Genomic DNA, 115145 nt, shown 5'->3' with positions numbered 1-115145 from the left:
ATATTGAGGGAGGAAAGCAGCTGTCGCCACTTCATGGACTACTCTTTTTCGATTAGCAGCAAGGGATCTTTTATATGCACAATCCCATAAACAGGATAGCACATACCACAGCCTTTGATGTACCAGTCGTGCACTGGCTGGAGCGAGAAATATGACATTACACCATTCAGGAAATACTGGTTAGAAAGAGAAAGAAAAACTTAATGTTTGTTTTGTTTAATGACACCACTAGAGTGCATTGATTTATTAATCATTGACAAACATTTCATAATTCTGACCAAGTCTCAAAGTTATATGACATCAGACATATGGTTACGGACCACACAGATATTGAGAGAGAAAACCTGCTGTCGCCACATCATGGGCTACTCTTTTTCGATTAGCAGCAGGGGATCTTTTATATGCCACAGACAGGATAGTACATACCACTGCCTTTGTTACACCAGTTGTGGAGCACTGGCTGGAACGAGAAATAGAACAATGGGTCCACTGACGGGGATCGATCCTAGACCGAACCGCGCATCAAGTGAACACTTTACTACAAATGATTCTCCAAGTTGTTTTTTTTTTTTAATTGAGAATGGGATGTAGCCCAGTGGTAAAGCGCTTGTTTAATGCACAGTCAGTCTGGGATCGATCCCCGTCAGTGGGCCCATTGGGCTATTTCTCGTTCCAGCCAGTTCACCACGACTGGTATATCAAAGACCATGATATGTGCTATCCTGCCGGTATAACAGTGCATATAAAAGATCCCTTGCTACTAATGGAAAAATGTAGCGGGTTTTCTCTCCAAGACTATATGTCAAAATGACCAAAATGTCTGACATCCAATAGCTGATGATTAATAAATCAATGTGGTTTAGTGGTGTCGTTAAAACAAACTTTTTCTGTTTTCTAATTATAACAAATAGAATGATTTATTTTATTATTTAAATTAAGCAGTCTGTTGAAGAAGGATAACAAAGCAATTGTATATGTGGTAACTTGACAATGGGTATAATGTAACAGCAAAATGAGACAGTGCTCGGTTAAAGGGCAGGTAACTCAAAATAATTTTGGCCATTTTTATATAGATTTGTTTGCATTTCAGTTACCTAGTATTTCAAAATAAATTTGCACAGTAATATAGTTCTCTAGTGACACAAAATTAATCCTCATTTGGTAAATAAGTTGAAATGAATGTAGAAATAAATAGTGGTGTGTAACCCTCAGAAGTCGCCACTTCATGGGCTACTCTTTTCGATTAGCAGCAAGGGATCTTTTATATGCACCATCCCATAGACAGAGTAGTACATACCACGGCCTTTGATATACCAGTCGTGGTGCACTGACTGAACGAGAAACAGCCTTTAGTCCAATGGCGTAACCACTGAACCAGAAGACAGTTTTCATTACAAATAAAGGATCTTTTATATGCACCATCACACAGACAGGACAGCACATACAAATATACCAGTTGTGATGCACTGGCAGGAATGAGCACTAGCCTTTAATCCATGGGCCCACCGACGGGAATCGATCCCACACTGACCTCACATTATGCAAGTGCTTTACCACTTGGCTACATCCTGCCCCTATACAAAAGAGGATGGTGGGGGCTGGGGGTGGGGATGTTGAGATGAGATAGATTCTACACGGTCAATCCATTACACTTCAAGAGAGCAATCGAACACTGAACCATATTCCGTGATGCATCATCATCATTAAAATGAAAGAAAACACCCCTCCTACACATTATCGACTTATCTTTCATTTTCTCCCCTAGTCGGAGTCAATAATGCACTTGTATAAGTAGGGCTGTGCAGATATTAATATCATAATGTCTTTGCTCTGGTTAATCACCTAATTATTTAAAGTATAGATTTTTGTTTTTCTCGCTCTTATTTTTAACGTCTTAATATTAACACAGAGGAATGGTTTTACCAATATAATTATTCTTAAAAAACCAAAGATGTTTGGGTTTTGGGTTTGGTCATTTATTTAATGTTGATTTTGTTTTTTAAGCTTTGTTTCGTTTATTTGTAATTTTTGTTTAGGCGAGGGGTTTTTTGTAATTTTTGTTCATGCGAGGGGTTTTTTGTAATTTTTGTTTAGGCGAGGGGTTTTTTGTAATTTTGTTTAGGCGAGGGTTTTTTTTTGTAATTTTTGTTTACGCGAGGTTTTTTTTTTTTTTTTTTTTTTGTTTAGGCGAGGGTTTTTTTTGGTAATTTTTGTTTAGGCGAGGGTTTTTTGGTAATTTTTGTTTAGGCGAGGGGTTTTTTGTAATTTTTGTTTAGGCGAGGGTTTTTTTGTAATTTTTGTTTAGGCGAGGGTTTTTTTGTAATTTTTGTTTAGGCGAGGGTTTTTTTTGGTAATTTTTGTTTAGGCGAGGGTTTTTTTTCGTGATTGGGCCGGGGTCGGATAGGGAAGGAATAGCTCTTGTTTTTTTAGGTTCCCTTAACTAGGTTTTGGGCTCTTTTTTATTTTTCTGTGTTTGTTTTTTATTTTTTTATTTTTATTTTATTTTATTTTTGTTACATGGAAAGTGAGTTACGGGGGAAGACAAAACTTATTCAAAATTATTTTCAATACCTAAATTAAGTATCAAAATATAAAAGTGCAACAGTTTGTAATTGTAAGTAAACATAGGGGCAACCCAGTTCATCATAACACTAATATCGTTTTTTGTCGATTAACATCTTGTAAATGGACATCCATAACCATAGACAACAGATTCTCTTTGTCAAATATCCATCCGTTCCAAGGCCACAGGTAATGTACGTAATTACTTCATTATCTTGTATTTCAGTACGTGGCATGGTTTCTTGGTGCACAGTTGATGAAACCATCAATATAATTACAATTTTTTTCCTGGTCATCTTTAGTTATTGACTGGGATTTCTCATGCAGAGACAAAAAAGAAAGAAGTGTTTTATTTAACGACGCACTCAACACATTTTATTTACGGTTATATGGCGTCAGACATATGGTTAAGGACCACACAGATTTTTAATTTTTTTTAGAGGAAACCCGCTGTCGCCACATAGGCTACTCTTTTATGACAGGCAGCAAGGGATCTTTTATTTGTGCTTCCCACAGTCATGCAGAGACATGTACAAATGTAGTGGTGAAGTATTCTCCTGGTAAAGTATTCTGAATTTCAATCAGTCGACAAACCCAATTTTTTTTTTTTTTTTTTTTTTTTTTTTTTTAACAAAAGAGAGATTGATGTTTCCCATGCATTGATATTCTCCTGAAGTGTAATGGAGCAGTCTAATCAATTCTCCTTGGAGGTTCAAAAACAGATAAAAGGAAAGTTTAAAGTTTGTTTTGTTTAACGACACCACTAGAGCACATTCATTTATTAATCATCGGCTATTGGATGTCAAACATTTTGGTAATTTTGACATATACAGTCTTAGGGAAAGAAAGAAACAAAGAAATGTTTTATTTAACGACGCACTCAACACATTTTATTTACGGTTATATGGCCTCAGACATATGGTTAAGGACCACACAGATTTTGAGAGGAAACCCGCTGTCGCCACTACATGGGCAACTCTTTCCGATTAGCAACAAGGGATCTTTTATTTGCGCTTCCCACAGGCAGGATAGCACAAACCATGGCCTTTGTTGAACCAGTTATGGATCACTGGTCGGTGCAAGTGGTTTACACCTACCATTGAGCCTTGCTCAGGGTTTGGAGTCGGTATCTGGATTAAACATCCCATGCCTCGACTGGGATCCGAACCCAGTACCTACCAGCCTGTAGACCGATGGCCTAACCACGACGCCACCGAGGCCGGTCAGTCTTAGGGAGGAAACCCGCTACATTTTTCCATTAGTAGCATGGGATCTTTTATATGCATCATCCCACATACAGGATAGCACAAACCATGACCATTGGTGCACTGGCTAGAACGAGAAATACCTCAATGGGCCCACTGATGGGGATCGATCTCAGACTGACCGTGCACCAAGCAAGCACTTTACCACTTATGTTTTTTTTATTAAACCAACAGCTACACTTTGTGTGCCTCCCAAACATTAAATTTGACACAAGATACAACCCAACATCTCACACAAGTATTCTATCGATTGAACTAAATCCTGCCCACCCCCACCCCCCAGCCCCCAGTCCCAAAGGAAAGTTCTCTACCAAAGCTGTATCAATTCTTACCACTGTCGTAGCCAGGATTTCAAATGGTCAATCCATACTACACACATTTAAGATGCTCTTTTAACTCAACCACATGCATGGGGCCTACAATCTACGCAGTCGATCCCACTTACGTGCATGAATCAGTGGGCAGACCTGGCACTGGCTAGTATGTATTTATTTATGAATATCTATATATTGTATGTAGGTCGAGGTTGACTGTTACATACATAGATATTAACACACTGGCACAGGGGATAATTAAATCCTTTCTGGCCTCCCCAATTTGACCCATGCCCTTGTTGGAACTCTAACTTGTGGCACCGAGTCACCCGCAACTTGCAGACTTGCCAATTAAGATACCTTTTGAGCTATTGAAGCATCCATAAAAAAAAGAATGCTCTTCAACTCAACTATGCATGTTACTTTGTGTGTGTGTGTGTGTGGTGTGTGTGTGGTGTGTGTATGTATGTATGATTCTATAAAATGTAATAGCTTAAGAAGAAGAAAAAAGGTTAATTGGGGGGCATGACCTCCATTGACGACCCCCACCCCACCTCCCTATGCCAGTGATTGTTTAATGTTACCCCACCCACCTCACACTAAACTAAAGCAACAACAACAACAGATGACAAACAAGGTAAACTAATGGCTGAGTAACTTTATTTGTTACCTACTAAACTACTACGATTAACAATGTAAATACCAGATGAGGTAAAATGCACATGTATTTATCATAGTAACAATATTGAACAACATATTCGCTGATCCCTATGGTTATTTGCAATCTTTATACAGCTAATCAAAGTAGAAATAAAACAATGACCTGCAGCGATATAACACACCCTGGGGTTCACACACTGGGCACTGTGGTGGCCCAAACAAAATGGGGGGAGAAAAAGACGAAGAAGAAAAAAAAAGACTGGTTGTCATGCTATTCCCTGAATTGTAATTGTTTGAGAAAATGGGATTTTGAGCAAATGTATTAGTTTTTCTGAGGGGGTGAGGAATAGGAGATGGCAGAAATCATTTCCATAAAAAAAGTTTTACTTTTTTATTTTATTATTTAATAAATAACAAATTAAATCACAGCTGTTTAACTCTGGATTGAGACCTAAGCAAACTTTTTTCAAAGGTCTCAAACCAGTCTTACTCTTAAAAGACAGCTTTTGGTAAAAACCAATGATAAAACTGAATCCATGCAGATTCATAAAGGCTTCAAATTCATAAGCCTACTTTTAAAATTTGTTACAAAAATTATTCCCTCATCCTCAACGAAAATAATTACCCTTGTTTTGTGCTCAATAGGGCTTTTGATATAAAACAAGACTGTCAGTTACAAATTACACTTGCCAAAAAACAATTAGAAAAGAAAAAAAAACCAAACACTTAGTAGGGTCAGAATATAAAAGTATGTAAATAAATGTTACAGAATTTTTTAACTACTGTAGTATACTAAAACAGAATGTGGTACTTTTTTTTATTATCTACCTTCCTTGAGACAGTAGCAAGGGCAGATCCAGAGGGGGCAGGGTGGGTAGAAGAGTGATTGGTTGAACTTAAAACAAACATAATAAAGATGCATGGCTGCACCGTGAAACATTCCGTGATTCACTGCCACACCACACCTCCACCCCCCCCCCCTCCAGAACTTCCCACCAGATCTGCCCTTAAATACTGCATGAGCTACATGTAATTTTTGAAAATAAAATTTCATCAAATTGTGCATATTTCTAAAATATTACTTAATTTTGTTTCCACAATGTTTGGAATTGTTTTACTTTATAAATTTATGATTTCACTGCAAATATTGTACATCGGTAGAACATTGTATTTATGAAAGGTACTCACATTCTCTTTTTAAAACTGAATTTTAATAAAAATTAGTAAAAATAATAGTATTATACTATACAATGTAGTATTAGGAAGAAAACAAAAGGCTTTGATGTACCATTTTTAACATAGTAAACTACAGTAGTTTGCTGAATATTAAAAACTGATTTTCAATTTCTTAATTTTATCGAATGATAATTCAAGGGTTTTTGGGGGGGGGGTTTTAAAAGAAAAAAAAAAGAGAAAAAAAGGGGATAAAAATCAAGGATTTGCTTAAAAAAAACAAAACATTTTCTAAAATGTTTACATTTAACACTACCAGATAAACAGCTCAGTGGACTACATTCATTTGCCCAAATTCCCATCTCAAATGAGGTAGACTCCATGTAATTGCAGACGTCCTAGTCAGCCATCTTGAAACAGAATTGTACTCACTCGTGGTGCATCCTGGATATACACAATACAGTTATATATGTATGGCCCACAGGCCAGCCAACAACTTGTATACAAATCTGTACAAATATATGGTGGATATACAAAACCCATATATTGCAATCATCAAAGGCAGCCAATATTGTATACAGAAATGTATACTTACATCACAATTAATAATACACTGCAAGATTAATACAAATGTACACTATGGTTACAGTCCCAAGTATCTTTTTGACACAAAATTTGGCTGGACGGATATTTTATTGGTTCCTTCATGGTGATCATATATCCTGATGGAAGAAGGAAGAAGGAAATGTTTTATTTAACAACGCACTCTACACATTTTATTTATGGTTATATGGCGTCGGATCGATCCCAAACCGACTGCACATAATGCGAGCGCTTTACCACCGGGCTACGTCTCACCCCCTATATCCTGATGGAAGGAGGTAAATAGTAGCTAATTATCATTTCCTGTCAGCTGACATTTAACCAATGAAATGCCAGTTATCTCCTAACCAATGAAATGCCTGCCCAGCCATCGTTTTTCATTGGAAGATACTTGGGGTAACTACAATAACAATCTACAGTGGACAAGGTGCTGATGGTGAAATATATTATGTTACCGTGGAAACATGGTTATAATAAAATACTATTTCATCAAAGTGCTAGTTGTATGCCTTTTGTAAACAGGAGAATTGGGTTGGGGGGTTTTTGCACTTAAAAATGACAGACAATTTTTATTTAATAATAAAAAAAGTGGACTTTCCTTAATCACTAATAGGCAATATCCTAATTGATATTAGTATAGCAGACATTTCCTGATCATCTATGGCACAAATTATGTTAATTTAGTAACGTTTTCTAAAACAATATGGTATAAATTATGTTAATCAGGAAGACTTAACATACTTACAACCACCAATGGCACAAATTATGTTAATATAGTGGACTCTTTTTACAGTGACATAAACCCCCACTTCCCCCACCCCTGCTCATTTGAAGTGCCTTTTTAAAAATGATATTTTAACAAAAATTAATCACCCACAATATATAGCACTAAACTGCCCTGAAAACACATCTCTGAGAATCTTTATTTAACCATTTTTCAGAAACATTTTCCCGGATTTCCATACAGATCTCTCCCCTGTGGCTCATTTTCCTTTAGCAAAAACTCAAACTCGCCCTTATGGTCAAAAGTAACCAATCGCAGGTATGCTATTATTCTCACTCCTGAAAGAACCAATCAACACGCACGTAGCATTATCATTGCTACGGCAACTGAGCAAAAACGTTATATGGACCCAAACCACTAGTTGTAATCCTGTATCACATACACATGTACACATTTCAGTTATTTAATACAAAATGTGTCTGCCCTATAGAGAACGAACAAAACAATATACATGATAAACAATTCACCAGGAATTCGTGTAAATGAGAATGTAAACAATCACCAACATTTCACCGGGTTTAGGATTGTCCATCTTCGTCAGATATTTACCATGTCATACAATACACAATCTATTATCTTCTCCAGATATTTACCATGTCATACAATTCATAATGTAAAATCTTCTTTTGATATTTACCACCATGTCAAAGTATCTGTAATGTTAAAATCATCTCCAGATATTTACCACCATGTCAAAGTATCTGTAATGTTAAAATCATCTCCAGATATTTACCACCCTGTCAAAGTATCTGTAATGTTAAAATCATCTCCAGATATTTACCACCCTGTCAAAGTATCTGTAATGTTAAAATCTTCTCCAGATATTGACTATGTCAAATAATCCTTAACATAAAATCTTCTCTAGATATTTACCACCCTGTCAAACAATCTGTAATGTAAAATCTTCTCTAGATATTTACCACCATATCAAACAATCTGTAATGTAAAATCTTCTCTAGATATTTACCAGTGTTAAACAATCTGTAATGTAAAATCTTCTCTAGATATTTACCAGTGTTAAACAATCTGTAATGTAAAATCTTCTCTAGATATTTACCACCATGTCAAACAATCTGTAATGTAAAATCTTCTCTAGATATTTACCACCATGTCAAACAATCTGTAATGTAAAATCTTCTCTAGATATTTACCACCATGTCAAACAATCTGTAATGTAAAATCTTCTCCAAATATTTACCAGTGTCAAACAATTCATAATGTAAACTTTTCGCCATTTAATTACCACCACGTCAAATAATACATAATACACAAAACCATGTCCTGCTGCCTACGGCATCCCAATTTTAAACATCGCTCCACATCTACCTTCAACATCCTGAAAACAATCCATAACAACAGACTGAACCACAAAATGCACATGCTATTTAGTTTTTCTTTAGTTTTATTTCAAATTAGTCTGTCCGAATCCCATTAGTGTTTTGTGTCTATTAAAATTATCAAAGTCTAGTGAGTATTTCAGATACATTTTGACAGTCTATTTAGCAAGTTGTTAGTGAACGTTATGGACCTCTAGATACCCTGGGATGATGAGATAACATATACCTTGGCATAACAGTGTGTGCTTGACTATATAAAGCCTACAATAATGATATATAGAGGGATATTTCATGTGGTTTTTTGTCAAATATGATTTATATCTCATCAAGTGAAGTTTGCAATCATATTTCACGAGTCGCGCTAGCACAACAAATGTGATATGATTGCAAACTTCATGAGACAAAAAAACATGAAATTTTCTATTTATTATATAACTTTTGCCAATTTACATTTAATTTTAAAATGCCAGCAGCAAAATAGTTCCGGCTTTCTTACAGTGAAGATAACACTTTCTACTGTGACGATAACACATTTTAGAGTGAAATTTTCACTCTAAAATGTGTTATCATCACTGAGTGACTGATAACACTTTTATTTCACTGATAATATTATTTTAAGATATTTCACTAAATGTTAGATAATAAAAACTATTCAATACCCATTTGTACATCATACAAAGGGAATTTAGATTTACCCTCCACCCTCTCCTCCCCCCAAATAAAATTAATGAATTATTATTCATGTTCAGATTCTTTTTATATTTATTATTAGTTCAGATTTGTTTTCTTTTTTCACTGTTAGAATAACATCAACTTTTTAATATTATTTCTTAGTAGTCCAGCAATGTTTGTGTTATCAATTTTGTTTTGGATTTTTTTTTCTGTTAGAATAACATACCTACCAGACAGCACCTTGCCCATATGTTAAAATTACCTGTGTAAAAAGCAATGTACAGTGTTCATATACACATGTAAGCATCAATACATGTAAAAAGAAAAACAAAGACACACATTGTAATATTCATGGCAGTTCTCCACCAATCAGAAATAAGCTGCCGGTGCATGACCTGTGACACCTGCATGTTTGCTCCTGAGTTCTCAGTGATTGACACAAAAAACCTGAAACATTTGCATAATTCAGTCTAAAGATTACATTTTGTTTTTTGAAGTAGTTAACCCTTTTGGTGTCAATACGGTAAAATGATGTATTATATAATATGGTGAAAAACAAAATCAGCTAAATGCTTTAAGTTGAGTAATTTGTAAGCTTGGCAAAATAAGAAAATTAAAAGATTTCATAATTTTTTTTTATCGAAATTAAGTAATAGATTGTTTCTTAAAAATTAAAGTTGCCAAAATTAGAGTTGCCACATCTTGATCAATGTTCGAGATTAACAGTATCAAGATATCCCGGGGATACCTTGAATTTAATTTTGGATACCAGACTTTAATAAGCCAGTATCCCACCGGGATACTATATAATGTTGTTGTTGGGGGTTTTTTAATCCTGCATTTTTATTTTTCACTGAAACAATGAAAGTTGTCATTTACTGGTGAAGTTAAGTAACACTGTCATCCAAGTTTGTTACTATGTTATTTGTGAATTTCATTTAATTGGGATACTAAATTCTCAGCTGGGATACCAGATTTTGAAATGTTAGTATCCAACTGGGATACTGACCAACATTTTTAATCTCGAACGCTGTTGATGGTGGAGTGGAGTGGAGTAATGTTTAACGTGCACATTCAGAGCAAGCTGTTGTAGCGCACACCTGTCTTTGGCACAGGTATCGGCCTTAGCCAGCATCTCTGTCCATGACAGATGCCACATCTAATTAAGTACGCAAGTCTTATAGCACGGCGCCCACATTATGCAGTTTCATTGTGGCTTCTAATTACAACTACAGATGCTCGTCAGACAGCAGAAATGTTACTGTGGTCTAAGAACATGTATGGCAGTATACTGACACTAAACGGGGGTTAACTAGCTTCAATAACAATATGATGAAGGTTAAAACAGTTGAGTATGCATATACCAGAGGTAGAAATGCACTGACACCCGACACAACTAAAACAGATCTATTAAAATAAACATATATTATGTATATCAATAACTGTCCTGCTGTTTAAGAGGTAGAACGCCAAAAAGGTAGTTTCAAGGGGAAAATATTGACAATATTATAATAAAACAAATTCTGACATTTTCTTTACACCATTGTTTCGCCATTTTTTTTGGTTTTTTACACAACCAACTTGTCATTTTTCATTATCATATACACCAACCATGTCAGTTATGCATTAAAATAATTGGTTTCTTGTAAATAGTCAACATAAAGGTGTATTTTTGACAATGAATGTTCAATCCCCAAAAATAATGTTTGATGGATAATTTTCAGATACCATCATGGTTACATGATGCACTACAGAATAACCAGTAACGTACTGAATAGGGCAGCAAAATCCTGAACTCACACACCATTTCCACACACACTTTTAATGTATGTAAAAATATAAATGCATTCAGAGGTTGTACATATGTTTATCACATAACACTTGAAAGTTTGTTTCATGTTTTGTTTTCCAAAGGTGAGCAGAATTACAGGGTACATTCATACACAGTATAATAAAAGGCCTCCAACAAACTCATTTAATTTCTCATCGACTGATCCTCTGGCATTTAATTGTTACGGACACCAAACAGATATATCTACAAAGCATTTTTTTTTTTTTTTTTTTTTCAAATTGCCTATTTAATTTTTTTTTTTAAACATTAAAAAAAAGAAAGAATTATACTTCTTGAAATAAGGTTGTTTTTTTTAATTGAAAATAAGAAATTTAATTTAATTTTTTAAAAATGCAAAGTAGATAAAATAGACCAATTTACCCACACATGCCAGAGGAGAGCAGTCTAAAACATATCACTGCCTGCTGTCATGACAACGAAACAAAAGCCTCACAGGCTCTAATCTACATGAATTACCAAACTGTAAAACCAGGGGGAAAAAAATGTGTGTGTAAATTTTGTGGGTTTTTGTTTTTTTTACTCCTAACCTCAAATCACTAAAATTCATACACACACACATTGTTTTCATTGCAAATACATACAGCAGATACGAACAATTTGCAATATTAATCCTGTTTACAGTATTATAAAATTTCCACAGGTAAAATATATATGTAACATGAAGCAGTAATATATATATATATATATATATATATATATATATATGAGCACAGTCATAAGATCAAAAAGAAGATGATAGGTGACAATTAACATGATTTAATAAGCGTTACTCAAACGATGTAATTATTTCAGTGAACCTGTGGATTATCTTCTCCTGATCGTAGATGTAACAAATCATTTTCCTATTTATGAAAGTCATAATTAATACATAGGCAAGATTTTGGTCTTTTAACATCCATTTTTTAAAAATATATTTATGTGTAATGTTCACAGCACTTGACCGGAAGGCCAAAAAAAAAAAAAAATGGAGGTAGAGTGTTCCCAAATTCAGAAGATCTATGGAGGAGTTATTCCCCTTCGATCAATGAATTAAGTGATTTAAGTACATGCATATAAAAAACTAAATACAGGTATATTTCAAAATATCAGCCAAGGAACTTAAAAACATTGTTTTTATGTGTAGATAGCTTTTTATAATGGGGGAAAAAACAAATGTGTTGGTACTCTTATCAATTCTGAAGTGTTCTGTAACCACAAGTGATTGTTATAAAATATTCACAGATAAACAAATGAAGTGTTATTTACAACAATTATTAGTCCATAAGGTGTTAATAATTCAAGAAAAAAACAATCTTCGTTTCAAAGAATTACAGCTTCCAAGTTTTATATCAAGCAAATAAGGGGAATTAATCCACTCTAAACTACGATAACCACTCTGCATTTGAACAAAACAAACAATTTATGTGCTTATACTAGTATATTCATTTCTTCCTAATTCTGAACTCAACTAGTTTTGTATTGTAAAACTTCTCTTCAATTCTAAAGTTCCATATAAAACAAGCAGCTGTTGAACAAGGTTCATGCACGTTCCCTGATTCTGGACTTAAAAAGAGTTTAGTAAAAAAACACTTTTCAGTTCTGGAGTTCTCGGCAACAAAAGTAGTTGTATAAATGTTCACATTTTGGTTGCAAATGACAAAATTCTGGAGTGCCCTTTAAGACAAGTGGCTGTTATACCCAGTTCCCTCCACAGAACAATTTGACTGTTATTACAACAAAATATACACACACACACCTACAAATACTACGACTTAACCCGGCCTCTGAGAAATGGAAATCTGCGTGACCCATTTATCGGTTACGCAGAAATAAATCCAAGTAACCCATTTACCTTTAGTGTAACCCATTATATCCAAGTAAATGGTGTTTCAAATTTTGCGCAACCAAAACATTGGTTATGTAAAATTAGATTTGTGCAAGCAATGTGCGAACAAAACGGTTGTTCTCGCAATTTTCAAAGGCCTGATTAATTCCCAAAGATCTCAAACCTTACAGACGACACTAAATTCACTGAAAAAATTACAGAAGCCACAAAGAGATATATATATATATGTATAAAATACAACAAGCATAAAACTAAAACAACAAAGTTTCCCATAATTATTAACCCAACACTCATTCGGGCTTAATGTATAAATGTCTGGTTTTAATTTCCTCCCATCAGTTTTGAGCATCAGTTCAAACTGCACATCATACACCGGTCAAAGCGTAATCGAAGCTCTTGTTCTTTAAGTGGACACAAACAACTAACAGGGGTATAAAAGAAATCTCGCAACAGGCTGGAGCTGTTGTGTACATAACAATCATTTGATTTACGTTTTATATTTCTTCACCAACATACAGATTAGTACTGCTAACAAAGACAAAATGTTGAAAACACACACACATGTATATAACTGTACAGACAAAAGTAGCATTATCAAAGCTTAGATATAGTTTTGTGGAAAAAACCCCATTTAATTAAAAATTAAAAAAACCCACTTCCAACTTGTTACCAAGAACCCAAAATATGTAGGGTTTAAATTTGACTCCAAAATTAACAATAATTTTGAATAAGTCAAGTTTTTAATTTTCTATGTCCTGTATTATGATTAAAATATGTAACAAGCACAATACAAAATGTCTCTTAATTAGAGTAAACAGATTAGCAATTAATTTGAAAAGAAACTTTAATAAATTACATATTTTACAATTTAAATCAAGCTCTGATAATGCTAATATAAAAAATAAGGACAAAAACAGCTAGTATTCTATGCACCTATTTAAAAATGAGACAACTTCAACAACTAAATGAGACTGTGATGTATATACATGTATGTCATCTAAATATGTAACAGATAGCCATAATTCAGCACTAGACAATATGAGCTAAATACATTGTATAAAATATGCGAGATTACCCTATCATATTTGAATTGAGTAGTTATATAAACCCGAAATCCAATGAAATTAAGTCTGCATTAAAACAATTTTTATTTTTTTAAATATCAACAACTGAAAAATAAAGTTAAATACCAGCTTTTAAAATTATTTTTAAAAAGATGGTTCTGGAAATTACTAATGATTTATATAGTCTTAGGAAATGGTTAATGTTACTGGCCCAGGGTAAAACGGGTATGGCGCCATACCCAAATATTTTGTCAGATTTAAAAATATTTTTTTTAAAGTTAACCTTTTGACAAAATTAATTACTCTCATCATTAATATGTGATTTTCTCAACCCTAATCCTAAACTTAACCCATTTTCTTTCTGGGGCAGGCCCCTCCCCTCCCCATACACACAGTTGACTGTGGTTGTATTCAATTCTATAGCGCCATACTAAAACATTTCTTTCTGGCAGAAACACTGTGACCATATTTTCAGTTATTTTTAACTGCATTTATTGTTTTCTATCTTTTGTGTGTGTCTATGCGTCTTTTAAGCTACTTCAAATAATATTATTTGTTTCTTAAAATACATCTTACACCACTGACAGACGTGCATAAATGAAAGGAAAACAAAATACAAATTTATGGATGAGGTAAGCGACATATTTCTATTTACATACTGTCCTATATTTCCATGGCAACCCAGTTGAATATGAACTGTATGAGTTATACAGATGTACAAGTGAATAAATGGTAAGGCCAAGACAAAAACAAACAGAAGTGCATTACATGCGACGACACGTGACAGCCGAGTGGGGCATTATAATGGTTATGGCAAAAAGCACCACGGATTGTAACCTCCCACACCTCAGGAATACTCCAAACAGGGTATAGATTCACCGGTCCCTATTCAGTTCCATGACAACCAATTCAAGACAGAATGACCTGCAGCATGCACCCTACACTAACCTACACTAACAAAGAATTATTTTTAAGAATGCAAAAATAAAAATAAATAATAATAATGATTTTATTTTATTTTTACAATAAGAATAAAGAGTAAAAAAAAGAAAAAAGAAGCTTTTTTTTAAAGTTAGAATGGCCCACAGCATGCACTTACAATTTTTTTTTAAGAATTTAAAAATAAAAATAAATAATAATAATTTTTTTTTTTTTTACAATAACAATAAGAAATTTTGTTTAAGAATTTAAAAATAAAAATAAATAATAATGATTTTTTTTTATATATAATAAGAATAAAGAGTAAAAAAAAGTGAAATTTACCCATAATGTTTGATAAATTCTAACAATACTATCCACTCTTTAGTATTCAAAAACACAGTGTCAAGTGACATGAATATGTGAACTTACAACACTGTTATAAAATTTAATTATTATTATTTTTTATAAATAATCCTTAACAGCACTGTTACATCCAATTACCAACAATAGCTTGTAGTGCAGAAAGTACTTTCAAAATGTCAGACCATATACTTCTTGTTAGAGAGTTAAGATCATGCTACTGTAATTTAACTAGGTCACTTTCATTGATGACGCACATACAATATTTTTTTTATGCAATGATTATTATTGCCATAATTAATTTGTTTTCTTGAATATTCTTCTTTCAGTTTTTCTATGTGTTGAATGACAATGTCATGATAAATGCAATCAAACACTAACATAAATAGTTTTGTTTTTTTATTTTAACTATCTTGAATCTTTTTTAGTAGGCCTTCATGTATGCATATGTTTCATTACATTGTTTTAAAACATGGTTACATTTTTTATTTTTTTTATTTGGTAATGGTTTAGCAGTTATAGTACAATAAAATGTTAAATTAAGTATTGCATAAGTTTTTAGTTTGTTGAAAGTTAAAGTGAAATAATTCAATATTATACATGAAGTATAAGCACTACTACCTTAAACGGACATTCCTGAGTTTGCTGCAATGTTTAAGATGTTATCGACTAGCAGACACTTTTTAACGATATTTCCTAAAATATTGTTTTTTGTCCGTACAAAATTATTTGAAGACAAAATCCAGTTTGGGCTTTTTAGAAATATTAAGACGACCAGAACCACGTTGAATATACAGACACTGATATTCTAAACAAGAAAATATATTTAATATGTAAGTTTAATCATAGAAATATTTTATTAGTCGGAAACATCTTACAATGCAGCAAACTCAGGAATGTCCCTTAATAAAGGCATACTGTCACAGATTTAAGAACCTTATTTCTCTAAAAATTTATAATAAATAAAAATTACATTAATATCTGGAAACCAAATCTACATGTAGTTATCGCATCACCTTAACTGAACCACAATGGAGTGAAATCCATGTCAACCCTGTTGACAGTATTAGTTTTTGAATTAGAGACCATTGCCATAATTCAATTATTTTTACGAAATATCATTAATAAGTGGAGTATGGTTGCTATGTAGATGGTTGAATAAAGTGCATTTAAGGACAAATCAAAATTATATATTTCTAGGTAATACTTTGTTAGGCTATTTAATAGGTCTGTGGTCTGTGACAATATGCCTTTAATCAAATTCCTTTATATGACAGAGAACCTCTTGCTTTTTAAAAAAAATACCTGTAAGTGCTAATGGGTCATAATGAGTCTGTCCAACTTGCTATTAGCACATATGGATCATATGTCTCTCAAGAAATCTTTTAAACAGATCGTCTGTGAAACTGCTTGATAGCCTGTTAGTTGTTCTCGAAGTACTTTCAACATATCGGTTACCTGTTACGGTAATTATGACATTTATTTTGATACCAAAGCCAAGATGACCATTAGGATGAAGACGGCAGACTGCAAAAAGCAAGTTACTGTAGCTTTTGAGATTTAGGTCATGCCGTAATGAATCAGTTGTCATGGAAACACACCAGACAGACAAAAACCACTCCATAATGCTTCGACATAAAGTAAGTACATAAATAAACCTTTAATGTATAGATTAAAATGGTGACAAGTCTACTGGGCTTTTGTTTTTGTTTTATTTTGTTTTCTTTTTTTGTTTGACGATGTAATTGTTATTCTTGATCTTCTTTCGTTTTTAAAAGAAATATTTCTTTTTTTTTAAAACAAATGCGGCTTTGTAAAATAAAATTTAATAAAATAAAAGAAAGAAAAATTTCACATGAATATTTTCTCAACACATTATTAATACAGTAAATCTGAAAAAAGAGAAGTATTTTCCACACCACTGTTCCGAATTATCTAGATTAACTGGAACGGAGTGCCTTAAAAACTAAATTTTTTATTTATTTATTTTTTGGTGCATTAATTGAATCCTATACATATAGATGAATATGACCAAAACACACAACATCAAAGCATAGCAGGAAGGAGCAAAATGAGTTCTGGTATCTATGGCAACAAATCATAACAACATGAAATGAGAAACAAGGATTATATCTTTGGTATATATGAACTATACAAACGGTGACACTCCAAAACAAAACTTAATAAAGCGACATATACAAAATCATCAAAGGGGGGGGGGGGGGGGGGGTAAAGTTGTAATAAACAAAACTAAAACAACTTGAGAACAAATTATTCATTTGGTAGCTTGTTAGAATGTTTTTTCTTTCAGTTAAACACTATTAAAGTGTAAAAGTAGACAACAAATGAATCTGTGGCATACCAATTATACTGTATGTGCTCCAGTTACTAGTAGATATTGTGACAGTGATAACTTGAAATTAATCTATAGTTCTTTAAGAAACAACAACAACTCCAGTTATTAGATTTTCAGTACGTTTTGTAACTTTTATCATGAAATTAATCTATAGTTCTTTAAGAAACAAAAGAAATCCCTACAATTGTTATATTTTCAATACATGTTGTAACTTATCATGAAATTAATCTATAGTTCTTTAAGAAACAGAAAAACAAAACAATTGTTATATTTTCAATGTGTTTTGTAACTTTTATCATGCATTCAGATGAATGTTCATAGATTCAACTGTAACCCACGTTCTGTTGGATCTATGACTTATAAAATGAATCTAAATGCAGAACAAATAAGATGTTAGATCTGACAACACAATTTAATTCCGTCTCCATCAGACAGGTAATTAATACCTACGCAGGTATCTCACATTTTGGCTTCTCCAAAAAAATATACTTGAGACAGCAGCTTAAATAATTTAGGAATTTTTCAGACTTGTGCACTACATTTCAAAAGAATTCTTGTATAATTTATTGAACAGACAGATCGTAAAGAATGAGGTAGACATTATATTAATGGTGGAAGTTAATTGTAACTTGCGCTATATAATTCAGTAAATCAATAACAGTGCACGACTAACTGCGCAGTGTAAATACCCTGATATTTTAAAGAGAAAAAAACAACAACATAATAATAAAACATGTTCCCTGATTTTTAAAGTAAAGTAATTCGATATTAAATAGTTTATGGTTGTAAATTGTAATGAGGTAAAAACACTTTTTTTTTTATTTGGTTTATTATTAATTTGTCATTGTGCATTTTTTTCTAAATTAGTTATTGGTTTACTGTGATAATATCTTGTTATGACTTACATGTATGTAAATAAATAAAACACAAAGGAAATGTGATGAGGGGGTAAATAACTTCGGCCAGACCATCCCTTAGAAATATATATATATATATTTATTGTCCAATTTTTCGTCTTTATTAACAAACATTAACAGCTACTGTTCAGCATTTCAGATCACATTCTGTCTATTTTGTAAAAAAAAAAACCCCACCAAAATATGAAAAAAACAGAAATGCTGACATCAGATAAAAAAGCTATAAATTTAAATGTCATCCTTCAAAACAATAATTTTTTTACTGAATTTTTATGTACAAAATCAAATAAATGTTTGAACATGTAACATAAAACAGTTAATTTTCAACAACATAAAACCGTGTAACAAAATCCTGACTTTAATGAGAAATACATAATGTTGTTGTTTTTAAAGGACTACGTTACGAAGGTTATATTAATTATGTATACGAAGTTGTCTGGCCCGTGAAGCCAATCAGACGATAGGAAACATTCATGTTTACTAAAAATAATGAAAAACTATAAACCAGACAGCAGTTATTACACAGTGCAAATTATTTTTGACTATTAAATTAAAAAACAATTGGTGTTAAATTACACCATCTTTATAGCTTCTTGCTTAATTAACACTTATCCTTCTGCATTACTTTAGTAAAAATGTCACAAATTACACACAGCATACACCACAATTATGTCCCTTTATCCCAGTATCGATCCTTTGCTAATCAGTTATCTAATTTATATAAGGAAGCCAACAACTGGATTCAGGTTAATTAAATATCAATTTTAGCCATTTTTCTGGTCATTTCCTTTGTGTTTCTGGTGATACTTATAGCACAGGGCTTCTAGATTATGGTAGCCCCCCTCCCATGGCTAGTGATATTCAGTGTTGGGCTAGTAAATAACTACTATTGCCATGCCAGACAGGGCTTCTAGATTATGGTAGCCCCACTCCCATGGCTAGTGATATTCAGTGTTGGGCTAGTAAATAACTACTATTGCCATGCCGACGGCTAGTGAAACAAAAGACTATTTTGTAAATATGAATATCCTGAGTCCACATTGACGTTAGTGTTTTCAAGCTCTTTCGATCTCCCTGTTTAGGTAGCATATCTGATTATTACTATTATTTAGTAAAATTGTATTAACTTAAAATAAAGTAGGGCTAGTGAATTTTTAATCATGGCTACTAAATTTTTTAAATCAATGATCTCATGGCTAGTGGATTTTATAAAATTTCTAGAAGCCCTGATTTTATAAAAATTCTAGAATCCCTGATTTTATAAAATTTCTAGAAGCCCTGATTTTATAAAAATTCTAGAATCCCTGATAGCCTAAAATGCATTTTGTTTGAAACATGCAGGAAAGGCATATAATTATACACCTTTTGAAAATATGGTGAGTGACGTAGTTAATTCTAGAAAAAATTAAAAGCAATTTAGGCTGGATGTTTTATGCACAATGACAATACCAAATATTACTGTATATTATGATTCAAGACTGTATCCATTCAGTAGAAGTGAGGTGGGTGAGATAGACTGTTGTTTAATTCTGCTCATGCTTCAACCACCAATTTTTATTAAAATATAAAATAAAATAAAATAAAATAATATTAATATATATATATATATATATATCTTAAATTTTAAAAACGTTATTGTAGTACTCATTTATGAATGTTTCATTCCCTTTCAACACAAAGCAAACAGACCTAATATTAAAATATTATAACACTAAATCTAAAAAAGGAAAAAAAAATTCCTACAAAAAACATTTTCATTATTTTTCATTCCTATTTGTCACCTGAGCATGAATATTAACAACAAAGTCATTTGATATTACACCTGATAATAAACACTTTCAGTCAGCAGACGGGAAAAGGTAGAGACAGCTAGAAAAAAAGAAAAACCCTGATAGCTTGGTGTATTGCTAAACGTGAAGTCGAGAAAAAGACAACCATTAAAATTGTTGGAATATGAAGTGAATACAAAATACCGGGTTTATAAAGAATGTTACAACACAAATTATGATTATTATTTCTTTTAAAAAGGTCAAAATATGAGAAACACACAAAACAACATTAAAAACAAAATGCATTTCATTATTTGTGTTTGCTGTATAGGAAGTTGTATTTGGCTATTCCAAATATTTTCAATATAATTACTAGGTATATAAATGACCTTAATGACAAATAAACAAAATGCATTCTGAAGAAATACATTCCAGTTAGCTTTTTCATTAAAAATTGAAACAGAAGTAATCAAGAAAACTGTTGACGTTTTGTCAATGTTAAAATACTAAAATAATGAATACCTGAATATTAACAATATCATACAGTGAAGTGTGACAAAAGTATGAAAGCCAAAATCTGATTGGTTAAAATTTCCTTATTCCTTTTACATTTAAAAAAAAAAAAATATGTTTTTTAAAAATATTATCATAATTCCCTAAAAGACAAATCTGACGGCATTGTATCTCCTGTATTCGTACATAAAACATAAAATATTGTAAAAACTTACAATCGTACATATGAATTTAAAAAATCCATTAACTGTTACTTTTTTGTTTCAATAACATTTATAAAAGCACACACAAAAAATGTCAAACGATTTTGGCCCACTTTGTCGAGAAAGTCCTGCTTGTTGTCAAGGCAACTGGGTTTATTTCATTAAAACATCTTCCCTGCACAGTGTAACTATGTATAAAGCTAACAACCAATTATTAAAATTTACATGAGCTAAACAGTATAAACATTTTATTTTCTAAAAAAAAGAAAAGAAAAAAAAGATACTTATATCTCAACATAATATACATATGATTACAAAACAATGAAACAGCAAGTAAAGGTAACATGTATATACATGTATATATAATATATGATATATTCTATACAGTACTTAGTATACCGGTACCTAATGAGGTAGCTTATACAGCAAACACGGTACAAAACAAAAGCAGCTATCTAAAGAACATCTCTTTGAACATAAAGCACTCAAATGCTAACACAAAAACAGTTTAATTTTCTCAGCAAAATAACCATCGTCAAGAAATTAGTATTAAAATTTTAGTCAAAAACTGTTAAAAACAATATGTATTCAAATACTTCCATTTTGAAGTTCAATATAAAATGAATTCCCCCACCCCCCCCAAACCCCCAAGCATTTTAGCTTATTCTTCAAATGTTTATATTTTTAATAAAAAATAAATGTTATTTCACGTCAAGTCATCCAATCTCCTTTCTTCATTTGACTTTTGGTCCAACAAGATGCAAGGTGACCAAAAAATAGCATGCAATATTTTTTAATATTTTTATAAACAGTTTTATTTATATTACAGAGCATGACACTGACGTATGATAACAATAGGCTAGTCTGTTGTAACCAAGAAACACCAATGACAACACACCAGTCTACTGAAATAATTAACAAGTGTACAATACACAGTCTATTGAACAAAAGAATGTCAGTAAAACATGCCACTGGTATATATACATGTACCTATAAAAAAAAAAAAATTGTTTGTTTGTTACATTTAAAAAAAATGTTATCTCCATTTATCCTGTTTTTTAGATGAGTTACATAAATGAAGTGTGGTGGGTCCTAAAAATGTCATACTCTTATATAAACTGAAGGTGGAGAATGACTGACCTATATTTCAGTAACCAATGGGCAGACAGAATCATGATGTGGTAGAGCAAATTACATTCCATGATACATTCCCATCAAAAGCATTTAACCAGAAACATGCGTAACAAATACAGAATACAGTTTAAAACACACACACATTAAAAAAAAAAACACCCCCAAAAATATATCATAATACAAAATGAAGGCTTGAAGCTAGAAATAAATGTTTACAAACAATTAGTTATAACTAAATATAATTTGACAAAAATCAAAGACAATACAAACACATATTGCGTACTACCTGAATGCAATGCGTACAATGTAATACAAACATGGCTATAATATGAAACTATTCATGGGATGTACTGAATAAACTATGAAAATTAAAAAAAAGTGACACCGGTTTGTTTGTTTGATGTATCTGAGCGAAATGTACAGCTGCAACTGTACGCAGTTCAGTGGTACACCAAACAACGAATGATTTATGGAAATTAAAAAATAACCACTCAGAAATGATGCAGGAATGAAAAAGAATTGATGAAATGAAACAAGTATTATATATTTCACAAACAGAATCCTCAAAACCCATATTATATGGTTAAGAAAAACAACAACCCCCCCCCCCCCCATATTATCATTAAAAAAAACCCAGACGGTAAACGCATATCTAAGTTAAACTATGGGCTGGCCACAAGAATATTTCTTTATAAAACACCTTTACTTTCAGAAACCAATTTAAAGCCATTTTTAACCTAATTCTTGTACAAGTATTACAGAATCTGGCGAATCATATAAGAAGTGACACGATAGCAGTCAACCAATGAAATGACTCATGCGACAATTTTCTACCAATAAGAACCATGATAAAATTCAACCAACCAGAACATTGATAACAAATTTAAAAATCTAGAGTAGGTATACAAGCAAATTATGGTTATCATAATAAATGAGGTTCAAAAAGGTTCCCTGATAGAGCAAAAACATATAATATGATATACACGTAGATGTAGATGTATATATAACAATAAAATACAAGAGTTCTCTTTTATATAGTCAAAATAACTAATTTATGATGTTACAACCCTGAGTTTTTGTGTCACATCAAATGGTTAAGTTCAGATTATAAATAAAGACACACGTTCCCCAATGCAAAATCTCAAAATCATGACAACGTAAAATTTCAATCAAACTACTAATATGCATCACACCTTGGTAACATTCTGAAGAAAAAAGAAATCAGCAAATAGCATTACACTAATAAAACTGCATTGTGAATAGCTCAACAGTTACAAAATGCTGCATATTGTTTAGGAATCCTTTCAAACATTAGTTTGATGGATAAAACCACCAAATGTGCAGTAAATATTATCCCAAGCTATATTAATAATACTAATTTATAAAAAGTGGCATAATTGTTTGTTTAAATTTCAATAAAAAGATGTTATTCACCAGGAACAGTGCCATACAATGTTTAGTAGGGGGAAAATGTGTCTTCAGTTATGAAGAAAGTCTTTCTAGAAGTTGTTTTGTGTGTATTTATTTACACTGAGATCATTTACTGTGACATGAAAAACAAAATAAAATAAAAACAAATCTGTTAATTACTGCATCTTGCACAAAGAGCCTTCTTGCAATTATTTCAAATATCATTTTGTATTTACTATACATCATTTTTTTAATTTTTTTATCCAAGTTCTGTCTTAAACTTGGACTAGCAGATGTACACAATAGTTTGAATGCTGTATGCTCTAGCTTGGGTCAACCATAAAACATATTTTTGTATTAATTTACTGCAGTCCAACTAACAACTGTTACATTATTCAGCAGATATTAATTTGTTTTATCCTACAGGGATCAATTTCACAAAACATCGTAAACCCAGTTTTCTACGCAACCGTAAAAATGACATAACCATAGTTCGTATGACTACTAACAGTACAACTAACGTACATGTAGTTTGAAGTACACCTATATCATTTTCTTTTATTCTTACACTGCTTGATTTTATGTCATGGCAGTGGTGTAGGAAGGTGCCAAAAAGTGTGTGTGTGGGGCATATTTTTATATTTATACACTTTTACACTATTATAAACCAAAATATCTGAAAAGGGAGGGAGCACATGCCCCCCTTGCCCCCCCCCCACCCATTTCCTACGCCAGTGCATGATGGTGTAATTTCCAAAAACATTTAAATGTACAGCTATAACTGCTAGTTTACAAATGTAAACTTACGACATTTTGTGAAATTAGCTTCTGTTGCCTTTTCCTCCCTTCTGCAAATGGCACCATATATATTTGTTTGTGACAAATTATGAGCTACAAGGCTTTGTGGATTGTTTTACTTGATAATAACGGTTAAAGATCTCAGGTATTCTGAAGAAATGATTGTTAATATGATAGCTCTATTTACCCACAAAATTAAGGATATTTGTTTTAATACGGTGGCTTTCAGCAGAATTTTTTTTTAGGTATTGAGAAAAAAAAGAACTGCATTAACAAAACAATTAAATTAGTGAGAAAAAGATGGAAGAAGAAAAAAAATATTTCCAGTCTCTTGAGCAGCAGCAAACGAAATACATTTTACAGTTGGCACTAATTATAACAAACATTGTGTAAATAACAAATTAAATTTTTGTTTTGATATTTTAACACACATTTCAATCCCTTCAATGTTTAACACTAGGATGTTAATGAAGACTAAACTTGTGTTTTTCTTGTTCTTCGGAAACAAAAGCCAGATACATCAGTATTGAAAATTAACGAAACAAAAGCAAAAATAATCTTTCTATAGGTGTACACATTCTTATAACAGGTAATAATAACAACAACAATAATAAGGTGATGGTAATAGTAATGAGACCTTTCATTCCTAAAATCCCACAATGGACCGATTGATCCACTGAAAGTGGGCAGTCTTATGTGACTTGAAGGAGTGTAAGGGTGTAAATTGTGAACAATGAGGCAGCACTAACAATGACCAAATTTCACCAAATGGTCTCTCACCGGTTGTTAAAAAATCTTGTCAGAATGTTATGAACTAGGATTATTGATTTTTGAATGTTTTAAAAAAAAATTACTGATCTAATTAAACAACAAAGAAAAAGATTATCTTTTTTTTAAAGATAAAAAAATAATAGTAATAAAATGATTTTAAAAATTAATAGAGGACATTTTAATATATTAAAAATAGGACCCATTTCAAGAATTTAACTCAGTTTACATTTTTTTTTTTTAAATTCCGGAGTCCAGCTTCTCCAAGTTTTATTTAAATGTACTATTTAAGAAGTACGTAGTATTTGAAATGATTGGAGCTTATAATCACAAACCACTATTTGATTTATTTTTCTTAGTATAAACAGCAAAATAATTCATGCAATTAATTCTTCTAAAAATGATGGTTCTAAAAATTTACATAATTTATTATAATTAATTATTCATGATATGCTGGTTTATAATCAGTTTATTTCTTTCTCATCTTGATTAAGATTCTTAATAATTAATATGATCTGTTCTTGAACTAATGACACAACATTGTTTCATCATTCTAGGTCAAAATTAACATAATTTATTCATGAAATGGAATCCTAGTTGTCACCGTAGCACTTTTGTTGATTTCTTTTTATTAAAGAAGATCTCCCTTACTTTCCACAAATAAATTTTCACCACGAAACTGGAGACTTTTTATATCAAAAAGGGAAAAAAACAAGAAGATAAAAAGATGATGAATGAAAAATAAACAGTAATTAATGGTACCAGTATAGGAATATAACATTTATCAGCACTTACATCATTAAAACAAGCAATTTCGTAACACACTGACAATACATCTAAAGCTTCTAACAAAGTCGTCAAACATCTTTTCACAAAACCATATATATATATATATATAACAAAGTCGTCAAACATCCATGGCAATTCTACTGCAGACAACAGCAATAAAGTGCCTACAAATATGTCATGTTCTTTTTCTAAACATATTGCATAACTAAAAAAAAATAAAAAAAAATAAAAATACAGCTCATAATGATCAATGATGAGTGCATATTTACGCAATGGCAAGTTTCAACTTATGTATTTTTTTTAAACATACATATAACAAGAACCTGACTAGCTGCTTCTAATCAAGTTACCTATGCACGCATGTACTGACATACAGACATCAGTTAACACGACTGACAACTTCAGCTGGCAGACAATATACATATATATTTTTTTTTTTTTTTAACTTTGTGTTACCATGACAACCTTCACCCTCCAGTTGAAGTGACTCTCCGGAAAAGAAGATTACGCATCTCCTAGTGTAATGTTGATATGAGTTATCTGCCCCTGTCCGTGGGCAGCCACTGAGGCAGATCAACAGTCCTCTCCACCGATGTCATGCAGCCTCAAATTCTGAAAAACAAAAATGACAAAGCTTGCATAAGTCTGGATTTTTTGTTGTTTTATAAAACCAAATTAAAAGAAAAGAAAAAAATTCCATTCTGCCATAATATAGTGGAGGAAAGTGTAAGACAATTAGTTATTTTATTATTTTGTGTAATAAAATTCATAAATTAATTTCTTTTTTTGCTATAAATCATAATAATATTTAGCATTTAATGAATAAATATTTAACTTGAAAAAAAATTAACTTCAGCAAAAAAATAAAAATTAACTTTAGCCAAAAAACCCAAACAATTACTTCAGCAAAAAACCCCACTTACATTTAGACCCACCTCTAAAATAAAATCCAATCCCAAACATACACACATTTATACACACATTTATACATACATACATACATTCAGGTACAAAGGTAACTGTCTCTGAAGGAGGGGTAGTTGGGGATGGCGTTACATACATACATACACTTCATTTTGTGTCTACTCACCAGACCCTGGTTATTCGTGTTATTCAAGTACAGAGGTAACTGTCCCTGAAGGAGGGGTAGTTGGGGATGGTGTTTGGGTACTTGACGTGCCACACGGTGTGGAACATGAACTCGATGCGGTCCTGGCAGTTCTTGGCACAGGACGGACACCGGAAGGGATACTCGTCCTCGTATGGGGAGTGCAGGCTCTGGTGCAGGTGGAACATCGTGTAGTCGTAGAAGAAGATGTTGCAGTGCTTGCAGTGGTGGATGCCCGAGTCGGCCGCCGCGGCCGCCGGCGATGCTGAGGTAGTGGTCACAGTCCGCTTGCTACTGTCGGTCTCCGACTCCGGGGTGCGCGGGGGAGGCATCATTGACACCTTCATATCCATCGCATCTTCGATGTCCGTCTCATCCTCGCCGCTAGGGGGTGTCTTCCTGACGCTCAGGTCCATGACGCTGTCGCAGACACCGTATTTCTCTTCCTCCGATGCATCTTCACGCTCCATTGACGTCGAGATCTGGCTGCATGGCTCCGACAGGATGCTGCCATCCTGCTGGCGGACGGGCGCGGCGAAGTGGTGGCCGGGAATGCCGCGCGTGAACTCTTCAAACGACGGGATGCGGTTGCCTGGCAGCGGGGATCGCGTCGCGTACTCCGGCTTCTCTTCGTATGATGGTGTTGTGCGTCCTGACATGACCTTCATCGCCATGGTGTCGTAGCCCGACGCGTTGGCCGCCATGAGGAGTGGCGGCGAGTGGATGACGCTGGTGCCACTGACTGACGAGGCGTAGCCCGAGGGCAGGGGGCTCTGCAGGCTGTCTGAGGTATGTGGTGAGGTAGTTGACAAGGACCGCCGGCCCTCCGCGGTCGGGTGACTTTCCCCGTCGCCGGGCGTCGACGGAGGCGTCACCTGTTCGAGCTTTATCGGACTTCGTGGTGGGGAATGCTTCCGAAGCAAGTTCCTGCACGGAAGGGAGGTAACTGAGGTAGACACGAGGCTAGGTTTGGGCGGCTGCTGCTGCGGCTGGCCGAACATCTGCGCGTGGGAGGCCACCGCGGCATTCTGCATGAATGACTCGTATGTCAACGCCTGCTGCAGCAGCGCCCTCTGTTGCATGGCGAAAGCCTGGTAGGCGGCCAGATTGACGTGACTGTTCTGGCGCGTCGTCGCATTCTTGTACCCGTAGAGTTTTCCGCGCATGTGCACGTTGCGCTCATGGCGTCGAAGGTCGTTGGACTGAGTGAAACACCGGTGGCAGATCTTACACTTGTACGGCCGCTCGCCAGTGTGCACACGCTCATGAACCTACAGACAGACAGAGGGAGATAGAAAAGAAATTTTTTAATTAAAATTTAAAAAATTATAAAATGTACAATAAAACAAGGGAGTACTGCTAAAGAAATAAACTTGTACGACCGATTTCCAGTATGTACGCACTCATAAACCTAGATAGAGAAACAGAAAAAGAGAAGGAAAATAATGTTAAAATTTAAATTAAAATGTTTTAAAGAATTAAATACACTTATATGACCGCGGTTCTCCAGTATTTTAACGCTCATGAACCTGCATAGCCAGAGAGTGTGAGAAAGTGAGTGAGTGAGTGAGTGAGAGAGAAAAGAGAGAGAGAGAGAGAGAGAGAGAGAGAGAGAGAGAGAGAGAGAGAGAGAGAGAGAGAGAGAGAGAGAGAGAGAGAGAGAGAGAGAGAGAGATAGAGATAGAGAGAGAGAGAGAGAGAGAGAAGAATTTTAAAATGTACAATAAAACTCTTATAGCAATACATGCCCACTAAAAAGGGCACAACATATTTTTTTATCTCCTATTTCATCTCAATGTCTTCAGGCATTGCAGAACAAAAGTCTAAAAAACTAATTTCATATTTCCTAAGTTCAAGGGCCACAACTTCATCAAGAATGGGTAAATTGTCAGGAAAGTCACACTTAAGCTGTAACAGTACATGATAAAGCTGTATGTAAAATTTCAGCTCAATATTTCAAGGCACTGCAAAAAATATTCCGACATGAACGTTCAAGGACCATAACTCTGGCAAAAATTGATAAATCACAGTCAAACTTGATCTGTAATAGTACATAATAAAGCTATACAAATTTCAGCTCAATATCTTAAAGTATTGTGAAAAAAAAAACATCCGAAAAATCAAATGTGAGACATATGGATGGACAGATGGACAGACTAATAAAGCAATGGAGATAAATGAGAAAATTTAACATACATGTACATGTAGCATTGAAAAAAAACTAAATTTCAGAAACAGAATGGAAAACAGATGGATAGATAGACAGACAGTTGGAGACAAAATATACAGGGCCAAATTTACAAAGCCTGTTTATATCTTATACGAGTGTTGGGGAGATTCGGCTAATTGCAGACAATCTGCCGCTATATTCCATTTCCGTACATTAAACATTTCATTTTATTATCTGTAAATTGATAATGAGACTACAGATAGTTCTTGAAAATCCATGTTTCTATTTTTATCCTGGTGTCACTTTAAAAACAAAAACAAAAACAAAAAAAATTCACAAAAATAGTATTTCACATCACATGCACAGTGGCATCGGTGACGTGATATAATTTATTTCTTCAAACGTTTTCACTGGAGATGTCTACCAAATTTCGAGTAAAATGTTTCAGAATGAGAGAATACATTTGTGTATTTTAAGAATCTTTTATATTATGATACATATACATATACATGTACTTAATTTTAAAAAACCAAAAATAATCGTATTAACAATAATAATTGTTTGATAAAATTAACAGAATAAACTCGTCCGCAGTTGAACGACTACAGTACATAAACCACAGTAGTTTAATTGCAGACAACATAATAAGGTCACCGCAGGGATGATCTATTCTGAATAAATATTTGTTTTATATAATGATAAACCCATTTTTATTTCATTTCAACTGTATTTAAAATAGCAACATTTGTATCAATGCAGTTTGAATGACACAAGAGACAAAAACTTGGGTTCGGAAAATAACTTTAACCTAATTGCATATAATTACTGTTTTACTCGGTTTATTTCTTCAGAAGATGATAAAAGATAATTTTAGAGATTTGCTAGTTTAATTATTTATATTTTGTAACAAAATAAATGTTTAAAATGCTGTGGATTAAAAGAAAATTGTTTCCATTGACCATGTCCGCATTTTGCCGACGTATGTCTGCATTTCGCCTCCTCTTACCATTCGTACCTTATTATAATTTACGGTAATAAAATGGAATCTACCCAATGGCTGGTTGTGATATATAGTGACAGAAAAAACAGTCAATCAAGTGCATTTAAATTTTAGGTAGACGTTATCGTGTAGTGTTCTGTTTCCATGTGGCAAATACAGCGGAAGCTAGAGTGTCCGCAATTACCCGAATCTCCCCTATCACTACATGCATTTACAACGCTTACAGGGGCATACCCTAGTTTTTAAACACTAAGGCATACATGTATTTTCTACTATAGGAGCCATTTTTGATAACTGAAATCATACTTTACTTAGATTTTATTGTTTAGATTATCCATTTCCGTACATTCGAAGTGTTTTTCGTCATCCTGGTGTTGTTAATATCACAAAATGCATTTCTCATATTTTTAACGGTTATGGAGTCGAGTTTTAGTCTATTTTTAGAGGGTATTTCATCATTTCAAAGTCACAGACTCTTGTTTCACTCAATTGTAACTTTATCCAAATGTGTTACAGGTTTGTAGATTAACTAAACTTAGTGTTAATTTTCATGGGCTGAAACTAGGGTCTGTCCCTTTAACTAAACTTAGTGTTAAGTTTCATGGGCTGAAACTAGGGTCTGTCCCTTTAACTAAACTTAGGGCTGAAACGAGGGTCAGTCCCTTTAACTAAACTTTGTGTTAATTTACACGGGTTGAAACTAGGGTATGTCCCTTTAACTAAACTTAGTGTTAATTTTCATGGGCTGAAACTAGGGTCTGTCCCTTTAACTAAACTTAGTGTTAATTTTCATGGGCTGAAACTAGGGTCTGTCCCTTTAACTAAACTTAGTGTTAATTTCCACGGGTTGAAACTAGGGTCTGTCCCTTTAACTAAACTTAGTGTTAATTTTCACGGGCTGAAACTAGGGTCTGTCCCTTTAACTAAACTTAGTGTTAATTTAATGGGCTGAAACTAGGGTCTGTCCCTTTAACTAAACTTAGTGTTAATTTTCATGGGCTGAAACTAGGGTCTGTCCCTTTAACTAAACTTAGTGTTAATTTTCACGGGCTGAAACTAGGGTCTGTCCCTTTAACTAAACTTAGTGTTAAGTTTCATGGGCTGAAACTAGGGTCTGTCCCTTTAACTAAACTTAGTGTTAATTTACACGGGTTGAAACTAGGGTCTGTCCCTTTAACTATACTTAGTGTTAATTTTCATGGGCTGAAACTAGGGTCTGTCCCTTTAACTAAACTTAGTGTTAATTTTCACGGGCTGAAACTAGGGTCTGTCCCTTTAACTAAACTTAGTGTTAATTTTTATGGGCGCTGAAACTAGGGTCTGTCCCTTTAACTAAACTTAGTGTTAATTTTCACGGGCTGAAACTAGGGTCTGTCCCTTTAACTAAACTTAGGGCTGAAACGAGGGTCTGTCCCTTTAACTAAACTTTGTGTTAATTTACACGGGTTGAAACTAGGGTATGTCCCTTTAACTAAACTTAGTGTTAATTTTCATGGGCTGAAACTAGGGTCTGTCCCTTTAACTAAACTTAGTGTTAATTTTCATGGGCTGAAACTAGGGTCTGTCCCTTTAACTAAACTTAGTGTTAATTTTCATGGGCTGAAACTAGGGTCTGTCCCTTTAACTAAACTTAGTGTTAATTTTCACGGGCTGAAACTAGGGTCTGTCCCTTTAACTAAACTTAGTGTTAATTTTCATGGGCTGAAACTAGGGTCTGTCCCTTTAACTAAACTTAGTGTTAATTTTCACGGGCTGAAACTAGGGTCTGTCCCTTTAACTAAACTTAGTGTTAATTTTCACGGGCTGAAACGAGGGTCTGTCCCTTTAACTAAACTTTGTGTTAATTTACACGGGTTGAAACTAGGGTATGTCCCTTTAACTAAACTTAGTGTTAATTTTCATGGGCTGAAACTAGGGTCTGTCCCTTTAACTAAACTTAGTGTTAATTTTCACGGGTTGAAACTAGGGTCTGTCCCTTTAACTAAACTTAGTGTTAATTTTCATGGGCTGAAACTAGGGTCTGTCCCTTTAACTAAACTTAGTGTTAATTTTCACGGGCTGAAACTAGGGTCTGTCCCTTTAACTAAACTTAGTGTTAATTTTCATGGGCTGAAACTAGGGTCTGTCCCTTTAACTAAACTTAGTGTTAATTTTCATGGGCTGAAACTAGGGTCTGTCCCTTTAACTAAACTTAGTGTTAATTTTCATGGGCTGAAACTAGGGTCTGTCCCTTTAACTAAACTTAGTGTTAATTTTCATGGGCTGAAACTAGGGTCTGTCCCTTTAACTAAACTTAGTGTTAATTTTCATGGGCTGAAACTAGGGTCTGTCCCTTTAACTAAACTTAGTGTTAATTTTCATGGGCTGAAACTAGGGTCTGTCCCTTTAACTAAACTTAGTGTTAATTTTCATGGGCGCTGAAACTAGGGTCTGTCCCTTTAACTAAACATAGTGTTAATTTTCATGGGCTGAAACTAGGGTCTGTCCCTTTAAATGCTCGCGTTTAAGAAAAACAGGTTTCGTAAATTGGGCCCATGGTCTTTTCTGGTTGGATTATGGAATATGGCACATCAAAATTAAAGATAAATACGAAAAGAACAGACAATAAGAATCACATCTAGCATTAATAATGCAAAAATATATGTACATTGTGTACACACGTACACATGTATTAATAAAAAGAAAATAATGAAAAGAACAGAACAATGAACAGATAAGAAGTGAAACATTTACAAACGAGAACAGAAGATGGCAAAATGAGCAGAGATTACAGAACAGGTCAACATCTGAACAAATTAGACCAAAAAAACCCACACCAGAGAACTGTCATTTTAATAAGCTTCAATTTCACTTCAGTTTGAATAAGAAAAACTAACATTATGACCCCCCCAAAAAAAAAATATATACTTTTTTCAAGCTTAAGAACTGAATAGATGGAAAAGCACAATATATGATAATGCTAACAAAAAAAAAAGAAGTAAAAATTACAATTTTTTTTTTTTTAATTTACTTCCTGATTTGTGACACCAACCATCCAACTGAATAGATGTTTAAACATAATGTGATGATGCTAGCAAAAATAAAACCCACCAGGGTTTCTGCCAGAGGGTATGGCAACACACCCAAATTTTATTGCAGACATTTTTTAAAGTTAACCTTTTGACAAAATTGATTACTTTTATCATAATACTGTATGATTTTCTTAACCCTTAAACTTAACCCATTTTCGTTCTGCGGGAGGTCCCCCATACCCAATGTCAACTGTGGTTGCATTCAATTCCATAGCGTCATACCCAAAAATTTATTTCTGGCAGAAACATTGAAATTCTTTTTTTTTTTTTAAATGTACTTCCCGATCTGTCACACTAACTAACGTACCTTTAGATTGGACGACCAAAGAAATGATTTTCCGCACGTCGTACAAACGTAAGGCCGGTCGGCACGATGTAACTGCTCATGTTTTCTCAGTGTTGCTACTTCTCGGAATGACCTTTGACAAACTTCACACCGGTGAGGTCGGGGGCCGTTAGCAGGACGTGGTTTTAGTGGGGGAAAGCCATTGCGGCCAGCAGGATCTTCCATAGCTGGAACGAAAATAAATATAATAACTAAATAAATAAATATAGAAATAAATAAATAAATATAGAAATATAAATAATAACAATTTTAAAAATAATAATATAATAAAATAAACAAGCAAATAAAAAAAATATATATATATAAATATAAATAATAATAATAATAATAATAATAATAATAATAATAAAAATATAAAAAATACACAAATAAATAAAATAAATAAAATAAAATAAATAAATAAAACCAACAAACAAACCCATGTTAATAAACAAACATTCTGAGAGTACTGCTAAAGCAATACACGTCCCCTACCGGGCCCAGCAATCTTTCTTATTTCTTAATTTCAAGGGCCATAACTCTGTGTAAAATGGGTAAATCGCCAAGAAATTCAAACTTGATCTGTAATAGTACATGATAAAGCCATGAACAACTCAGTATCTGTCACCAAGACCGAATGCCCCACCTTCAAACCCAAGTAAGTCGGGATAATTTGTTTGTTTGGTTTTTTGTGTTAGTTCTGTTTTGTTGGTTGTTTTGTTGTTGTTGTTTTTTGTTGTTGGTTTTTTTTAGGGTTTTTTTTTGGGGGGGGGTGGAGGGGGATTAGGACACTATATAGGCATCATAAAAATACATCTTGAGTCCAATATAATCCACGGCAAAAAAAAAAAAAAATAATTCCACAGAGAATGAGAACACCACAACTATCTTCATGGCGTTGCCGATTGCCGCGGGCAACTGCAGGGCTTGGATAGTCTGCCACATGTGGCATAAACCATCTGCACTAGGCACTAATAACACAAACAATCAGTGTACAAAAACACATGTTACAGAAGTGACTCTTTAAAAACAGAAAAAAAGATTGAATCTAATGAGATACATATAGCTGTTATCGATTTAGCCAAACTGTCTCTCATCACACTTTTTGTGAACACGGCCAGATTGAGCTATATATAATTACATATAGATCTACACTTATTAAGTTTATAGATGGGTTTTTTTGCAAATGAATCACTTGTGTGTTAATGTAAAGTATATAGTGCACTAAAGTTAATGTTTACTCTCAATACTTGAAAAAGAAGGCCTCTACATCAGTTATCTCATTGCGCTATTTTTTTATCCAGCCAATGCACCACGACTGGTACATCAAAGGCCATGGTATGTGCTATCCTGTCTATGGGATGGTGCATATAAAAGATCCCTTGCTGCTAATCAAAAAAGAGTAGTCCATGAAGTGGCGACAGTGGGTTTCCTCTCTCAATATCTGTGTGGTCCTTAAGCATAAACTCGACGCCATATAACCGTAAATAAAATGTGTTGAGTGTGTCATTAAATAAAACATTTACTTCCTTCCTATATCAGTTATTACCATAGTTTGACAACCAATAGCCGATGCATTTTTCACGCTGGGGTGTCATTAAACATCTATTCTATTCTATGCTATTCTTCATCATAAATCTATGCAACCCATTTCCTTTTTGCATAACATGTTATAACCATGTAAAATGGTGCTCGACATTTTGCAAAAACAAAAAAGATGTTACGCAAAATTAGATTTGCACGATCAACACGTGAACGAATCAACTGTTCTCATGATTTACAGAGGCCTGCTATGCAAGCACTATATAAACACATAGGACTTGTCACAAATTAATAATTAAAGGGACATTCCTGAATTTTCTGCAATTTTTTAGATGTTATCGACTAACAGACATTTTAACAATTGTAATTGCATATCAAATATATTTGTCTGCATAAAATATTAGTGGCTGTATATTAAATGTGTTTCTGATCATTCTAATATTTGTACTAGGTTAAATTTCATTTTATTTTCTAAAATAAAAATTTTCTCGTATACATACAAAATTATTTGAAGATAAAATCCAATTTTGGCTTCTTACAAATATTAAGATGACCAGAAATACATTGAATACACAGACGCTGATATTCTAAACAAGAAAATATATTTAATTTGTAAGTTTAATCGTAGAAATATTTTATTAGTCAGAAACATCTTACAATGCAGCAAACTCAGGAATGTCCCTTTAAGATGTTATTGACTAACAGAGACTTTTTAACGATTGTAATTGCATATCAAATATATTTTTCTGCATAAAAGATTAGTGTTTCTGATCAATGTAATGTTTGTACTAGGTTAAATTTAATTTTATTTCCTAAAATATTTCGTATGTACGAAGTTATTTTAAAGTTTAATCGTAGAAATATTTTATTAGTCTGAAATGTCTTACAATGCAGCAGACTCATGATTGTCCTTTTAAGAACAAAGTTAGCTGCAATCTATAACTAACTTAAAGTAATAAAATCTGTAATGTTATGGCTGAAAATATTTCAAACTACCTAATAAAAATCAAGGGTCAACATCTTTAACATTTGACCGCAAAATACATTTTGAAACACATGTATACAAAAATAACAAATGCCATTAAATATTAAAAGGCTACATAGGCCTGCTGAAAAAGAAAGTTTAACAGGATAGCTGGAATGTCATAAATGTAAAATTTTAAAAGCAATCTAAATTCCTTACCCCCCCCCCCCCCCCGAATCTCATAAATTTTAAAAACCATCTAAATCCCCCCCCCCCCAGCTAAAATCTCATAAAGTTTATAAACCATCTAAATTCCCCACCCCACCCCACCCTGCTGGAATCTCATAAATTTTAAAAGCCATCTAAATTCCCCACCCCACCCCGCCAGCTGGAATCTCATAAATTTTAAATTTTAAAAACCATCTAAATTCACCCACCCACCCCCCTCCCTGAAAACAACTGACAGAATGCAGACTAGGTTCGGCCCACAGCTGTAATTCATTTTGCGCCGTCGCTGTATGACAAATGTCTTTCAGTTTGCATTCATGAGAGTTCTGACCATCGGAATCCGTCCACACACACACACACACACACACACACTGCAGAGGAAGAAAAGACAAATCAATACCCTGAGCATTAAGGCATGTATGTATGTATGCCTGGATCTGGATCGACCAAAGCAGACCGCCCGACCGACTGGTCAGCGCGGTTCCTGGCCAGACATTTGATCGCAAAAATGCTGGCCTCAAGTCTGACCCAATTTCCAAGCATGGATGAAACTGGCACAGGCAAGAATCAATAGGAGATAGAAATCTCAATTATTTTTTATGTCTAGAGTGGACATTGATTTAATGCGGTTCAACGCCTGCTGGGGGGAAGATGTACCATGGTGTGCATTAATATCCCTCGGCAGTGCTCGGTTGTGGTGGGTGGGTGGGGGGGGAATGTACCGTGGTGTGCATTAATTTCCCTTGGCATTGCTGGGATGTGGATGAAAGATAAATCATAGTGGTATCAAAGGCCATGGTGGTAAATATAGCGGTTTAGTTAAGTCAACGTCATCAAAATTAAGGCTGGTATAGCTAGGTACTGAGTTCGCATCTGGGTACCGGCTACCACCCAAAGCCAAAATAATGTCTCAGTGGGTAGGTGTAAATATTAAACCAGTATACAATGACTTCTATCTAACTGACCGGCCTCGGGGTTATGCCATCGGTCTACAGGCTGGTAGGTACTGGGTTCAGATCCCAGTCGAGGCATGGGATTTTTAATCCAGATGCCGACTCCAAACCCTGAGTGAATGTTCCGCAAGGCTCAATGGGTAGGTGTAAACCACTTGCACCGACCATAGATCCATAACTGGTTCAACAAAGGCCATGGTTTGTGCTATCCTGCCTGTGGGTAGCGCAAATAAAAGATCCCTTGCTGCCAATCGGAAAGAGTAGCCCATGTAATGGCGACAGCGGGTTTCCTCTCAAAATCTGTGTGGTCCTTAACCATATGTCTGATGCCATATAACCGTAAATAAAATGTGTTGAGTGCGTCATTAAATGAAAAATGTCTTTCTTTCTATCTAACTAACCACTAAAGCTGTATCCTAACCAGATGCGAGCGATTACTTTAGAAATCAGCGATTTCAATTGCCGCATCCTAACTGCACGCGTATGGCATGACAAATAAATATGTTGCATCACACGTGTGCAGTTAGGAGTCGGCAACTGAAATAAATTATTTCTAAAATAATCGCTCGCGTCCGGTTGGGATACAGCTTAACGCACTGTCCTGGACAGACAACTCATATAGCTGAGAAACTGACCTAAACACAAAACTTGATGCCATCACAGCCTCCATCATAGAAAAAGTAACGCCTATATCTCGCTTTCTTACTTTGCAAGGTGCAGAACCTTGCCCAGTGGTAAATTAGCACTCATGTGATTCATAATTGATCCCTATCGGGGTTGGGGATGGGGGGGGGGGGGTGTGGTAGGGGAGTGGCATTGGTTCACCATGATTGGTATATCAATACATATATGCGCTAGCTATTCTGTCTGTGGGATGGTGCCTATATACATGTATAATATACATAAAAGATTCCTTGCTACGAATGAAAACATGTAGCAAGTTTTCTCTCTTTAGAAGTATTTGACATCCAACATTAAGAAATCAATTTCTTCTAGTGGTGTTGTTAAACAAAACAAACTTTTAATAAACCAGGACTTCTAGAATTTTTACAAAATCCACTAGCCATGGGATCAGTGATTTTAAAAATCTACTAGCCATGATTAAAAATTCACTGGCCCTACTTTGCTTAATACAATTTCACTAATAGTAGTAATGGATATATGTTACCCGAAGAAGGAGATGGAGATTAAAAACACTAAGAATGGGGGGTGGGGTGGGGGGCAGGTTATTCATATTTAGAAAATAAACTTATATGCAGCATTTAACAACTTGTTTTTCACTAGCCATGGGAGTGGGGCTACCATAATCTAGAAGCTCTGTCGGGCATGGCAATAATAGTTATTTAGTAGCCCAACATTGAATATCACTAGCCATGGGAGTGGGGCTACCGTAATCTAGAAGCCCTGCTGGGCATGGCAATAGTAGTTATTCACTAGCCCAACATTGAATATCACTAGCCATGGGAGTGGGCTACCGTAATCTAGAAGCTCTGAATAAATTAAGACAAGCCAAAACAACTATTTCCACTGTGGAGGCTTGATCCTGCAGCCCATCACAGCTAAATCGACTGCTCTATGTACTGACTGAGCCATATACATATAACCGGACTGTTTTCCTGGATTAACACAAGCAGCTGACACAGCTGTGTGTGGGCGACCTTAGCCTTCTTACAGGTTCTCTATATTACAGGTTGTCAGACCAATGGTCTGATGATGATCATACAGACAGGAATAGCTTGGCTGGGCATGGCCACTGTAGAGTGCTACCTGTACATTCTCCACTAGATAAGGTGGCATCAAATCACTTGGCTGGATGCAATATAACAGATCTGTTCCAGAATCTGCGTGTGAGTCGGAAGAAAGGAATGTTTTATTTAGCAAAGCACTCAAAACATAACACAGGGCTTCTAGAAATTTGTTTTAAATCCACTAGCCATGGGATCAGCGATTTAAACAAATTACTAGCCACAATTACAAATTTACTAGCCCTACCATACTTTAAGTTAATACAATTTTACTAAATAAAAGTAATATATCAGATATTTCACTTAAAGATGGAGACAGAGCTGAAAAACACTAACATTGGGGAGTTGGGGTGGGGGAAGGTTATTAATATTTACAAAATAGACTTAACTGCACCATTTGACCCAAAAAAATTCACTAGCCGTCGGGCAAGGCAAAAGTAGTTATTTACTAGCCCAACATTGAATATCATTATACCATAGGAGTGGGGCTGCCATGATCTAGAAGCCTTGCATCATTACAGTTATACAACTCTGGCTTCAGACATATTTAAAACATGTTTTTACTTAACATGTAAGCATTCTGCAGAAAGAAAAAAAAGAAGAAGAAAGAAATGTTTTATTTAACGACACACTCAACACATTTTATTTACGGTTATATGGCGTCAGATATATGGTTAAGAACCACACAGAGTTTGAGAGGAAACCTGCTGTCGCCACTACATGGGCTACTCTTCCGATTAGCAGCAAGGGATCTTTTATTTGCGCTTCCCACAGGCAGGATAGCAACAAACCATGGCCTTTGTTAACCAGTTATGGATCACTGGTCGGTGCAAGTGGTTTACACCTACCCATTGAGCCTTGCGGAGCACTCACTCAGGGTTTGGAGTCGGTATCTGGATTAAAATCCCATGCCTCGACTGGGATCCGAGCCCAGTACCTACCAGCCTGTAGACCGATGGCTACCACGACGCCGGTTCTGCAGAAAGAAAGAAAGAAGTGTTTAATGATACACTCAACACACTGTAACAATGGTTTTATGGTGTCGGACTTCTTCTTGGCTGAATTAACATGTGTTGAGTGCGTCGTTAAATAAAACATTTTCTATTTATATATATATGGCCGAGGACCACACAGATGAGCGTATAAGTTTGTTTTGTTTAACAACACCACTAGAGCACATTGATTTTTTAATCATCGGCTACTGAATGTCAAACATTTAGTAATTCTGACACATTAGTAATCAGAGGAAACCTGCTACATATGTTTCCTAATGCAGCAAAGGATCTTTTATATGCACTTTCCCACATACAGGACACCACATACCACAGCCTTTAATACACCAGTTGTGGTGCACTGGCTGGAACGAGAAATAGCCAAGTGGGTACATAGATTAGAGAAGAAACCCGCTGCCACCATGCAATGGGTTAACCTTTCCGATTAGCAGCAAGGGATCTTTTATACATGCAGCATAGACAGACAGGATAGTACATACCACAGCCTTTGTTACACTTTAGTGCACTGGCTGGAACATACCACAGCCTTTAATACACCAGTTGTGGTGCACTGGCTGGAACGAGAAATAGCCCAGTGGGTACACAGATTAGAGAAGAAACCCGCTGCCACCATGCAATGGGTTAACCTTTCCGATTAGCAGCAAGGGATCTTTTATACATGCAGCATAGACAGACAGGATAGTACATACCACAGCCTTTGTTACACTTTGGTGCACTGGCTGGAAAGAGAAATAGCCCAATGGGCCACCGACGGGGATCGATCCTAGACCGAATATAGGTACTAGTAGTTTCTAGTCTCATACAGAAAACAAGCTGTTCCAATATTTACTATATGCTTGGGTTCAGGACCATAGATTGAACATCAAAGATAGATTATGGGTAATAAATACAATATTAAACTCGCTACTATTTCATATCATGTTTATGTCCCTCGGGACATAAACATGATATGAAATGGAAGCTCGTTTAATATCCTATAAATCTGCATATATATTTTTTTTTAAAAGAGAGAAAACAAAAGCCAAATAAAAAATAAATAAATAAATAAACACACACACACCAGATGTCTTTTTTGCTTAACAACACCACTAGAGCACAATGTACACACACACAAACAACAACAAAAACCCCACTCAAGTGTAACACTATACTTGTACAGAAATCAGTCGCACACACACATTAAGTAGAATCATTTTACAGCTTACACCACACCAAAAATCTTTATTCACATTAAAAATTCATCACCTCTATTAATGGTATCATATTAGTAGTGTTACATGTTTATAATGGGCTCAGAGCTCTGGAAACAAGCCAATCCCAGATGTAGAAATTCCTGGGTTAGCTGTGTATGCACTACATTCGGCCATGCTATTGGGGATTAACGTTTGTCAGTGTACATAAGGCAAGAGGCCTGTAGTTTCTCCATGCAATAGCGATGTCCTATTGAGTCAATAGAGCTCCCATACAAGCATACATTTCCTATTACAAAAGAAACAGGACTGTTGTGTCAAGAGTTCAGGGTAGGTTCCAGAAATGAATATGAGGGGTGGGTGGGTGGTTGGGTGCCAAATCTATTCTATGCAACAGCATTATTTCATAAAGTCAATACTGTTCCTATACAAGCATACATTTCCAATTACAAAAGAAACAGGACTAATGTGTCAAGAGTTCAGGGTAGGTTCCAGAAATGAATATGGGGGTGGGGGTGACAAAGGTATCCCATGCAACAGCATTGTTTCATAAAGTCAATACTGTTCCTACATAAGTGTACATTTACCAGTACAAAAAAAACAGGGCTGCTGTGTCAAGAGTTCAGGGTAGGTTCCACAAATTAATATGGGGTGGGGTGGGGGGTGGGGGTGCCAAAGCTATCCCATGCAACAGCATTATTTCATAAAGTCAATACTGTTCCTACACAAGCATACATTTACATTTACCAGTACAAAAGAAACAGGGCCGTTGTGTTAAAGAGTTCAGGGTAGGTTCTAGAAATTATCATTGGGGGGGGGGGGGGGGGGGGGGGGTACCCAGAGCTACTCCTATGCTTTGGCAATGTTTGTAAAGTCAGGGTAGGTTCTAGAAATACCTTGGGGGGGGGGGGGGGGGGTACCAGAGCACTCCATGCTTTGGCAATGTTGTAAAGTCAATATACCTTGCAGACAAGCATACATTTATCAGTACAAAAGAAACGGCTGTTGTGTCAAGAGTTCAGGGTAGGTTCCAGAACTGATTACTGGGGTGGGTGGGTGAAAAGACTGAAGGGAGAGTTGAAGACAACAAGAACCTTTAAAGTGCCTCAGTAATAAAACACATACATTTGTATCTTGCTATCTTTTGGTACCTATATATCACGTTTACAATGTGTATGAATCCTACAGAATTTTAAAAAGACCTGACAGGCCATTTTAAAAAAAATATATATTCGTAATAATCGATCACATTTTTAGCCCTCTGTGGGAAAAAACCAACACTTGAAGCTACACACCGAGTTACGTAATGACGGATGACATCACGCCAGGGCTTGACTAGCCGCCAGTAATCAAAGAGGATGGAGAAGTGGGTAAACACATTTTGACAACAATCACACTACCACCAGAGTTTAATTGTCCCCATAACATTAAAGCATTAAAACCTGCCCTTTGCAAGAATCACTCTGGGTTTGTTTTGTTTGTTTTGTTTTTTTGTGGGTTTTTTGAGGGGATGGGGGAGGGGGGTAGGCAATATAATATAAGTACCCAGTGTTCACCTAAATTGGATCCCAACTTGATAAAATACTTGTATTAAGCTGCCACAGAATATTGTTAACTTTCTTCTTAACCGGTCCATAACCAAATCAAACCAGGTCCATTATCCTGCACAACAGAGACAATCAAGTTACAAGAACTTAGCGATCTTATCTCTTTCAGGCAATCATCAAAAACAGCTGTGAATCAATTACAGGTGGGAAAGAAAGAAGTGTTTTATTTAACGACGCACTCAGCACATTTTATTTACGGTTATATGGCGTCAGACATATGGTTAAGGACCACACAGATTTTTTTAGAGGAAACCCGCTGTCGCCACTACATGGCTACTCTTCCGATTGGCAGCAAGGGATCTTTTATTTGCGCTTCACACAGGCAGGATAGCACAAACCATGGCCTTTGTTGAACCAGTTATGGATCACTGGTCGGTGCAAGTGGTTTACACCTACCCATTGAGCCTTGCGGAGCACTCACTCAGGGTTTTGAGTCGGTATCTGGATTAAAAATTCCATGCCTCGACTGGGATCTGAACCCAGTACCTACCAGCCTGTAGACCGATGGCCTGCCACGACGCCACTGAGGTCAATTACAGGAGGGGTGCGGGACAAACACAGCTAACCAATACAGAGCCTGGTCCATGGTTGGTCTACAGAACGCGGTCCATGGTTGGTCTACAGAGCCTGGTCCATGGTTGGTCTACAGAGCCTGGTCCATGGTTGGTCTACAGAGTCCAGGTCCATGGTTGGTCTACATGGTTGGTCTACAGAGCCCGGGCCAGGTCCATGGTTGGTCTACAGAGCCCGGTCCATGGTTGGTATACAAAGCCCGGTCCATGGTTGGTCTACAGAGCCTGGTCCATGGTTGGTCTCTAGGATCGATCCCAGTCGGTGGCGTGACGGGAAGGAAGGAAGGAAATGTTTTATTTAACGACGCACTCAACACATTGTATTTACGGTTATATGGCGTCAGGCATATGGTTAAGGACCACGCAGATATTGAGAGAGGAAACCTGCTGTCGCCACTATATGGGCTATTCTTTTCGATTAGCAGCAAGGGATCTTTTATATGCACCATCCCACAGACAGGATAGTACATACCACAGCCTGTTACACCAGTTGTGGAGCACTGGCTGGAACAAGAAATAGTCCAGATGCACGGTCGGTCTAGGATCGATCCCCATCGGTGGACCCACTGGGCTATTTCTCACCCCCCACCCCCCAATAACTACCTCTGAATCAGTATTTATTTCATTCAAACAATTAAGCATACCATTCCTGAAAAAAATAACAATCTAGCACAAACAGTAACCAATAATACAAGTTAATTCAGTCCCTTTTAATACCTCCCTCACCCCACCCCCATCCCTCCAACAACTACCTCTGGATCAGTATTTATTTTGTTCAATCTTGTACACAATTCTTCAAAAAAAAAAAAATAAAAATAATTAATTAATAATAATCTAGTACAAACTGAATACATGTTAATTCAACCTTTTTAATACCTACTGCCCCTACTGGCCTCCCCCAGCAACCACCTCTGGATTAGTATTTATTTCATTCAAACACCATTCTTGAAGAAGAAAAAAAAGTATATTTAATCTAATACAAAATGGAATACATGTTAACTGAACCTTTTTAATACCACGCTCCCCCTCACCTCCCCTCCCCCTCCCCCAATAACTACCAACCACCTCTTTTTCAGTATTTATTTCATTCAAACATGCACACCATTCTTGAAGAAGAAAAGAAATATATATTTAGTCTAATACAAAACTGAATACATGTTAATTCAACATTTTTAATACCACGCTCCCCCTTCCCCGACAACCACCTTTGAATCAGTATTTATTTCATTCAAACATGCACACCATTCTTGAAGAAGAATTTTTTTTTTTTTTTTAAATCTAATACAAAACTGAATACATGTTAATTCAACCTTTTTAATACTACACTCAGCCTCCCCTCCCACTCCCCCAGCAAACACCTCTGGATCAGTATTTATTTCATTCAAACATGCACACCATTCTTGAAGAAGAAAAGAAATATGTATTTAATCTAATACAAAACTGAATACATGTTAATTCAACGTTTTTAATACCACGCTCCCCCTTCCCCGACAACCACCTTTGAATCAGTATTTATTTCATTCAAACATGCACACCATTCTTGAAGAAGATTTTTTTTTTAATCTAATACAAAACTGAATACATGTTAATTGAACCATTTTAATACCACCCTCCCTCTCCCCTCCCCTTCCCCCAACAATGACCTTTGAATCAGTATTTATTTTATTCAAACATGTGTACCACCCTTGAAAACAAAAATATCTACATCTATATATAATGGAGCACAAACTGAATACATGTTAATAATTCAGCCCTTCCCTTGCCATACAAATAATATGGATTATCAGCCCACAGCCTCTCACTTGTCAGCTGGTGCATGCTGGGTAAAAGAAAACATGTATGCTGTTGGCTACAGTGTGTGTGTGTGCTACCAGCAATGAGCCGTATCTAGGTGACCTGCTTTCTGGTGTGCAGGTCAACTGCATGAGGTACAGGTGACCTTGGGTGACCTATGTATAGATTGTGTAGTACCCACAAGCATGAGCTGGGCTGTTTCTGTCAGCAATCAATGTAAGCTGTTTGGTAAGTAGCAGGGGCACTGCTGGTGGCCTAACTACTGGTCTATTTATACAGAAGTATATAACCACCTGAAAACAACTTGTTGGTGGTGGTATATAGCAGCCGAGTTGGGATTGGGATCGGCCGGCCGGCTAACTGAACCGTGTTGGTGTTCCGTGTTGGGTTCGAAGATGAAACGTTCAAACAGATTACATGTATAAGTTGTTGCAGTGGATGGATGTTAAAAAAAAAAAAAAAAAAAAAAAAAAAAAAAAAACCCAGTAAAAATGTAAAAACACAAAAAAGGAAGAAAAAAGCTATATAGATAGTAGCTTATATGTTGAAAGAAAGGAAAAAAGAAAGAAGAAAATAAGAAAGGAAAAAAATGACAGAAGGAAAGAAAGAAAAAAGAACGACAAAAGAAAGAAAGCAGGAAGATAGAAGGAAAGAAAGACAAAAGAAAGAAGGAAAGAAATGATGGAAGGAGAGAAAGAAAAAAGAAAACAGGAAGAAAGAAAGAAAAAGAAAGAAAGAAAGAAGAACGATAGGAAAAGAAAGGACAACAGGAAAAGAAAGATAAAAGAAAGAATGAGGGAAAAATGGGGAAAGAAAAAGAAAGAATAATAAAAAGAAAAGAAGAAATAATGAATTAATTGCAATGATAAACATTCGTATATATATATTTAAATTTTCTATAACTATATCTAAGTATAATAACCAAATATAATCAACCATCTTACAGACTTCAAAAACATGTATAGACAGTAACAGGACATTTAACTTGAACAAGCCAGTGCTCTACATCTGGTGTAACAAAGGCTGTGGTATGTACTATCCTGTCTGTGGAATGGAAGGAAGAATATGTTTTATTTAATGACACACTCAACTCATTTTATTTACGGTTATATGGTGTCAGACATATGGTTAAGGACCACACAGATATTGAGAGATGAAATCCGCTGTCACCACTTCATGGGCTATTCTTTTCGATTAGCAGCAAGGAATATTTTATATGCACTATCCTACAGAGAGGATAGTACATACCACGGCCTTTGTTACACCAGTTGTGGAGCACTGGCTGGAACAAGAAATAGCCAAGTGGGTCTACCGACGGAGATCAATCCTAGACCGACCGTGCATCAAGCGAATGCTTTACCACTGAGCTACGTCTGTGGAATGGTGCAAATAAAAGATCCCTTGCTGCTAACTGAAAAAGAGTAGCCCATGAAGTGGCAACAGTGGGTTTCCTCTTATCAATATCTGTGTGGTCCTTATAACCATATGTCTGACGCCATATAACTGTAAACAACATGTGTTGAGTGCGTTGTTAAATAAGACATTTCCTTCCTTCCTTTAACTTGAACCTAACAGAAAGGTACATAATATTATCTTATCAGATAATCAGTGAGAATAAAAATACCTGTGAAACGGCTGTGTATTATTAGCACATTATCGGAAGTGAAAATAGATGTTTTATCCAGCTGTCATGTGCAGAAAGACTTTGTTTTTTACTACCTAAGCAACAAAATACGTTTGATTTGTGGCAGATTTTCACACGGAACATAGTCCATCTTGCCTTCACTACCAACTTCAAATGGCATATCAAAGGCTGTGGTATGTGTTATCCTGTCTGTGGGATGATGCATATAAAAGATCCTTTGCTGCTAATCAAAAAGAGTAGCCCATGAAGTGGCGACAGCAGGTTTCCTCTCTCAATATCTGTGTGGTCCTTAACCATATGCCCGACACCATATAACCATAAATAAAATGTGTTGAGTGTGTCGTTAAATAAAACATTTCTTCCTTCACTACCAATTTCATTAGAATGTGTTATCAGGGTGTCTGCCAGAGGGTAAAACAGGTATGGTGCCATACCCACATTTTTGGGCAGATCTTTTTTTTTTTTTAAGTTAACCTTTTGCCAAAATTAATTACTCTTATCATTACTGTATGATTTTCTTAACCCTAATCCTAAACTTGACCCATTTTCTTTCTGTGGGAGGTCCTCATTGACTGTGGTTGAATCGATTTTCGTAATACATGAACACAGAGATTTGTTTTTTTAATTGTATAATAAATTACCTCACCTCACCTCAACAAAAATTAAATACATTTTTAATCGATCCATATATCCACTAAACCACACCTACCCATCCATCTATCAAATTATACCAATATCCATATATCCATCCAACACCATATTTATCCATCCATCTACATGTATCCATCCACTCATGCCAACATACATGCATCTATCCACTCACCTACCCATCCATCCATCCATCCATCCATCCATCAAACACATCTATTCATCCATCAACTACCCACCTATCCATACAAGTTCCCCATCCATCCATCCAACTTGTCCATCCATCCATCCATTAAACACATCTATTCATCCATCAACTGATGCCAATATCCATTCATCCACCCACCCATCCATACAAGTTGTCCATCCATCTGTCCGTCTGTCCATCCATCCATCCATACAAGTTCCCCATCCATCCATCCAACTTGTCCATCCATCCATACAACTTGTCCATCCATCCATCCATCAAACACATCTATTCATCCATCAACTGATGCCAATATCCATTCATCCACCCACCCATCCATACAAGTTGTCTATCCATCTGTCCGTCTGTCCATCCATCCATCCATACAAGTTCCCCATCCATCCATACAACTTGTCCATCCATCCATCCATCAAACACATCTATTCATCCATCAACTGATGCCAATATCCATTCATCCACCCACCCATCCATATAACCTTCCCATCCATCCATCCATACAGCTTGTCCATCCACCCATCCATATAACTTGTCCATCCATCCATCCATACAACTTGTCCATCCACCCATCCATACAACTTGTCCATCCATCCATCCATCCATACAGCTTGTCCATCCACCCATCCATACAACTTGTCCATCCATCCATCCATACAGCTTGTCCATCCACCCATCCATACAATTTGTCCATTCACCCATCCATACAGCTTGTCCATCCATCCATCCAACAACTTGTCCATTCATCCATCCATACAACTTGTCCACCCATCCATCCATCCAACTTGTCCATCCATCCATCCATCCATCCAACTTGTCCATCCATCCATCCATACAGGTTGTCCATCCATCCATCCATACAACATGTCCATCCATCCATCCATACAGCTTGTCCATCCATTCATCCATACAACTTGTCCATTCATCCATCCATACAACTTTTCCATCCATCCATCCATACAACTAGTCCATTCATCCATCCATACAACTTTTCCATCCATTCATCCATACAACTTGTCCATCCATCCATCCATACAACTTGTCCATTCATGCATCCATACAATTTGTCCACCCACCCATCCATACAACTTGTCCATTCATCCATCCATATAACTTATCCATTCATACATCCATCCAACAATTCATCGCCACATCCGTCCAACCATGAATCCACAAATCATCAACTCATGCCCATATCAATCCATCTAAATATTTATGTAATACTGTATATTAATAAAATAAAAATAATAACAAACAAAGGAAATTCTTTTCCTGTACTTTTATATATTTACTAACTAATGAAATAATCAATAAATAAAAAATGTCTTTAAAAGATAAACAAAATTCTATTTCATCTAATATTGAAATTTAAGAAACAAATCTATAAAAGATAAATGAACTTCTATTCCATCTACAATGAACTACTACAATGTTTGACATCCAATAGCCGATGATTAATAAATCAATTTGCTCTAGTAATGTTGTTAAACAAAACAACCTTTAACTTATATACACCTTCATTTTTGTTTATTTCCTGAGAGCCTATAGAAGACAATATAGAAAAAACAAGCTGTTTATCATAAGCATTGTCATTGTTTACGACAAACTTTATGTGGCGCTGACATGCAATAAGTCCACATGAAGAGTTCAGGCGCAAAACACGATATAAACCATTTTTTTTTTTTTTTTTAGTTAAGCCATTATTGTATGTCAGTAAGGGCTAATCGTAGGCCCGCTGATTTGCCGCAAACCGCGATTGATCCTTATGAAATTGTATTGGGTAAATTCGGGGTTTTTTTGTTTGTTTTCATCAGCGATATACGCCAATTAAAAAAGTCACTTTTACTGAAAACGAAAAATGGATATATCGCGTTTTGCGCCTAAACTCTTCACATATACTATTCAGCAATGTCAAGCTACCCACTCACATAAACATCCATCATTCATTCCTTCCATCCATCCATCCATCCGTCCGTCAATTTATTTGGCAGAAAAAGAACAAAACAGTTTAACTGTACTTTTACACACATTTGTATATTTAAAAAAAAAAAAGGTTTATCTTTAAAAAAGTAATTATCTTTTTAAAAAAAATTAAATAAAGAAGATCTTATTTCATCTACTACTACTTGTTCACTTTTGTACATACCCTGTGAGCCCAAATCATTTTTGTGCCGACCGTTTAGCTATATATTTGTATATTAAAAAAGTTTATCTTTAAAAATGTTTTTTTCTTTAAATGTTTTTTTGGGGTGTTTTTTTGTAAAAAACTAAAATTCAATCCTGTTCCACCTACTACTACAAATTCACTTTTGTACATACCCTGTGAACTGAAAATCATTTTGGAGCCAACCTTTTACCTATTTATCTGTACATTAAAGTTTATCTTTAAAAATGTTTTTTTCTTTAAATGTTTTTTGCTTTTTGTATATAAAAAACAATTAAATCCTGTTCCATCTACTACTAAAAATTAACTTTTGTACATACCTTGTGAGCCCAAAACCATTTCGGAGCCGACCGTGAAGACCATGGGAAAAAACAAGCTGTTCGTCTTAAGCATCGCCGCCGTAAATGGCAAATTTTGCGGAGAGCGGACATGCAATTAGTCCACATACGCCATTCAGCATTGTCAATCAATATTTTAGCTTATCACGTTTACCATTAACCTGCATTTTATATATTTACCCTACAGATGATGTTAAAAACATCCCATGGCAAATTAATCTATAGGGAAAGAAAGAGAGAAAAAAAAAACACTGTATGGATTGCCATTTCCATCTCGGGTGCAATCAGCGCATTCGCAATTAGCATTAGCGCGCGGTGGTCATTAATTTCCCAGTGATATGAATAGTTTTCAATTTGTGTCCTGTGTCCATTGGCTCATGTGGCGTACGCCGCAACCTACAAGATCAAAACAACTTGACCGACATATTGGCATGATTTCTGCGAATATGTCGTGGTAATTTCAGAAAGTAGGTTTAGGTGGCCTAATTCCACTGGATTGTATGTCGCGATCGATGCGTATATCATGATGAGGAATCCACGATTAGACCGCATGTTGCATATTGTCGAGTATGGGCAGTCGGGAGAGAGAAGAAAAAAAAATCAATAATTCCGAGTGGACAAACGTGGTCAGTATATGTATGAATGTACTCCAGGTTTGAAATGATGCTCGCCATCTTGCCGAAAGCGAATCGAAGTGGAATTCGAAGACTTTTATTTCGTGAATCATAAATTTTGGTTTAACACTATGATAAATAGCATAACTATATATGATGAGGCAATTACATGTACGAGATAACCATATGGAGTTTTTAGATTTACAGGTGTTATTGTCTATTTGATCCTGCAAATGTCATTTTTGACCGAAGGCCTTAGCCAAATGAAACATTTACGGGCATCAAATAGACAATAGCACCCGCAAATCTAAAAACTCAATATGGTTATGTCCATTGTAAACTGGATCGTTTTTCAACGGAACTATATACATGTGTACGTGTATATTTTGTATTTCTTGAAAAAAATACCTGGCTACAATCTAACTGTAGACCCTTGAATTGTGAACTTACCCTGTTCCAAATTGCTAATGATGTCACTTTTTAATGATGTCATTAGCTTTCCGGGTGTTATTTTTATTTGATCCCGTAAAAAGAATGTAATTAACCAATGACAATACAGAACACACTCATCATCAGTTTACAATGAATACAATCATGTATATAGTAGTTTAGAGTTGAACTTCAAATATATAAAAGTTTTTTTATATATATTAAGATAATGAGAATGATAGACAGAGGGTGACAGCTTTGACGGGATTTGAACCACTGTCGTCAGCTTGATTGTCCAGCAGCTTATCCACTAGACCACTGAGCTCACTTCAAATATATAATATTAGGGGGTATCAGTGGGAAGGACTTGAGTACGAAAATGTACTTTTTTTTCTTTTTTTTAAAGATAAAAATCTGGCTTGACACCCAGTGAGTCCTGAGATTCACACAGATATTAAGAGAAGAAACCCGCTGTCACCACACAGTGATCTACTCTTTCCGATTAGTAGCAAGGGATCTTTTACATGCAACATCCCACAGACAGGATAGCATGTACCATGGCCTTTGATAGACAAGTCATGGAGCACTGGCTGGAATGAGAAATAGTCCAATGGATGCACCAATGGAACAAATGGATGGATGAATGGAAGATGTAAATGGATGGATGAATGGAAGATGTAAATGGATGGATGAATGACAGATATAAATGGATGGATGGATGGATATAAAAAGATCGAAGGATGGATGGATGCATGCATATAAGAGATGTAAGGATGGACAGATGGATGGATGGATATAAAAAGTTTGAAGGATGGATGGATATAAAGAGATGGCTGGCTGGCTGGCTGGCTGGCTGGCTGGCTGGCTGGCTGGACATACAGACAATGCCACATTGAACTGACACCTGAAGGGAGGCAATCAAAAACCATGTATTCTGCATTTACCTCCATCCATCAGGCTCTTTTGAAAAAGAATTAGAAAAAGTTTGAAAAAAAAAAAAGTTATGCAACTTTGAACAATTGCACTGGGACCACCACAGCCTACAGTTGTGTTGAAAGCTTATCAAGCGATTCAGCAAACCGCTGGTGAAAACATGTTTCACAAACAGGTCACGGTCCAACGACTGACCTGGAATCTGTCAGCCTTGGCATTTCATAATGTTATGCATGTCTGAAAATAGCTACAGGTATTAACGATAATGCATGGCATGGGGTAACATGGCAGCTAGCTTCAGCACACCCCTCGGGGGCCAGGTTAGGCAGAAGTCAATGAACTTTTAAGTGTAATTACACATCATCTGAAGACCTGTGTACAGTATGCATATAAAGGACCGGTCAACCTCCTTTTATAAAACCATATCAGATATGGTACAATGATGTATACTGGCATGGGGATTTAAATTAACATGTAGCACACAGTGCTCTGTCAGACCGGCCTCAGTGGTGTCGTGGTTAAAATCCACGGATATAAGGCTGGTAGGTACATGGTTCACATCCCGGTACCCACCCATAATATCAAATGTCATAAACCGATTCAAATTATATTTGCTTTATTAATTTAAAAATGATATTTTGTTTTGTTTTTCCCAAAGATAAATTCCTCACTATAACAGCAATTTTGAGCCCATCTATATAGCACTTTTAAACCATTAACGTTTGTTATAAAAATGTCAAGAGCTAGTACAAACATTGACTGCAATGGTGGACTGAAGAATAAAAACCAAGGATATACGGTCTGCCCATGCACGGGTGTAGGTTATACATCTGGCAAGGGGAGATAATTCTGCAGTGGAGGTTATGACTCGGGGTTGTATAGCATTGTTGGTGTGCTAGTATAGTAAGTTGAATAACACGAATAAAAACCAAAAATGATCCTTTCAATCAACTGCAATAATTTGTATCCAGTGGTTAATCCAGAATATGTTATTGTTAAAGTCCCTGACCTATATACAGCAATTTATTTCACAACTAAAGAGCATATTGATTATTAATCATCGGCTATTTGATGTCAAATATTTGGTAATTTTGACATAGTCTTAGAGAGGAAACCCACTACATTTTTCCATTAGTAACAAGGGATCTTTTATATGTACAATCTTAGACAGGATAGCACATACCACGGCCTTTGAAAAACCAGTCAAGGGGGCACTGGTCCATTCAGCATCAACAGGGTTCTTACACTTGAAAAAACATGAAATTCAAGGACATTTCCAGGACTTTGTTATTTTTCCAGGACAAAAGTAAAGTCGGGGGAAAAATAAACCACCAAATTTTTGGCCTAAATTTCCAGGACATAATAAAATTCAATGTTTTTTCCAGGATATTCCAGGCCTGGATTCTAAAATCACAAAATTCAAGGACATTCCAGGATTTCCAGGACGTGGAAGAACCCTGATTAAGTAAAATTCCGGAAATTAACCCATAGCCCGAAACAACCATACCATATTCCACTGTACATAATATTAATAAAGAATAACTGACAGTTGTAATTAATATCTGTTTTCCTTTATTCAAATATAATCAATAAAGTAAAGTACAAAGAAACAAAAAGAAACATAAAAAAGACACAAACGAAGAAAAACGCTATCCTGTATCAACAGGCGATTCGTTTTTAAATTTAATCCACTGTGAGCAAAGATGCAAAATCATTTTGTCACCGGTTTCCTATGCCACCCAGTGGCATGAGCGAGTGCCGAGTATCGTCATTAGCGACCATATTTGCCAGTATGCTGCTGACCTAAAAACGTCCACAAGTCGGTCCCGACTAAATTATCTTTCATAGACTAATTACGTGATATTTTTTTCCACCTGTGCTTCTCAGTAATTGTGCCCTTTATGACGGTGAATAGAGAGCTCAAATGGTTTTATATCCGTTTTCTTTTCTCTTTTTTTTGTCTGTGTCTATAAAATACGTCACATTACAAAATAACCAAAGATGTCATTAAAAAAAAAAAAAATCATCTTGTTTAAAAACACCTCTGGAACACATTGATTAATTAATCATCGGCTATTGGATATCAAACGTTTGGTCTTTTTGACTCGTAGTCATCAGCCGAAATCCTAATGCAGCAAGGGATCTTTTATATGTACTTTCCCACAGACAGGAAAGCGCATACCACAGCCTTTGACCAGTTGTGGTGCACTGGTTGGAATGAAAAAAACCAAAACAATCAGGTGAACGGATCCACCGAGGTGGTTCGATCCTGCGACGGAAGTACCCCGAGCGAGAACTCAACTGACTGAGCTAACTCCCGCCCCAAGATGTCATTGAAGCCACGGACCTGAAGTTTTACTAGTTTGTTTACCAACACCACTAGAGCTCATTGTTTTATTCATCATTACCTGTTGGATGTCAAACATTTTGTAATTTTTAACATAAAATCTTAGAAGAAACCCACTACATTTTTTTTTCACTAGCAGTAAGGGATCTTTTATATGCACTTTCCCAGACAGGACAGCATATACCATAGTCTGCATACATACCTACCTACCTACCTACCAACCTACCTATACCAACCTACCTACCAACCAACCTACCTACCTACATGTGTATCTAATCTGCCAACCTACTAACCAACGTACCTACCAATGCACCTACCTACCTACTAACCTACCTACCAACCAACCAACCTACCTTCCTACCTACCTACCTACCTACCAACCTACCTACCTACCTACCTACCAACCTACCTACCTACCAACCAACATACCTACCTACCTACCAACATACCTACCAACATACCTACCTACCTACTAACCAACCTACCTACATATAATCAGTGTGCTGGTTGTTTTTAAAATATGAATATATAAAAAAAGAAAAACTTTTAAAAAAAAATCTACTTATTTTTAAACCCCATTAACAAGATATCCTTGAAATGAAGAAAAATCAATTTTTCAACTAAGTACACTGATAAACACAAAAAAAAAATGTATTAATAAAAACAGAAAAAGAAAGCAAGAAAGCAAGAAAGCAAAAAGAGTGTCCTCAAGTACACTGCACTCTTACTAATTTGTCCGTAAACCATATAATTCCAGGTGTGGTGCGGCTACCTGAAATCAATTTCCTCCAACAAGCCGTGCTGGGAACGTGCAATCAATTCCATTAGTTGATTAGTTGCTGAGCTTTGATTCCATCATGCAATGGCAAACACATTACCTGTGCAATATTCAGACTGGGTAGGAAGGGTCATGCTAAGTGATTTAAGTACAAAAGTAAAGGAAAATCGGACTTAAGTAAAATAACGGCCTCACACAGTGATTTGTAGGTTAATTAAGTCATTGGCCTTACAGCTGTTATGAACTGGGTTCAAACCCCCGGCTCCGGCTCCCACGTACAGTTTAAGCTGTCATTCGTCAAATGTGATTTAAATTTGAATTTGACAAATATATATGTCATTATATTTAGTGTAGCATCAGATCGAACAAAAATTTACTTTGATGTACCATTAAAAGAATGCAAATTTTCAATTAACGTACAGGTTTAGACAAGTAAGAGTTGCAGATCTGAAATCTACACATAGTTTTACATAAGAATCAATGTTCACACCTTCCTGACTCTCTGACATAGATAAATCGACCCTGGCTCCCGTACCATTACCAATTCGCTAAAAAGGTAATTTGAAAACTTAGTGTTCTTTGTATGTGTATAGCCATTATCAAAAATAATTCTGTTTAACTAAATGTTACTTCCTCTGACGGCTACAAGTCAGAATTACCAAAGGTTTGACGTCCACTAGCCGATGATTAATTCATCAAGGCATGTGCTCTAATGGTGTTGTTAAACAAAACACACTTAACACATTTTATTTACGGGTATATGGTGTCGGACATATGCTTAAGGACCACACAGATATTGAGCGAGGAAACCTGCAGTCGACCACTTTATGGGCTACTTTTTTCAATTAGCAGCAAGGGGTCTTTTATATGCACCATCCCACAGGCAGGATAGCACATACCATGGCCTTTGATATACCAGTCGTGGTGCACTGGCTGGAGCGAGAAACAGCCCAATGGGCCCACTGATGGGGATCGATCCCAAACTGACCTCGCATCAAACAAGTGCTTTACCACTGAGCTATGTCTCACCCCGTACCAGACAGACTGAATTTCTTTTTTAAATATGACATTTACTGAACCATAACCGTTATGATTTTTGACAAAGCTATTGTCCTTTACATTATGATAACGTAAAAGACAATAGCTTTGTCAAAAATCACTTTGTAGGTTTCTGTCCTGCTAAAGTACATGGCAAAATCAATCCATGTGACAGATGCTTTTTTATCTTCACATTTGTAATAATAGAAAACTGATTCTCACAGATACAATCTATAACATTAACAGATTTGAAAAAAAAGACTTATGAAAACCAGCATGGTTATATCAAAGTGTGAAGTGTCTCATTTTGTTTCCCGAAGACAAACTGAAGTTGCAATTATTTTGGAAAAAAATTAGTAAATTAAATTGCTGACAAATTGTTTTTATGCATGTAGGGCAAATTGTATACATTATTATGCTGTAACCATAGCAACTTATTAAAAGTAACTAGGATTTCTGCCAGGGGGGTGCGGAGGGTAAAATTAGATACTATTATCAATGTGCTCTAGTGGTGTTGTTAAATAAAACAAAGTGTTGATGTTTCGTTCTCTGTCTGAATGTTGCCTTTAGTTCGATTTCCTTTACATCTAATCAAAGTAACATTTTAAAAGTATGTTTTATTTTTTAGTAAAACATATACTAGTATATGTCGACAAAAAACCCCATAAAAGTTTATAAAAACTGTAGATATGTTTTGTATTTTGAGTTTGTAAAAGAAAATGAAACCATTTTTGTTAAAGGCATACTGTCACGGATTTTAGGACCTTATTTCTCTAAAAATGGATAATAAATAAAAATTACATGAATTGTTGGAAACCAAATCTAGCTATCGCATCACCGTAACTGAACCATGATGGAGTGAAATCCATGTCATCCCTCTCGGCAATTTTAGTTTTTTAATTATGGACCATTGCCATAATTCAATTATGTTTACAAAATGTAATCAATAAATGGAGTATGGTGGTTATGAAGATGGTTGAATAAAGTACATTTAGGGACAAATATAATTTTTGTTCAGGTAATACTTTGTTAGACCATTAAATAGGTCAGTGGTCTGTGAGAATATGCCTTTAAGAGCATACTTTAAATGTGCTAGGTTTTCAACCACCGAAAACCAAGGCTAGCTCTGGCACTCACCACATATTACCGGCCTTGGTGACATCGTGGCAGGCCATCGATCTACAGGCTGGTAGGTACTGGGTTCGGATCCCAGTCGAGGCATGGAATTTTTAATCCAGATACCGACTCCAAACCCTGAGTGAGTGCTCCGCAAGGCTCAATGGGTAGGTGTAAACCACTTGCACCGACCAGTGATCCATAACTGGTTCAACAAAGGCTATGGTTTGTGCTATCCTGCCTGTGGGAAGCGCAAATAAAAGATCCCTTGCTGCCCGTTGTAAAAGAGTAGCCTATGTGGCGACAGCTTGTTTCCTCTAAAAACAATCTGTGTGGTCCTTAACCATATGTCTGACGCCATATAACCGTAAATAAAATGTGTTGAGTGCGTCGTTAAATAAAACACTTCTTCTTCTTCTTCGCCACATATTCGACAATTGTGAACTTTATTTTAATTTGGCAACATAATTTCATACGATAATTGCTATTTTGTTAGAAAATTTAACCGGGTTTTTACAATTCTAAAGTCTAGTAAAAGATAATTTGGCGAAACGTTCTCCTCACTCAGAGTTACATGTATGTAGCCCGGTTTAAAGAAGGAAGGAAGGAAATGTTTTATTTAACAATGCACTCAACACATTTTATTTACGGTTATATGGCATCAGACATATAGTTAAGGACCACACAGATATTGAGAGAGGAAACCTGCTGTCACCACTTCATGGGCAATTCTTTTCAATTAGCAGCAAGGGATATTTTATATATGCACCATCCCACAGACAGGGTAGTACCTAACACAATCTTTGATATACATGTACTAATCGTGGTACACTGGCTGGAAGAGAAATAGCCCAATGGATCCACTGACGAGGATTGATACCAGACCGACCACGCATCAAGCGAGCAGCCCTGTTTAAATCTGGTAGAGACAAGACAATTAACTTCCATATTTATTGATCAAAATTGATATGAGACCTATTTCTTGTAGATTTGTGATGAACGACCTGGCGACACATTCCGTTGCTTCATTTGATCACAGACTTGCTGATGTATTGGCGTGTAATCCGAACAGACTAATCAAGACATCGGAAACCCTGTCAACAGTATAGGAACCATGGTAAATACTGCTCGTACTAGACAGTCGAGATGGGCACCATGCATAATTATCTTTTGCTTTATTTCATGCAGATTCAAGGGCTGGGTGCAGAGGTGTCTGTGTCTGTCTGTGTGTGTGTGTGTATGTGTGTGTGTGTGTGTGTGTTGTGTGTGTGTACGTGTGTTGTGTGCATGCTGTGTGTGTTGTGAGTGTGCATGCGTAAGTTCTGTGCGAGTGTGTGTTGTGTGTGTGTGTCTGTGTGTTGTGTGTGTGTGGTACGTGTGCGTGTGTGCTGTGTATGTGCTGTGCGTGTGTTGTGTGCATGCATGTGAGTGCTGTGTGTGTGTGTGCATGCGTGTGTTCTGTGCAAATGTGTGTTCTGTGCGAGTGTGAGTGCTCTTATACTAGACAGCTGAGATGGGCATCCTGCATAAGTATCCTTCAAGGACTGGGTGCAGGGGGGTGTTTTTTCTTGCCATTTAAGGTGGGCTCGTGCATAATTATCCTTTGTGTATTTGATGCACAGATTCAAGGGCTGAGTGCAAAGGGTGTTTAACGACACCATGCACTGTGTACTTATTAGTTATCAGCTAGTTGAAAGAAACAAAGAAAGAAATGTTTTATTTATAAAAAATCCCTTAATTGAAAAAGAGTAGCCCATGAAGTGGCGACAGAAGGTTTCCTCTGTCAATATCTGTGTGGTCCTTAACCATACATGTATGTATGATGCCATATAACTGTAAATAAAATGTGTTGAGTGGGACAGACCCAAGTTTCAACCCGTGAAAATTAACACTAAGTTTAGTTAAAGGGACAGACCCTAGTATCAACCCGTAAAAATTAACACTAAGTTTAGTTAAAGGGACAGACCCTAGTTTCAACCCGTGAAAATTAACACTAAGTTTAGTTAAAGGGACAGACCCTAGTTTCAACCCGTGAAAATTAATACTAACTTTAGTTAAAGGTACACTCTAGTTTCAGCCCATGAAAATTAACACTAAGTTTAGTTAATCTACAAACCTGAAACACATTTGGATTAAAGTTACAACTGAGCAAAACACGAGTATGTGACTTTGAAATGGTAAAATACCCTTTTAAAATAGACTAAAAGTCGACTCCTTAACTATTTCTTCTCAGATGCATGTGCATTTTTAAAAATATGAGAAATGCATTTTGTGATATTAAAAACACCAGGATGACCAAACACACTTCGAATGTATGGAAATGGATAATCTAAACAATAAAATCTAAGTAACTTAGTATGATTTCTGTTATCAAAAACAACTCAAATAGTAAAAAATATGCCTTAGTGTTTAAAAACTAGGGTATGTCCCTTTAAAATATTAACATTATATATTTCAATCAAATCTTACTGATAAGAAAATAATGGAAGGGAAAAAATTTACATTACATTTGATGATCATAACTATACCTTTTACAACTAATAAATTAAAGTATTAATATTATTTCAATCATATCATACTATACTAATAAAAAATAATGGAAAAGGTTTACATCAGAGCTTTTATATCATTAACTCATAAATATTCCTTTTATATAACTAATAAATTAAAATTTTAATATTATTTCAATCATATCATACTACTAATAAAAAATAATGGACAGGGTTTACATCAGAGCTTTTATATTATCATGAATATACCTTGTACGAGTAATACCTCAAAGTATTAATATTTAACATTTCAAACATGCATACACAAACAAGAAAAAGTAGTGATAAGTGTTTACATTAAATTTGATTTAACTGGATCATACAGGTAACTATATACCTTGTACGAGTAATACCTCAAAGTATTAATATTTAACATTTCAAACATGCATGTATCATACATACATAAACAAGAAAAAGTAGTGAAAAGGGTTTACATTAAATTTGATTTAATTGGATCAGACAGGTAACTATATACCTTGTACGAGTAATACCTCAAAGTATTAATATTAGTATTATTAATCATTGTATCATCACCAGCATCTGGCAGGAGGCTAATAATAGACGTAAATCATCAACTTTCATCCACCAGTCCGTGACACGCCCTCCCCCTCGGAGCAAAACACAGGTGGACGAATATTATTATTATTATTAGCCAGAGATTGAAAAAAAACCTAGAAACCACAACAAAACAATTCTAAAGCCACGGACCCGTACACTGACCGAATTTATGAGCGCTTGTTTAACATACACCCAGGGTTTTTTATGTTACGCATACAGCACATGTCTAATAAAGGCTATATACTCTTCGCTGCCATGGGGTCAGTGAGGCGTGACCTAGGACCAGAGGGGCGAGAAGAAGAGAAAAAAAATCAGGGTAGTCTGACACTCACGCTGGGCAGGTTACACAAAGATTACACAAAGAGGTATTTTCCACCAGTTATGTTTGGAGCATCGAGTTACTGGCAGGGACAATGGGGGATGGGGGGGGATAGGGACAATGCCCTGATGAACAGTGGCCTCTCCACTCATTATGGCCATCTCGTGGGTGGAATTACAGCCCTTTACAACCACCGCGTTTTATTGTATAAGTTAAAGAAAGGGAAAAAAAAATATGATGAAGGAAAAAAAAAGACAAAAAAACAAAAACATAACAAGAATGAAGAAGCTGACCACAAAAAAAACACCTGCAGATACAGGAGACCACTGGCTTAATGACGTGACCTCAATTCCGTTTGTAGGTCACGGGAGAAACTTGACATCAGCTCAGTAGTCCGAGGAGAGTCCCTTTGCTCTGTTTTTTAAATCTTTTTTATGGCTTTGTTATCGTCTTGCGGACAGAGAAGAACATGTACATGTGTGTATATATATATATATATATATATATATATATATGTAATGACAATTACGGTTCTGTATGTACAGAAAAACAGAGACAATTGCTGCATAATATATTACATGTACATGTAGAATGTAGGTTGTGAATTCTGGTTCTAGAAAATGCTTAAAGGGACAGACATTAGTTTTTAAAGAAAGAAAAGAAAGAAAGAAAGAAAGAAATATTTTATTTAACGATGCACTCAACACATTTTATTTATGGTTATATGGCATCAGACATATGGTTAAGGACCACACAGATATTGAGAGAAAGAAAGAAGTGTTTTATTTAACGATGCACTCAACACATTTTATTTACGGTTATATGGCGTCATACATATGGTTAAGGACCACACAGATTTTGAGAGGAAACCCGCTGTGGCCACTACATGGGCTACTCTTCCGATTGGCAGCAAGGGATCTTTTATTTGCGCTTCCCACAGGCAGGATAGCACAAACCATGGCCTTTGTTGAACCAGTTATGGATTACTGGTCGGTGCAAGTGGTTTACACCTACCCATTGAGCCTTGCGGAGAACTCACTCAGGGTTTGGAGTCGGTATCTGGATTAAAAATCCCATGTCTCGACTGGGATCCGAACCCAGTACCTACCATCCTGTAGACCGATGGCCTGCCACGACGCCACTGAGGCCGGTAGATATTGAGAGAAGAAACCTGCTGTCGCCACTTCATGAGCTACTCTTTTCGATTAGCAGCAAGGGATCTTTTATATGCACCATCCCACAGACAGGGTAATACATACTACGGCCTTTGGTATGTATTCCTAGTTGTGGTGCACTGAGAAATAGCCCCATAGTTTTTAAACACTAAGGCATAGTTTTCACACGTAAAAATGGATACTAAGTTTGCTTAATTTACAAAAACCTGTAACAAATGTGGGTAGAACAGTGAAACAAGAATCAGTGATGGTGAAATACCCTTTAAAATAGACTAAAACGTAACTCCAAAACCGTTACTTCTCCAACGCACGTGCGTTTTAAAAAAATATATGAAAAATGCAGTTTGTGGTATTAGAAACACCAGGGTGATGAGAAACACTTTGGTTGTATCGAAGTGGTTAATCTAAACAATAAAATCTAAGTAGATTTCAGTGATAAAAAAATGGCTTTAATAGTGAAAAATATGCCTTAGTGTTTAAAAACTAGTGTCTATCCCCTTAAGGATTGTCTGTTTGCCGATGATTTCTTTTGTTCATACCAAGATGAACGTAAAAGAAACAACAAACGATACTTATAATTAAATTTAAATCATACTTGCAAATAATAACATTAGAAGTGCATACTTTATTTTGAAAAAAATTTTGGTCCATAAACAATAACGCTCAATATGACAACTTGCCCATATAAAACGACGTCATTAGATATATCCAAAGCCATATAACTGTAAATAAAATGTGACGAGTGCATCGTTAAATAAACCATTTCCTTCCTTCATCAGATATGACGTTCCCTAATGACATAATTTTTATGTTCATCAAGAATTGAACACACTTCCGTTGCTACGTCTGGACCAATGGGATGAGTCGGCGTTATGTTGTAATGAATGTAACGGAAGTTTATAATTATTAACAATTATACGTACCATTATACGTACATTTTGTATTTGGCTAATAACCGTTTTTTTAAATTAGCCACATTTGATTGATTTTCATGGAAACTTGGCTAAATCAAAACTATTTCCAATGTGAGCTGTGCATGCAATTCTATTGCATTTAAATGTTAACTAGCTATGGGCTATAGGATTTTAATTTATTTTACTGTGAACTTTGTGTTCCCAATAATCAGTAAAGTTCTATTCCTATTTTTTTTTCCTTCTTTACTGGTAAGCACCACAGTATCTTACAAAATATCTACTCTTTAGATGTTCCATTTACTCTTTAAATGTACATTCCTTTTGACATCCAATAGCAGATGATCAATTAATCAATGTGCTCCAGTGGTGTCATTAAACAAAACAAAAAAAACTTCCTTAGATGTTCACACAGATAATAAAAGAGGAAACCCACTGCCACCAATCAGGGGTCTCGCTACATGTCATAAGCGATGGTGGGCCCGCCATCTCTTAAAGAATTATTTCTAATACACCCGCCATCCATTGGCAGCGATAATAATATCCACCATCCGTTTATTTAGGCCATCATCCAAAATCACAAGTCATGTCATCGTCTTGAACTACCAGAGTAATCAGGTTCATCGTCGTTTATAAGACATTTTCGAAGTACTTGTACCCGGCAAATCTTAGGTACCATCCCTTCCTATCTATAAGTGGAACCAGCTCTACCGATTCCCTCCATCCCTTTTCTGAATACTGGAGAGACCACTGCCAATGTTCAAACTTTATTTGAAAAACCATGATGACATCATTATTCGTAGTGACATCATTCTTCGTCTTTTTCAGTACCTCAATCATTACAATCCTGTTACCAGGGGAATATCGAATTGCATGAACTATGTCACTAAAAATAAAAAGGACGTGTAATTCAATAGTACTTCTTCTTCTTTTTTTAAAATTGACATAGCCTTTATTGGAAAGGAAAACAGGCATAATGTCGTCTCCTGATATTTGACTCCAACTTGGCAAAAAAATATATTCTGTGGTCTTAATTTTTTACTTTATGTGATAAAATTAACCTTTAATATTAACCACACTAATAGTGTTCAAAGTGTATTGGTAACTTAATAAGGATAGCCTCTCATTTGGAAATAAAGAAAGAAATGTTTTATTTAACGACGCACTCAGCACATTTTATTTACTGTTATATGGCGTCAGACATATGGTTAAGAACCACACAAATATTTAGAGGAAACCCGCTGTCGGCCACTTCATGGACTACTCTTTTTGATTAGCAGCAAGGTATCTTTTATATGCAACATCCCATAAACAGGGTAGTACATACCACAGCCTTTGATATACCAGCCGTGGTGCACTGGCTGAAACGAAAAATAGCCCGATGGGTCCACCGATGGGGATTGATCCCAGACCAACGGCGCATCGAATGAACGCTTTACCACTGGGCTACGTCCCGCCCCCTCATTTTGGAATAGCAGGCAAACATACCATTGCTCTCCAGATGGTTGGACGATACCAAATACAGTGAAACCCCTCTAAACCGGACATCCTTGGGACCAAGACAAATGTCCGCTTTTAAGAGGGAACCAGTTTATAGATGTTAAGTTCTGTCTTGGTTTTTAAAAAGGGACTCTGTAAAAACATCTGGTTTTGACAGGAATTCCGGTTTACAGAGGGTCCAGTCTTGAGAGATTTCACTGTAGCTAGAATCCCATAATGCAACAATGTTAAAGATGCAGACCCTAGTTTCCGCTCGTAAAAATGGACACTTAAGTTTAGTCAATCTACAAACCTTTAACGCACATTTGGATATGGTTATAACAGAGAGAAGCTAAAGTCTGTGAGGTTTAAACAGGGAAATACTGTCAAAAATAACTTGAGTTTGTCTCATTAATCATTATGTCATAGACAAACATGCGTTTTTAAAAACTAGGGTATGTCGCTTTAATACACATTATATATGGCTAAAAATACTACAGAGTTAAAAAGTTAAAACTTTGTTTTGTTTAATGACTACTGCACTAGGAGCACACTGATTTATTAGCCATGAACAGTTCCTCTTTTTATCAGTTAATATTTTTGTGGAGTTGTAGTATTCATATTTTGTGACTACGACTGGTATATATCAAAGGCCATGGTATGTGCTGCTAAGACATTAGTCTTATATGACAACACATGTCGGAAGGAAATACACTCAACACATTTTATTGACGGTGTCGGACATATGGTTAAGGACCACACATATATTGAGAGAGGAAACCTGCTGTCGCCACTTCATGGGCTACTCCTTTCCGATTAGCAGCAAGGGACAGACAGGATAGCACATACCATGGCATTTGATATACCAGTCGTGGTGCACTGGCTGGAGCAAGAAATACTAGTAGCTCAATGGGTCCACTGACAGGGACCGATCCCAAACCGACCACTTTACCACTGGGCTACGTCTCAGCATGAACATAAATTGAAATGAAAAAAACGACCTGATGAATAAATATTTAAAGAAGAGAGACAGACTTTTGTTGGAAAACAACAGTAAATAACATTAACAGTGCAAATGCACTGGTGGTTGCCAGCTCATGTTCATAGGCTTTATCTATCAAGTTACCGTATATTGCTGTGTATAAGTCAAGTTTTCAAATCCCACGGTTTCTAGATTATGGTAGCCCCACTCCCATGGCTAGTGATATTCAATGTTGGGCTAGTAAATAACTACTATTGCCATGCCCGACGGCTAGTGAAATGTTTTGGTCAAATGTTGCAAATATGAATATCCTGCCCAAATCCCCAATGTTAGTGTTTTTAAGCTCTATCTCCCTCTTTAGGCGACATATCTGATTATTACTATTATTTAGTAAACTTTTATTAACTTAAAGTAAAGTAGAGCTAGTGAATTTCTAATCGTGGCTAGAATATTTTTAAAATCACTGACCCCATGGCTAGTGCATTTTATTAACATTCTAGAAGCCCTGAATCCAGAAATACGTTGATGAAAAGGGCTGGGAATATTTTATTCAGTATTGCATTGTGATCTGCTACACAAGTTTCAGAGATCCCTCGACAATTTTAAAACATTAAACAGTAGTCGATAATCACATTTCAACAGACTAAAACTATCAATAATTAAGATTTTGAAACACAAACTTTTTCCTGAAGTGGAGTTGACATACAATTACAGGGATTTATCCAGGAGTTCTATGGATCCGAAAATAGGCCCCTTCCCAAAAGAAAGTGGCATAAGATGAACCAGATACACAGGGCTCAAAACTCGCCAAAAAATATGGTGGCCTAAAAAATTATAATGGATGTTGGCAAATTAAGGTAAGCGAACCATGAACCACGAGCAAGATTTTAATGTGGAATAAATATATGCAATACAAATATTAATAGTGGCTCATATGTTATAGCTCTAAAGAAGATCTCCCAAATAATATTATTTGGGCAACTAATGCCATTGTTTTTAATATTTAAGTCGCCGAAACAGGACACTGGTCGCATTTGGCGACCTGGCCACAGGCCATTTCGAACCCTGATAACATGAGTGGATCGTTGCAGCTTTAATTAAAAAAAAAATTCTTCTTCTAACTTTACAAATAAAGTATGGGTTAGTATTTACATGTAGCAGTGCTTATGGTTTAAAAATAGATGGTGAACAATAAATTGTTCTCGTGAAATTATGTAAGAGAGTAATTGTTCTCAGTGTGTAAATGGAGAATCTGCGAGGTGTTGTTAGATGTATCTGCCAGAAAGAAATTTTCGGGTATGGCGCTATGGAATTGAATGCAACTATACAATCAACAGAGGATATGGGAAGCATTCCCCAGAAAGAAAATTGGTTATGTTTAGGGTTAGGGTTAAGAAAAGCATACATTAATGATAAGAGAAATTAATTTTGTCAAAAGGTTAACGTAAAAAAAAAAAATCTGCAAAGAATTTGGGTATGGAGCCATACCTGTTTTACCCTCTGGCAGAAATCCTGTCTATCAAAAAAGTAAGTGAACTGTAATTTTAAGTCAATAAATTAGCAATATTAGCATGTGATGTGGCGAGCAGTTTTTCACCCACGCAGAAATCGTTTTATGCAAGCACGGGTGAGCGGGTACAATGGGTCGCATCAAATCATAAAGACTGCATGTAGATGTCAAACAAATACCTACACACCTTTGTTTAGTATTAAAAGACAATTAAATTGAGTTGGGGTTTTTTAAACATAAAAACGATCCAAAAATAATTTAGTTTGTCATTAAAACAAATAAAAAATTCAAATTTGGTGCAAAAACGATGTTAACAATTTGACGAATTCTTCTTTCACAATAAAGTTCCGACAAAATCAATTTGTTTTAGACGATGTGGGTTTTTTTATGTCATTAAATTAAGGCAATTAAAATCTATTTAACTTTTTCCCTCTTACATTATCAAGAATCACTTACATGTAAATGTCACAATAGTTTATGAAGTCCTCCCCTTCCCACTTTATTTGAAAAAGTAATTATCAAAAGTTCATGTCTATAGACCAACCTATACTAACAAAATGATGTACAACCGTAACTTTTTTTCTTTCCTCTTTTTCATTTGTGTTTGTGGCAGAGGGATGTAGTAGTGTTTTCCCTAGCTTGTTTTAGCATGGTGCAGCACCATGCCTCAATAGTCTAGCACCATCTTGCCTTAATCAGCACCATGCTGCCCTGAGATTAAACAAGCCAAAAAATTCTAACTAATTTTAAAATTGCCTTCAAAAAACATCCAAAAATGTATTATTAATTAATAAAATATGCCTTTTACATCTTTTGCCATTCATTTATTAAAGCAAGCACATAAATTACATTAATGTTTATTTCAATTAATTTTTGTGTATTTTTAATGAAAACAAAGTGCCCCGAAAATAGTGAAAATGCCCCAAAAGTGTTTGGTCTACCATGCCTTGCCAAATTTCTATGGAAATCACTATGTAGCCTAGTGTTAAAGCACTCGCCTGGTGCACAGTCAGTCTACAAGAGATCCCCATCGGTAGGCCTATTGGGCTACTTCTTGTTTCAGCCAGTGCACTACGACTGGTATATATATCAAAGGCCATGGTAAGTGCTGTCCTGTCTGTGGGATAGTGGTTATAAAAGATTCACTGCTGCTAATGGAAAAATGTGGAGGGTTTCCTCCATAAGACAGCGTTTCTGTCAGAAAGAAAATTTGGGGTACGGTGCTATGGGATTGAATGCAACAAGAGTCAACTAGGGGTATGGGGGGCCTCCCCCAGAAAGAAAATGAGTAAAGTTTAGGGTTATGGTTAAGAAAATCATAAAGTAATGATAAGAATCATTAATTTTGTCAAAAGGTCAACTCAAACAAATAAACCGGCCTCGGTGTCGTTGTGGTTAGGCCATCGGTCTACAGGCTGCTAGGTACTGGGTTCATATCTCAGTCGAGGCATGGGATTTTTAATCCAGATACCGACTCCAAACCCCGAGTGAGTGCTTCGCAAGACTTAATGGGTAGATGTAAACCACTTGCACTGACCAGTGATCCATAACTGGTTCAACAAAGGCCATGGTTTGTGCTATCTTGCCTGTGGGAAGCTCAAATAAAAGATCCCTTGCTGCCTGTCATAAAAGAGTAGCCTATGTGGCAACAGTGGGTTTCCTCTAAAAAAACAGTGTCAGAATGACCATACGTTTGACGTCCAATAGCAGATGATAAGATAAAAAATCAATGTGCTCTAGTGACGTCAATAAATAAAAAAAAAAACTTTACTTTACAAACAAATAAAATATGAAAAATAAATTTGGGTATGGCACCATACCCGTTTTACCCTCTGACAGAAAGCCTGTAAGACTATACATGTAAGTCATGATTAGCCAATGTTTGACATCCAATAGCTGATGATTAATAAATCAATGAGCTATAGTCTGGGTTTCTGCCAGAGGGTAAAACGGGTATGACAAAATTAATTATTCTTATTATTACTGTACACTTTTCTAAACCCTAACCCTAAACTTAACCTATTTTCTTTCCGGGAGATGCCCTCCATACCCCTTGTTGATTGTTGATTATTGATTGTTGATTCAATCCCATAGCGCCATACCCAAAATTTTCTTTCTGGCAGAAACACTGCTAGTGGTCTTGTTAAACAAACCAAACTTTGAACTTTTGTCTGTGTGTGTGTGGGGAGGGGTGTCTTCTTCTTTTTGTTCCTTTTTGGGGGGGATGGAGGGGGAGAATGGAAGGAATAAGATGACCAACTCACAACTATTTATGATGATCACAACTGTTCATGGTGATCACAACTGTTCATGATAATCACAGACAGGGATGGTGCATGAATGGATCACCTCAGTACACAAATGACAGTAAAACACCATTACACCTTTACATCATTGTCTAGCCTTGGTAATTAGCCAGATGAGGCATAAGCCTATTGAAACTGCTCTTACATTACATAATGGATAGTGATTGAAATGATCATGTTTGAAGGAACATTCTGATTGGTAGACTGGTTTTGATTGACAGATCTCAGATGGTTTTGATTGACAGATGGTGCAACAGGCCTGAAGTGATCAATGCAGACCAGTTTTAATTAGTCTGGAGTACATAGTCTGTTTAGTATCAGATAATTAACAGGTGCCAAAAAGGGGGGTGAGGGCACACTTTTATACTAAATTATAAAGCAAAATATCTGCAAAGTGGGGGGCACATCCCCCCCCCCCCCCCTTCCTATGCCAGTGGATTGTTTAATTTGTGATAAAAGATATTGAAGATGAATTTCATTTTGTACTGGTATGTCTATTTTATAGTGAGTTAAGAAGGTCATAATTATATTAAACCTTACTATTGGAAAAACAATCTGTTTACAAATTTATTCAACTATTTTCTATTAATAACATTAAGCAGTTACACAATTTAGGAAATTACCTGTATCAAGCTACCCAGTTAAGAAACAACACTATGTAGTTATCTTATTTATTTATTTATTTAAATTATTATTATTTATATATTTATATATTTATTGTTTACTTACTTTCCATTGTACATTATATCATAACGTGTCATCATTTTGTTCACCTGTGTATTTGTGTATTATGTATTTGTGTATTATGTATTTGTGTATTATGTATTTATATATTTTCTTGATGTAACATATGAGCTTTATCTGTAAAACATTTTATTTTCACATGGAATTTATTTTCACGTTTTTCGTGGTTGAATAAAGTTTTGCTGTGTTTTCTTATTGAAGGAAGGCATGGCAGATTCGTGAAAATAAACGCTCACGAACCGACTCATTTTCATTAAATCGCAAAAATTTGATCCCGCAAAAATAAAGTATTTTACAGTAGCTCAAAGTCAATAAAGAATGAAGGAAGGAAGGAAATGTTTTATTAACGATGCACTCAACACATTTTATTTATGGTTATATGGCGTCGGACATATGGTTAAGGGCCACACAGATATTGAGAGGAAACCTGCTGTCACCACTACGCGGGCAATTCTTTCCGATTAGTAGCAAGGGATCTTTTATATGCACCATCCCACAGACAGGGTAGTACATACCACAGCCTTTTATATGCCAGTCGTGGTCCACTGGCTGGAATGAGAAATAGCCCAATGGGTCGAGCATTCTACCATTGGGCTACGTCCCGCCCCTTAAAGAATGAATGAATGAGATAAAATTTATTTTCATGCTAATATTTAATTAATGTTCCAGCGCTAGAACTTAACGGCAGCACCAACGGCAACTGCCACCATTGAGATATAAATTGCTGTAGGTAGCGAGCATCACTGATGGTACTTCTGTGCCACAGGTAAAGCTCCTCAACAATGGCAAAATGTATACACCTAGTTTACATTATCTGCCAATATTTAACGTTTGCACATTTAAAAGATGTCTACATATAACAAGATAGCCTTTCAGTCAGGTTTATTTGCTGCAAATGTCACTTTCAAAAAAAATTGCCATAGGCAGGTTCAAAATTGCCGTCATTGGACTGTTTCACCCATGGCAATTCTTTTAAATATTGCCGAGGGAGACAAATTCTTAAGTTCGAGCCCTGATGTTCAAGCATGCTGCCATGGGCAAACAACTCGTCAGTCTGGGCTGAAAGTGTGAGAAGAAACCAGCTACTTGTACTGCATGGCTATACTTTTTATTAATTAACAGCAAGAGGTATTTCATACACATTTCAAGGTTCACAATAAAAATGTTGCGGTTTTCCTCTCTAAGACTATGCGACAAATTTACGAAGCCCATTTTTCTTAAACGCAGGTTTTTAAGCATTGTAAATGTATGTACAGTTACACACGCATAAGACATAAACAGCCTTTGTAAACTCACCCCTATTTGTCGCAATTACCAAATGTTTGAAATCCAATAGGCGATGATTAATTAATCATTATGCTCTAGTGGGAACGTCAAACAAAACAAACTAATTTTGATACTTTCTGTTCACAACTGACAGGAAAAAAAGTGAAATTTCCATTGCCACACAAAATACTAGTACACAATGAGATTTCCGATAATCAAGTTAACAAGCGGTTTAAATTGCTTTTCAATTGTATAACTACTGAGAATGAGAAATTAGTTCCAACAAAGCTGACATTAAAATGTGGCATCAGTGACCAATATTAAGTTACATACTGTATTCTAAATTTACATAAAATAAGAATACAGTTTACATAAATACATGTGTTTTAGAATTGCTTTTCAATGTCTAACATTTCCTTTTGGAAAGAAATGTTTTATTTAACGATGCACTCAACACATTTTATTTACGGTTATATGGCGTCAGATATATGGTTAAGGACCACACAGATATTGAAAGAGGAAACTATTTGTCTCCACTTCATGGGCTACTCTTTTCGATTAGCAGCAAGTGATCTTTTATATATATGCGCTATCCCACAGACAGGATAGCACATACCACGGCCTTTGATATACCAGCCATGGTGCACTGGCTGGAATGAGAAATAGCCCAATGGGCACACCGACAGGGGTCGATCCCACACCGACCGTGATTTCCTTTCGGATTAAAAATGTTAAGCAGAGATTGCTTCCTGCTCCACAATCAGAATACAAACAGCATTATCTTTCTTATACATTACCCATTATGGAAAGAGGATAAAAGCATCATTATCTTTCTTACACATTACCCATTATGGAAAGAGGATAAAAGCATCATTATCTTTCTTACACATTACCCATTATGAAAAGAGGATAAAAGCATCATTATCTTTCTTACACATTACCCATTATGGAAAGAGGATAAAAGCATCATTATCTTTCTTACACATTACCCATTATGGAAAGAGGATAAAAGCATCATTATCTTTCTTACACATTACCCATTATGGAAAGACCAAAAAACCCACAGTGCTATATTTGTTATATATTACCTGTTCAGGTCTATAGCTACGGCACTCACCAAATTCGCCAATTGCAAATTTTATTTTAGTTTGGCAAAATGATTGCATGTAGTAATTGACAATAGTTTTTTAGAAAATAAACGTTGAATTCTGCAATTTTTTAAGTTTAATAGATAATCTGGCGAAATGTTTTGCTTTCCCAGAGCTAGCCCTGTTGCTAACTACAAAAGAAACGATAAACACACCATTATCTTTGTTACACATTGCCAATTAAATATACGACAGGATAAACACACCATGATCTTTGTTACACATTGCCCATTAAATATACGACAGGATAAACACACCATGATCTTTGTTACACATTGCCCATTAAATATACGACAGGATAAACACACCATGATCTTTGTTACACATTGCCCATTAAATATACGACAGGATAAAAACACCATGATCTTTGTTACACATTACCCATTAATATGGGTTATGATTATGGAAAGAGAGAACAAAAAGACCATTATCTTTGTTATAAATACATTACCTATTATGGAAAGAGGGGATAAAAAAACCACAATATTATCTTTGTTATAAATTACCCATTAATTATAAAGACAAGATAAACACACACCATTATCTTTGTTATACATTACCCATTAAAGACAAGATAAATACACCATTATCTTTGTTATACATTACCCATTAATTATAAAGACAAGATAATCACAATGACAAGATAAACACACCATTATCTTTGTTATGCATTACCCATTAATTATAAAGACAAGATAAACACACCATTATCTTTGTTATATATTACCCATTAATTATAAAGATGAGATAAACACACCATTACCTTCGTTATACATTACCCATTAATTATAGACACACAATAAACACACCATTATCTTTGTTATACATTACCCATTAATTATAGACACAATAAACACACCATTATCTTTGTTATACATTACCCATGAATTATAAAGACAATATAAACACACCATCATATTTGTTATACATTACCCATTTTGGAAATACAAACTAAAAATCACTCCTGTATTTGTTATACATTACCCATTAATTACAAAAGAAATGAAAATCATACCATTTTCTTTTTTTATATAAATGAAAAAACATAATAAACACACCATTATCTTTGTTATACGTTACGCATTATGAAAAGACATACTAAACACACCATTATCTTTGCTATACATTACGCATTATGGAAAGACATAATAAACACATCATTATCTTTGTTATACGTTACGCATTATGGAAAGACATAATAAACACACCATTATCTTTGTTATACATTACACATTATGGAAAGACATAATAAACACACCATTATCTTTGTTATAGATTACGAATTAATAGAAAGACATAAACACACCATTATCTTTGTTATACATTACACATTATGGAAAGACATAAACACACCATTATCTTTGTTATACATTACACATTATGGAAAGACATAAACACACCATTATCTTTGTTATAGATTACGAATTAATAGAAAGACATAAACACACCATTATTTTTGTTATAGATTATGAATTAATAGAAAGACATAAACACACCATTATCTTTGTTATAGATTAATACGCATTATGGAAAGACATAAACACACCATTATCTTTGTTATAGATTACGAATTAATAGAAAGACATAAACACACCATTATCTTTGTTATACATTAATACGCATTATGGAAAGACAAGATAAACATAGCATTATTTTTGTTGTACAGATTTACCCATTACTTTAAGACGGGATAAAAACCTTCTTAGCCATGTCTCATTCACATAACGGCAACATTTTGTGGGGTTCATCGAAGGACAACATTTAAGACTTTTAGGAACGTCATCCAATCAGGGGCAAGACATAGCCCAGTGGTAAAGCTCTCGCTAGATGAGCGGTCGGTTTGGGATCGATCCCCATCAGTGGGCCTATTGGGTTATTTCTCGTTCCAGCCAGTGCACCACGGCTGGTATATCAAAGGTTGTGGTATGTACTACCCTGTCTGTGGGATGGTGCATATAAAAGAACCCTTGCTGCTGATCGAAAAAGAGTAGCCCATGAAGTGGCGACAGCTGGTTTCCTCCCTCAATATCTGTGTGGTCCTTAACTATATGTCTGATGCCATATAACCGTAAATAAAATGTGTTGAGTGCATCGTTAAATAAAATATTTCTTTCTTTTTCTTTTTTCACCCAATCAGAACAGAGTAAACCATATAACAGCAGAGTTTAAAACGTTTGCAATACTCCAAAACGCATTTTTCACAATTTAAAAAATACACGTTTGTCTAAGATTCTTTCTCTTTTTTTAACGACGCACTCAACACATTTTATTTACGGTTATATGGCGTCAGACATATGGTTACGGACCACACAGATATTGAGAGAGGAAGCCTGCTGTCGCAATTTCATGTCCTACTCTTTTCGATTAGCAGCAAGGGATCTTTTATATGCACCATCCCACAGACAGGATAGCACATACCACAGATTTTGGTGAGTGTGCAGAAAATTGTGCTGGGGAACATCCACACTGTGGCAAATTGTGTCCAGACTCCTCCAGAAAAAGAAAAAAAGAAAATATATATATATATATATATATATATATATATACACACACACAAAATAAATCTTCTTAATGGGGGGGGGGGGGGGGGGGGGAGAGATAATATTATACTGTAATAGTTAAAAAAGAGTTTGTTTTGTTTAATGACACCACTAGACTTGGAGCAGATGCATTTATTAATCACCGGTTATTGGATATAAAATATTCGGTCATTTTTGACATATAGTCTTAGAGAAGAAAAAGAAAGAAATGTTTTATTTAACGACGCACTCAACACATTTTATTTATGTTATATGGCGTCAGACATATGGTTAGTGACACAGATTTTGAGAGGAAACCCGCTGTCGCCACTACATGGGCTACTCTTCCGATTAGCAGCAAGGGATCTTTTATTTGCGCTTCTCACAGGCAGGATAACACAAACCATGACCTTTGTTGAACCAGTTATGGATCACTGGTCGGTGCAAGTGGTTTACACCTACCCATTGAGCCTTGCGGAGCACTCACTCAGGGTTTGGAGTCAGTATCTAGATTAAAAATCCCATGCCTCGACTGGGAACCAGATACCTACCAGCCTGTAGACCGATGGCCTGCCACGACGCCACCAAGGCCGGTCTTAGAGAAGAAACCTGCTACATTTTTCCATTAGTAGCAAGGGATCTTTTATATATGCACCATCCCACAGACAGGGTAGCACATACCACAGCCTTTGGTATAGCAGTCATGGTGCACTGGCTGGAGTGAGAACTACTGTAATAGTGTTTAAAGAGCAGCCCAATAAGCTGTCTTAGCACTATATTATCATAGCCTTTGATATCATTCAGTGTTCAAAATACGCACTTGTCCATTTGTCCCAACAAGTGAAAATCTGCTCGGACAAGCAAAATATACTTCAATGGTTGTCCAGTGGACAAGTGAAAATGTTCAGTGCACTTTCATTTTGAGCAATGAGAAACATCGTTCTTGCACTTGAATAAAACAAATCACTTATTTGGACAAGTGAAAATATTGGCAGACAAGTAGAATTCTACATGTACTTATCCGGTGGACTAGTGAACATTTCTGCTGATTTCTATCAGTCGTGTGTGGAATGGTGTCATAGCCTACGATAAATCTGTAGCCAGATTGTTTTGTACTCTCTGTGTGTGTGTGTGTGATCTTTTTATATTATATTATAAATGATAGTAAGAGAACTGCCATTTAAAATTTGCCAAAGCACATAAAAAGCAGTCCAATTTCAAATATTTCAAAGTAATAACTACCTAGTACTAGGGGCACTTACAATCGGTTTTGTTTTTATTACGAAACCTCAAATTATTTTCTGGCAGAAAGCCTTATCTGGTGACAGAAGAAACCTGCTAGATGGGTTTTTTCAGCAGCAGCAAAAGATCTTTTATATATGCAATTTCCCCCACAAACAGGACAACACATACCATGTTCTTTGATATGCATTATTGGACACTGCTTGGAACGGAGGACAAAAAATAATCAGTGTATAGATCCACCATGGAGATTTGAACCTTCGATCCAACCACAGAGTAAAGCTTATATTTATAAAGAAAAAAGAAACTATTTTCAAGATCCCAGATGTAACACTACAATAACTGATTCTGCAAAAAAAAAGCATATCATATGCCATTGGACTTTTCGCCTATCCTTTTTTTTTCCCTTTTGTAAGTCTATTCACTTATTCTAACATTCCGCTTTACATCACCCGAAAGCCGCAGGCGAAATACAAAACAACATACCAAGCGAAATTTAACACAACATGCTTTTCTATTCCCCGTCACTCACAGCTCAAAACTCGGTTACTAGCACAAACCGACCCATCAAATAGCTACTGTCGCTTCTCCCAAAACCAAATCATGCCTCTTTAGAAAAGATATAAAATTACTTTAATAACGACATGTCTATTTATCGAAACACGGAACATGCTTTAACCACCTGCTCTCCAAAATGGGGGCAGTTGCACGTAATAAGAAGAAGGAAAAAAAAAATGGACTGACATTTTAATTGATCAATCGGCATTTGAACACAGACGTATTCAAGAAACATGACTTTTTCCACATCCTTCAAATGAAAAACACTCACCTCAAACGTGCGAACACTTGCAGAAGGACAAACATCAGAAATTACTGTTTTTTGTAAACAATTGCCCTCATCTTCGCCGTTTTCACACCTTTCTAACACGAGAGCTCTACTGACCCATATTAGCGCGCAATAGCTCGCGCTCCTGACCCACAAAAACAGTGCATAGGGGGTATATAGATCCAAGAGCGAGCATCAGCAAATATACCACATGCTTATTGGCTAAGCGGTCTGGGATTCCTCGTGAATAAGAAAAAAGGAAAATCGTGGCCTTGCGATTGGAGGGAGAGAAAGCGGTACGTGATGAGGTAAACATGTTTACGGAATTCCCTTTTGGGGAGAGAAATAAATACAAATGTTGTAGAGATTTGATGATGTTTTTGTTGGTTGTAATATGTTAATGATTGTTATGTAAACGTGAAATCAAAAACGTGTTAAGAATGAGTAAACTGGACAATTTAACAAATATATAATTATGTGTGTGTTTTATTTATAGGTAGTTATCATTATCATTATATCAACGTCATCATCATCGTCGTCGTCGTCGTCGTCATCATCATCATTATTAATTGCTGTACAGGATGAGTGTTGGATCTGGATGTTTTTGTTTGTTGGTGGGTTTGTTAAGTTTAGCTTTTCTTTTTTCTTTCTTTTTTTTCTTTCTTTTTTCTTCTTTTCTTCTTTATTTATTTATTTTTAGTTCTTGATTTTTTTTTTGATTTTTTTTTATTATTATTACTAGTATTATTATTATTTTATTGTTTGTTTTTTTTTTTTGTTTGTTTTTTTAAGTAATTGGGTATGGTCTGTTTTTATGGGTTTTTGTTTGTTTTTATTGTTTAGGGTTGGGGGGGGTTGGGGTTTTTGGGGTTTTTTTTGTTTGTGTTGTTGTTGTTTTTTTGGGGGGAGGGGAAGATTGCTGGAGTTTGTTTTCTTTCCTTATGTTGTCTTCTCCCCCCCCCCCCCTCAGGCGGGAGTGGGGAAAGGGGGTGCAGATTTTTTTGATTTTTTTCGTGGGGTAGATTTTTCGTGGTTTTTTTTGTTTACTTTGTTTTTGTGTTTACATGTTTTATGTGGGGTTTTGTTTGTTTGTTTGTTTGTGTTTTTTGTTTTGTTTTTTGTGGGCTATTTTTTTGTTTGTTGTTGTTTTGAGGGTAAGGGGTTTTTTTTAATTATTTTTTTTTGTGCGGATTTTTAAATGTTTTTTTTGGTTTTTTTCAATTTTAAGAAGACAAAAGTCATCCCCCCTCCTTGTGGTTGTATTTGAGAAGTATTCAGCGAAACAAGGTCAGGTTATGGCTCATTTCACGATTTAATAATATACACGGTCAGTGATTATGTTCAACTTATTGTTTGTGTTCTGTACCTTCACAATTAAAATAATCTTTACCCAGGTGGCGGCGACAACGCCCTTGTAAACTCCAGTCAGGAGCGGATCCAAGATTTTGTGAAGGGGGTTACAAACATATGGTCGGTGCTTCATACGCTCGAAAAGAGTGGGTACAATTAACAGGGTAGGATTATGCTTTAGGTAAGGGGGGGGGGGGGTCCGAAACAATATGTAAATGTTTATAATTTGAAATTAAAAATTTACGTGGACATCAATTTCGACCTACGTGGTGGGGTTGGGTTTGTTTTTTTAGCCCGCGGGGGAGGGGGGGGCGTGCAACTGGAACCCCCCATAATCCGCCTCTGACTAATAACTACCGCAGCAATGAGTGGTGTAGATACTTAAACTCTAACAGGTATTTTGCTTAGCACAATATTATACTCAGATACCAATCTAGGCCCCCCCCCCCCTAAATTTTGCGATAGTTATAATTTTTTATATATTAAGTTTTTTTTTATTTTTTTTACGATCCCCCTCCAAACCTCCCCCAAAGTTTCCTTGGCATTCCACTTCATGTCACTGCCCCCCCCCCCCACCACCAAATGGATTTTCTGGATCTGCCACTGATTCTAACTAGCGTTATCCCTAGCAGTGTGCCTTTACGGTGACCAAGTAACCCTGGCTAGGTATCGAGCATCCCGCCCTCTTAATTTATCAAAAGCAAGCGTGTTCACTCTTCAGTACCGCATTTTGCTCTCTCAACAAACTATGTGTAAATGTGTAACCAGGGCCCGTGCTTATAAAACGTATATAGAGTTCAGACTCAATTTCCAATGACGTCACACGCATACAATTTGTTTGGCGTTGTCACGACATTAGTGTCTCAGACTCTATTAGAGTCTCAAGTCTAGACTCTAAAATTTTTATAAGCACCAGGCCATGCGTACTTATTAGACCCATATTTTGTTTGTTTTGTTTAACGACACCACTAGAACACACTGATATATTAATCATCGGCTATTGGATGTCAAACATATGGTAATTTTGATATATAGTCTTATAGAGGAACCCCGCTACATTTTTCCATTAGTAGCAAGGGATTTTTTATTATATGCACCATCCAGTAGACAGGATAGCACATACCATTGCCTTTGATATACAGGTCGTGGTGCACTGGCTGGAACGAGAAATAGCTCAACGGGCCCACCGACTGGGATCGATCCCAAACCGACCGCGCATCAAGCGAGTGCTTTACCACTGGTCTACGACCCGCCCTATATAGTTTGTAAAGGCAGGAAATGAAACTACTTAGTCATACTCACGTGCAAGACTTATGTAACGTGCTCTATGATGCTTATGTGGAGCACAACCAGAGAAGAATACATGTAGGGATATCAGGGGGTCATCCTCCACACACACACACACGCGCGCGCGCGCACGCGCACGCACAGATACACCACCACATAATCCCAGTGCTGGAGCAAACCTTCGCATTCGGGCAAAACCGATGGAAGGAAGGAAGTGTTTTATTTAACGACGCACATTTTATTTACGGTTATATGGCGTCAGACATATGTTTAAGGACCACACAGATACTGAGCGAGGAAACCTGCTGTCGCCATTTCATGGGCTTCTCTTTTCGATTAACAGCAAGGGATCTTTTATATGCACCATCACATAGACAGGGTGGCACATACCACGGCCTTTGGTGTACCAGCCGTGGTGCACTGGCTGGAGCGAGAAATACCCAAAATGAGCTGTCACGAAAACATTTTCACTAAGTTCATGCATTTCCATCATTCTTCCCATAATATTAGTAGTAATCCATATAAAAATGCGTAGTAATTCGTTTGAAACCTTATATAGCTGTTTGGTAGTAATGCAAATATGAATGTATGTTTTTATCCAGATTCAAGCATTAGGGTAAAAATAAGCTCCCCTCCTCCCTTACAAATATGATAACCTATATAATGGCTGCTTGAACAACTGTATAATTTCCTGTCTTGGACGGAGAAGCTTGCCAAGGCCGGCACCTGTGTTCACGACAGGCGTGCGCTAAAACAGCTTGCTCTGAATGTGCACGTTAATCCCTATACCATACCATACCATACAACTGTATAAGTGATGATTCAACAATGGTAGAAGTATGAACACCGGATATTAAAAGCACGAACTTGTTTGAGTTATATAATGGATAAGTGTATATATAATAGCAATAACAGCTGATGCATACACATTTTATTTTATTTTAAGTGGTAGTACAAACATATCTATGCAATTGCATCATTTTCAAATAATTTTTCCGGAACTGTACTATTTGTCCCACTCTTGATAACACACGTCGCATGTTTCTTAAACACATGTTACATTTTAGTCTTGGACAACGACATTACTATAAACGATTAGAATTCCTCGGAATTAAATGTCTCGGTAACCAGTGGCGGATCCAGAAAATCCATTTGGTGGGGGGGGGGCAGTGACATGAGGTGGAATGCCAAGGGCACTTTGCGGGAGGTTTGGAGGGGGATCGTAAAAAAAAAATAAAAAAAATTAATATCTAATAAAATTATAACTATCGCAAAATGGGGGGAGAGGTGAACCCCCCCCCCCCGATCCGCCTCTGGTAACCTTAAATGTATTCCATGTCGGTCATAGTTACATCCAGAGATGTTCATTGCATGTTAAAGCAAATTAATTAACTTTTAAATTTTAATTTAATAAATTTAATAAATTTCAAATTGTTTTAAAAGCCTTCAAATTAACAGAGATACAACTATAAATCAGGTTTTATTGATCTAGGATTTATAACCTGTACAAAACTGACATAAATGCGAAATTTAACATTGAGTTAAATGCTAATTAATAATATTTTAATTTAAAATTATTACTTTGAAATAAAAAATTTAACACATAGACGCAGCTATAAACCAAGTTTCATTGATTTAGGACGTTTAGTGTTTGAGAAATGGAGTTAAACAAGCGTAAATTTAACGTTTAAGCCATGTAAACGTTGACGTTGTCGCCAACGTCGCCGGAAACGGATTACCTATATCTTGCTTTCTGTCTACGTCATTACAAGACAAAAAAAAACCAACACATTCTCATTGTATATTTACTCTGAAATATTATATTCTGTTATTTTGTATTATTTGTGATACAACTTTCCATAAAACCACTTCTAATTTTTTTTATAAAAACAAGTTTTAGAAAATTCTAGAGTGCCCATGAAATATTTGCCCTTTTTAAAAATTCGCAATGGATTTTGCAGAGCAGTCCAACATTTCATAACTTCTGAAATGATAAAGTTGAAATAAAAAATGGTTTAAATAATTATAGCAGAAGGGTTCATCTTGACCAAACATTTCAGCCATGGCTCCCTGACTAGGCGTGGCCCCATGTCCCGCCCCCCTTTTTGTTACGCTAGAGGTAATGGTCAGGTCAGGTAAATTTTTTACGTGCGTATATATCGCTGAAGCTTCACGCACGCCTGTCACGGGCTTAATCTCCGACTTGAGTCTGGGCCAGGAGACTGTTGACGAATTTATGGTGAAGTATAATATGATAACGAATTTCAATATAAACTGCTATGCAAAATATCACAAATACCAAAATCACAATTAAAATATCAGGAAAAAGGTTTTAACTATTCATTAAGGGAATGGAAAATATAGCATACCCTTTAAGTGTACTAGAGATAAAACTTTGCGGTGGTTTCAGTACAGAATATTGCACTGAATACTCGCAACTAACCATTTGTTATATACTATTCACTATATAGATACCAATAAATGTACTTTCTGTAATCTGCTGCCAGAGACAATGGAACACGTATTCTATGATTGTCATTTTGTTAAAAAAAAAACCCACTATGGAAATCTATTGCAAATTGGATAACAAATACTATGGGTGAACATATTACTTTTGATAAACATATAGTTATCTTAGGTTTGCCTAGTGAACAAAACAGCAGTGTAGTAGATTGGATGATTATTAATATAAAATATTATATTTATTCTATAAAAACGAAAGAACAAAAATTGAACAAATTAGAAATTCAAAGGTGTATTCTGCTTAAAAACTGTGAATACGAATATTTTGAAACATATTGGAAGAAATGGTATAATTTATTTATTGACAATTTTACATGAACCTTTTCAACTGTAGTTTAACATACTGGCTTAGAGACAAACATTAAAAGACAAAATTTGCAACCCGTTATTCTTTTCTTTCACTTCTGATATTTCGTTTTTCCCCTTTCTTCTTTCTCTTCTTTCTTGCTCCCAGAAATAATTAAAACTAATTACCGACATGTATGAAAACTGATGTACATGGATATTTTGTGTGTGGGGGGGGGGGGGGGGGGGGGGGGGGGTGAGTAGGTGAGTGGATGAGAGAGTTTTTTGAATGCAGTATATGTTTTAAACATGAACATTGTGTACATGTAAATAGTCTGTATATACAGTGTATATATATGTACGTCAGTGAGCTCAGGGCACCTCAACCCTGACATTGCCAAATATTTCTGTCCGGGCCAGGAGCGGTGTGTGTGTCGGGGGAGGGGGGGGGGGGATTTGAGGTGGGCGGAATTTGGAATAAACTTTAGAAGTTAGGTCAAGGGACCTAAAGCCAAAAAGAGGTAATGGAACGAAAGTTAAAATGTTTGTTTTGTTTAACGACACCAGACACGGCGGAAGCAGGGGGGTGGGGTGGGGAAGGGGACTCAGATCGAGGGCGACAAGTAAAATTTCTAGAGGGTTTGCGGGTATAACATAACACTTTGAAAACTAGATGTTTCCTGCATTCAACAAGTAAAATTCATCTCTGCCTTAAGATTTACAACCAATCATATTTTTGATTCCGAATTCCAGCCAACACCCCCCCCCACCACCACCACCACCACCACCACCACCACCACCACCCTGCTCCGCCGTGGCTGGATACCACCAGAGCACATTGATTTACTGAGTTGGTCCATGTGCCCCTTTGCCGTTAGGTAGTTAGTTAGTTACTCACCCCACCCGCAAAATATTTTCTGGATCCGCCCCTGTTAAATGTGTGGCGGAGACCTGTTTGAGACGGGTAAAACTCAGTAAGAGAAAGAAAGAAATGTTTTATTTAACACATTTTATTTACGGTTATATGACATCGGACATATGGTTAAGGACCACACAGATACTGAGAAAGGAAACCCGCTGTCGCCACTTCATGGACTACTCTTTTTCAATTAGCAGCAAGGGATCTTTTATATGCACCATCCCACTGACAGGATAGTACATACCTCGGCTTTTGATACACCAGTTGTGATGCTATGGCTGGAACGAGAAATAGCCCAATGAGCCAACCGACGGGGATCGATTCCAGACCGACCGCGCATCAAGCAAGCGCTTTACCACTGGGCTACGTCTCGCCCCTCCCAGTAAGAGAATACGTAGGTTGGATAACTTGTGCCCGAACCTTTTGTATCATAATACCCTGGCGTAGGAAGCGGGGTGTGTGTGTGGGGGGGGGGGGGGGGTGCAGGCAAGGGGTGTATGTGCTTCTCCACTTTGTAGCAGCAGCGATGATTTATATTTTTTTTTTTTTAAAGTTTGTTTTGTTTAATTACAGCACATTAATTATATATTTATACATGTATTTATATGTATAGGTGTGTGCGTGTGCCCCCCCCCCCCCCCACGCACACACACATTTTGGCACCTTCCTACGCACGTGTAATATGCATTATATGTAATAAAATAATAAAATATGTATTTAATCAAATGATTTCACTGGTTAACTCATTATAGTCATATTTCTTGGCGAGTGAACAATTAGTGACGTCACGGACCGCTTGCGTCTGTTGAACTATATACAGACTATCGGTTCGACCAATCAGATTCTAGACCTTACTTTTAGCATTGAAATTTCATTAATTCCCCCCACCCCCACCTCACCCGCATAATGTGTTTTTTTCTTCTTTTTTTTCCTTTGTTTTGATAAGAGTCTTCGATTGACCAAGTCTTTGGTTGCCTACGCCAGGTGGAATAAACACGACACTGCCACGAAATCACAAAATCACAAACTTTATTTATCACCTCGTGACAAGCCGGGCTTTAGGTTTTTAAACAAACACACAGACAGTATTTCCTTTTGTTTGAAAACTGTGAAATAAGAGAAATTATTATCCTGTGTTTACTGGCGAAGTTGTTGAGTTGTGTAGGCGGACGCACGAGTCACTAGTCATACGATATGTGCAGGGCCGTAGCTAGCGGGGGGGGGGGGGGGGGGGGGAGGGGGCATTATAGAAACTTAAAGATAATTCTCTTCTTAACTGTTTAAGGAGTTTTAAACTATTAATTACTCAGTTGCCCGCCCCCCCCCCCCCAAAAAAAAAAAAATCCTAGCTACGGCCCTGATGTGCATCTGCCCTTAAAGGGACAGACCCTAGTATCAACCCGTGAAAATTAACACTAAGTTTAGTTAATCTACAAAACTGTAATACATTTGGATAAAGTTACAATTTAGTAAATCGTGAGTCTGTGACTTTGAAATGGTGAAATACCCTCTAAAAATAGACTAAAACTCGACTCCATAACTGTTACTTTTCAGACGCACGTGCGTTTTTAAAAATACGATAATTGCAATTTGTGATATTAAAAACACCAGGAAGACCAAAAACACTTCAAATGTACGGAAATTGATAATCTAAACCATAACATCTAAGTAAAGTATTATTTCATTTATCAAAAACGGCTATAATAGTAAAAAATATGCGTTAGTGTTTAAAAACTAGGGTACGTCCCTTTAATCCCTGAAACCTGAACAGAGATTCAATTGAATTCATACTCGTCGAGAAAAACAATTTAGTACTTTTAATAATAAAGTCACTATATCTATTCACCTGAATTTAATATACAACATACCATTAATACAAAAGCCAATTTATATACATGACAGACACACGCAAATCACACACACAGAGAGACCACATACGTGTCTGTCTGTCTGTCTGTTTATCTGTCTGTCTGTCTGTCTCTCTCTCTCTCTCTCTCTCTCTCTCTCTCTCTCTCTCTCTCTCTCTCTCTCTCTCTCTCTCTCTCTCTCTCTTGTCCCTACCAATCACACACACACACACACACACACACTTCACACACACACACCACACACACACTTCACACACACACACACACACACTTCACACACACACACACACTTCGCACATTTCACACACACACACACACATACTTCACACACACACACACTTCACACACACACACACACACACACACACACAGGGACCACATACATCTCTCTCTCACACACACAAACTTCACACACGCACACACACAGACACACACACAGGCAGACACACACAGAGAGAGAGAGAGAGAGAGAGAGAGAGAGAGAGAGAGAGAGAGACATACACACACATACATACATACATACATACACACACACACACACATACATACACACATACATCCACACACACACATATACACACACATCCCACACACACACACACACACACATCCACACACACACACTGTCACACAGACACACACTGTCACATACACACACACACACACACATACACACACAGAACACACAGACACATACACACAGACACACACACACACACACACAGAGAGAGAGAGAGAGAGAGAGAGAGAGAGAGAGAGAGAGAGCACACACTTCACACATACACACATGTATGTATGTATATATGTATGTGTATGTGTGTATGCACGTATGTGTCTGTGTGTGTGTGTCTGTGTGTTATGTGTGTGTATGGATGTGTGTGTGCGTGTGAGTGTGTGTGTGTGTGTATGTGACAGTGTGTCTCTGTGTGACAGTGTGTGTGTGTATGTGTGTGTGTGTGTGGACGTGTGTATATGTGTGTGTGTGGATGTATGTGTGTATGTGTGTGTATGTATGTGTGTGTATGTCTGTATGTGTGTGTGTGTGTGTATGTGTCTGTGTGTGTATGTATGTGTGTATGTGTGTGTCTGTGTGTGTATGTGTGTGTGACAGTGTGTGTGTGTGTGTGTGTGTGTGTGACTGTGTGTGTGTATGTGTGTGTGTGTGTGTGTGTATGTGCATGTGTATGTGTGTGTGTGTATATATGTCTGCGTGTGTGTATGTGTGTGTGTGAGAGTGTGTGTGTGTGTGTATGTGACAGTGTGTGTGTGTGTGGGTGTGGGTGGGTGTGTATGTGTGTGTATGTGTGTGTGTGTGGATGTATGTATGTGTGTATGTATGTATGTATGTGTGTGTATGTATGTATGTGTGTGTGTGTGTCTGTGTGTGTGTGTCAGTGTGTGTGTGTATGTATGTGTGTGTGTATGTGTGTGTATGTGTGTGTGTATGTGCATGTGTGTGTATGTGTGTGTATGTATGTATGTGTCTGTGTGTATATGTATGTGTGTGTGTGTATGTGTCTGTGTATGTGTCCGTGTGTGTATGTGTGTGTATGTGTATGTGTGTGTATGTGTATGTGTATGTGTATGTGTGGGTGTATGTCTGCGTGTGTATATGTGTGTGTATGTGTGTGTATGTGTCTGCGTGTGTATGTGTCTGCGTGTGTATGTGTATGTGTGTGTGTGTGGTCTGTGTGTATGTGTGTATGTGTGTGTATATGTATGTGTGTGTATGTGTCTGCGTGTTTGTGTGTGTGTATGTGTGTGTGTGTGGTGTGTGTATGTGTGTATGTGTGTGTATATGTATGTGTGTGTATGTGTCTGCGTGTTTGTGTGTGTGTATGTATGCATGTATGTGTGTGTGTATGTGTATGTGTGTATATGTGTGGTGTGTATGTGTGTGGTGTGTGCATGTATGTGTGTGTGTGTGGTGTGTGTGTGTGTGTGTTATATTATATATATTATGATGCAGATGGAATTCAAACTCAGGCTGTGTCGTTTTACAAAGTCCTTTTTTGAAACTTCTCTAAACCAGATCCCTCTTAACACCAGACGTTTGTCTTGGTCCCAAGGGTGTCCGGTTTAGAGGGGTTTCACTGTATTTGATTTTGATCATTATGCAACTTTGGCTTTGGAGATATTATTTTGAAAATAATATTGGCTGCGTCATTGTAAATGACGTCAAAGCGGAGCCGTCCACTTATAATGTTCTAGACCGGCCTCGGTGGCGTCGTGGTAGGCCATCGGTCTACAGGCTGGTAGGTACTGGGTTCGGATCCCAGTCGAGACATGGGATTTTTAATCCAGATACCGACTCCAAACCCTGAGTGAGTGCTCCGCAAGGCTCAGTGGGTTGGTGTAAAACCACTTGCACCGACCAGTGATCCATAACTGGTTCAACAAAGGCCATGGTTTGTGCTATCCTGCCTGTGGGAAGCGCAAATAAAAGATCCCTTGCTTCTAATCGGAAGAGTAGTCCATGTAGTGGCGACAGCGGGTTTCCTCTCAAAATCTGTGTGGTCCTTAACCATATGTCTGACGCCATATAACCGTAAATAAAATGTGTTGAGTGCGTCGTAAAATAAAACATTTCTTTCTTTCTTTCTTTCTTTATAATGTTCTAAGGTGTTGTTAAACAAATATTCCAACCTCTTTATGTCATATCGTTCTTATGCATATTATACAGAGATTCAACTTGTTGTTGTCTACATCACAGGCTGAAGTTTCATACATTATCACAGGCGCGAAACCACTGCGCCACAACTGGTCAAAGGCGGGTGATATGTGCTTTCCTGTCTGTGGGAAAGTGCGTATAGAAGATCCCTTGCTGCATTAGAAAACACGTTATGCCAATACTCCAAAATTCACATGTCGGTACCATTTTGAGAGAAAAAGGCTCACTATATTTTTTTGAAAAAAAAATCGCCATACGCACATTTTTCAGTATGATGGACATTTCCAAGTGGTAGCTTTATTCCTTTTTGGGGTAAAATATGTGTTTTGGAGTTTCCTCTGATGACTACGTGTCAGAATTACCAAATGTTTGACATCCAATTGCCGATGATTAATTAATCAATGCGCTCCAGTGGTGGTGTTAAACAAAAGAAACTTTAACTTTAACTCTAAATTTGCAAATAGATTACATATAAAATGAATTCGTCTTTTACCACTTATGTTACAGCACTGATACAATCTGTTGTTGTGTGTTGTTGTTGGGGTCTTTTGGGGTGTTTTGTTTGGAATATCAGAGTAGCATTGTGATTCCACATCCAGTGCATTGGCAGAAATTCTAAACTTACATAGAGTATCAAATTGTTATAGCTGAAGTCAAATTAATTACCCCCTTCGGGATGGCACACAACTTTACTGTCTTTCATATTTCATTCGTTCATTTTAACTTATTATCGTGCTAATCCAATTAAGGTTCAAGGACGCTATTCTGGACACACACAGCTCAGCTATGTGGGCTGTCTGTCCAGGGCAGGGGGTTAGTTGTTTATGGTTAGTGAGAGAGAAGAGGGTGTAGTGATCTTACACCTACTCATTGAGTCTGTAAAACTCGCTCTCGGTGTGGAGCCGGTACCGGGCTGCGAATCCAGTACCTACCAGTTTTATGTCCGATGGTTTCACCACGACACCGCCGAGGCCAGGCTAATAATTCCATAAGGAATGGCTTATGCACTTTCATGTTTGTTTTGTTTTGTTTACGTGTGCTGTACATATAAGGTGAGACGTTAATAAATTTATCTGTCTGTCTGTCTGTCTGTCTGCAACGGTGATTTACGAACTGTTTTAGGAATATTTGAACAGATTTGCAGTTTACCGTTATAAAAGGAAGCAGCGGTGACTGAACGCCCACCCCACTAAAGTCGACCTTGCTGAGATGAGTCAGGTTTTCAGGAAATGTTTTATTTAACGACGCACTCAACACATTTTATTTACGGTTATATGGCGTCAGACATATAGTTAAGGACCACACAGATATTGAGGGAGGAAACCAGCTGTCGCCACTTCATGGGCTACTCTTTTTCGATCAGCAGCAAGGGATCTTTTATATGCACCATCCCATAGACAGGATAGCACGGCCTTTGATATACCAGTCGTGGTGCACTGGCTGGAGCGAGAAATACAGGTTTTCAGATACATGGCAATATCAAACGCATTGTGGGGACTGAGTTTGAAAATTCAATTGGTTGCTCCATTGTTGTCCAAACCGTGCACTGAATTTAATATTACCGAAACGGATTTGTACGGATGTAACAGGTGAGTTATCTGCAAGCCCGTACACCAAAAATACGTTTTTGGTGGAAAATGCTTTTAAATGTCTTTTAAACCTGTTTTGGAGAATATGTAAGAAATAGGATATTAATCTTATGTCCGTTAAATACTATTTATTTTACAACTCATTAGTTTAAAACAAAACTAAACTAAACTAAAACAAAGACAGGGGGGGGGGGGCGGGGGGGGGGGGGGGGGGGGTGGCGAAAACAAAAAAAAGAAGAAAACGCAAAAAAAAAAAAAAAAAAAACCCATAAGAAAAACAAATAAGCAAAACAAAACAAAGCAAAACTAAACAACCACAAAGAAACATAAAAAACGACAACAACAACCCCTCCCCCCCCCCCCCGAAAAAATAAATAAATAATAATAATAATAAATAAAAACAAAAAAACCAAACAAACAAGAAACAGAAAACAAACAAAACAATAATAACAAACAAAATGAATTGTAAAACAATTTGAAAACCCCCACAAAAAAATCCACAAACATATCCCAGTGGATTTCGGTCGTTAGGTTCGTTTTGAAACAACTCGGTGTGAGATAAAATGGTATCTGACGGCCACTCATGAAGTATTCACCGTATATATCCATGCCTGATCACAGAAGTAGTTCATTATCCACTAGCCTAGATTTCCATGCGTCTTTTGAAAAACACAGACGGGCTCGGCAAAGTCGATATTTCCCTTTATTATCACATAAAACTAATGTCAACGCAGACGAGTCTAATATTAGATGGATAAAAAACAGACAAAAGTATTGTTATATGAAGATGTTGTGACGTCACTGGGACGAGGCAGACGACACTAACGTTTGACAGATGAAAAGAAACAATCATTTTAACAGATTCCGAAAAATAACACAGATGTTTTTAGGCAGTCAAAAAGAGGATGAATATTTAATTTGGAAAAAAAAAAATGAAAATAGAAAGCGAAAAACAGTTGTTTTTGAAACTGCGGGCGAGTTGGTATACGTCAGATCGGAGGACTGAAAGCACTGTAATTTGAGAGTAGAAGAAAGACATAAATATTAATAGAAAAAGGAGAGAATTAAAATACAATATTAGACAAACAAAGTAGACTACAACCCCCCCCCCCCCCCCCCATACCAAGTAAGATGTCATAAATATAACAGGAAGAAAAGCAATACAATGTATATTCATTAATTTTGCCGAAGGACACAACGCATAAACACCGTAAACATAATTTTTTAAAAACCCCCCCCCCCCCCAAAAAAAAAACACAAAAAAAAAAAACATTAATTAAAAATTTTAAAAATTTAATAAATAATAAACATACAAATAATAAAAAAAATACCCACAAAAAAAAACAAACCATTAGAAAATCACAAACACCCCTCCCCAATCCCCAAATTAAAAAAACAACCCTAAAACAAGACAAAAACGAAGAAACAAAGCACAGCAAAAAAAAGAAAAAGAAGAGAGAGAGAGAGAGAGAGAGAGAGAGAGAGAGAGAGAGAGAGAGAGAGAGAGAGAGAGAGAGAGAGAGAGAGAGAGCTCAAAACACACAAACACAGAAAAAGCAACAAAACACCACCACCACCACCACGACTACCTCCCCCCACCCCCACCTCCTCCCCAAAAAAACCCCAGAAAGGAAAAGCTAACAACGAAAGTGTAGTTGGTATAAGTGTATGTGTGTGTTTGTGTAGCGTATATGCGTGTTTTTGTATGCATGCGTGTATGTGTGTACATGCGTCTGTGTTCGTGGGTTTTTTGTTTTGTGTTAGGTTTGTATGTGTTTGTGTTATGTATGTATGTTTGTGTGTATGTATATATGTATGTATGTATGTATGTATGTATGTATATATGTATGTATGTATGTGTATATATATATATATGTGTGTGTGTGTAGCGTATATGCGTGTGTTTTTGTATGCATGCGTGTATGTGTGTACATGCGTCTGTGTTCGTGGGTTTTTTGTTTTGTGTTAGGTTTGTATGTGTTTGTGTTATGTATGTATGTATGTATGTATGTATGTATGTATGTGTATATATATATGTGTGTGTACGTGTTTGTGTGTATGTGTGGGTGTGCAAGTGTGGGTATATTTGTATGTATGGCTATGTGCGTATATATCTGTGTGTGTACGTGTGTTTGTTTGTATGTGTGCATATGCGTGTACATGCAAAAACCACAAAGTACATTGTGGGTACCGATGTACAAGGTTTATTAATGCTTTGGCAAACACTAAAACACAGACATCTCGTATTGTTTTACCACCTGAATGATAAATGTTAAAAAGTGTGATAAGTTGCTAAAGCTACTCTATTAGAAAGTCCATCATGCATTTTCGTTTTGTCCTGTGTGTACTAAAACAATTATAACAGTCATGTTTGGTGCCCACAGATGGTACCAGGTTTTGGTCTGCCTCATGGACTAATGGGGTAGAGGCAACGCATAACTGTGGACCAGTGCCGGTGTACCCTACTCCCCACTTCAACGTCCATATAGGGCTGCACACAAACCGCACTGACATACTTTTACAGATGATAACAAATATATTTAAATACAACACTATATGAAAACTATTTGAGGATAAGTAGTAAGCGGGCCTGTATGGGGCCATGACCTACTTTCCGTGACCTTGACCTTGATGACGTCACGTGACCTCGTCCTGTATAGCCCCATGACGCCTATATGGGGTCATGACCTACTTTCCGTGACCTTGACCTTGATGACGTCACGTGACCTCGTCCTGCCGGGCGCCATGACCTACTTAGACTGGCCTTGATGACGTCACGGACTACTGTACCGTGTGCAACGTCCTACTGGCCCTGACCTACTTAGACTGACCGTGACCTACTTAGACTGGCCTACTGTGCCGTGTGCAACGTCCTACTGACCCCGGCCCCTGACCTACTTAGACCGGCCCCTGACCTACCTAGACTAACACGAAAGAGTATAAAAAGGCTAGATACGGTTTCATTGTCATTCGCTCGCCGAAAACGATCAGATCTACGTTCAATCCAGAGATGGCCTGTTCCACAAGTGATGAAGCGAAATGTCGTCTAGAACTTGGAACTAACGTCTACGTGGTGGCCAAGTTATGGAAAGGGGACACTGCTATTCACATACGGAAATTTGACAGTGACAAGGGGAAAACTTTCCCCACCAAGCGAGGTATTGTCCTTAGTCTTAAACAGTGGATCGAACTGTGTGGATGTAAAAGCCAAATTGACGAAACGATTTCAGCATTAAACCAGGGGAAAGACGAAACATTGTTCAGACACCTTGGTGTCAACGTCCATGTCAGTGTCGACAAGAACTTTGCTGGGGTGGACCTGCGTCAGTGGTGGTGGTGTGAAGAAACTAAATCCGTGAAACCTTCGAAGAAGGGAATATTCCTTTCTCTACAACAATGGGAGAAACTGAAAGGCTGTTTCACAGTCATGTGTGACTTTGTACCAGAGCTGAACTCGATTGTGCCCTGCGCCATGCAAGACGACCATCAAAACCAGATGGGATTTCTTCAGTGTAACTTCTGCAACCCTAACGAGTGTCACCAGTGGTGAACGAGTTTTGTTTTGGATGAAGGTATAAAAGAATGGATTTATGGTTTACACTTCATTTGCTTTGTGACTGTGCTAGAGAACAGACGTGTTTTATGATTCTGACATTATTGTGTCTTGTTGCACTCTATCTGGAACGAAGAAGATGGCATCGGGATATTCGAGCAGTGTTAGTAGCAGCAGCAGCAGCAGTAGCGACGAGGACGACGTCTTGGTCTGCAAATGTTCAGAAAGACATACGATCAAAAGAGTGGCTACCAAACAAGAAGAACATTTCATGGATCAAACGGATGCTACACGTGACATTGGGGTTGGAACTGAAGATGGCGAACTCGTGGATGAACCCACAGATCAGACGGATGCTGCCTGTGAAACAGATGCTGTCTGGGATGAGGAAGATTGCTATTCGAGACGTTACGTGTTCTGTCATCGTCCTGAAATGAGACATTTCTATGCCCGGATGCTGACATTTGGGTGGTGGCCCATACAATTACGTCAGAAACCAAAAGAACTTGCCAAGGCCGGTTTCTACTACACGGGAGACCACGATGCCGTCGTCTGTTACTGTTGTGGACTACGCGCCTACCGATGGCAGAGAATGGACGACCCAGTGATGGAACATTACAGACTCTCTCCAAGATGTCCTTATGTGAACAACCTGTTCAGACATTAAATGTTTTAGACACTTGTGTGCTATGTTATCATGTTGTATGTTGTGAATAAAACCGTGAATAACATTTTTTTGCTTTCTTATTTATGTACTGGGTCCATGAGTGTGTCTCTGGACGTGTCCCTATGGTAGTAGCACTGGTAAAGGGTAATATTTTGGTAACGATTATTTTTGGGAGCTCGCACGATGAGATTTGTGCTTGGGAGGAGGGACACTGCTCATACGTATCACACACATTCAAACATTCCTGTACCATATCTTTATGCGTCATAAGGGTAGGTATATAAGTAAAATAGTTTTGGAAAACTCGTCATTTGAGATAGAACTTTCAGAGGAGCAACATGTCAGACCAGTACAAGTTATATGTACCCAACGTGGACAAGTGGACCCGTTTCTATAAACTGCAGGCAGAAGGTAAACTTCAACCTCACTTCGAAATTCAACGTGGTGGGGAAAGTCAGATCATGTACAGTGTGGATCGATGTCTAGAACTCTACGATCCCACGTGGAAAAAAGAAAAAGAGGAAAAACCAAGTCCCCGACACCCAAAGTCGTCATGGTCTCCCCAACACAACAAGTGGTAGAGCAAGCCAAAGCCGATCTGAAACGGAAACAACAACAACAACAACAAAGTGGTACGGGTGGAAAAAGCCCCGAAACGGCAGAAGCATTTCTAAATAGGCTATAAAAGGAACACTGTGGGTCAGATATCGTCATTTCATTTAGAGTCGTCATGCAGAGCAGATGTTCAGAATGTGGTTTATACATTCTCGAGGAGAGACGCCATTGACAAGAGGTATCTCCTTGACGATGGTATATAACCAGTCTCAGTTAGGCCACTGGAGAATTTCTCAGAATGCCTGAAAACTATAAATAGGGGTAAACACCTACGCTGACCAAGTCATTTGTGACTTGCTATCAAGCTGTCAACATCATGGGGAAGAGCTCCTGTCCCGAGTGTGGATCACTTTATTAGAGAATCTCTAGGTGAGGTTACATAGATCTTCTTTTCACCGTATCTCATCATCCTCCACCTTGTCCTCCTCCCCCCACCTCCTCCACCTCCTCCTCCTCCTCCTCCTCCTCCCCCATTCCTCCTCCTCCTCCTCCTCCTCATCCCCCCTCCTCCTCCTCCTCCTCCTGGAACTCCTCGTCCTCCTCCTCCTATCACTCAGAAGATCCTCCACCTCCTCCTACCTAGGTCCTCCAGGACCTCCTCCTCCTCCTCCCCTCCACCTCCTGGACCCCTCCTCCTATTACCTCCTCCCCCACCTCCGATTTCCTCCTCCTCCTCCTCCTCCTGGTCTAAATAATATTGGTATCCTCCTACAGTATTCCTCCTCCTCCTCCTCCTCCTCAATCCCTCCAAGGTTATACCTCCAAAGCCCCCATAAAATATTTACCAAAGTCCAATCCTCCTCCAACGTTTCACCTCCTCCTCCCCTCCTTTTGGATCCTCCTCCTCCTCCTCTCCTCCGATAGCCACCACCTTATTATAAAATCAGAAGAATCGCCTGGGGGTAAAAGGCCTCCTCCCCCTCCTCTGATCCTCCACCTCTCTCCTCCTCCGCCTCCTCCTCTTTGATCCCAGACTCCTCCTCCTCCTCGCCAAATCAGTTCCTCCTCGCACCGCAGAGGTATTCCTCCTCCTCCTCCTCCTCCTCCACCTCCTCCTCCTCCTACCTCCTCCTCCTCGTCCACCCACCTCCTCCTCCTCCTCCTCCCCTCCTCCTCTAAGTGCATTCCTCCTCCACACGGCCTTCTCCCCCACCACCATCACCACCACTCCTCCTCCTCCTCCACCTTAAGAGCCTCCTCCTCCTCACAGTTATCCACCCACCTCCACCACCTCCTCCTCCTCCTCCTCCTCCTCCAGCAGGGGGCATGGCACCTCCTCCTCCTCCAGTCCACGTCCTCCTCCTCCACCAGTCAACCTCCTCCTCCAGTGTCCTCCTCCTCCCCCACCACCACCTCCTCCTCCTCCTCCTCCGTACGAAATCCTCCTCCTCCTCCTCCTCCACCACCTCCACCTCCTCCTCAGCAGCCTCCTCCAGCTCCAGCAGCACACAGCAGCAGCAGCAGCAGCCCTTAAGATTGTTACATCCGTTCACCATGATCGTGTCGGGACCCACGTCGTGTGGAAAAACATTTTTGTTGTACAAACTGCTAAGGGATGGTAAAATCCACCCACCTCCCCAGCGCATCATCTGGCTCTACAAATGATGGCAACCCCTCTATGATACGATCAAAATGGTTGCTCGAGTGAAATTTGTTCAAGGCATACCCGAGAATTTGGAAAAGGATCGTTATTTGGATCCCAGAGTCAGAAATCTCATCGTGTTGGACGACCTGATGTCTACAGCTGGAAAAGACCCTCGCATCACCGATCTGTTCACGGAAGGAAGTCACCACAGAAACCTCTCTGTGATTGCCATCAACCAGAACTTGTATCACAGCAAGGACCCGACACAGAGAAGAAACTGTCATTATCTAGCGCTGTTCAACAACCCCATCGACAAGCAGCAAGTTCTGACTTTGGCACAGCAGATGTATCCTGGAAATACTCGTCATTTCATGCAGCGATTTGAGGAAGCTACCTACAGGCCCTACGGACATCTCTTGGTGGACTTGAAACCGACCACGCCCGAACATTGGCGTCTTCGGCCTAATGGTTTAGAGACGGGGCCGTCCGAATGGTATAAAAGCACGAACGTAACGGCGAATGTCTCAGAAGAGTTGCAGCCACTGTCGAAGAAAGAGCTCTACATGCAAATCATGCAAAGAAACGCATTCAAGAGAAAACTACCAGGCATACCCGCCTACGAAAGTGACGACGAAGAAGATGATGAGGTAGAACCCTATCTGAAAAAAGTCAAGAGAATGCAGTCTTGCGATACGTGTGGTCTGGTCTTTAAAGACGGAAGCGACTTGCAGCGACACGTGAAAACGTGCGAAGAGGGAAATGAAAAAGAAGAAGAGCCGTCGCCCGACCTGGAAAACGAAGGCATTCGTCTCATGGTGGAACGTGTATTCGACATCAATCGTGACTATCTCCAAAACAAGAGGAAACGCTACGAAGAAAAAAAAAACATGTCCCAAGATGCCATTGAAAGAAACATGAAGACATTGCAATGGAAGTTATTTAAAGACACGTACTCTCGCTTCCTGACCTATATGCATTACTTTGACAAAGGTCCCAACACCAGAAAAATTTTACAGTTTGTGAATCCAGACAAAGATGTGAGACCACAGATTCGTTCTAAATTAAATCAGTATCGTTCATGGATCGGCGAATATTTGGATGAAACAAGACGACGACGATACCGACGATGATGATACTGATGAGGAGGACGACGACGATGAAGAGAAATGAACACTCATATTATTCACATGTCGCCCTTAAGGCCTCTCGATGTAACCCAGTGTGTGTCCATTTTATATATGTGTCAGTGATTTGTAATTTAGAAATAAATGAAAAACCAAACCATTGCGTTTGTTTTTTGTGTTTTTTTACTCTATGACTAGATTTGTGATTGGATATTACTACCGCTACTTTATAGTAGCAAGAGCTGTGTGTACAAGACAGAACATACCACGATCTTTGATATACCAGACATAATACACTAGTTGGCTATAGCTTAATGGGCCACCGACGGGGATCGATCCTAGATCGACCACTGTATTTACCTATTTGGTAATTAAAAAAGCCCTGTAAAAAGGCTTGTACTCTAGGGAAATACTTGTGTTTAAAATGTAGTTAAAAGATCATAGTTTAGGTCGGAGCGTTCAGTTGCAGTCACGCGTTCTTTCTTCAAAGCAATGGGCTGGGGATCTTTCTCACACACACACACACACACACACACACACACACACACACACACACACACACACACACACATTCCTTTCTTCCCTTAACAAACATTCCTTTCTTCTCCTTAACAAATATTCCTTTCTTCTCCTTAACACATATGCCTTTCTTCTTAACAAACATTCCTTTCTTCGAGACAAATATGTCTTTCTTTTCCTATGGCTAAAACAAAATAAAATATTTGTGTTCAATTAATCTTTATTTTACGAGGAAGGAAATGTTTTATTTACTCAACATATTTTATTTATGGTTATACAAGAAAGAAAGAAAGAAATGTTTTATTTAACGACGCACTCAACACATTGTATTTACGGTTATACGGACATATGGTTAAGGACCACGCAGATTTTTAGAGAAAACCCGCTGTCGCCACTGCATGGGCTACTCTTTTTGAATAGCAGCAAGGGATCCTACACCATCCCACAGACAGGATAGTACATACCGTTGTCCAGTTGTGGAGCATTGGCTGGATATATACCAGACCGACCGCACATCAAGGGAACACTGAGCTACGTCCCGTCCCCACAGGGTTATTAGAGGCTGCTTGAAAAAAAAATCGTAACATAATAAATAAATAAACAAATAAATAAGTAAGTAAATAAGTAAAATAAAAACAAACTATAAATTATTATTTTGGTTTAAAAAATAATAGAAAAATATAATTTCCCCACATGAGATACGAACGACGTACCCTCAGCGCTGGACGCGAAGTCGTTCGCACTTGACTACTAAAAGCATGTTAACAACATCTGTCATTTAAACCGTTATATGTGCGAGCGGCGAAGCGCGGAATGAAGTGACGAAATAGGTTAGTTCATAATAATCTTGTGAATGCGCTATCAGATAGGGTAGAGCGAGAATTCTATTTTACACCATTTAAATCATTTCTTATTTCACGTCTTTAAGAATGTAACTTCTAGTTCAGTATTGCCACCAACAATAAAATAGGATACCACCGCTTCCCGGATGTAAACAGTGATAACCATTCATCATTCAGTGCGCTAAAATTAAACACACTACCTGGCGTCGGGCCGAGTCCTTAGATGTGGTAGGTTAACGACACCACTAGAGCACCTCGATTTATGAATCATTGCCTATTGGATGTGAAACATACTTTTGGACAGTTTTAGAGAGGAAACCCGCTACAGTTTCCCATTAGTAGCAAGGGATCCCACAGACAGGATAGCACGGGCGTTGCTAAGTACGACGGGTCGGGGCCGGGCTAAGTAGGTCAGGGGCCGGTCTAAGTAGGTCATGGCGCCCGGCAGGACGAGGACGTCATCAAGGTCAAGGTCACGGAAAGTAGGTCATGAGGCCCGGCAGGACGAGGTCACGTGACGTCATCAAGGTCAAGGTCACGGAAAGTAGGTCATGGCTCTATACAGGCGTCATGGGGCTATACAGGACGAGGTCACGTGACGTCATCAAGGTCAAGGTCACGGAAAGTAGGTCATGGCCCCATACAGGCCCGCTTACTACTAGGATATATTCAATACAGTTTTAAACACTTATATCGACATAGTAAAAAATAAATCATACTCAGTGAATGACCCAGGAACTTTTTGCGGGAGGGGACCAACAGAGAAAGGATACATGGAGCACCTACCTGAAAAGGGCACTTTAATGAAAATAAATTGTTTAAATTGGAAACTATAATAATTTAAAGGAAAAAAAAGAAAGAAATGTTTGGTTTAACGACGCACCCAACACATTTTGTTTACGGTTATAAGGCGTCAGACATATGGTTAAGGACCACATAGATATTGAGAGAGGAAATCCGCTGTCGCCACTTCATGGACTACTCTTTTTGATTAGCATCAAGCGATTTTTTATATGCACCATCCCACAGACAGGGTAGTACATACCACAGCCTTTGATATACCAGTCGTGGTGCATTGGCTGGAACGAGAAATAGCCCAATGGGCCTACCGACGGGGATCGATCCCACACCGACCGCGCATCGAGCGAGCGCTGTACCACTGGGCTACGTCCCGCCCTTATTTTAAAGGGGGTACTGCTGTATTATACTACATTATTTATTTTTATTAATAAACCATTTAAAGTTAAAGTTTGTTTTATTTAACGACACCACTGGAGTACATTGGTAATTTTAAGAAAAAGTCCGCTACATTTTTATATTAGTAGCAATATATTTTTTATATGCACCATCCCTCATACAGGATAACACATACCACGACATTTGATTTACCACTTGCGGTGCACTGGCAGGGACGCGAAATAGCCCACCGACGGGGATCGACCCTAGACCGACCACGCATCAGGCGAGCGCGTTACCACTGGCCGACGTCCCGCCGTCCACTTAAAGTAGTCTATGACCTGCTAAACATAATTATAACAGAAACATGGAACATGTTTGTCGTATCAACCCCTAACCCCCCCCCCCCCACCCCCCCAAAAAAAAGAAAAAAAAAGAAAAAGAAGAAACAAGAACACCCCCCCCCCCGAAAAAGGCAACAAACTAACCAAAATACAAGATGATGATGATAAAGATGACGATGATGATGATAATGATGACGATGATGATGATGATGATGATGATGGTGGTGATGATAATGATGATGATGATGATAATGATGATGAAAGTGAATTTGTCCCCAGATTATATTACAAACTCATATAAAATACACAAAATTAGAAGCGCCTAAAAACATAAAACCAACTTCGTCATCACTGCAGATGCTGTGTAACAATTTTAATGGATAATGTTTTTACTTATTACCGTATTACCCAATAAACCTTTCTACCGCCGGATGTCTGGCTATATCTGAACTTTTATGGTTAACTCCAGACAGTCATATGTATGTCGTTTTAGGATGACTATTAACTCCCCCTCCAAAACAAACCCCCCACCCCCCAAAAAAACAAAAAAAACAAAAACAAAACCCAAAACAAACAAAGCAAACCCAAATAAACAAAAAACCCTATTCACCTACCTCTACTGCCCCCACCCCCAAAAAAAAAGAAGAAAAAAGAGAAGAAAACCCCCCACAAAAACACCCCTCTCCCCAACTCTTCAACAACAAATCCCCCCCCCAAAAAAAAAAATATATATATATATATATATACCAACAACAAGGAACAACAATCTAAAACAACAAAACAAAACAAAAATGAAGAAAATAACAAAAAATATTTAAAAAGCAAAAAAGAACGAAAGAAAGAAAGAAAGAAAGAAAAAGAAAAACCAGAAGAAGAAAAAAGTAAATTGTTTAGATGGTGACTTTTCAGTTTGCAACCATACGAACGTCTTTAACTGTGGCGCATTGGCTACTGTTTTGATGTAGATTGGTTTCGTCAAATACTCCACTGTTTACACCGAGTGACGGCACATTATATATATTTTTTAAATTTCACCACAAAAAAATATACAATATACAATATAGTACTGATATATATATATATATATATATATATATATATATATATATATATATATATATATATATATATATATATATATATATATATTGCTTGGCTATTGGCAATATTAAATTAATAATATTATCTTTTTAAAAAATCCATTTGGGGCAGGGGGCAGTGACATGAGGTGGAATGCCAATGGAACTTTGGGGGATGTTTGAATGGGGATCGTAAATATTAAATTAATAATATTATCTTTTAAAAAAAAAAGAAGTTATGGTTGCCTAAAACAATTACTGTTTGTGCATTCAGTTAAGTCTGATTTTAGTTTTTAAGAATATCCAGTTTATAACAGTATTCCAGAATGTCGGAACATGTTTTCATAACACAACAACGTGTATTACATCTTCACTAAACATATACAGTGAAACCTCTCAAAACCGGACCCTCTGTATAACGGAATTCCCCCAAAACCAGATATTTTTCATGATACTTTTTTTTAAAATCAGTACAGAACTTAACCTATCTAAACCGGATACCTCGTATAACCGGACATTGTACTTGGACCCGAGGGTGTCCGGTTTAGAGGGGTTTCACTGTAACAAAATTCACATTTATCTGAATCTTTTATACCATATATTACCAAGTGCTTATTTGTGGTTAAAATTAAAAAAACAAAAATCTGGTATTGAAAGTTACGAAAGAAAGAAATGTTTTTTTAACACTCAACACATTTTACTTACGGTTATATGGCGTCAGACACATGGTTAAGGACTACACAGATTTTGACAGGAAACCCGCTGTCACCACTATATGGGTTACTCTTTCCGATTAGCAGCAAGGGATCTTTTATTTGCGCTTCCCACAGGCAGGATAGCACAAACCATGGCCTTTGTTGAACCAGTTATGGATCGATGCAAGTGGTTTACACCTACCCATTGAGCCTTGTGGAGCACTCACTCAAGGTTTGGAGTCGGTATGTGGATTAAAAATCCCATGTCTCGACTGGGATTCGAACCCATTACCTACCAGCCTGTAGACCGATGGCCTAACCACGACGCCACCGAGGCCGGTTTGAAAGTTACCAATTACGAAGCCCTGTGTCCGTAATTGGTTAGCTTGAGAGGGAGAAGATATACTTTCCCCCATCATTTGTTACAGAACTCTATTCCAAAATAGGGTTGGTGGAGGGACGTAGTCCAGTGGTAAAGCGTTCGCTTGATGCGCGGTCGGTCTAGGGTTGATCCCCGTCAGTGGACCCATTGGGCTAATTCTTGTTTACAGTTATATGGCGTCAGACATATGGTTAAGGACCACACAGATATTGATAAGAGGAAACCCACTGTTGCCACTTCATGGGCTACTCTTTTTCAATTAGCAGCAAGGGATCTTTTATTTGCACCATTCCACAGACGTAGCTCAGTGGTAAAGCGTTCGCTTAATGCACGGTCGGTCTAGGATTGATCCCAGTTGGTAGACCCACTTGGCTATTTCTCGTTCCAGCCACTGCTCCACAACTGGTGTAACAAAGGCCGTGGTATGTACTATCCTCTCTGTAGGATGGTGCATATAAAACATCCCTTGCTGCTAATCGAAAAGAGTAGCCCATGAAGTGGCGACAGCGGGTTTCATAAATAAATCAGAAAATAGCGAAATATCACATTTGAGACTAGGGTAAAGCACCTTTAACTGTCTTACAGTCTAATATTTCTAGCAACTTAACATGAAGAAGAAATGGTGTTTTCTGTAATTTATTTGTAATGAATAAATTTGAAAATGGGCGGGATGTAGCCCAGTGGTAAAGCGCTCGTTTGATGTGCGGTTGGTTTGGGATTATTGTGCTATTTGTTTTCAGCCAATGCACCCGTCGTAAGTTCAGTTAAGTCCCACTCACATATGCTCGATGTTTGCCCCGAATGACCACGACTTGAAAAATCAGGGTTATTTTTGGATATGCGTTGTGAGACCATAGCGACTTCCTGGTCATTCTTTGGTATTCTTGGAACATATGGATAGGCACCCGACAGTTTTGATCATGTTCAAAACTGTCGGGAGTATTCTTGGAATTTTTCAATTCGTGACGCATTCTTAAAGCGGTCGTGAGTGCATCGTGCATATCCGTAGGTGCACCATAGACACAGTCGTGATAGTCCGTCGGCGGGTAATCGTGGGATTTGGTTGATCAGCAGGCCGTTTTATGCGAGTCTTGTGTACGTCGGAGTAAACCGGGAGGCAGTCGTAGCAATTCGTGGCGCAGTCCAGATAAATCGTGATGAGTCGTTCAAGAACATAGCGCAATCTCAGTATTAACAGTCGTGAGTAGTCGTAGAGAAGTCGTGATTGAAGCCGATTCATGCCGATTGTCACGGGGATTCTACAATACCCGTAACTGAATAAAACACGATTGTCCAAATATCTCTCCTAACTGTATATCTATTGGATCTCTCTGTAAAAGGCAGTTATACCCGCTGTGGCTCGTCTCTAGGTATGATCAGAGATAAGATCTTATACAAGTATATATTATTATAGCACGTTTAGTTCACTAGAAAACACAACAAAAACACAATACACTTTGGAATCTGTATTAACCTACGCTGACAAAAGTACTGCCGCAGTAGTTAATTAATAACAACAATAATATCAACCCAGAACTGATCACTTAATTAGTTAATCTCTAGGTGTCTAGTTTACACAATATGCTAATCACTTCACCGTGACACAACACCCACACGTGTGATAATTGAGAAACGCTAACACACACACGTGCGATAATGGAGAAACGCTTCCAGGGGAACTTAATTAATAAAGGAATTACAACACTATTCCTAACTGGTTAATTTTTAATTAACCCTAACTACTCATTCAATAACCTTGTAATACAGAATTAATACTGGTACCTATCACAATAAGGACAATAACCTACAGTTTACCTAGGTCCTCTAGGATGACTGGCTAAGCTTTATATAATTATTTAGGACAGTGAGCCTACAGATTACTGCGTCAGATGACCGGCAGCACCGTCTAAATAATATTGGTATAATACAGTATTAACATGTTTAAAGTCACATCAATCACATCAAGGTTATACACAGAGCAGAAATATATATTTACCAAAGTCCCGTCTGAACTAATATAGATCGTTCAGTGGACGACGACCGTTCCCCTCGGATACCTCCAAATGTTTCTCCTCGATATCTCTAAATCCTAGCTATTTATTCAAAACTCTCAGAGACAGCGAATATCGCCTGGGGTACAAAGCGGTACCTCACGTATCATGTGGATTTTCCACAACCACCACGCCGGCATATTTTCCTCTGATCGTCAGACTGGCTGCCACCATCCCGCGAGCAATCCCCTGGCCATAAACAGCACTACCGGAGATATTACGTAACTACTAGCCACATGGCCTCCGCACCTGGGCTGGGTGTGTATTAGAAAAGTTCGATGACCGTCGCGCAAAGGTATTACGTAACAAGTTGCCCATTTGGGCTTAAGTGCAATTGGAACTGCACACGGCCTTCTAAAACAATTAATATCGCCACAGGCGAAAAGAAATTAAGAGCATGTACCGTCACACCGATTCAGGCTACAATTCGGGAGCAACCGCGGCAGCATAGGATCGGAGATATTCGTGGCCATTCAGGACAAAACTCGTGTATATGTGACGACCTCTTCAGCGAAACGTTCGCGAACTATTTGATTGGTTCCCGATGTGACCATTTAATTTAACGTGAAGCGCATAAACCAGTCTAGCGGACGTTGTTTTGCTAGATCTGGCTGAACGCAGACCAGGTACGACTTGTATATCAAAGGCCGTTGTATGTGCTGTCCTGTCTGTGAGATGATACATATAAAAGATCCCTTGCTACTAATGGAAAAATTTAGCGGGTTTTCTCTCTAAGACTATGGTGATACAATTACCAAATGTTTGACATCCAATAGCCGATGACTAATAAATCATTGTGCTCTAGTGGTGTCGTTAAACAAAAGAAACATTAAATATGAACATAGCGAAAGATGAAGAAGAAATGTAGGTGGTTTTTTTTTCTGTAATTTATTTGTCATGAATAAATCTGAAAATAGCATAAATATCACATTTACAACTACGGTAATGCACCTTTAACTGTCTTCCAGTCTAATATTCCTTTTTCAAGATGAAGAAGAAAATGTCATTTGTGTAATTTTCTGAAGTAAAGCCTCCACAAATAAGTTGACCGTTAATCTTAAAATCGATATTTTCCAATGGACTCTTTGCTATAACATCTATATTAAATACTGATGAGAAGCGAAATATATATGACGCACGTGTACAGTACTTTATATTGTGTCTAGACAGTGCCGAGAGAAGTCAAGGGACGTAGCCCAGTGGTAAAGCGCTCGCTTCATACGCGGTTGGTTTAGGATCGAGCCTCCGTCGGTGGGCCCATTGGGCAATTTCTCGATCTAGCCAGTGCGCCACGATCAAAGGCTGTGGTGTGTGCTATCCTGTCTGTGGGATTGTGCATATAAACGATCCATTGCTACTAATGGAAATAAGTAGCGGGTTTCCACTCTAAGACTATATGTCAAAATTACCAAATGTTTGACATCCAATAGCCGATGATTAATAAATCAATGTGCTCTAGTGGTGTGGTTAAACAAAACAAAATTTAACTTTGTTCCTCCAGAAAGATATATTGAAAAAAAAGAAGAAGAATATTTGCACTCTTTACACTCAAACCTGTTTATGCTTTCCTTTTTCTTTTCTTTTTCTAAAAAACAAAATGTCGCTATATACATTTCAATTTATTAGAAAGCTATTAAAGTTTCAACGACTGGTGCAGATTTCCATTTCATCAAACTGATATGTATGACTAACAAAAAGTGAAATAATTGGATCGAAAGAAAATCCAAAAATATCTTTATTGAAGTAATGCTTTTATATTTCAAACTGCTTCTCGATTTTGTTACGCAGATACATTTCATATGAGTGGATGAATACGCGAACCTTTTTAATTATCACACGACTGATTACCGTCGTTTTCATTTCTCACAGTTGTAACGCTATATCACTCTGTTTAGACAAATTTCATTTGCCCTTTAATGAAAAAGAAAGAGAGTATAAAAGATGTCCACACGATATAGTGTCTCAGATATATTATCGTGTATTGTTCATTAGTGAGCTAAAAGTTGGCCTACGTGAATATATTTCAAATTATTTATGGCTGATCGATACTGACAGTGAGAGCGCCACGGGGTTTCATAAAATAAATGCAGTTCTGTAGAACAATGTTTACCTGAGAGGCGACGAGTCGCAAGATCGATCGCCCTCAGTGGACCTTTCTCTCTGTCTCTGTCTCACTCTCTGTCTCTGTCTCTCCCTCTTCTCTCTCTCTCTCTCTCTCTCTCTCTCTCTCTCTCTCTCTCTTCCCCCTCTGTCTCTCCCCCTCTATCCCCCCCCCTCTCTCTCTCTCTCTCTCTCTCTCTCTCTCTCTCTCTCTCTCTCTCTCTCTCTCTCTCTCTCTCGTCCCTACCAATCTGCGGCCTCTCTTATGAAACATATTATTGCTAAGTATTGTTTTATTTGTACTGCAAGATCACAAAGCTGCTAGAGTTTAATGAATTAGTAGTAATGTGCGGTATTATCTGTGTACGGATATATTATGATTCAAAGGTAATTAACACGTATCACAATACACCCTACTTATTACGATACACCCTAAGCATTACAATGCACCCTACGTACTTTTCGTATTTCATGTTCATTGTCAGTCGGAAATTTCGATCTTTTAGTTTGATTGCTAGAAAACATATTTTATTGTACAAAGAACAAAAAAATATCTTTTAGTGAAAACGTTTGTTTTGTTTAACAACATCACTAGAGCACATTGATTTATTAATCATCGGCTACTGGCTAGGAGTGTGTAGGATTTTTCTGGGGGGGGGGGGGGGAGACAGCGTTTAAAATGAGCACCTCCAGTAATCACAGACATTAACGAGCTACTCTCAATTCAATAATATCAAAACCTATATTAGCTCGGCCATTTACCTTTCGATCGACCGTTCAAAATTGCGCCAAATTCCCTCGATCAAAATTGCGCACCCTTTTCTCTTTGGCATTTAACTGCTCCATTCAAATTCCATAGCTCCACCCCCCCCCCCCCCCCCCCACACACACACACCCGCCTGCTACCGATTTGATCGGGCTGCTGGTGCTCCCTTGCACCTACCAGTGCAGGCGGTCCCTCCTCTCCCCTCCCCCCACCTTTCCTGTCATGGACGGAGGAACCGGCCAAGGCCGGCTCTTGTACCCACGACAGGCGTGCGCTACAACAGCTTGTTCTGAATGTGCACGTAAAACCCTATGACATGACATGACAATCACAGACTGGATTCAGCATCTTAAAACAACATCCACAGTATTCAAAAGTACACTAGAATGTACTATCTAAATGGTTATAATCAGCAACAATATCACACTGACAAAGCTATTGCATGTTCCCCACTTAAAACAATAACTACATTTTATATGGATTACAACTAATTTTAAAAGAAAAAATATGGAAATATATGGTAAAAAGGTCTCAGGTTAGCATATTTTGCCCTAATATCTCCCTAGTAGCGGATCTAGGGGGTCCAGGGGGCCCGGACCCCCCTTTTGAAAACCGCCCATAACCTTTAAGAGGGAACGTATTTATTATACTGTTCTAAATGCTTAAATAATAAAAAATATCACATTTTCACCCCCCTTTCAGATTTGGACCTCCCTTTCTGAAATCCTGCATCCGCGCCTGCTCCCTAATTTATTTTGACCGAATTTGAGGTTTTGCTCCAATCCCGATCCGGCCTCGTACGCTTATATTTATTTATCTCCTAAACAGTGGATGTTTTGGGGCATTTCTAATTTCGGGTAGGGGGGTAGCGCACCCTCAGCATCCCTCTCTTTGATTAGTTTTGAAATGTTCTCGCTTTATTTCTTCACCCCCCCCCCCCCCCGCCCCACCTTCTTGACTTTTTAAATATATTTTTTTTTTATTTAAAATTATTATGTAAGGCTAGTTGCATCTTTACCTGATCCACTTTTAAGCTATTCAAGTATTAATTACGATAGAAAATGTATCTTGAAAAATTATCAGAATGCATTTTCAGTAGCTTATCGAACAAATATTGCCAAATTTCAGGCGCGTGTGCACCCCTCGCTCCGGAACAACCCCCCCAAAAAACAACAACAACCCAACAACAACAAAAAAAAAACCCATAAAAAAACCACACACACAAAATAACACACTACAACTTCGTTCGCCAGTCTAGACCCCCCCCCCCCCCCCCCCCCCCCGTGCTAAAATTCCTGAATCTATAGCCTATAGCGGTGTCCGGTTATTTCTGTCTTAAGAATGTAGTTCCATATGTAAGAGTCTACACCTCAGTTTATCTTTCAATTTCTTTTTTTTTATTGAAATCGAAATTTAAAAAAACAAAAATAAAACTTTGAATATCATTTCGATAATTTCCGTATATTACGGACGTTGCCGGAAACTTAACTATGACGTCAACAATACGATGACGTTTCAATATGGTTATGGACGTCAAAGTTGCTTCGCGTACATTCTTGTGGAATTTAGCTTAAATTCAGAAACATGTGAACGGAATCGCACTTTGACGTCTAATAACATAACATATTTAACATGCACAAGAAAACATTAAATTACTTGGAATGCATTTTTGACATATTAAAGATGGCGAATGGAAGCTCGCACAATGGATATAGCTGCTGTTTCAACCTTGTTCTCCAGTGTGGATATATCACCAAGACAGGTCAGTCTATTTATTACGTAATTATTAGTAAAAGTCTTTAAAATCTTTATTATTGAAATGATAGTGTTATCAGTTACTAGGGGAGATAACGTTTCATGGGCAGATACAGGCTTTTTCTAGAGGTATAATACTAATGTTTAAAAAGAGTAGGTACAGTATTCAAGGAGGGAGCGTTAAGCTGGCCGCAATACTGCCCTTGCGGGCTACGGTTTTTGACCGACGCCTTATTCGCCAGCGTCATTTACAAACGACGCGGGAAAATATATTATTTAGATTTTTGAGGTCATTGCTGCGCCAGGGGTTGGGGGGGGGGGGGTGTTGGGCTTTGTGGGGGGGGTGTTGGGGGGGGGGGGGTGTAGTGCCCTGAATTGTAATAAATTACCTGAATTGTAATACCTGCCTTGAATTGTAATAAAATCTGCCCTGAATTGTAATACTGACTTGAACTGTAATAAAACTGCCCTGAATTGTAATAAACTAGCTGACCTGAATTGTAATAAAGAATTCGTAATAACACAAGAATGGAAAGGAACATGTGCTTGAACGACACCGCGCCGCATTTCTTCAATTTGAGGCTGTTGAGTTTATTGTATTTAAGACAATCATTACTGCCGCCTATCCTTCTCCTTTCGACTATCAGCAAATAGGTTTGTTACTCGCATTCACAAATAGCGTACACCACAACGTTTGATATACCAGCTGTGGAGCACACAATAGCGGATTGGACCATTTGAGAATAACCTCATCTGTTTTATGGGTTATATCTAGCCTAGTCATAAAGCGATCAATCGAGGTGCTTTAGGGTCACGTGATCGAGCCTCCTCGGTGGACTCATTGGATTTTTCTCGTCTTCTGACCTTGGAATATTTGCAGTGCCTTTTCCTCTTTTGTAATGGGGATGGAGGGGGACAACATCAGAGATTTTAACACAAGGTACTTACGGTAACATTATGTACCCTTAAATCTTGCCAATTAATATATGTGTGACATTATAATTTTGTATAAATCGTGGTAAGGAAACTGCTGTTCAAAATGTGTCAAAGTGAACAAAATGCAGTGTCTAATTTCGAAATATTTCCAAACCTAATCCCTCTAATACCACAATTTATGGTCTGTGATGTTTTTGGTATGTATCCTCAATTTATTTTCTGTCGGAAAGCCTGATTATCAATGTCGAAGTTGACAAACAAGTAAATATGTATGAAAACCCCCCGTGTAATAAGGAAGATAATAGTTTATTAATAAACAGTTTGACGACAGTCGGATTATTAAAATATATACAGGCGCGGGATTTAAGATCAGTCGGTACAGGCTGAGGTGTTTGGGTTGAACTTACACGATGGAGCTCGTTCCAACCTGTGCAAAACGACTGGTATATACCAAAGGGCATGGTATGTAGTGTCCCGTCTGCGAGTAAGTGCATATAAAAGACCACTTATTGCTTATTCAGTAGGAGTAGCCCATAAAACGGCGGTATTAGATTTCTCCTCTCATTATCTTTGTGGTTCTTAACCATATGTCCAACGACATGTTACTGTAATAAAATGAGTTGGAGTGCATCTTTAAATAAAGCATTTCTTCTTCTTCTTAAAGTATTAACTGATTGAATTTTAGTCATATGTGTGTATGTGTGATTGTGCGTATGTATGTATGTATGTATTGATGTATGAATATCTATATATTGTATGTATGTCGAGGTTGACGATTACATACATCGATATTAAAGCACTGGCGCAGGGGTGGGGGGTGGGGGTAATTAAATCCTTTCTGGCCTCACAAACTTTCCCATGCTATTCAGTGTTCGAGATTAAAAATTTGGGGCAGTATCCCAGTTGGATACTAACATTTCAAAATCTGGTATCCCACCTGAGAATTTAGTATCCCACTTAAATGAAATTCATAAATAACATCGTAAGAAACTTGGACGACACTCTTCTCGTAAAATTGGCAATCAAACAGAATCTGCAGAAAGATTTGCTGCATCTATTTTGGCGTAATAATGACAAATTAATATTTAGCAGTAATCTATAAGTGTTTCCGACATTACTAATGATAAACCTACCTGTATCAATTTCCTACACACGTGATTTCAATATCTCAAATAAAATTTGAAGGGAGGAAACATCCAACAAAAACAATAGCGACTTAGCGGTTCCCAGTCTATTGCTACCTCGCTAATGCTTCAGTGTAGCATTAGACTGGGTATGAGCTGGGGGAGATATTTTTACGGCATAGCATTAGACTGGATACGAGCTCGAAAATACTTTTACCTAACTTCAGTAAATGACCGACGTTCATTGTTTCAGCGAAAAATGAAAATGCAGGATTAAAAAAAACCCAACAACAATGTTACATTACATTAGTATCCTGGTGGGATACTGGGTTATTGAAGTCTGGTATCCAAAATTAAATTCTGGTATCCCCGGGATATCGGGATACCGTTAATCTCGAACACTGCTATTGCTGGGACTTGAACCTATGGCACTGAATCGCCCGCCCTGAGCTATTGAGGCATCCATAAAAGGATGCTTTTTAACTCAGCTATATATGCATGGGGCCTATAAAGACATGTTTTATTTAACGACACACTCAACACATTTTATTTACGGTTATATGGCGTCAAACATATGGTTAAGGACCACACAGATATTGAGAGAGGAAACCCGCTGTCGCCACTTGATGAGCTACTCTTTCCGATTAGAAGCAAGGGATCTTTCATATGCACCATCCCACAAACAGGGTAGTACATACCATTGCCTTTGATATACAATCGTGGTGCACTGGTTGGAACGAGAAATAGCCCAGTGGGCCCACCGACGGGGATCGATCCTACACCGACCGCGCATCGAGCGAACACTCTACAACTGGGCTACGTCCCGCCCCGCATGGGGTCTACAAGTCACACGGTCCATCCCGCTTATGTGCATAAAACAGTGGGCAGTGTACTGATGTATGAATATCTATATATTGTATGTATGTCGAGGTTGACTGTTACATACATAGATATTAACGCACTGGCACAGGGGATAATTAAATCCTTTCTGGCCTCACAAATTGTCCCATGCCCATGCAAGACTAACCACGATACGCTCTGAGCTATCGAAGCTTCCATAAAAAGGAAGTTCTTTAACTCAACCATATGCATGGGGCCTACAATCTACACCGTCGATCCCGCTTACATGCATGAAACAGTGGGCAGACCTGGCACTGGCTAGTAAGTATTGATGTATGAATATCTATAATATATTGTATTTGTGTTTAGGTTGTCGATTACATATATAGATATTAACGCACTGGCGCAGGCGATAATATACATACATATATACATACATACATACATACATACAAATTCCAACAAACTAAGGGAAGATACCAAGTTTAATTAAAAATGGCCAATGTATACACTACAATAAATGTCACACATATTTTATTTTTTGTTATCTAGTGGTGTAAAACATAATTTCTGTTATGCTATTATTAACTGAATAAATAATTTAAAATATATATTTAAGACAATGTTTAAGAGAAAGACAACATGGCTAATTAATGTGTAGTGGGTGTTTTGTGCTATCGTCCTATTTCATCGATCTACCAATGGTATGCAGTTACAAAATTAGTTCCGGGGAAAATGTGCTGAGTTGTATCGGTTGAATAGTTGGTAAGGGATTCCCTGCCCAGCACAACTGAGAGAGTTAACAGTCAAACCTCTGTTGAGCAGCCATTTATTCTAAATGGCCACCTTATTGTACTCCCAAATCATCTAATATAGAACAAACAAACCCGTATGAAGCAGCCACTTGTCTTAAAAGGCCACAATTTTACTCCCTTGGGTGGCCGACTAATACAGGTTTGACTATACATAATTAAACAGCAAACACACACACACACACACACACACACAGGCATACCCATACATATACATAATAACAAACCATATACTTTGTATAGTACTTTGTGTATCTAGGCCTAAATTATGGCGTGATAGTTGGTATAGGCGAGTCTGGGAAAGAAAGAAAGTTTGTTTGGTTTAACGACACTACTAGAGCACATTGATTTATTAATTATCGACTATTGAATGTCAAACACTTGGTCACTGGTGGGGTGGAGAGCCTCCATGTCCGCCCATTTCCGCTGTCCATGCCTCAACTCGCGTCACCTCTAGCCCTTGCCTACAACATATCAATAAGGGGAGGGTAGAGCCGACTTGAGCTACCCATGCCGACGTCATTAAAAGAATACACTAAAATGCATGATTTATTATGGCAATCTTCCCCAGAAACATCAATGTAACCAACATATTACACGTCTGCCACAAAACACAAATACATTTCTTGTATTCTTTTGCATTTTCCGGGGCATTTCGAAATTGTTAAAATGTCGTTAATAGGCGGCAGTCGACGATTTTTCACCACCGTTTTAATAAATCGTCGCTGGGTATAACATTATGTAGAGTAACTGCTTCCTGGCCACATGTTGATAGTTTACAATGTAATTTGCGCATATATATAAATACTATAGTGACTTTAAACTCAGGAAAGCCCCTTTCATTTTCTACACAAGCGTACTAAAAACGGCTGGAGCAGATCTTGAACTTCAGGCAAAAAACGAGCTTGCCTGAAACCGTTTCATCATGTATTTCCATATATTCGATGTTACGCTGTCCAGAAATCAGTTCGTTATAAAGACCAGCCACAGTGGATGTGGGGGATGACGTCATCGCACTGACTTCAAATACACTCAGTCTCTTTCTCTCCCCCCCCCCCCCCCCCCCCCTCAATAATTCTGAATAAAAAGAGTAGTATTGATAGTAAATCATTTCAGGACATCTAGTTTTCAAACTGTACCCCCAAACTTCCTAGAAAGTTTGCTTTGCGCCCCCAATGTCAGTCAGAAGCAATGTCGCCTTTCTTCGGCCGTGTCTGAAGATATTCACATTCTTAGCGCGAACATGTGAGTAAATTGTAATTTAATAATGCAAACATATTTTATATGCCGAAAACACTTTACAGTGACTTCAAACTGATGATAGTCCCTCTTAAGTTACTAGGAATCCACACTGGCTTGTCCACGCAAACAATACCTGGGACCTAATTCACAAAAGTCTCTTAGGCTCTGCTAGACAACAAAGCATCCTCTTTGCAAGTCTTTTAGCATTGCACTGAGAGATCGCAAAGTTGCGAGAGGCCCCTGATTCCGTTCATGTGTGAGACAAGGGAAACAACTCATGACATCCAATCTCACACTTAGTTTCACAGAAGTTGCGCACCACTCTGCTAATATACATTTTGAAAGTAAAACTGGCCTTGGTGTCGCAGTGGTTAAGCCATCGCAAAACAGGCTGGTAGGTACATGGTTCGCAGCCTGCTACTGGCTCCAACACAGAGTGAGTTCATAAGTTCTCAATGGGCAGGTGTAGGGCCACTACATCATCTTCTCTCTCGCTGACCCCTCAACAACTAACCCACTGTCCTTGACAGACAGCCCAGATAGCTGAGATGTGTGCCCTGAACAGCGTACTTGAACCTTAATTGGATATAAGCACGAAAATAAGTTAAAATGAAAGTAAAAACTTTTGTTTTGTTTAACAACACCACTAGAGCACAATGATTTATTAATAATCGGTAATTTTGACATATTGGCCACTACATTTTTTTTTCATTTATACGAAGGGGTCTTTTATATGCAGCTTCACACAGACATGATAGCACATACCACGACCTTTGATATGGTGCACTGGCTAGAACGAGAAATAGCCCAATAGGTGTAGATTTTGAAATCAAACCTTGGCAGAGTAGCAGTACTAGTATTTGATTTGGGGCGTAGCTGTTTTATTAATTTTTTTCTAGATACACATATCAATAGCCAAATATTGCAATGTAAAAACATTTTTGTTTTGCCTCAGTGGGGGTGGGGGTGGGATGTCGAATGTAAAAATAATAATATCCAGGTGCCCTAACAACTGACCTTGATCTCGACTCCCCAAATCATGAGGAAGTTCCGTGTATAAAGTTACTTAGCTCGAGTTTCCTTTGTTGTGAAAAAAAATATTACAAGAGATATAGTTTAACATAAATATTGATATAAAAGATAAGGTTCACGTCACGTCATGGTTAGCACTTGAACAGCATCTCCGCATAGAAACAAGAACTGACTTCTATTTTAATGGATCACGATGAAGATTGTCTATGTACCTTATATATTTACGACAGTTTAGATCGTGAATAGCATCTACACATAGAAACAAGAATAGACTTCTATTTTAATCACGATGAAGAC

General features: G+C 37.3%; 1 protein-coding gene across 1 annotated transcript; it reads right to left on the bottom strand.

Moving 5' to 3' along the window:
• Positions 1 to 22878: 22878 nt before the first annotated feature.
• LOC121376748 (Krueppel homolog 1-like) lies at positions 22879 to 77208 on the bottom strand. Its single transcript, XM_041504516.1, has 4 exons — positions 77121 to 77208; positions 33706 to 33911; positions 27140 to 28428; positions 22879 to 26661 (listed from the first exon to the last, which is right to left on the bottom strand). The coding sequence occupies exons 2-3, from the start codon at positions 33907 to 33909 to the stop codon at positions 27163 to 27165; spliced, it is 1470 nt and encodes a 489-aa protein (XP_041360450.1). The 5' UTR covers positions 33910 to 33911; positions 77121 to 77208; the 3' UTR covers positions 22879 to 26661; positions 27140 to 27162.
• Between the last annotated feature and the right edge of the window lie 37937 nt (positions 77209 to 115145).

The sequence above is a fragment of the Gigantopelta aegis genome, chromosome 7 (assembly GCF_016097555.1).
Source record: "Gigantopelta aegis isolate Gae_Host chromosome 7, Gae_host_genome, whole genome shotgun sequence".
NCBI classification, from domain to species: domain Eukaryota; kingdom Metazoa; phylum Mollusca; class Gastropoda; order Neomphalida; family Peltospiridae; genus Gigantopelta; species Gigantopelta aegis.
Note: the sequence above shows the minus strand (reverse complement) of the source record. Positions and strands in the feature narration are given on the sequence as shown.

Bases quoted from the DNA above. Each gene is read 5' to 3' on its own strand.
- LOC121376748 (XM_041504516.1), bottom strand. From the start codon at position 33,909: ATGGAAGATCCTGCTGGCCGCAATGGCTTTCCCCCACTAAAACCACGT. The intron at 28,429-33,705 runs GTACGTTAGTTA...GTCTGTCTGTAG, and splicing joins TTTGGTCGTCCAATCTAAAG to GTTCATGAGCGTGTGCACAC.